General features: G+C 37.3%; 2 protein-coding genes, 2 long non-coding RNA genes, 1 other non-coding gene and 1 pseudogene across 12 annotated transcripts; 4 read left to right on the top strand and 2 right to left on the bottom strand.

Annotated features, from left to right (window-relative positions):
• Positions 1-17,915: 17,915 nt before the first annotated feature.
• LOC118995525 (uncharacterized) lies at positions 17,916-28,092 on the bottom strand. Of its 5 annotated transcripts, none has more exons than XR_005068291.1 (5): positions 28,031-28,092; positions 25,337-25,387; positions 24,471-24,586; positions 22,797-23,311; positions 17,916-18,160 (listed from the first exon to the last, which is right to left on the bottom strand). It is a non-coding gene; the product is annotated as an uncharacterized LOC118995525 (long non-coding RNA). The 5 variants fall into 5 exon arrangements; XR_005068289.1 differs by lacking the exon at positions 28,031-28,092 and adding an exon at positions 27,871-28,022 and having other exon boundaries at positions 25,337-25,527; XR_005068288.1 differs by lacking the exon at positions 28,031-28,092 and adding an exon at positions 27,871-28,022.
• LOC118995526 (uncharacterized) lies at positions 23,520-25,389 on the top strand. Its single transcript, XR_005068293.1, has 2 exons — positions 23,520-23,571; positions 25,340-25,389. It is a non-coding gene; the product is annotated as an uncharacterized LOC118995526 (long non-coding RNA).
• A 535-nt stretch (positions 28,093-28,627) lies between the features above and the next one.
• On the top strand, positions 28,628-56,728 carry VCPIP1 (valosin containing protein interacting protein 1). The gene is made up of 3 exons (XM_037058660.1): positions 28,628-31,340; positions 38,930-39,016; positions 51,048-56,728. Exons 1-3 carry the CDS (start codon positions 28,628-28,630, stop codon positions 51,917-51,919), a joined length of 3,672 nt encoding a protein of 1,223 aa, XP_036914555.1. The 3' UTR covers positions 51,920-56,728.
• On the top strand, positions 41,038-41,168 carry LOC118995616 (uncharacterized; annotated as a pseudogene).
• A 3,298-nt stretch (positions 56,729-60,026) lies between the features above and the next one.
• LOC118995601 (small nucleolar RNA SNORA30/SNORA37 family) lies at positions 60,027-60,154 on the bottom strand. The gene has a single exon (XR_005068314.1). It is a non-coding gene; the product is annotated as a small nucleolar RNA SNORA30/SNORA37 family (small nucleolar RNA).
• Positions 60,155-70,346: 10,192 nt separating this feature from the next.
• MYBL1 (MYB proto-oncogene like 1) lies at positions 70,347-109,647 on the top strand. 4 transcript variants are annotated; one of them, XM_037058656.1, is made up of 16 exons: positions 70,347-70,643; positions 82,200-82,305; positions 82,629-82,700; positions 85,935-86,027; positions 87,122-87,342; positions 88,885-89,050; positions 91,603-91,674; positions 92,254-92,358; positions 98,574-98,804; positions 99,865-100,278; positions 102,088-102,230; positions 102,709-102,823; positions 103,892-104,008; positions 104,101-104,205; positions 104,647-104,826; positions 106,981-109,647. In XM_037058656.1, the coding sequence occupies exons 1-16, from the start codon at positions 70,624-70,626 to the stop codon at positions 107,107-107,109; spliced, it is 2,289 nt and encodes a 762-aa protein (XP_036914551.1). In that variant the 5' UTR covers positions 70,347-70,623; the 3' UTR covers positions 107,110-109,647. The 4 variants fall into 4 exon arrangements, with proteins under 4 accessions (XP_036914551.1, XP_036914550.1, XP_036914554.1 ...); XM_037058655.1 differs by having other exon boundaries at positions 98,571-98,804; XM_037058659.1 differs by lacking the exon at positions 104,647-104,826.
• Positions 109,648-138,990: the final 29,343 nt, after the last annotated feature.

Raw genomic sequence — 138,990 nt, 5'->3', positions numbered from 1 at the left:
CCCAAGGTTAGTTAGAAAAACTCAGATACTCACAGGAACTGAAATTGAGATCAGTTTATACCATCTCAGCACAGAGCAGAGTCAACTTGTTTCCTTGATCTAGTAAATGGTTCAGACAGTGCTCATTTTGTGTGCTTGGTGTGGGAGAGGCCCAGAGTTCAACATCTTTCTTGGGCCAAATTAGCCATGTTCAAAATCAAAACTGAAATGCCTGAAGTTCAGGTGTGTTTTGTAATAAATGTAAAACACTATTTTAAAGCAAAACTACACTAGGGGCAAATATAAGGCTTTTCACATCACAGACCTTTCTCACTTTCTATATTAGACTCATGAGAAAAACCAAGAGGAAGTGTTAGGCAATCAGAACCCTTAAACTGTTAGCATCAGCTTTTTGACTTAAAAAAATTGCTGGAAATTTAGTTTTGTTAAGACTATTAATTAACCAAAGTAAAACTATTATCATAAGAATCAAGGACAAAATAAAAATACCCCCTCTTTTATCATTTTCTCTTTTTTTTCCAGCCTCTTGTTTAGATGGCCTATTACGTACATAAGCTTTGCCTGTTAATAGGTGACAATAACTTATTTACATAAGTTGTGTCAGCAGTTACTATATTCCTCAGAGAATCATATTACACCTCTGAGCTCAAACTTACAAGGTGGACTTTGAAGATAATAATTATTTTTGTTGTTTATCAGTAGGAAATAATAGCTTTTCTTAAACACCAGTCATTTGGTGACTCAGTTATTTATGGTCAATTATGTGCAATTAATGATTAAACCATTTCAAATGCAAAGGCTCTGGCTTAAAGAGGCTTGTTGCTGTTATTTCCTCAACTGAACCTCTAAGGAATCTGTGTCTGGCTCAACCAGATGTGTCAAAGACTTAAACAGACTTTAAGGGATTATAACTCTTTACATACCGGAAGACCCTTACATTCCTTCGGTTTTCCAGAGTAAACAACCTCAGTTCTTTACATTTTTCTCACACCTCTTTTTAAAAGATGTTTTATGACTTTCATATAGTTCTTTCCAAATCCTCCCCATTTTTCTTTAGATGAGCGGGTCGCAGAGGGACATGGAACTCTATAAAGGATCAGCAGTATAGTGAGAGCATTCCCTTGCAGCTCTTTTATTCAGGCTCCTCCATTGCATCTAGAATTATTCTTACATTTAAAGATGTATTTTTATCATTATTAATTTTAAAATCTAAACTCTGAATGCTTGTTTAGCCTGCTTACATTTCTGGAAATATATGTAAGAGATTGCCTCTGCGCCTATTTTATAGAAACTATGTTTTTCCTGGGTGACTCTGAATTTTATCACATTTGTGAAGACAGACAACATCCAAAGTGGAGGTGTGTACATCCTCGGAGAGCTCGAGACAATCTACTACTCTTCAGAAAGGAAAAATCCCAATATCTATTTGTTTTATCTAAAAAGGAAGAAATGAAGCTTTATTATTTAACATGCATATTCACACTGGCACCTTCCTACAGTTCTCTGTCATCATGTGGTCAGTCATCCACCTACTCTGTGAGTTATGCTGAGAAGATTGGGCTTGCCCCTTGCTCTCCTTCATCCAACATCAGTGTATTGCAGTTTTATATACTATAGAGGGTCATAGATGCGGTTAATTTTGTAAAAACAAATACTTTCAATAGAATCTATATAATACTTTGTACTGAGATGGGAAGTAAGTCATGGAAAGTCTTTGCCCTCTATCAAACTACTCGAGATATTTAGGGTTAAAAGCATTGCTCCTGGATACACATTGCCTGGTTCTTCCATCATCAGCCATGTAACCCTGGGCAAGTTATTTATCATCCCTATGGTTCAGTTTCCTCATCTGTAAAATGGGAGCACACCAATATCTACTGGGCTGAATTCTGAGGGTGAAGTGAGTTAATATATACATAAATTACTATCAAAATAAGCACTACATAAGCACTAGGTGTTAATACTTAGAAGAATACTTAAATATCAAGACAAATGATATATTTTCCTCTAACAAAAACACAAGGGATCCACATTTTTCTATATTTTCTGTGAGTAGAACTTTTAAGGTAAAGCTTGAGCAATTACAAGTGAAAGTAATTCCATTCACCTTCCCCTTTAAGTGTACATGTGTTTAGAAAGAAATGCTTTGAAGAGAATGTTTTGAAAAGGATATTTGAAAATATTTCCATCAGTATGTAATGTTGTTCCAAAAAACTGTGTGTGTGTGCTATTAAAATTCTAGAGTATACACATTTAAAAATTTGGGAAACACAATTTTCTATTTGTTTAAATATTCTCCAAATAGTGAATCTCAATATGTATTGAACTAATCTGTTGAAAAAGTTAAAAATGCAATGCCTTTAAATTAGTTTGCAAGAATTTTTGATAGCACAGAAAATGGAAATTTGCTAGTCAGATTTCAACAAAAACCTTTGCAGAACTCACTGATGGGATTAAAAAAGAAAATGAGTACCTCAATAGCTATAGTGAACAACAATTCATTTCTTTAATTTAAATGTAAATATCTTTTTCAAATATCTTTCTAGCTATGACAGCTATTAAAATGTAGTTTAAAAATAAACTAAACTTAGAATGAGATTTTTGAATCACTATGTCACAGTGTTAAACCAGAATTTTGAAAATGTATCCCTGGCTGGTGTGGCTCAGTGGACTGAGCACCTACCTACCTGTGAACCCAAAGGTCGAGGTTTGATTCCAGGTCAGGGTACCTGCCTGGGTTGCAGGCCAGGTCCCAGGTTGGGGGCTTGTGATAGACAACCATTGATTTTCTCTGTCTCTTTCTCCCTCCTTCACTCTCTCAAATATAAACAAGGTCTTTTAAAAAACAAAATGATAAAGTACCAAGTAACAAAGCACTGAGTGGAAGAAAAAGGCTCTTATACTATTAATAAAACACCATTAAATTGGCTATTTTATACTTTCAACTATTTTACAACGCATACAATACTTAGCATAGGCAGTCACAAATACATAATTTATACATAGGTGTGCATACTGAAACATTTTCAAGGATGGTAAGGACAGGTGCATATTGAAAAGCAAGATGTTAGTAAACTTTTGTCATCTCCATTCCTTGGTTTGTTATCATCTAAGAATTTAATTCCTTTTGTTCTCTTCCTTCTTCATTCAATAAATATTTGTTGAGCACCCAGTGTGTCCTGGGTATTAGGCTAGGCTCAGAGAGATAGAAATTAAAGATATACTCTCCACCCACAAACAGTAGTTTACACCATTTATGAAACATATAATAAGGAACTATTCCCACAACTGGAGTCCCCAGAATCACCTGCTTCTCAGTTCCTTCCCCTACCTCCACTCCCAGGCCTTTACACAGATAATGATCTGCTGTGGATTGGGATTTCAATTTAAAAGTGGTCATTTGAACACCCACTTAGTTTGTGTGTAGTTTGAATAAACCGTTTATTACTTGTTTTCTCTTCTAGATATCTGCAAGGCGCCTTTAATGCAATCACATGTACATAAATATTTCTGATTCAAGAGGCATTTCTCCTGCAAAGCACTGAGTTTTGGGGGGAAAGAGGGAGGAAAGATTCAAGGTACAAAAATGCACTGTGTTTTTGAGATTTTATATCCATGCTAAAACATGAGAAAATGAGAAATGAAAAAAACACTTTAATTTTGTCCTCAGGCTGTGTGAATTGCTTTCACTATTGAATGTATTCCTCAGCACATTGCCTTTTTAACTATCTTACCCCTGTACTGTGTTTTTTCAAACTTCTTACTGGATTATTTGAAAGTTTTACAGGCATATTATTTGGCTTCAACCACCTCTTCCAAATTTCATCTTGTTACTTGTAATTTTAACCCATGACTGGGATAAATTATTTTTAATTGCCACTTATTTGAAGTGGAGGACAATCACATGTAAAACAGGTAGAGGAAAGTACTGCTGGAAACTAAGATCACAGAAATTAAAATTCCCCGCATGCCTAAAATAGAATCTTATGCCATTTCCCTAAATAGCAAGAAAAAGTGGTGATTTGAGGTATTCAAGGAAAGAAACAGGTTCACATGACTTCCTGGGGTCTCATTTACTTTTAGACTCTGCAAATAAGCAAAGTTAAAGCTCTCAGTATTTGGAGGAATCTATATCTGTTTGACTTTTTTAAAATGGTTCTAACTGTTCAGAAATTTGGAGCATGGTATAAAAAGTCAAAATTAGTTACAAAAGTATGATAACATAAAATTCAATTTAGAAAAACATAAGCAGCACATTAAGACAATAAAAAAATCTTCTTTTGAATTTTAACTAATACATATTTCTTGGGCTATCCCTCCCACAGAAAAATGCAATTTTACTATAGTAATTACTTCCTTGAAAAATCAAAAGAAAAATACAATTTGACAAATTTCAGTATAGTGTAGTGATTAAGAGCATGGCTTTAGAGGAAAACAGCCCAGGATTTGAATTTTACTCTGCTGCTGACAAGCCCTGGACCCAGGCACATTTCCTAGTTCCCCAGCCTGTTTTCTCATGTATAAAAGTAGTTCCTACATCATAGGGCTCTTGTCCATATTGAGATAATCACAGAGGAAGAACACAATACATGGTCAAACTTAAACTATATATACACAATATCTGTGTTATATATATAAGGTACATACCCATTAAAATAAGCAGAATGATGGTCCCCCAAAGAAATCCACATCGTAGTCCTCAGAACCTGTGAATATGTTACAGTACACGGCAAAGAATTAAGGTTGTATGGACAACACAGGGGAATCTTGAGGGCATTGTGATAAGTCAAATATTAAGACAAAGACAAATACCATATGTGAAATCTAAAAAAAAATCATAACAAAAATGATCTCATAGATACAAAGAACAGATTACAGATTGTTATGGGGAGGGAGGCTTGAAATGGGTAAAAGGGGTCAAAAGGTACAAACTTCCAGTTATAAAATAAATATGTCATGGGATATAAAGTTCAGTGTGGTGACTGTAGTTAATAATGCTGTAGTAGATATTTGGAACTTGCTAAGAGAGTAGATCTAAAAGTTTCTCACCACAAGAAAAATATTATAATTATGCGTGGTAAGAGATGTTAAATAGATTTGTTATGGTGATCATTTCACAACCTGTGCCAGTTTTGAATCATGATGTTGTACAGTAGAGATGAATATATTATGGCAACTATACCTCAATTTTTTAAAAAGAAGTAATGTTGCAGCTGGAATTGAGATTGCTTATCAGCAGACTTTAAGATAGGAAAAATATCCTGGACTTTCCAGGTGGGCCCAAGCTAATCACAAGGGTTCTTAAAAGTGAAGGAGACTCTGGCTGGTGTAGCTCAGTGGATTGAGCAGGGGCTCGAGACCAAAGGGTCACTGGTTTTGTATTCCCAGCGAGAGTACCTGCCTGGATTTTGGGCCAGGTCCCCAGTAGACGGTGCACAAGAGGCAACCATACACTGATGTTTTTCTCCCTCTCTTTCTCCTTCCCTTCCCCTCTCTCTAAAAGTAAACAAAATCTTTATTTTTAAAAAAAAGTGGAAGAGGGAGGCAATGGAACAGAGCCAGAGAAAGGTGGAATTACGGAAGAATAGTCAGAGAGATGCAATATTGCTGGCTCTGAAGGTGGAGAAAGAGACCACGAGCCAAGGAATGTGGGCAGCCTTTAGACACTGGAAAAGGCAAAAGAATGAATTTGCTCTAGAGCCTCCAAAACACAGTACAGCCCAGCTGACACATTGAGTTTAGCTCAGGGACGTCATGTCACACTTCTAACTTAATGGAGCTGTAAGATAGTCCATATGTGTTGTGTTAAATCTCTGAGTTTGTAGTAATTTTTAGAGTAGCAGATAGAAAACAATTTAGATATATGGATATATCAGGAGCTCTACAAAATTTGCAGTGTATGAGCAAAGGTGGGCATGTGGAGAATTTTTTACCCATGCCCCCAGTTTTGGAAACCATGCTAACTCACAAACTTTTAAATTTTTGTTTTTTTACATAACCAGCTGCAAGAACTTGACTCACCATACCATAAGAGTATCCTCCAAGCAATAAGAGAGCTACTGGCTAACAGCTTATCCCCTAATGGTTCCTTGGTGGTGGGAGGTGACACTTACAGGAAATATGTTTTACTCAAGTACTGTTTAGTTTCTTATGATGTCTTATTTGTATCTAGACACCTGAGAGTATCATACAAATTAGTTATGAGTTGACAACACCTGAGTCTAACCAGAGTGGCCCTGTCATCTCCCTGAGAGGTGAGGACAGAGGTTGTCAGTGGAGGTGGGTCACAATCGCTGAGTGCTTCCTGCCTCTTCTCGGCTCTATCGGAAGCACATCATTTACATTATTGCCTTTCATTTTCAAAACCATACCACCATTATTCCTATTTTGCAGACAAAGAAATAGAAATTCAAAGAGACAAAATAACCCTACCCAGGTCACACAGCAGGAAAGTGGCAAGCGAAGCCAACTGGATTCGAAGCCTATGATCTTTCTAGAGCACCGCAGAGCATCCAGTGTCAGTGGGTGGTGCTGGGTGAAAGGCATCAGAGATCAGGTGTAAAAGAGTTTACAAAGGCAAATATCTAAAGTACGTGGCAGTGCAGCTCCTGAGTGTCAGAAGAGGTGAAAGTGAGTTGGTAAATGGCAACTGACAATCAGTCTTCAGGAGTGGTAAGAGGTGCATGCCCTCTCTAAGGGGAATGGCTGACAGCTGCTATCAGCTGATTGTTGCTGTGTAAGATCACAGGCCTGATATTGCCAGATCTATCAATTTTTCAATAAAAGCTAGCAGTATACATTTTAATGTGAAATGCCATAATTTCAAAATGCCAGGGACAAATTCAGATTTTCTTAAAACATTGTGCTGGCCAAATAAGCCACATCTATCAGGTATATCTGCCCTGTGGGCTGCCAGTTTAAGACCCTAGGCATCAATACTGACCCAGGGAGAGGTCTCAGTCATGTTAAAAGAGAAGTTGTGGGTGGATTGGACTGGATTTTGATTAAGCTCCTCAAGTGAAGGGGTGCCCTAATTTTGAACAAGGGATACTTATTCCAGGGCATTGAAGCACATCAGAGAAGGAAATATGACTCAACTTTTTCAGAGCCTTCTTAAAGAGAACTGTCTAACCAATAATTAAAGCCATTCTAAACATATTAACCCACCCCTCCTCAATCCTTAACACAGCATGATACAGTGACTCAATGGATGCCATAGCCAGGTTGTTTATGTTTGTTTCTGTTTGAACATGGGGTTTGGACCCTTATGAGCTGAACAACTTAAAGTAAGTTACTTAACATCTTTGTATCTTTCCTCCCCTTCTGTAAAATGGGTGTTTTTTTAAATAGTGCTTATCTCATGTATTAAATGAGTTTATAACCACGAACTCTTAGAATAATACCTGGCATATAAGTGTTTGACAAATAAAATGAATAACGTGTACATGGATCTCTTATTCTCTGTAAGAATGCTGGTCTCACAGGCGTGTACACAATTCTGACTAGGTCTCTCCGTTGAGTCAAATATTCAGGTCTACTATCTGATTTTTTTTCTCACAAGCTAACAAGTCAGCCTGTTCCTTTTTCACAGATGCTGGAAGAAGACAAGAGACATCTGAGTCAGACAACAAAGAACTTGTTTACACAACATAAAAAGCATATGCATCAGAATATTTGCATCAGTTCCTCTTGCCCCCAAGTTCCACAGGGGTGATGTGAAGGGGCCCAAACAGATGTCACACATGCGGTGGAAAAACAATGAGCATAGGGGAACCCACTGCTTTTCTAGCAGACGGCAAGCTAAGCCTTCTCTGTCCCAGAGGGAGATGTTACTTCATCCCTCAAGATTGCTTGCTGCAAACACAACCATGAAGAATAGCTTAGGTAGAATGGTATGGTACTAATGTGGCCCATAATGGTTCTTGCTTTCTGGTATTCTCTCCCTTGTGTAACTGCCTCCAGTTGACTGTGGGCTGGACTCATTGACTCACTTCTAATTGAGTAAAGTACAGTGATAAGATTTCGTTTCCTGGATGAGGTTATATAGAGATGGTGGCTTCTGTCTTGGGCACCCTCTCCCTCACTCACTCTGAGGGAAGATAGCTGTCATGTTGTGAGCTTTCTTATGACAGACCTGCTTGACAAGGAAAGGAAATCTTTGGCCAACAGTCACCAGGGACCTGAGGCCTGCCCACAGCCATGTGAGTGAGCTCAGAAGCAGAATCTCCCTCATTCAAGCTTAAAGATGACTGCAGCCCTGGCCACCACCTTGACTCTGTAGCCTAGTCACAGACCCGGAGTCAGGGGCACCCCAGCTAAGCTGTTCCTAGATTCCTAATCCACAGTAACTACCAGAAAATACATGTTTGTTGTTTTAAGCTTCTGTTTTGGAGTAATCTGCTATGCAATAATAGATGACACAAGTGGCCAGGGCCTTGCATTCTTGGCATACTGAACATAACACGCAGGGGCATGAAAGACTCATAGATAAGTATCTCCCAACAACGAGGTAAAGCTGCAACCTCTGTAGGCAGGCGATGCCGTTTTCCTAGAAGGTTGATGTACTTAGTGTCTAGTATTTAGAAAAGAGGCAGGCAATGAGATTGGAAACCAGAATTTGGGAGGAAGTCCTTAGCTGAAACTAGTCTTAGCAATCTTGGGGCTAGTTTATGAGGAATTTTGATTGCTTGAGGACATAGTACAGGTAGAAAAAAAATGGGTTGTGCTTTGTGTTAGCAGTGGGGAGCCAGGTAGGGAAGAATCCTTTTATAATATCAAATGCTGAAATGCCTATACTGCATTTAGTGAACCAAATTATATATTTGTATATTACTTCTTGTACTTATTTGCCTCCTGTTCATCTGGAAACCTTGGTAAACTTTTGTTTAAATATTTCCCTTGGTCTCATTCATACTCAAGGGAATTATGAGTCAAATGCTTGTCTCGCAACATTAAAAGGGAAGAAATATTAAAACCATACTTTGGGGATCGTATCTATAGTTTGTTACTAAAAGGGAAGCAATGCCCCCTGGAGGCCAGAGTGGCAACGCTGAGAGACACCTCCAAAGGTAGAAGAAGCTAGAGTAGGTAAGGGCGATGCCAAAGTTGTTTATAAATGCTAAAAGTTAAATTAAACTAAAAATCTCTTTGATTTAAAGCCTTTAAGAAATTGGCATGAAAAATTTGAAACTGTGTGTTAATGGATGTTGAGCAAATATCATGGTGATGTCACAATATATACAAATATTGAGTCACTATGTTGTATATCTAATGTTATAATGAGATTTAATGTTATATTTCAATTATATTTTGATTTTTAAAAAGCCATTCATTCTAATAACTAAAAAATAAATAGGAAATAAAGAAATTGGTATGGAAGGGGTTTTTTCCTTAATGCAATAAGGAGCTTTTTTCTTTTCTTTTTTTCCCAGAGAAAATCAACTTTATACATAATGAATGGCAGGACAGATAGTACTGTTGTTCAGAACATGGGCCTTGGAGACTAACAGGGTTTCCTTTTGTTAATTGTGTGTCCTTGGGCAAGCTGATAAATCTGCCTGAGCCTATTTCTGTAATCTGTAAAACAAGGATAATGTCTTACTGGATTATAGTGAGGATTGAATGAGATTATGTATGTAATGTCCTTAGCACTAGGTATTTGAAAGCTGCTGCTATTATTATTAACTATTAGTACTTCTACTACTATGTTAATGAGTAAGTGTATTCCAGGTAACCACAACTACTTACTATGATATTCTACGTGCTGGTATCAAAATTTTCAGATAAGAAGAATTTAAAGAAATAAATTAGAATAAATACAGGGAAGTAAGATTATATGGGCAAGAAAACTCAAGAATATTTGTACAGGTATGTGCAAAACATAATCATTGATAACTTTAATACAATATATAGAGTTGTCACAAAAGTATAATTAACATCACGTCTATTGGATAAGTAGTGAAAGGAGATGAAAAAGCAGTACAAGTGTTATCAAATGGCCTACTTATTAAGAAATACAAAATCTCTTCCCTTTCAAAGGTAATTTTAGTTTTGGGGAAAGTGAGAAGTCACAGGGCACCAAATCTGCTCTGTCGGTGGGGCATGGGGCTGAATCACCTGGGTGATTTGATGTTTTGCCAAAAAAATTCGTGAGGCGTGATGCATGAACTAGTGCATTGTGATGATGAAGCTGCTAACCACCAGTTGCCCATAGCTGCAGTCTTCTGAATCATCTGAATAGTTTCCACCAAGGAATGTTCAAGCTTAACGCAAAATTTGATGCAGATTCATCGCTCTACTCACTCAGTTGTTTTGAATGTGATGGCCACACAGTACACATACTCAGTGGCGTCTACCGCCCCCACCGACTAGTGCAGTGAAGTTGTCACTGTTCATGAATGTGCATTCTAGACCACTCTCCTTGGCTGCCAGGTTACATCAATGCCTCACACACCATTCTCATTATATTAACAAGAGTCAGACTTTTTCTGGACAGAACTCGTATTCCTAAATGAGCCAAAAGATGTATGTACAAAAAAGTCACATAAAATTTGTAAGGAGGACAATTGGGGCACAACCTAAATGTCAACCACTAGGGGAGTGGGTAACTAGATCATGGTACATGGCGGAAGTGGGAGGTCAAACCAGATAATTCCTCAAAGTCTCTTACAAAGCTTGTAATTTTAGGCCAGTTCATCCCAAACATTGCCCCTATCTATGGTCAGTGTCTTTCTGGTCTGGTCTGTTGCACACTTATTTGTTATAGGGACTGAAAAAGGGCAGCTGAAGCCACAGAAGCTTGTGAATTCAAGGATCCTGGCTCCCAACCCTCAGTCATTTTCATCTCAAAATAATATGTATCTGTCAAGCGCCTCCTACTTTAGGGCCTTATCTAATAGAGAAACCTAGAATTACTCAATCTACACTTTAAAATCAGTCCTATTATCCCTAAATCCCTATAAATTAAGGATGGTATGTTCATTTTACGTGAGAAAACTATGGCTTAGAAAAATTAAATGGTTTCTCTAACTTGTAAATGGTAGAGCCAGAATTCTAAGTCCAGAATGTAGGAGCACATGTTTGATAAAGATACTGCTTCTTTTTAAAATTTTTTTATAGATGTGAAATAATATTAAATATCCAGGGTTTTTGTAAAAATAATTTATGCTTGATTTGGAATTATATCTGGCATTTGAATCATCAAACTAATGATTGAAAGTTATTATTAGATGGATATTTTTAAAATCTTTTAAACTGTCAATATTCATGCACTATACCCTGTTGAAATAACAAAGCAAAAAGAACTAGTGATCTAATTCTAGTTACTGCAGGTGGCTAGACTCTCTGCTCCACTGGCAAGAGACTAATGATAGCAAAGAAAGCAAATTCGTTCCTTCTCAGAGATAAACATTGAGGTGAAGAAAATATGCATTGTTTGGTCACTGCTTCTTCTGCACATCCTTTAAGGGAAACCAAATTTGGCTTTTACTGATGCTACCTCTAGTTCAACTATATTTAATTTTATAATTTCTGAGGTGAAGAAGGATGAGGTTAGCAAACTGAAGCATTACCTTAATTGTTTTTAAAAATATTTTAGAAACTGTGCTATTTTCAGACTCTGTTAATTTAATAATAGTAGAAAATTCACAGTGAGTAAGCAGGTCAAGAACCTGAGAAGACTGATGATAAAATTAAAACATTAAGCACAAGCACTCTTATTTACCAGATTGTACATACGTGCCAAGTGTGGTGAATGTTCACTGGACTGGAACATTGGTTCACTGGACTGGACTGTATGCCGGACACTTCAAAGAACATTCCAGAGAGATGATCTGACTTACTGGAAGTTTAAAGGCTCAAAACCCTTATTTTGTCCTTTTTCTTTCTTTTTTTTCTTTTCTTTCTTTTTTTTTTTTTTGAAGAGTTTTACCCTGACCATTATGGCTCAGTTGGTCGGGCAAGATTCTGCAAGGTAAAAGGTTGCTGGTTTGTGGTTCGATTCCCAGTCAGGGCACACACCTGGGTTGCAGGTTTGGTCCCTAGTTGGGGCACATGTAAGGGGCAGCCATTAATTGTTTCTCTTTCATACTGAACTTTCACTCCCTTCTCCTCTATTTTATGAATTTAAAAAGTTTTATGATGGAATATTTAAACACTTTTCAGGAAGAGGAATCTACAACAGGTCAGACACAAATTTTTTTTAAAGGAGAAGAAAAACAGGAGAAAAAAAGAAATGAGCAGTTCCCTGAGATCTAAAAGATCTAACAACCAAAAGCATTGTGTGGATCAAAACCAAGTATAAAAAGACATTCTTGATATCAAGGAAATTTGTTTATAGAATTGGCATTAGATGTTAGCAATAAATTGTTACTTTTTGAATATGATTTTGTGGTAAGAAAATGATATTTTAGAAATGGATCCTTACTATATGAAGGAACAAAATTACATATTTGTAATTTGCTTTTTTAAAGTATTTCAGCAAAGGAAGAAAAAAGAAAAAAGGGGCAGATAAAATAAATGTCAGCAAACTTAACAATCATTGAGTAATTAATTGCCAAAGTAATGGGAATTTATTATAATCTTTTTACAGAACTTTAAATTTTTAACAACTTTTAGAAAATACCCACACATTTAAATTGGGAGTGGGGTTATGGTTATAACTCTAGACCTTCTAGAGCTATGAAGTGTTTGCTATGGGTGATCATGAACTGTGTAATTCTTACAGATGAAGTTAGTCTCTTTTATTTGCATCATGGTTTTGGTAAACTCTTTGCGCCAAGAGGGAAATGTACCCTGAAGTCACCACAAATGTCCATTTGCCAAAATTCCTCTGAATGGCATCTGTGCTTCCACTCTGATCTTCTCTAGTCATTCTCCACCTGCTAGCTGGAGTGGTATTTAAAACCATAATTCTGGTCATCTCATTTTCTGCTTAAAACGCTTCAGCGGATTCCGATTTCTGGAATAAAACCAAAAGCTCTAACACGGCTCCTACAGCCCTGTCTGAGGTAGCCCGTGACTCTCCCACCTCCTCTGGGCCACTTGCCTTGCTCCCACCTTGCTGGCTTCTTTCAGCTCTTCGGTTGACAAGGTCTGTCCTGGCCTTCCTTGCGCTGGTCACTCCTCTTCATAGTACACTGCCCCCCCACCGTTTTCTCCCTTATGGAAACAGTTCTTTTCTATTTTAGCAGTTTCCACAATTTATTTTTGTTTTGTGCCTATTTCCCCCATTCTTCTCTAGGTGTATTCTGTTTACCACAATCCAGCCAACAATATTCAATTTTTATTGAATCAGTTGAGGTATTTCTTCCCAACCTTCCAGTCCCACAGATATCATATGCATATTAGAATTTAGTTTTAAATTACTAGAAAGAAAGAATTTGGTGAATATTATCCAAAACGTTGGCTTATATTTCAGAGGAATTAGGGTTGAGGGAGCAGAGGGCATCTGAGGAGACAATATCAGAGTGTAGTAAGTGATGATTAGGTTGCAGAGCAAAACTTTACAAAAAGGAGATGTCAACCCACTGTGATTCTTGGTATGTTTGAATTCATGAACTTACCATTCTCTCTGATGTTTTCTCCACTCAGTCAGTGCCCTGACTTCCGTCTTAGCCCTCTGCTGTACAATGAAGAAGCACAGCCCTCACCAATGGGAAGGATCAAGGAAGGGGATCTGGACAACTGACCGGGATCTCTCACACCCATGCCAGGGTGCAAATATTGGCAGAATACATGCAGACATGTATACATCCACAATCACAGAGATTTTTTAGCACACTTATCTAAAAATTGAGAGCTCAATCATACAAAAATTGGAAAAGGTAACATTTAAGCTAATGGACTCATATATAATTATACACCCTATGGTGGTTACAATGTGCCCGGCACTGTTTTAAGTGGCTTATAGCTTATTATTAAAGAATTGGAGTACACATTCTAGAAAGAATATCTGGAATATTTGTAAAAGTGATCATGTACTAGGTCATAAAGCAAGTCTCAACAAATAATGAAAATTCAATAGCTATAGATCTAACCATATGTAGTAAAAGGACCAAAACAAGTAAGACAGCATGTCACCTAACAAAGGCCAGAGAGGCAGGGAGGGAGAGGAGACAGGTGAAGTGAAGTTTTAGCTTACCTAAAACACTTTATTTGAGAAAAAGAAAGAAAGAAATTCTCTTACATGGTCCAGAAAAAATAATCTGCGTATGTAGAGAGACAAGGATGAGTGAATGTGGTAAATTAGTAATGCTTGGAAAACTGAAGGGTGTATGGGAACTCTTTGTAATACGTATTCAATTTTTCTAAAAGTCTGAAGATAAGTTAAAAATTTTTAAAAGATAGCAATCTCAATTTATGGGTAAATGAGTGTTGCATTATTTTCTTTACACTTTAAATACTTCATAATTAAAAGATGAAAAGGCCCTGGCTGGTGTGGCTCAGTGGATTGACCACAAGCCTGTGAACCAGAGGATGGCGGTTCAATTCCCAGTCAGGGCACATGCCTGGGTTGCAGGCCAGTTCCCGGCAGGGGACCCATGAGAGGCAACCATACATTGATATTTCTCTCCTCTCCTTCCCTTCCCCTCTAAAGATAAATAAATAAAATCTTTTTAAAAAAGGTGAAAGAAAAAACTTAAATTAAGAACAGCAAATCATTTATAACAGGAATCCCCTAGTGTCAGAAGAGATAAGGCTGTCATTCACTCACACAGGCTGCTTTCGAGTAAACTGAAATAAGTTGCTTTCGGGGGCTCTGTCAGCAGAAGGGGCCAAGGGCTTAGTCTCCACTCACACTAGCAGCCCGTGGCCAGGTTCAGGAAACAACCACCCAACACCTGGGCCCTGACTCCACATCTTATTTATCTACATTTGGCAGTTTCTCTGTGACAGAATGAATAGATTGATAAATATTAAAACACACATAACAAGGAGAGGAACTGAGTGAAAAAGATGAAGGGAGTAAGAAGTAAAAATTAGCAGTTACAAAATAGTCACAGGGATGTAAAGTACAGCATAGGGAATGTAGTCAATAATATTATACTATGTATGGTGTCATATGGGCAGTAGACTCATTGGGTGGATCACTTTGTAAGTTATATAAAAGACTAATCACTATGCTGTACATCTGAAATACAATATTGAATGCTAACTGTAGTTGAAAAAATTTTTAGTTAAAAAACACATTAAATTGTTTACCCATTATTCAGTTTCTGTGCATGTATGCTAATGTCATTCAGTCAGTATTTATAGGATGCTCACTGTAAACAGACCACTGCTCTGGATGCACCAGAAAAGTATAAAAACAAATACAAGACATGGCCAACTGTTCATCCAAACCCACAATCTGAGAGAGAAAGGAAAGGCGGAGAAAGTGTGCCAGAGTTTATATAATTCACTTTTATTTTTGCTGCCTCATCTCATTTTCATACCAATTCTATGACATAGACTTCATTATTATTTCATAGATGAAGAAGCCCAGAGAAGTTATTCACTAGGCCAAAATTACACAACTACTAAGTGACAAAGGCAGAAATTTACCTGAGGTCTGTCTGACTCCAAAGTCCATGCTCTTTCCACATTGCCATGATTATAAAAGTCACAAAAACATAAACACCATAAAATTCCACTTACTCAACACTCTTGGGGATGAATTATGCTGGACAGACAAGTGAGTGAAAGGCCTTCTCTAGGAAATATTGTTCAAAATCCTCCCAGGTTAGAGCAGAGAATACCCAAAAAGCCTCTGGGGAAAAGGTTTTTTCCTCCTTGCATTTTTTCCCCCTTGTGAGCTTCTGGCATTTAAAGCCCAGTACACCCTGTCTGACTGACATGTTCTTCCTGAAAATTCCACAGATTCCTTTTGCCTTTTTGCGCCTTCAAAGTACAAATCAAACAGACTGAGAACTGAGAAGTAATTTTAGGACAGACTAGGGAAAACAAAACAAAATATTGATGGAAAATACACCAGCATAAAAACAGTTAAATGTCCAAAAGCACAGTTTTCTGATACTAGATGGGCACACAACAGGTCCTGAATGTTAAAACACTGCCCCCTTGGTCCTAAAGGATGGTGTGATTCTGCAGGCCTGTTTTTTATTTCATTCCACAGTATTTTATCTCCTGGCCAGGTAGCTTTCAGTATTTATCTTGTTCTCTGTCCTTGAAATGAGTCTAATAATTCATTCTATTGCTTCCATATGTAACCTCCTTGAATTTTAGATTCCTCATCTGCTAAAAAGGTAATGATGAACATATTTAACTCTGAGAGATCTAACTGGGAGACCATGTGAGTAAATGGCATAGTAAGCGCTCATGTTATTTTTCTTGTCTCCCTGTCTCTGCACCTATCATCACCATCATCCTGACAATTACAGGTAATGGTTGAGTACTTACTATGTCCCAGGCACTGTTCTAAGTACTTTACATGTATTAACTAATTTATTCCTCATCATAATCTTATGAGGTAAGTGCAATGAATGACCACCTTAACTTTATGAAGACACTGTGGCACCAACAGGACAAATTACCCAAATTCAAAAGCTGGGACATAATCTAGCCAGTCAGTCTCCAGAACTAGTGCTTCTAACCATCACGCTACACCACCTATAAAATGTATCGTGTTGAAAGTTAGCCATCCAGATCTACACATTTCCACCCAGTTTGCCTTTCTGGTCTGGCTCCACCCTCAACCAGTGCCTACAAAGTCGACATCAAGCCCTGGCTGGCGTAGCTCAATGGATTGAGCGCGGGCCTCCGAACCAGAAGATCGCGGTTCGATTCCCAGTCAGGGCACATGCCTGGGTTGCAAGCCGGTTCCCTGCAGGCCAACTCCCAGCAGGGAACACACGAAAGGCAACCATACATTGATGTTTCTCTCCCTCTCTCCTTCCCCTCTAAAGATAAATAAATAAATTAAAAAAATAAAATAAAATAAAGTCGACATCAGAACAAAAAGAGATAGGATTGATGAACATAAAACAGAGCCCACAAGGGCTGGATGTCCAATCATATACGGAGATATATTTTATGATTAAAGGTGCAGCTACTTTATAATCTTCAGTACTGTTTGAATTCTTAGAGCAAGGATTTAATACTTCCAAAATAAATTTTTAAAATGCATAAAGGTAGATTCATTTGCAGGGGGAGGGAATTATGAAGCATCTGTAACTTTGGAAAAGCAGCAGTGATTGCATACAGGATTTTTGTTTATTTAATGTCAGTTAAATGGTATTAAAACAGTAACTTAGTAAAAATAAACTTTCCTATACCACTAGGACAGAGATTAAGAACAAGGACTAAGAGCAGACACTGAATTATAGCAATGCTACTTATTAGCCATTTGAACTTAACTTCTATGTGTTCTCATCTATAAATGGGAATAATAATCATATCATCTATGTATGATAGATATTGTTAGGCTTAAAATAAGACAATATAATTAAGGTGCTTAGTATGGTGTATTTTTTTTACCTCACTGAAAGTACTGATGTGGACACTGAAATGTATACTGTCTTGTGGCTGTGTAGGATTCATTGGATCAGTCCTACACTGTTAAACATCTGGTTCATTTTCAATACTATAAATATACAAAATATTCCCATACATTTTTGGTTATTTCTTTAGGGTTAAATCCTAGCTGTTTTGGTGGACTAAAAATATCAACATTATAAACTAGTGATACATATTATCAAATTATTGAACAATACCTAGTTTTACCAACTTAATCTTCCCCATATTGAAAGTATTTAGTCAACTCTTGCCAATAATAGATATTATTATAAAGGAATACGCTAATTTTATGGGCCCCAAAAGACCTCATGTTGTTATTTTACTTATGTTTCAATTTCTTTATATTATAAAGTTCTTTGGTTCCATAAATTAAAATATGAGATTGGAAGAAAACAGAAAAATAATTGGAATAAGAAACCATTTTAATGTAGCATATTACAGATGTGGCATTTCAAGTTATTTATGAGAGAATGATTTTTCCCCAATGGCTTCCAAAGTACCCCCCGGAGCTTCTCTGTGCAGAGAGCAGGGACGAGGGCAGGGGATGCCGGCAGGTTGAAGTAACTCTTATCTTGTCCCATTTCAACTGCGTTTATCTGTTTCACGCACTGAATTTACTGGTAAGTTGATCTGAAAGGTTCTGAGCCTGGAAACAAAACCAAAACTACATTTAAAGCAAGGTTCTGGGACAACTGGTATTTTGCAATATAAATAGTTAAATCTCTTCCTCACATCATATACAAAAATATATAACAGCTGGATTAAAACATTAAATGGGAACTACCTCCATAAACTACCAAGTAGTATGGGCAAGCATTAATTCCTTTTTAAGCACACTGATAAACTAGAGACCATGATGATAGATACTATTTGTCTGAGTTGGTTTTTCTTAAAATGTGTGCCTCTAACACAGATTCAAAATGTTTCTGTAGCCAAAGTGTAGAAGAGCTACACATCAATAATAGTACCAGGGATAGCTTAAGGCACTAAACACCCTCATTATGTCTATCAGCTTCCCCAGATCATCCCAATATACAATCTAAATAAAACAGTATGACAGACAAACAAACAAATGTAACTGAAGGACATATCCCAGTATCTTATGCTGTGAGCAGACTCCTGACACTAAGACTGTCAGACTTTCTGAAGCCATTATTGCTCTTTGGAAAGAGCCACAATGTTATCAGCAGAAAAAGGTTTGTAGGTCTAAATTCAGTTTATTTGTCACTTCCTAAACTTACCTGACTATTGGACCCATCTCTCAACATGATACCTATTAATATCCATAGAATTCATGGAGCACACCTTTGCAATTTCCAGGGTATATATAATTAGTATTTGAGTGGGAAAATGGCCAGTGAGAGGAGTCCTTGTGAAGGTGTACTGCCCATTTATTGCTATTTTTACCAATGCTCAACTTCAGGCCCTTTCTGATGTGATGTGCTGACACCTCGTACCGATGCTTTCATTTAGCACACACACTTCATTTCCTACGGTAATATATTGCTACCCACTTAAATAAAAACCCCTCCTTGCAGATTGCCTTGGATTTAAATTTTTGTATGTCATCATGATGCACTTATATCTTGCAATACTATGAAAGGTATACATAAATGATCGACAGGGCTAAAAATGTATGCTCTGCTTTCACCTATTAAAATATGTCGTAAGAAACGATACATATGGAAAATGTGCTAGGTACAACTTGTTCTGACTTTTTATGTCATACTCATGAAAGGAACTGAATTAGACTCTTTTTGAGATAGAGCTAGAACGTTCAGATAGAGAGATTAGGCCACTCTACAGAATCAAACTTGTAAAGAAACAACTTTTGGTGAATTCTTGAACTTTATTTCTTTCACCCCAAAAGTAACCTTTGGGTTCTAAATTAAGGGAAAAGAAAAAGAAGAGGCAAAGGTAATAAAATTGCAGTAATGAGCATTCTCTTCCTCCAAAGATAGTGGTTACTTGGTCCAGCCATTTAAAATTAATGTTAATTTGAATTGTAAAATGTTAGGTTTGTGAGCAGTAAGATTTAACTTCTGATTTTTTTTTAAATACTAGTCTTTTGATTATTTTTTTTAAAGATTTTATTTATTTATGTATCTTTAGAGGGGAAGGAGAGAGGGAGAGAAACATCAATGTATGGTTGCCTTTTGTGCATCCCCTGCTGGTAGTTAGCCTGCAAGGAACTGGCCTGCAACCCAGGCATGTGCCCTGACTGAGAATCGAACCGCGATTGTCTGGTTCGCAGGCCCGCGCTCAATCCACTGAGCTATGCCAGCCAGGGCTAACTTCTGATTTATATTAAATGTGTCTCTGTATGTTTAATAATGTCAATGCAAATGATAACCTGTTTGAATACACTGTATAACTTCCAGGTTTTTTTTGCTACTTACTAGTTTTTGATAATCAGGTCTTGTATTTTAGTAAAAATTCTGGTGCTGTAAAATCCCAGAATACTGATTTTAATTATCACTTGATAACTCTGGAAAGTAGTATTATTCACCATGAGATAGGATTAGTATTACCTTGCCCTATGTGGTTCAGTTGGTTGGGTGTCATCCTGTAAAGTCAAAGTCATAGGTTCAACCCAGAAAGGTCTGGGTTTGGTAGGGAGGCCCATAGTAGGAAACTGATTGATGTTTCTCTACCTTTCTTTCTCCCTCCTCTCTACTCTCTAAAAATAAATAAATAGCCCTAACTGGCATGACTGGGTTGGATGTTGCTGTTCAAAGAAGCAACGTTGCTGGACATGTGTAGGTTGTGGGCTGGGCTCAGGCCCTGGTTGGGGCATGTGCGAGAGGCAACCGATCAGTACTTCTCCCACACATCAATGTTTCTCTCCCTTTTTCTCCCTCCCATCTCTTCTCTCTAAACTTAAATAAAACCTTTTTACAAAATAAGTAAAATATATTTTTTAAAGATTTTATTTATTTATCTTTAGAGGGGAAGGGAAGGAGAGAAGTATCAATGTATGGTTGCTTCTTGTGAGTCCCCTGCCGGGAACTGGCCTGCAACCCAGGCATGTGCCCTGAGTGGGAATCGAACCACGATTGTGTGGTTCGCAGGCCTGCGCTCAATCCACTGAGCTACGCCAGCCAGGGCACAAGTAAAATATTTTTTAAAAGGGTATTTTTGAGTACTTGAAATCTTAATTATATAGTACCTACTCTAATTATTGCTGAGAACTAAAAAAATAATTACTGAGTATTAGTAGTTCTCTTACAGCTACTAAGTTGTTGTGAGTATAAGCATATGTATACATGTGAATATTGTGCAATTTCTGTTTCTAACTGGAATGTGGCACTGAAGTCCTGGTTCTTTTGAATTTGGCTACTTTGTGACATGTGATGACTCAACACTCTACCAAAATTACAGTGAAATCTTTGTCCATGCATTGTGTCATGATGTCCGTTAGCTTTCATTTGATACAAGCAAAATCCTAAACTCAATGTAAATTCATGCACTCAAAACTTCATGTTTTAAGGTGTTCATCTGGAAAATCATAAATAATATCAGTTTTAAATTAGTATCAAAATAACATCACAAATTTTAATCTTGCTGGGAATTTGTGGATTTTCTATGAACTCAGGCTGACAAACACTGCCGTGGATGATAGTCATTCATTCATTTAACAACATTTATTGAGGCTACTGTGTGTCTGGCACTGGGAACCCAACAATCCGCAAACTCCCTGCCCTGATGAACAGCCTTACAGTCTAATGGGGAAGGAGGACAATAGACAAGTAGTCATGTAATTCGAGATAGTAATTAGTGCTACAAAGAAAGTGAGCAGGATTAGGGAATAGAGAGAGTTGAAAGGATAGAGGTACTGTTTTAGAAAGGCTGGCAGGAATGGCACCACTGTCTGACATTTGAGCAGACACCAAAATGAATATTTGGAGAAGAGTTTTCCAAGTAGCAGGAGAGCAAGTTCAAATGCCTTGAAACAAGAATGTACTTGGACTGTTTGAGGATCAACCAGGTGGCCGGTGTGGCTGAAGGATAGTCAGAAAATAATGTCAGAAAAGTAGTCGGCACCAGGTCACACAGGAATGGTAACGTAGTCATGATTTTGGTGATTATAAGAAAAAAAATGGAATGGCAGAAGGCATGCTTTAGCTATACATGAGGTGAAATTACTGTCTCTAAAACTCAACTTTTTTTTCTTTTACTTTGTAAAATCACCTTTATTTACATATAATTTACCTACATCAAACACACCCACTTTAAGAGTGCAGGATGAGTTTTAGGAAACATATATATCCATGTCACCATCATTATAATCAAGATAAAGAAAATTTCCACCATCCCCATAAGTTCCCCTGTTCCCTTTTGCAGTCAGTCCCCATCCACTAATGCCCTACCAGAGCCAGGACTCACATCATTAATTTTAATAATGTGGACTTTGAGGACTCCAATCTGCACTGTCTAATATGGTAGCCTTTAGCCACAGGTGGCTACTTAAATTTAAATAAAATATATGGTTCAGTTTCTTAGTTGCACCAGCCACATTTCAAATGCCTAATAGCCACATGTGGCTAGTGGCTGCCATATTGGACAGGACATGTATAGGATCTTAAATCACGGCAGACAGTTCTATTGGGCAATGCTGACATGCTACCCTGGTGGAATTTGACCTTTATTACATAGAGGTGGGCCAAGCAGCATCAAAACTAAGTAGGCCATACAAAGTCACATTACCTAGCTTTATGTTACTGTGTTTATTACATTTATCACTAAGTAATTAATTAAGGTCATGGGTGTGGGAGGAGGAGGAGTGTTCACTGACATAGCATTAGAATGGCAATGGTAATTATGGAGTTGTTCAGTACATGGAAATTCTTCCTCCATTATTCAGTTTAATGAATATCCAATTTTTTTTTAGAGAAATGATCATTTTCCTTATTTATTTCCTTTAAGGCACAATTTTAAGTAAAATTAAACCTCAAAATTATAGTCTTACTAAATCTGTTTTTGTTTTTTTTTGGAAGGGGAGTTCTCAAGCCAACATGCTAAAGTATTAACAGTTGTTAAACCAAGTAGTGGGGGCATGAATATTTCAAATATTATTTTGTTGTATACTTTGAATGTTTGAAATATATTACAGACATACCTGGGAGATACTGTGGATCTACTTCCAAACCATTACAATAAAGCAAGTATTTCAATAAAGCAAGTCACATGAATTGTTTGGTCTCCCAGTGCATATAAGTTATGTTTATAATATACTGTTATTTATAAGTATGAAGTGGTATTAGATCTAAAAACATACATACCTTAATTTAAAAATACTTTATTGCTCAAAAATGCTAAGCATTATCTGAGCCTTCAGTGAGTTAGATTCTTTTTGCTGGTGGAGGGTCTTGCCTTAATGTTGATGGCTGCTGACTGATCAATGTTGAACGTTGGAGTGGCTGAGGAAATTTCTTACAACAGTGAAATATGCTGCACTGACCCCTTCTTTCATAGATGATTTCTCTGTAGCATGCATTGCTGTTTGGTAGCATTTTACCCACAGGAAAACTTCTTTCGAAACTGGAGTCATTCCTTTCAAATAATGCTGCTGCTTTACCAACAAAGTTATGCAATATTATAAATCCTTTGTTGTCACTTCAACAATCTGCACAGCATCTTCACCAGGAAGGGACACAGAGACACAAAGTGAGCAAATGCTGTTAGAAAATGGAGCCAGAAATTCACTCTGATGCAGGGTTGCCACAAACCTTCGATTTGTAAAAAATGCAGTATCTGGGAAAGATAATAAAACCAAATGCAATAAAATAAGGAATGCCTGTGAAAGAAAGAAAAAAGTAGGCTTACAAATGCTGGATAAAAATATTTAAATTATCAAGATTGTTCGTGATGTGATTAAACAATATAGATTAAAACCAGTATACATTATAGTATAGCCTAAGAATCAGTATAGCATAATAGTTAAGCATACAGGCTCTGGGGCCAGATTGCCTGGATTTTAATACTAATTATGCTACTTACCAGCAGCGAAACACTGAGCAAGTCACTTAACCCCACTGTGCATCAGTTTCATCATCGGTAAAATAAGGATGATAATATTACCAGGCACATAGGAATATTATATGGATTAAGTAGATATATGTGAAGACCCTGGTACATAATAGATGCCCAATTAAGTGTCAATAGCTGTGATGATTATGATATAACTTTGGGGTTTTTTTAAACTACACTTTTTTAGAAAAAAAACTTAAAAAATCCATAAAAAATTAAAAACTATAACCTCTAATTGATAACTAATTTAATTTGCTAAGCATTCTACATTAAGCAATTCCTTTTGTACTTAAAACAACAGAAACACAGAAGGAAAACCTTGGCTTAAGCCCTTCTCCCTGAAGTGCCCTATGGTTTGATGAGCAGTGATTTTCAAAGTGTAACTTGGACCAACACCAGCAGTACCAGAGAACTTGCTAGAAAAACAAATTCTCAGGCGTCACTCCAGAAGCACTCAATCTGGGGTGGAACCCAGCAATTGGTTTTGGCTTTACATTTGATTTTGATGCTCACTAAAGTTTGAGAACTGCCATGCTAAGTCATAACTTCTAGCTTTGTATAATACTTGACCTCTCTCATCTTTATGTAATGACAAATACTGCCAATCTTTCTTCTTCAAGTACTCTCTATAATCTTGTTTATAAAGTCCTCTTTCCAACCCTTGCATACAACTTCTCCATGATACCAATACTTTAGAGAATAGCTTTTCTCTGTCCCTAGTTACTGCCTGATATAAAAAGCACAAATGCTTTTTGGAGTCAGGCAAGTAATTTGTGTCAAGGGGGCCTAGTGTACAACCTTAAAGAGTAAAGTGCTGACCACTGCCCAAAGATGTTCAGATTTAAAAAAAAAAAGTTAAATTGCCGCTGGCCAAACAAAAATGCATGTAAGCCAAATTTAGACATTGGCCAACAGTTTGCACTCACTTTTTTGGCTAATTCTGTCTCAAATCACTAAGCAGCTGTGAGGTAGTGGAAAGAGTGAGAGTTGAACATGGAAGAAAATCTTGATTTGAAGCCAAGTTCTGCTTCTTGCTTGCTGGCTGGTAGTAATGACAATAAAGTTAACCTTTCAGTGTTACATCTTCTCACCTGCATAAAGACAATGCTATCTCACAGGATTGTTTTAAAGATTAAGATAATATACTTTTAGCCCTGGCTGGTATAGCTCAGTGGATTGAGCTCCGGCCAGCAAACCAGAAGATCTCATCAGGGCACATGCCTGGGTTGCAGGCCACGTCCCAGGAGGGGATGAACAAGAGGCAACCATACATTGATATTTCTCTCCCTCTCTCCTGCCCTTCCCCTCTATAGATTAAATTTAAAAAAAAAAACTAAAAAAAAATATACTTATAAAAGCCCTCAATACATTTTATGTAGAATTTCTGATATTTATTTTCCTGTATTGTTTTAATTGATTACATGCTTTATTCTACTTGCATTTATGAACAGCTTAGATCAGGTTATTTCTTCTATTAGACTGTGAGCTCCTTTAGGATACAGATGGCCTTTTGCTTCCCCTTAAGTTCCTATAACATCTACTGCAGTAATTAAGTCCCTCCACTCTAAGTTTCAACAAGAGCTTGTAACCAGACATCTGATTGGCAGGGGGTAGAGATCTGGAGTAACACAATTAATTCTTAATACAGATGTATATTTCTGTAGGAGAAAGACTATCTGACTTTAAACAATCTCCAATATGAAAGAGAAAAAACAATGATGATTTTTTTTCTGTTGTGAAGCAGATAGCTTTTGTTTTTATTTTAAATAGATGCCCTTGACTTTACACTTACCAGGTTTGTTAAAAGCCATCTAGGAAGTTGAGAAGCACCATACTAGAAATTCTGGAAAAAAAATGTGAATTTCAGTTTTAACTAAATTTTTGCAATTCAGATGCAAGTGATGCTAGGGTAATGGCAGTAGAAAAGTTATGTATCAGAGCAGCTGACATTAGGTGCCCAGCTCATTTTTCTCATCTGGAATACTGAGACAAGAAAAAGGACTATTATGTAACCCACAAAGACCTTATGAAAGTTACCAGGCAATTAAGATCATGGAATTTTGGAGGAAGAAGAATGAAGCACGTTTACCTCATGTAGGTAGATTATAAGTAGATTAGAAGCTCTCAGCACTCCTATGGCCTTCTAAGAAACAGTATGTCATATTTTGCCCTAACAAAATTTATTTTTCTTACTATATAGGCATATATGCCTTCTAAATGCCTGTAAGAATTTGCAAATTGAATTTAGCATGGTTAATATCATTGTCCATTCTTACTGTCAGGTTAAATAATGTAATTTAATTCCAGAATTGCTTGAAAACTTACCTCCTCTCTTGTCCCTCATTAACTATGCTTTATCCAAGGGTATTCTTATTTTTTATTGCAAAAGTATAATTCATAAAACTAGAACTACAGTAACAAATGGGCTTAAATATTAAATTTAGTTTGGGAAGAATGTTACACATATAAACAACTTTTCCTGCATAAATTATCCCCTTCAAGGTAAGTACCATTATCTATCTTGTTTAAAGGTAACACCATTTTTGCATGGGTAAAGTAGGAGTAGGCAAGAAAATAATTTACCTTTGAAGGATTTCTCCTCCAAACATGATTCTTTTGAAGAAAATTACAATAATTAGGCAAAAGTCAGTACTAAGACCCTCTAGGAGTGTCTGTCTTACAGATGGTTCCTTTCAAGCATCAAATTCTACAAAAAACATAACCAGGTAAACAGTTCCCTTGGTAGCTACAGAAGACACAAAAGACCTCATGGACTGCAATGATGTTATCTATTTTGTGCCAGGTGTTTCAGAAATTTCAGGAAGTTCAATTATCTACGGTATTTTTAAAAATATATTTTGTTGATTATGCTATTATAATTGTCCCATTTCCCCCCTTTATTTCCCTCTGCCCAGCACACTGCCTCCCACCCGCATTCCCTGCCCCCTTTAGGTCTTTCCATGGGTGGTACATAAGGTTTTGAAAGCAACAATTTTCAGAATAAGTGAAAGGGACTGACTGTACAATAATTTAAATAATACTAGCTTTTAATTAACATATGAGTGTGTTTTACCTGAAAAGGTAGTTTCCTAGCACACAAGAAATAAAATAAAGCTTTCACCTTCTTATGGGTGTTCTTATAACCCCTCAAGTCACTAAAAGGAGAACCTGAGGCATAACAAAAGGTCTAACCTTAACAGCTCTTTTTTACTTTTGTAAAGGAAGTACTGTAAAAAGCACTCTTTCTGTCTGAGATACATTGGTGATTTGACCTGGGACAAGTCACTTAATTCTTTCTAGTCTTTTTTCCGTAAATGGAGTCAACTATATACCTAATAAAGGTATCGCAGGACTGGTGTGAGGATCACATGATATATGCTAACATATTAAGCACATTATGTGGATGGAAAGAGGCCACATACTAAACCTGACAAGCTCAAGGGAGGCCTACGTGGCAGGTCTTACAAAACCAGAGACCAAAGTAACTAGAGAGGGTGGTCAGAATGTAAAAATTCCTAAGAGATGGTGCGTCTCTTCTTATTTTTTGCTTCTTATCCAATCTCAGAGATTTTCCCACCTTGCTAATCTACCACCAAGGAACTGCATATAACCTTCCTTACATCTCCTCTTTTGATTTTAATGTTAAGATGAGCTGCAATACTACCGTTCCCTGGAACATTTTTCAATTCGTTGAGATTTTGCTTCCTAGCAACTGCGTCAATTTGGCTCAAACTCTTATGAGACTTTTTCTTAGGCTAGATGTTCTTTATCAACAACTTAAAATAGTAACCAGAAATTAGCTATTACTTTATTACTACTGGCTTAACCTTTCCTGCCTATGTCCTTGTCTGTAAAATGGGTACACATCTAGGTTTGTACCTACCCAATTACTTACTGTGAACTTGGGCAAGTCATTTCCTTTCTGAACATATTTCCTAACAAGGTTATTATATAGAGCAAAATGATACCGTGTATGGAAACGCTATGACAGACGTGTATTAAGAACTTAACGATGGCTGTTATGCGAGGAAAGGAGGTATTATTTGTAGTACTGTAAACTGCAGAGACGTACCGGCAAGGAGGAAACAAATGGCGCGTTAAGGACCCGAAGTAGAGAAAAAAGGCAGAAAATGGAGCTCGGGTGCCTCAGTGCTTTGAAATAGCGGGAAGAATGAGAATTCAAGTGTGGCGGCACGTGGGGCGGCGGGGGGCTCCGAGAATCAAATCACTCATTTTTCCTTTTTTCTATTATGACCGCTAGCCTAAGAAAGACCATTTCTGTCAACTTCCCAGCCCGCCATATCACTGGACATTTATTTACCGTACCTTCTTCACCGGGAGCCTTTCATTTCCCTCCCCTCCTTCTAGAGAAGTCATGAAGTCCAGACCTCTATTTCCGATCACCATCCCCTTTAACTCGGCTTTTACCAAACAAGCTTCCTCGTATCCTTCCCTCCGCCTAAAGAGGAAGTGAAGCTGAACGCACCGCAGTGCATCCTAGGAGAGGTGGTCTTTCACATTCTTTTGCTTGGCCCCCAAAGTGGGGAAAGAGGTAAAGCAGATCCAGATTAAACTACAATTCCCGGCAGGCCACGGGAGTGACTATTTTCCTCTCCGACCCTTTTCCTATCGTCTTCCTCTTCCTCCACTCCGCGGACGCTGAACCTCCAGACCTCACGGTACTTGTAGTTCTTGCAGGACTTAAAATCCTAGAATTTGAAGGCCAAAAAAGAGGCTCGAAGACTCTAATTCCCAGAGGAAAGAGCGGAAGCTGCGCCTGCGCACTCTCAGTGAGGGCGTGTATGTCTGTGTGTGTCTTGAGCTAGAGAGCGAGAGTGAGTGAGTGTGAGTGCGGGGTAGGGTGGTGGCCGTTACGTTCGGGGCAACGGCTACGGCAGTGGAGAAGTAAGAAGAGAAACAACGTCGGTGCTTCCGCCTTCGCTTAAGAGGAGGAGGAGCTGGTAGGGAAAGGAAAGTGAGTCGCCCTGGGCCTGGGCTAGACCGAGTTGAGCCGGTGGAGGTCTGGGCTATGAGCCATTGAGGGTCGCTTGGGACGCGGAGCGAGACACAAGACCCGAGCGCTATGTCTCAGCCGCCGCCGCCGCCTCCGCTGCCGCCGCCACCTCCTCCGCCTGAGGCTCCGCAGACTCCATCGTCCCTGACGGTGGCGGCGGCTGCTGCTCCGGGGGTGCTCTCGAAGCGGAGAGACCGGAGAATCCTCTCCGGGAGCTGCCCAGATCCGAAGTGCCAGGCGCGTCTGTTCTTCCCGGCCTCCGGTTCCGTCAGCATCGAGTGTACCGAGTGCGGACAGCGGCACGAGCAACAACAGCTGCTGGGGGTGGAGGAGGTGACCGACCCGGACGTAGTGCTACACAACCTGCTGCGGAACGCGCTGTTGGGGGTTACAGGAGCACCCAAGAAGACCACGGAACTGGTAAAGGTGATGGGCCTTTCCAACTACCACTGCAAATTGTTGTCGCCCATATTAGCTCGCTATGGAATGGACAAACAGACGGGCCGGGCTAAGCTTCTTCGGGACATGAACCAGGGCGAAGTGTTCGATTGCGCTTTACTGGGTGACCGCGCCTTCCTCATCGAACCAGAGCATGTTAACACCGTGGGCTATGGCAAGGACCGCTCCGGAAGCCTCCTATATTTGCATGACACTCTTGAGGACATCAAGCGGGCCAATAAAAGTCAGGAATGCCTCATTCCAGTGCATGTGGACGGGGATGGACATTGCCTGGTGCATGCTGTGTCCCGGGCTCTAGTAGGCCGGGAGCTCTTCTGGCATGCCTTAAGAGAGAATCTGAAACAGCACTTTCAGCAGCACCTGGCAAGATATCAAGCCCTGTTCCATGACTTCATTGATGCTGCTGAGTGGGAAGACATTATCAATGAGTGTGACCCTATGTTTGTACCGCCGGAGGGTGTTCCCTTGGGTTTGAGGAACATCCACATATTTGGCCTTGCCAATGTGTTACATCGCCCTATTATTCTGTTAGATTCTCTCAGTGGCATGAGAAGCTCTGGTGATTATTCAGCTACCTTTCTGCCTGGGCTCATCCCTGCAGAGAAGTGCACTGGGAAGGATGGTCATTTGAACAAACCAATCTGTATTGCATGGAGTAGCTCTGGTAGAAACCATTATATCCCCTTGGTAGGCATAAAGGGGGCTGCTTTGCCCAAACTGCCTATGAATTTGCTTCCTAAAGCATGGGGAGTGCCTCAGGACCTTATTAAAAAGTACATCAAACTTGAGGAGGATGGTGGTTGTGTTATTGGAGGAGACAGAAGTCTGCAGGATAAATACTTGCTTAGGCTTGTTGCTGCTATGGAAGAAGTCTTTATGGACAAACACGGTATCCACCCTAGTTTGGTTGCTGATGTCCATCAGTATTTCTACAGGAGGACTGGGGTGATAGGAGTTCAGCCTGAAGAAGTCACAGCAGCTGCTAAAAAAGCAGTTATGGATAATCGTCTTCACAAATGTTTGCTGTGTGGTGCCCTTTCTGAACTTCACGTTCCTCCAGAGTGGTTGGCTCCGGGAGGGAAACTGTATAACCTGGCAAAAAGTACTCATGGACAGCTGAGGTCTGACAAAAATTACAGCTTTCCCTTGAACAATTTGGTTTGCTCATATGATTCAGTGAAAGATGTTCTGGTTCCAGACTACGGATTGAGTAACCTAACAGCTTGTAATTGGTGCCATGGCACATCTGTGCGACGGGTCAGAGGAGATGGGTCTGTTGTGTATTTGGATGGGGACAGAACTAATTCCAGGTCCACTGGTGGCAAATGTGGTTGTGGATTCAAACATTTTTGGGATGGTAAGGAGTATGACAATCTACCAGAAGCTTTTCCTATTACTTTGGAATGGGGTGGCAGAGTGGTCAGAGAAACAGTTTATTGGTTCCAGTATGAAAGTGATTCATCTTTGAATAGTAATGTTTACGATGTTGCAATGAAACTTGTTACCAAGCACTTTCCTGGTGAATTTGGGAGTGAAATCCTGGTTCAGAAAGTTGTCCACACTATATTGCATCAGACTGCCAAAAAGAATCCTGATGATTATACTCCTGTAAACATAGATGGTGCTCATGCACAGAGAGTTGGAGATGTACAAGGACAAGAGTCAGAGTCTCAGCTCCCAACTAAAATTATTCTCACTGGACAGAAAACAAAAACTTTGCACAAGGAAGAGTTAAACATGAGTAAAACTGAAAGAATTATTCAACAGAATATTACAGAACAAGCTTCTGTAATGCAGAAACGGAAAACAGAGAAGTTAAAACAAGAACAAAAAGGCCAGCCCAGGACTGTTTCTCCCAGTGCCATTCGTGATGGTCCATCCTCTGCACCTGCTACCCCAACCAAGTCTCTCTATTCACCAACAACTTCTAAAGAGAAGAAGATCCGAATAACAACTAATGATGGACGACAGTCCATGGTTACACTTAAGTCTTCAACAACATTTTTTGAACTTCAGGAAAGTATATCCAGAGAATTCAACATTCCTCCATATTTACAGTGTATTCGATATGGCTTTCCGCCTAAAGAGTTAATGCCACCCCAGGCAGGAATGGAAAAGGAGCCAGTGCCTTTACAGCATGGTGACAGAATTACAATAGAGATTCTAAAAAGTAAAGCAGAAGGTGGTCAGTCTGCTGCAGCACACTCAGCCCATGCTGTGAAACAAGAAGAGATTGCTGCTACTAGTAAACTGTCATCTAAGGAACTTCAGGAGCAAGCTGACAAAGAAATGTACTCCTTGTGTCTTTTAGCAACATTAATGGGTAAGATCAATGATATATCTTAACCTAACTGTGAATGTAGTATACTTTTCTGTTTTTGTGAAAAAACTGGTTATCATAAAAGCTATTTTAGGAGAAAATTATTTTCTTTAGCTTTTTGACAGTGGCTAGAAGTGTGATTCTCTACTGAGTAAATATTAAGAAAAGATAAGTGAGAAAGTGAAAGTAGTCCCTTAACTATCACAAGATTATTTATATATAATTTTTCTAAAAAAATTTATTGAATTTATTGGGGTCACATTGGTTAATAAAATTATATAGGTTTCAGGTAAACAATTCTATAATACATCATCTCTTTTGTGATATTGTGTGTTCACCCAAATAATGTATTCATTTAAACAGGTTTGTAATGTATCTGTTTAAAGCTTTTTTCAGTCCCCCCTCTCTTGGCTCTGTTGAGTGGGCCCACCTTTCTTTCCCTTTTTTATTTATTTTTAAATTTCATTTTAAAAATGCATGTCATGTGATTTCAGGACTTCCTGTTTGATGAATTGCAGTTTCTGGTGTTTTTACTCCTACAGTGCTCCCATCTAATACTCTTTCTCCTCCCATTTCCTGTTCTCCCTTACCCAGTTCGTCATATTTTTCTTATTCGTACATTAGGATTTCTGTTCAAGTAATATCCTTACTCAGTGACTCTTTGCCATCAATTGTAAAGAACTATTATACTCATGAGAAACATGAAAAATAGGTAAATATTATTGGGATTGGTTAAGAAGCATTTCTTTTCAGTAATTCAGCATAACTTACAGGAAAATATATTATCAACAGAATATGTAACTTAAAGCTTTAGATGAGTTGAGATATGATCCATTGGTGTATTTTATACTTTTTATTTGCTAAGTTTATGTTTTTAAATAACTGTTAATATGTTTTACATAATAACATTGAGGCTTAAATTAAAAGTAAAATTTAGATATATTACATATAAAAGGGCTTTATTTTCACTGAGATTAGAGCTTTCAACTAGAAAAGTGATCTGAGTTTTTATTCAGTTTTCCAAGAGTACTAAATATCAGTGAATTGAGCCTTTACCTTCCAAAATGAAGATTACTTATTGTTGACTTGTTAAATTAGGGGGCCTACTAGTTAATAGGAATTCTAAAAGCCCTGTAAAAATTTGTAACTTGATATTGCTGATTTTATTTTTGCAGACATAGTCAATGAATGGGGGATTATGTGAGGAAATATAGTAGGCACTTTATGTATTTTCTATCTCAGAGTTTTTAGTTTGTTAGAGACTACATGGAATAGAGGAAATATTGAGTGATCTTAGGAGTCTGAAAGACCTAGAGTTTCCATCTCTGCTCCACTACTTACTAACTTAGTGATTTTGAGCAAACTGTTTAACTCCCCAGTGCCTCCTCTACAAAATACCCCTTATGGTATATTCCTTCTAGAACTCTGAAAATTAATTGACATTAGAATGGATAAAATTAGATATATGCAGAGGCACTTAAAAAAACATGCAATTTCCTGGGTCAAAAATAGGAAAGAGAAGGTCTTGCTAATTAGAAGATGAACTCTTGAGGAAATGGCTCACATGAGAACTAACTTTGGATGAGAACTAACCTTGGATGCTCAGCACCTATTACACTACTCAGCCCATCACAGGCATTTTGAAATGTTTTTGATTGAATTAAACAGATGACACTAACATATCTAAACAAAGGCTTTGCCAGCAGAAATGAAGTGTATGGTCAGCACTGAACATTGAAAAAGTTGAAAAGCAGAATTATACACTACTGTACAAAGGGGAAAAAGATACATCATCTGGTTCACGAAAATTCTACTAACCAGGAAGGTAGTCTCTTGACCGGCAAGAATAGGTTGGTCAGTTCCCACCATGGCCTGGCTGAAAGATCTGTATCCCTTTACTGATTATATATTCATCAAGCATTGATTCCAGTCACTTATTTAGCTTCCTGATATAAATGTTGATGTACATTTGAGAGTGCAAGTAAGGATTATGTGGCATGGGAGAGGTTATGATAAGTAGTCTAAAAGTCCAGTCAGCATATATTTAATAACAAAATTAATACAATATAATTCTGGTTTATAACTAGTAACTTTTTGATTTTTGTTTGAGGTTTCTGAACGTGAATATTTGATTAATAGACTGTGGATTGCAATGAGTTCACCAAGATAATGTCTTCCTGTTATGATCCCTTCTGTCTTCACTTCTAACATTTATGTTGCTGCCCTTACAAATCACAGATTTGTCTTCTCCTTCCACTCCATACACAAAATTTGAGCATAAAAACAATGTTTTGCATATTTTATAGTGGTAGCACTTGAGAGACTTTTTGCTTTAAAGTACTAAGACAGTGCCTCGCCTGTATTAGTTTCTCCACAAATACTAGTTTTTTACCTCTAACTCTCTTATAACTGTACTTAAAGATACTTTTAGTAAAAAGTGGTGTTTGTAAGAATGTCAACTTGGGAACAGGTATATACACACACCTTATGTAAAGAGTGCTGGAAAACTATTGATGTTTAGATTGGACTGAGCTGGAAAATGACAAGGGTTATTCAGAAAATTGAAAGTTTCAATGTGGAGAAATTATTTTGTGAATTATCAAATGTGATATAAGCTACTGATGTTACTTCAAAAAATAGCTTATTAAACTTTATGCTGTTCAAATAGCTGGCTCCTTCTCATTTAGGTTTAGGCTTAAATACCAGCTTTTTAAGAGAGGCTTTCTCCTCCTGGTCACCTTATCTAATAAGAGTTTGAGAAACCTTTGGTAACCATTCTTAAGCCAATACCCTCTATCATTTGTATACTCTTCATTTCTGTCATAAGATCTATTACAGTTTTTCATTGTCTTATTTGTTCATTTACTTATGTACCTCACCCACTGTATTATGAACACCACAAAAGCAATGACAATAGCCTGTTTTATTCACCTATGAAACCCTATCACCTAGTACAGGGCCTGACACTCAATAGATAGAATGAAAATGCTTGCTGAATGAATTAATGCAGATTATTTCAGCAGAGTGAATGTCTGCTATGAGTTAGAGAGCACTAGAGATACAAAGATGGAGAGACACTCATTGACTTCCATAAATTTACCTGCAGGATTTCAACTGAGGGCTTCCTATACTTGTATAGCTTTCATTTTCATTATATAGTTTTTATATCTTCATTAAATAGGCTGGATGCTTGATAGTCAGGGGCATGTGCTTTTTCATTTTCACTATATAACTTTTATATCATTAAATAGGCTGGATGCTTGGTAGTCAGGGACATGTGCTTTTCCTTTCATTATTTTTAAGTAGAATATTTATTAAATAGAATTTATATGATGTATTTATATCAGCAAACCTGAAGTAAGTACACGAGTCTTTGCTCAGTATAAACAATTCATGGAATTAGTCACTTTGAATCTTATGATGCTAGTTTTAAAATGAAATTATGTTTTCCCTGTAAATATTTCACATTTTAATTCACTTTATCCAGTCCACTTGGAGGTTATTGAACAATTTTTGTAGACTATAATCTTATTTATATAGTATTGGACTGACTAACTCTGGTATTACAAAATGTTATTAAGTTTTCTTGTAGACCAGGTTTTTGTGCATTTTCTTTTGTGGTAGATACGAGAAATGGTACAGCAACACAAATACTAGACTAACTTATTTTTTCTTAATATTGTATTCTACTAAGTTTCTAGTTAATTTTCTTTTTCAAGAGATAAAGACGGGTTTGTGAAAAACAGAATTTGTCATTTGAAATTGCTTTAATGGAATTAGGCTATTTGTGGTATTTATCCCATTCACTACAAAGTTTAGTGACCTTTTAGGAGTTGAGCAACTTATTTCATTTTTGTGTACTTTTTATTTTCCTGAAAAAAAAAACTATGAATTTTAAAAATGCATTTTTAAATTCCTCACCTGAAATAGATTTTATTGATTTTAGAGAGGAAAGGGGAAAGAGAGAGAGAGAGAAACATTGATGTGAGAGAGAAAACATCTATTGGGTGCCTCCCATACGTGTACCATTTCAGGGATCAAATCGAAATCTTTGGGTGCATTGGATGATGCTCCAAACAACTGAGCTGCTTGGCCACGGCTAATATACATTTTTAAAGTGCTCAGTATTTTGTAATTTCATAGTGCCTCTTGATGTTATAACTGCCTTAAGATTTTCCAGATTGACAGTTGGGGTTCCAACACTTACATTTTAAATGACGCTGGGTCTGAGTATCATTATTGCATCTTGACTTTTTTTCTTCAAATATTGAATGGAGGACAGTTTCAAATCCAGATAGTAGTTAATGCATATAATTATACTTTACATGCCATCTGATTGTCCTTTTAAATGATTTATAGACAGCATATTTCCAATGGAGCAGTCATAAAGTTGATTAAAAATGTGTATAGATGCATCTTAAGATTAAATGTGTATGTTATAAATGGTGATTTTATACTATCATACTTTGAGGATTAAGTTAAACATTGATTCTGTTCCTCTTGTACTCAGCTACTTTGATAACTTTTATTTTCTTTCATATTTTTTAATTACAAGATTTTCTTGAGTTTTTAAAAAATATTTATTTACTTATTTTTAGAGAGAGGGGAAGGGAAGGAGACAGATAGGGAGAGAAACATCAATGTTTAGTTGCTTCTCTCACACCCCTTTACTGGGGACCTGCCCCACAACCCAGGTATGTGCCCTGACTGGGACTCAAACAAGCCACCCTTTGGTTTGCAGGCTGGTACTCAACCCACGGAGCTACACAAGCCAGGGCTTGAGTTTTTTTCATTGTATTTTTTTTCCATTACCATTTAGTCCTCTTACACCCTGGCCCCTTTCCTCCCCACCCACCATAATCACCACACTTGTTGTCCATGAAGATACTATTTTTTAAAATTTAAAGGATTTGCCCTTGCTGGGTGGCTCGGTTAGTTGGAGCGTCGTCCCATACACCAAAGGGTTGTAGACTCCATTCCCCATCAGGGTACATGCCTAGGTTGTGGGTTTGATTTCAAGTCAGTGCTCATGGGTGGCAGCCAGTTGATGTTTCTCTCTGTTTCTTTCTCCATTTCTTTCCTTCTCCCTCGTGCTCTCCCTTCCTCTCTCTCTGAAATCAATAAATGTATCTTCAGGTAAGGATTAAAAAAATTCAAACAATTCAAGTGTGTATAAAGTAAAATATAATAGTTTCCTTTAACATTTACACTCCCCAGAGAATCATATTGTCTCTGTGTGTCTTTGCACATTTACACACAGGTTTTTGTATATGTATGTTTATGATAAATACATCTTTTAATTCTGATAATGACACTGAATACTTTATGGGCTATATACACTTAAAAGACTGAGTAAAGGAAACAGGCTTGCCTTTCTTAGATTTTTAGATGGAAGAGGATCTGTAGAAAGTATAGAGAGATGACATTCTATATTCAGCAAATGAATACCTTTAGGGTTCTTATGGAAATAGTACCATGTTCCTGGTTTAAATTTACATTTTGGGTCAGTTATTTTATGGTCATAAATACTTGAGTTCAGAGCTAATTTTAGATATTTTGGGGTGGGCCTTTAAAAATATATTTCATGTAGATACTGTATTTTTAAATTGACTCACTTGCTTCATAAAACTAGAAATTTCAAATTACCTTTTTAAAATATATAAAGTTAGAAAATAGGAATAATGACCTTTTAAACTCACTTTTAACCACATGATTGTATTATTAGTAAAAGTTAGAAGAATATATTTTTTAAAATGTTTTTATGTTAATATACTTTTAAAATTAACAACTTGCTTCTTGTTAAAAGGAAAACCATCAGATTAAACCAAAAGAAAAACCATTCATAATATCAGTGCCATGTACAACTACTGTTCATGTAGGAGAGCCGAAGGCCATTAGGAGGAAGGATTTAAGGAAGACAGAGTGTAAACAGAAGTTATCTATGTTGGTGTAGACTTTTTTTCTATATTTAAACACACACAGTATGTTGAACTTAAGTATTTTACTGTTGTGCTGTGAAGACATAGTTGAATTACAAATTGGAGACTAAAAATATATGAATTATATAATTGGAGACTAAAAATATATGAATAAATGTAATATTTGCTACATACTTTACCAGCTATTCCTATTCTATAAGAGATGGCTTTCTAATGAAATTGTAGCAAAATAATTCTACCCTTTTTTTAAGATCTATTATCTTAGCAGCTTTCAAACATTCAGTATTATTAGAGTCACCATACTGTATGTTACATTCCACAACTTACTTACTTTATAACTGTAAGGCTGTGTCTAAAATTCTTTACCTTTGTTTTTGCTATGAGTTTGTTTTATTAGATTCATGAAGAGGACCAATGGTACCATTGGTTATATTTTATCCATAACGTTGAAGAACAGTTATCATTGTACTGCTTCAATTAAGGTTTTTCGGGACTTCTTTCAGACCTTATTGGAAGGAAAAACTTCATTTATACAATTCATTCATATATATTTATTCACCAAATGCTAAGAGTGCTACTGTCCAGCACTGTGCCAGGCCACTGATCTTTTCCTGATTCTGAAAAGCTTTTAGTCTAGAAGGAAAACAGAGGAACAGAAGTAAACTAACTTAATCTACGGTATGGTAGTCATATGCCTTGGAGCATCGGGGAAGGTTCCCACCTAAACAGCACTGAAAAAACCTAAACGAACTGACACTAAAAGCCTTATTTATTTATTTAAAATGTATTGGGTTAATTGGTTAATATGTAAGTTTCAGATATACAACATTATAATTTGATATTTGTGGACTGTACTGTGTGTTCACTAAAAGTCTAGTTTCCTTTTGTTACCATGTATTTGGCTCCCTTTACCCAATTCATTCCCTACCTGCCTTTCATTCTGGTAACCACGGTTCTGTTGTATGTGTCTGTGAATTTGTTTGTTCATTTTTGTTTTATATTCCCCTTATGAGTAAAATCATGGTTTTTGTTTCCTTTCCATCTGACCTATTTTACTTAGCATAATACCTGCAAGATCCATCTATGTTGTTGCAAATGGCAGTAATTCCATTGTCTGTGTACTTACACATATATTTATATATCTGAATATATAAGAAATGTCATTTTTCTTAGAGTATTTAGGTGGCCAATTCTGAGGAGTTCCCTAATCTGGCAACTGTTCAGATTTTTACCAAAAAAATTTAAGTGCACCCTGGCTGGTGTGGCTTAGTTGGTTGGAGCATTATCCCCACACTGAAAGGTGGTGGATTCATTTTCCAGTCAAGGCGCATGCCTTGGGTTACAGGTTTGTTCCCTGATTTTTGGTCCTTGGTCCAGGGTCCAGGCAAGTACAGGAGGCAGCGGATTGATGCTTCTGTCTCACATCGATGTTTCTCTCTTTCCAAGCAAAGTGCTTTCGAAAAGCAATGAAAAAATGTCCTTGGATAAAAAAAAATAACTACTACTATTGTGCTATAGCCCCATCCCTCCATATCACCTCCCTATATGTTATACCAGCTTTGCCTTGTGATCTCTAGGCTAATCTGTATTAAAACAAACCTGGGTTGAATATTTTTGTTTGTTGCTAATACTGTATTTGTTTTTATCTTACAGGAGAAGATGTATGGTCTTACGCAAAGGGACTTCCTCACATGTTCCAACAGGGTGGCGTATTCTACAATATTATGAAGAAAACCATGGGTATAGTTAATTTATGATTTTATTTTTAAATACTGTCTTCACTTCAGCTGTTAGACGATTAAGAAAGTTCAGATAGTATTCTTCTAAAATGATTTCCAATGTGAATTTTAGTGTATATTCTTTAGCAATCTAATTAAAAGGGATTATTATCCTGATATCCTCATGTTTTTTGTTATAATATTACTAAAAATCTCCTATCACTTTCTTGCTCCTATTTTCTCATTTAAATTATGTATATAATTCTTAACGACTAAAGACAAATTGTGAAATTAGAATCAGATTTGGTTGTAATGCCTAGTGACTATCCCAGAGCCAGGTGATACAGGTTTTTGTTGTGTTTTGGCTATAATTATTATGTATACCCCAGTGCTTTCTGGATTTTCGGAAACAGTTCATTTGACATTTAACTGCTTTTTACCTTGTGTGTGCATTGTCTGTAAAGGCATGTGTGAGTGTATAACTATCTTTATAGTTTTAAGGTCTTAAGAAAAAGGATGCCAGTGTGTGTATTTGGAAAGCACATTTTTTTTCAAAAATTTAATGTGAATACTTTCAGCGTCAGACTTTATCACTCTGGCTTATCTCACTTCTTTACCTACGAGACCTCAGTAGACATTACATGCATAATGTCTATTTTATGGCTTTTATCTCTTCCTTACTTTTTCTACCACTGCTCCTCCCAATTTGGCTATTGTAGAAATGTCCAGTGATACATAAAAGTAACAAGAATAAAAATATGATGAACCCATATTTACCCACAGCCCAACTTCAACAAATATTAGTACATTTCTACCCCCATATTAATTGGACTATTATAAAACAAATCTCACACAATACATTATTTGTAAGAACTTCAATATGAATCTTGTTTTTTTCTTTTTAAAAAGTAACCATAATACCATTATCACATTTTTTAAAATATAACCAAATATCCAGTGTTTAGATCTCCTTGATTTTTGATTATCTCAAAAAAAAATTTTTTTTTTTAAATTAGGGACCAAAGAATGGCTTGCTTTCTCTCTCCCTCCCTTTCTTTCTAAGACAGGATTATTGAAGCATAATTGGCATGTAGTAAATTCACCCTTTTTAGGCATATAGGTACATAGATTTTGACAAATATAAACAGTCATGAAACCACCACCACAATCAAGGTAGAGAATATTTTCATTATTCCCAAAAGTTGCCTTATGTCCCTTTTAATTAATCCCTTGCCTTCACCCCCAGACCCTGGCAACCACTGATTTGATTTTTGTCTCTATTATGTTTGCTTTTTTCATATCACTGTATAAATGGAATTATATAATGTAAGCTTGTGTGTCTGGCTCCTTTGATTTAGCACAGGGATTGACAAGTTAACTGCGTGTGGACTATATCATGTCCACTGCCTATTAAATATAAAGTTTTATTAAAACACAGCTGCAGTCATGTGTACATGACTGTTTAACACTACTGTGCCATAACTGAGTAGTTGTGACAGAGGCTTTATGGTCTGCAAAACCTGCAATATTATCATGTCGCCCATTTACAGAAAAAAAATAGCCAGTTTCTTTTTTAGCCTAATGCTTTTGCAAGTTATCTGTTTGGTTGCATGTGTTAGTAGTTCATTGCTTTTTATTGCTGAATGGTATATTCCATTGCATGTATTTATCACATTTTAAAAAATTCATAACCAATTGAAGAACATATGTCTTTTTTCTTGGTTTCAGTTTTTGGCTACTATAAACACAGCCCACCAAAAACATTTATGTACAGGTCTTTGTGTGGGCATATGTTTTTAGTTCTCTTTGGTAAATACCTAGGAGTGGGACTGCTGAGTCATATGGTTAATATATACTTAACTTTGTAAGAAATTTCCAAACCATTTTTCAAAATGGCTGGGCCATTTTATATTCCTAGCACTATATTGGAGTTCCAGGTGCTCTGTATTCTTGTCAGTACTTGGCAGTATCAGTTTTTGTTTTTAAAACCATTGTAAAAAGTTTATAGTACTATTTCATAATGGTTTTAATTTGCATTTCCCAATTGCTTCTCGGCCTTTTGGCTAAGATCAAGTGTAGTATCTGTTCTTATGAGTTTAATTTGCATTTCCCTAAAAAACTAATGATGTCGAGAATCTTTTCACGTGCATATTTACTGTTCCTCCCCACCCCCATTTTAAAATTGGCTTGGATTTTTTTTTTTTTTGGCTTGGATTTTTTGAATTGAGTTTTGAGAGTTCTTTTTTTTTGACATACTTACAGTTCCTTTATTTATTTTTTCTTTTTTTATTGTTTTTTTATTTAATTATTTTTCAAGTACAGTTTTTTGTCTATTATTCCCATCTCATCCCACCCCCGTGCTCCCCCCTCCCTCCCATTTCCACCCTTCTCAGTTGTTGTCCATGTATCCTTTATATACGTTCCTCTAAATCCCTCCCTATTTCCCCTGAAATTTAAGAGTTCTTTATATATTCTGGGCAAACATCATTTATTAGATAAGTGTTTTTGCAAGTAAGTTTTGCAAATATTCTCTCTCAGTTTGTAACTTCTGTGTTCATTTTATTAATAGTATCTTTTGAAGAGTAGAGCTTTCTAATTTTGATTACCAATTTAACATTTTTCTCTTTTATGATTTATGCTTTTTGTTTCCTATCCAAAAAATCTTTGCCTAATCCAAGGTCACAAAAATTTCCTATGGCTTCTAGAAGTTTTATAGTTTTAGATAACTTAGGTTTATGATGCATTTCAAGTTGATTTTTATATATGTTGCAAAGTGTAAGTTGAAGTTTTTTTTATGTATGGATGTCCATTCGTTCCAACAACATTTGTTGAAAAAGGTACTCTTTATCCGTTGAATTATTTTGATATCCTTATCAAAGAGTGATCATGAATCATACACTTGAGAAGGTTGAGTTATGTGCAAAATATATGTCAGTAAAGTTACTTGTTAAAAGTTATTTGACTATATACCTATGGGTCTGTTTCTAGAATCTTCTTAGAAACTGCTTTGAATATTCTAGGTGCTTTGTTTATCCATATAAATTATAGAATGAATTGTCACTTTTTACAAAAAAGCCTGCTGGGATTTTTTATTGTGATTGTGTTGAACGTGAGATCAAATTGAGGATAATGAATATTTTGACATCATCACATCTTCATGGTTCAGGAAAATGTTATATTTCTACATTTATTTAGGTCTTTAATTTCTCTTACTAAAGTTTGTAATTTTGTAATATAATTATTGCACGTCTTTTGTTCACTTGTACCTTAAATATTTTCATGTTTTGTGATGCTGTTGTATAACACATTTTTTAAAAACTCCAATTTCCTATTGTTCATTGCTAGTGCACAGAAATAAGATTGGTTTTTATGCATTGACCTTGTATCCTGTGGCCTGCCAAACTCATATTAGTTCTTGTAGCTTTTTAACAGATTCTCTGGAATTTCTATGCAGGTTATTATATCATTAGCAAATAAAAGATAGTTTTATGTTTAATTTCTTCCTTTTCAGTCCGTATACCTTTTTTTTTTCCCTCCTGCCTTATGGCAGCGGCTATAAGTTCAGTGTTAAATAGGAGTGGCGATTGTGGACATCCTTGCCTTGTTGCTGATCTTAGGGGGAAAGCATTCAGTCTGTAGGTTTGTCAGAAATGCTTGTTACCAGGTTGTGATTGCATTCCCTTCTATTCCTTGTTTGCTGAAAGTTTATATTGTAAATGGATGTTGAATTTTATTAGGTGCTCTTTTCTTGCATCACTTGAAATGATTGACTTTTTTTGGTTATGTTTTTAAAATTATTATTTTTTATTTTTCAGTTGCAATTGACATTCAATATTATATTAGTTTGAAGTGTACAGCATAGTGGTTAGACATTTNGGGAAAGCATTCAGTCTGTAGGTTTGTCAGAAATGCTTGTTACCAGGTTGTGATTGCATTCCCTTCTATTCCTTGTTTGCTGAAAGTTTATATTGTAAATGGATGTTGAATTTTATTAGGTGCTCTTTTCTTGCATCACTTGAAATGATTGATTTTTTTTGGTTATGTTTTTAAAATTATTATTTTTTATTTTTCAATTGCAATTGACATTCAATATTATATTAGTTTGAAGTGTACAGCATAGTGGTTAGACATTTATATAATTTATAAAGTGATCCTCCTGATAAGTCTAGTAGCCCTTGATGCCATACATAGTTACTGCATTATTACTGACTGTATTTCCTATGCTGTCCTTAACAATCCTGTGACAATTTGTTGATTGATTGTTTTAAAATACGAACCAACTTTGCATGGTGGATTCAAAGTGCTTATATTTTGTGTTTTTGCATGTGTCTGTATTCATGAAGGATAATAGTATATAGCTTTCTTGTAATGACTCTATAGTCAGGAAGAGTGGTGTTGGCTTCATAAAATAGAGTAGGGAAGTATTCATTCCTCTTCTGTTTTCTGTTATATTTTGTAACAGTTTTTATATTATTTCTTTCTTAAATGTTTAGCAGAATTTACCAGTGTAACCATTTGTTCTCGGAATGTTCTTAGTTGAACAATTTTTAACTATGAATTTGATTTCTTAAGTTATCCGTAATAAGATTATCCCTTTCTTCTTGAGCAAGCTTTGTTAGTGTTGTCTTTGAAGAAATCTATCCATTTCATCCAAGCTAATCAATTTTATTGGCATAGTATTGTTTATAATATTTTGTTACTGTCTGTTAGTACTATAGCTCTTTCGTTTCTAATACTGTACCTCTTTTGTTTTGTGCCTCTCGTGTGTTGCTGACCAAGTTTAGTTAATGGTTTATCAGTTTTATTGATGTTTTCAAAGGAACAGCTTTTGGTTTCATAGGTTTTCTCTATTTTTCTGATTTCAGTTTCGTCGATTTTTGCTCTTTATTTTTTCCTTCTTTATTCTTGCTTTGTTTTTAATTTGCACTCTTCTTTCTAGTTTCTTTGAGACGAAACTTAGATTATTGATTATAAAGTTTACTTTTTTAATGTAAGCATTTCAAGCTATAAATTTCTCCCTGACACCCCCCTTTTTTGCATCCCTTTTATTTTAACTTTACATCTCTCGCTTCATTCTACCTTTTAAAATATATTAACACCATTTAGTGGTTTTTAAAAGTTAGCATTTAATTAGAATTGATTTTAACAAATGGTACTGGGACAAGTGTGTGTCCAATGCAAAAGAATGAAATTTGACCTTTACCGTACACACTATAAAAGTAAACCAAACTGTATCAAAAACCTGAGCAGAAGAGCTAAAACTAGAAAAATCTTAGAAGACGTAGGCATAAAACTTTTTGGGTTCGGATTAGGCAAAACCTTAGGTATGACACCAAAAGTACACGCATCAGAAGAAAAAGTATGTAAGTTAAAAGCAAGCTTTTGTGTTGCAAAGAACACTGTCAAGAAAGTGAAAAGACAACCCATAGAATGGGAGAACATTTTTGCAAATTATCTCTGATGATAGGTTTATATCTAAAATGTGAAAATAATTAAAAAAACCCCAATTAAAAATTGACAAAAGATCTAAATAGATATTTCTTCAAGGAAAATATATAAACAGCCGATAAGCACATGAGCTGATGCTCAACATCATTAACCATCAGGGAAATGCAAATTAAAACCACAGTGAGATAGTGTTTCATGTCCACTAGGGTAACTATAATCAAAAAGACAGATAATAAGAACTGTGAGCAAGGATGTACAGAAGTTGGAACCCTTGTACACTGCTGGGAATATAAAATGGTGCAGCTGCTTGGGAAAACAATTTGGCTGTTCCTCAAAAGATTGTTTTTATTGTTCTACTACAGTTGTCCCAATTTAGCCCCTTTTGCCCTCTGCCACCCAGCCCACACCCTGCTCCCGTAGTCAATCCCTAACGGTTGTCCATGTCCATGGGTCATTCATATATGTTCTTTGACTAGTCCCTTCCCCTTCTTTCCACTATTATCCACCTCTTACCTCCCCTCTGGCCACTTTCAGTCTGTTCTATGTATCTATGCTTCTGATTCTACTTTGCTTGTTAGTTTATTTTCTTCATTAAATTCCTCTTATGAGTGGGGTCATATGGTGCTTGTAGGAGCTCCTTTCTGCTGCATAGTATTCCATTGTGTAAACGTACTCCAGTTTTTTGATATACTCATTTACTGATGGGCACTTAGGCTGTTTCCAGCAGTTGGCAATTGTAAGTAGTGCTGCTATGAACATAGGGTTGAATAAATTCTTTTGACTTGGTATTTTGGGATTCTTAGGGTATAGTCCCAGCAGTGGAATTGCCAGGTCAAATTTTTGAATACTGTGGAGCAGAAAGAAAGACGAAGCGCCAGCCCTTTGCAACAGCATGGATGGATCTGGAGAATATTATTTATGCTGAGTGAAATAAGCCACTTGGTGAAATTACGAATAACGTATGATCTCACTCACAAGAGGAATCTAATGAACAAAATGAACTACCAAGCAAAATAGAACCAGAGCTATTGAAATTAAGAACAAACTGACAGTAACCAGAGGAGAGGTGGGATAATGGGGGAAGAGGAGGGAAGTATTGTCAGGAACATGTGTAAAGGGACACATGGACAAAGCCAAAGGCTGGTAGGATCAAGGGTAGGAAGTAGGGATGGATGGGGTGGGGAGAAAATGGAGACAATTGTACTTGAACAATTAAAAAATGTGAAAAAAGTTACTTGAAATTATATTAAAGATTCTCTTTTTTGATAGTATTTGTATGTCTGGATATTTTATAGAAATACAGTTTTCATAAACAGTGATCTCACCTGTAACAGAAAAAAAGAAATAAAATGGCGGAAACTAAAAAGAAAAAAAAGACAGTTCCATTTTTAGTTTTTTTCGAGGAAACTCCATACTGTTTTCACAGTGGCTGCACCAGTCTGCATTCCCACCAACATTGCTCTAAGGGTTCCCTTTTCTCCACATCCTTGCCAGCACTTGTTGTTCGTTGATTTATTAGTGAAAGCTGTTCTTTTTATTAATTTTTTATTTTAATTGTTGTTCAAGTACAGCTTTCTGCCTTTTACTCTCATCCCAGCCCACCCCCCTCCCCACCTACCTCCTGTTTCCACCCTCCTGTTTTTTTTTTTGTCCATGTGTCCTTTATACTTGTTCCTGCAAACCCTTCCCCTTTTCCCCTGAAATTCCCTCCTGTCTCCCCTCTGGTCACTGTCAGCCTGTTCTCTATTTCAGTGTCTTTGGTTATATTTTGCTTGTTTGTTTGTTTGTTTTGTTGATTAGGTTCTTGTTAAAGGTGAGATCATATGGTATTTGTCTTTCACCGCCTGGCTTATTTTGCTTAGCACAATGCTTTCCAGTTCCATCCCTGCTGTGGCAAAGGGTAGGAGCAATGATAGCTGTTCTGACAGGTGTGAGGTGATAATCTCATTGTGGTTTTAATTTGCATCTCTCTGATGGCTAGTGGGGTTGAGCCTTTTCTCATATGTATAGGCCGGCCATCTGCAGGTTTTATGCCCATTTTTCAATTGGGTTGTTGGTCTTCCTGGCATTGGGTTATATGAGTTCTTTATATATTTTGGAGATGAAACCTTTGTCTGGTGTGTCATTGGCAAATATGTTTTCCTGTACAGTCAGTTCCATTCTCATTTTGTTGATGTTTTCTTTAGCTATGCAGAAGCTTTTTAATTTGTTTATTTTTTCCTTTACTTCCCTACCCTAGGAGATACGTTGGTGAAGATATTGCTGTACAGGATATCTGAAATTTACTAAGAGTGTTTTCTGCTAGGACATTTTGGTGTCATGAGTTATATTTAAGTCCTTTATCCATTTTGAGTTTATTCTGGTATAAGTTGGTTGTCTAGTTTCATTTTTTGTGTGTGTGTACCAGTCCAGTTCTCCCAACACTATTTATTGAAGAGACTATTTTTGCTCCATTGTATGCTCAAGCCCCCTTTTTTGAATATTAATTGACCATAGAGACATGGGCTTATTTCTGGATTGTCCTTTTCCATTGATCTATGCCTGTTTTTAGGCCAATACCAGATTGTCTAGAATACAGTGGCCTTGTGGTATAGTTTAATATCAGGTATTGTTATCCCTTCAACTTGGTTCTTTCTCAGGATTGCTGAGGCTCTTTGGAATCTTTTTTTAGTTCCATATAAATTTTTGGAATATTTGTTCTAGATCTGTGAGTATGCCATTGGTATTTTAATAGGAATTGCATTGAATCTATAGATTGCTTTCAATAGAATGCACATTTTAATGATGTTAATTCTTCCAGTCCATGAACACAGTATATGCCTCCATTTATTTGTATCTTCCTCAATTTCTTTCTTCAGTGTTGTTTAGTTTTCAGAGTATAGGTCTTTTTGCGTCCTTGGCTAAATTTACTCCTAGGTACTTTATTTTTCTTGTTCGTTTGGTAAATGGCATTTTTTTGTAGCTTTTCTTTCTGATACTTCTGTTGGTATACAAAAATACCATCAATTTCTGAATATTGACTTTGTATCCTGCTACTTTGCCAAAATCATTTATTAGGTTGAGTGACTTTTTGATGGAGACTATCAAGGTTTTCTGTTTATTCTATGATGTCATCTGCGAATAATGAATTTTAACTTCCTCCTTTCCAATTTGGATGCCTTTTTTTCTCTCCTTTCTTGCTTTTCCCCCCCTTTTTTGGCTAATTGCTGTGGCTAGAACTTCTAGTACTGTGTTGAATAAGAGTGGTGGAAGTAGATACTCTTGTCTTGTTCCTTTTAGTTTTTGCCCATTGATGTTGGCAGTAAGTTTCTTGCATATGGCCTTTATGTTGAGGTATAGTCTCTTTATTTCTGCTTTGCTGAGTGTTTTTATCATGAATGAGTGGTGGACTTTCTCAAATGCTTTTCCTGCATCTGTTGATATGATCATGTGTTTTTTTACTTCATTTTGTTTATGTGATGTATCACATTTAATAATTTGAGAATATGGTACCATCCTTGCATCCCTGGGTTGAATCCCACTTGATCATGGTGTATGATCTGGTTACTCAAAAGATTTAGCATAGTCTAACTATACAACCCAGCAGCTCCACTCTTGGGTATATACCAAAGAGAAATGAATACATGTATATATAATACTGGTACACAACTGTTTATAATAACATTATTCATAATAGTCAAAAGTGGAAACAACCGAAATTGCTATATCCTGGTGATTGGATAAATAAGGTGCTATATATCCATACAATGGAATATTATTTGGCAATAAAAAGGAGTAAGGTTTTGGTACATGCTACATTATACATGACCCTTGAACATATTATGCTACATGAAATAAGCCAGTCACAAAAGACTACATATGTTTCATTTATATGAAATGTAACAGAATAGGCACACCTAGAGAGACAGTAAATCAGCGATTGCCTAAAGCTGGAATGGGGTGTGGGGAGGAAATGGGACTGCTTTCTGGTGGGTTCAGATTTGCCTTTTGGGTCATGAAAATTTTCCAGTGATAGTGGTGATAAGTGTACAACTCTGACTGTACTAAAAACCATTCAGTTGTACACTTAAATAGGTGAATTATATCTCAATACAGCCAGTATATATATTTAAAATGTTTTCTGTGGTATCTATCCTTATTAGGAGGTAATTTAGTGTTCTGGAGAAAGAATATCTGAGATCAAAGTTTGGTCCTATCTCTTACTCCTGGTGTGACTTCTGAGTTTTAGTTTCTTTGTTTGTAAAGTGGTTATGGTAATCTCAGGGTTGTAGTTAGGATAAAATGAGATTGTGCACATGTAGCAGTTAGCAAAGGGCCTGGTACTGAAAAAATACTTGGCTTATTTCTGTTATTAGTATTTAAATTCTAGTTGTTATTTGTGGCATTATTTAAAATTCTATTGACTACAATACATCTATTTGAAATGGGTCATTAGAAAATGATTTTATCTTTCAAAATACAATTTCTTCTAATATTTGTGGTAAAGTTTTCTCTTTTTTTAGGGTAGGTTTATGTGGTAAATCATTAGTATTATCTTGTGGTCAAAGGATCAAGCCCTCTTCACTTGGCAAATGTGAACCCATACCCTCCAAAAATTGGAAAAGAACATACTTCTCTTACTTTCTTAAAATCCACCCTAATAGATATATGGTATATCTACATTTGAACAGAAATATTGCCTAATGTAACTAAATGAGTTTAGTTATATTTGGAAAGGTATTCTAAAATTAATTTGCTTGCAGTGTAGTGAGTTTTCTTGCAGGTCTTTATACAGAGATAAATGCAGAAGATGAATGGCGAATTTAGTTTTAACCCTTGCACAGAGATAGCCTTCAATTTATAGTGTTCAGTTTTGCTTGTGTTTGAACTTTATAAAAATGGAATTATGCTATGTACTTTCTCTGTGACTTGTTTTATGCAGTACTTTGTCAGATTCATTTATATTGATGGGTTCAACTATAGTTCATTTTCAGTGTTGCATAATATTCTGTTGTATCATTTTAATATAATCCATCCATTGTTCTGATGTACTTTTGGGTAGTTTATTTCTGCCAAAACATGCCAAGAGGAAATTCTGTTGATTTTTATTCATTGGATTTTTATTTATGGATTTTTATTCATTGATAATTAATTCATTTACCAAAGAAATATTCTTTATAACCTACAAAACTGAGGATGACCTGAATGCCCACAAAACAATCTAGAGTTCACTTATCCTCTTCTTCTCTGAATTTGTATAACACTTAACAATTTCTTTTTAACTAGCTTGCTTTTGCCTTTATATTTTGCCATAAACATACCCATACACACCTTGTATGTAAGATTCTCTACTTCATCTTGTATTAAAGATTCTACTTCATCTCTTGTATTAAAGATTCTCTACTTCATCTTTCTTTTAACATGGAAAAATCTGTGCTTTTAAAAGATTTGAAAACCCTTATTTTTTTAGCATACTTGGAGTATACTTAGAGCGCCAAATTTAAAATGTAAGGATATTGGATAGTTTAAAAAACAGGCAGTTTCTGTATTCTCAGGCTGCAAAATGTGTAACATTTGGAAATACCATGCAGTGAGACCAAACTGCTCAACTAGAAAAATAAAGAAAAGCCTGCTCTGAAGTTCTGTCCTCTACTGCTGCGTTAGTTGACTGTGTGGGATATTTTGAGGCGCATTAGTAGCTCAGGCTTATTTTGGAGGTTCTGATATACCAGAAAGGAGTAAGAGGAGTAACATGACATACAATTATTTTAAAGAAATTGAATTGAAAAATATTTTCAATTTATTGTGATCAAGTGTCAGTTCTTATGGTTATACTGAAGTCACAGTGCATTAATCTTAGCTTTCCTACAAGTGCTCCATAAATACTACTTTAACTATGGAATGTCTTATTTTGAAAATTCATCTTTTTTATGTATTTGTGAAAAATATTGAGAAAACAGCTTTCATTCAGGTATTGTGTAATTCAGTAGAATTACTTATTCTTAATTTAGCACATACTGTGCAACATTGTTTTGTAACACTTTGTCCTTATAGGTATTTTTGGAAAGTTTATTATTTGAATTTTAGTAAGTGAAAGTATATTTTCTTACTAGTTTACTGTAAGCCATTGCTTTACTAACACTGTTACTGGTATTTTCCTTATAGTTCAGCTGTCCGTTTAAAGCCCCTTTCCTAACTTTGTGGTAGGTTGATGATATATACCTACAACCGTTTAGTTATATTTACCTTATGTCTCTCTATACAGATACATAGGTTATATGTGTATATATTTTTGTGAGCCATTTGAGGATTACAGGTATTGTTACATTTTGCTTTTAATTATTCAAGCATCTTTCACAAAGGAGGATATGTTCTTATATAAGCCCAGGGCAAAAATGATATATTCCTTTAAACATCCCCTGTGGTACTACTTTAAGGTCTATTGTGATGTTACTTTTTTGTAATAGTACTGAATTCTATTAATAAGGAAATTATTTTCTAATTAATTTTGTTTTGAAAACTGTTATCTGTAAATTGCTGAAAATTTACTATTGCACCTAAAATTGTCCTTATTGTACTTTTAAAGTAACATTTTAATATGTTAAATATCTTTTCTCCTTCTTTAGGTATGGCTGATGGCAAGCATTGTACTTTTCCACATCTGCCTGGCAAAACCTTTGTCTATAATGCTTCTGAAGATAGATTGGAGTTGTGTGTGGATGCTGCAGGACATTTCCCCATCGGTCCTGATGTTGAAGACTTAGTTAAAGAGGCTGTAAGTCAGGTTCGAGCAGAGGCTACTACAAGAAGTAGGGAATCGAGTCCCTCACATGGGCTATTGAAACTAGGTAGTGGTGGAGTAGTGAAAAAGAAATCTGAGCAACTTCATAACGTAACTGCCTTTCAGGGAAAAGGTCATTCTCTGGGAACTGCATCCAGTAATCCACAGCTTGATCCAAGAGCTAGGGAAGCTCCAGTTGTAAGGAAGCATAACACAGGGACAGACTTTAGTAATAGTTCCATTAAGACAGACCCTTCTGTATTCGCAGCCGCTCCTAGTAACAATGAGCTTATTCGAATAGCTCCTGGAGTAGCAACCATGAGAGACGGCAGGCAGCTTGATCCTGATTTGATTGAGGCCCAGCGAAAAAAATTGCAGGAAATGGTTTCTTCCATTCAGGCTTCAATGGACAAGCACTTGAGGGATCAAAGTACAGAGCAGTCACCATCTGATCTTCCTCAAAGGAAAGGAGAAGCCATGAGTTCATCTGTGAAGTCTGGGGGTCTTCAGACCGGCTTACCTGAATCTTTTTCTTTAACTGGTGGCACTGAAAATTTGAATACAGAAACAACTGATAGCTGTGTGGCCGAGGCACTGGGAGCAGCATTTGCCTCAAGGTCAAAAGCACAAAAGGGAAATTCCGAAGAGGAACCTGAAGAGATGGATAGTCAAGATGCTGAGATGACAAACACAACTGAGCCAATGGATCACTCTTGATTTTATTAGAGGCTAATAAAACAGAATGTTTATTGTGAATATGTAATATTTGTTGGCTGGGCCACATAATTTGATTAGTCATTAAATATCTTGTACGTATATAATACAAAGATTATATCTTGTTATTCGGTGCATGATACAAGTGTGTGTTTGGCAATAGCTTTTAATATACTGCTGCCCAGGCTGGCTCTGAATTCCTATAAATTAGTTATTAGATCTGCTGAGGTGAGTTTCTTCCATATATGTGGTTCCATTGGAAGTTCTTTGTAATTTTAATTCCATAAAAGTCTTAATGTATCAAACATAAAAATTCTCTTGCAAAATATGTTTGATTTCTGAAAAGGTCAGGACTGGGAGGGAATGAGATTTTGCTACTGTTGATGTCATCAAGATAACCATACCACTTACTAGAATGTCAAAGATTTATGTAAATTTGAAGGTTATCTGAACCAAATTGTATCTTAAAATGCATAAAAGGATTTTATTAAACACTGGAATCCTGACATTTCTGTGAAAGTAAACATTCATAGAGATATGCATTCTTCATGAAAATATCTTGAGAATAGAGTATAATGATAAAACATTTTGCTGCTTTGAGCAAAGGATGGGGAAAATACCTGTTCTAGAATGATAAAGTCAGTGTGATTCAGTAATGTTGCTGTCTAAGCCAACATAGCCAGTTGTGTGCTCTGTTGTTGATAATATGTTACCATTATTTTTTGAATCCTGGCCTGGTCAAGTACCACCAAATTTTTTTTTTATCTTGCAGAAAAGTTGATTGCAAAGTTTGGTAGAAAATACAAAAATAATGGTGGCAGTAGTTAATCTCTAATTTTCAGAGTTTGTCAGATCCACAATTTATAAATAAGAATTTATCTTTATGAATGAGTTACATTGTTCTACGATTTTGATCAGTGGTATTTAAGCTAGTATATGCTATTTGTCTTTGACCCCCTTTGAACCAGTTTTCCTTTTTTTCTTCTGAGTCCATAAGGTTTTCTTTATTTGTTGGCTTCACTTGGATTTGGATGCAAATTTTACTGCATCATACCCTGATCAACTGGGCATTTGCTTAAATAGTGTATTCATCAAATCTCTAGTGCCAGTTTCCTCAAGAAGCAGCTTTCAAGCTTATTTCTTAAAGACAGAGAATGCTTATCCTGAGATTGGTATTGCACTATTTTATCCTATTTTGCAAATTTGTATTCTGAAATGTACATTTCAATCCATCTTTTTCCTATGTTCACTGAAATTAAGTTGAACTTGAATGGATGAAAGACAAAATATCTGTTAATACAATCTCTTATCTAGAGCATTCAAAGCCTGGCTGTCTCTGTTTGCACATGTAACAGATGCAGAACTGTGTTCGCATTCTAAGAAAATGTACATCAGAAAGTATAATATCAGGTGTTTAAAAATCTTAACCTGTTGATTCATAAGGTACATAGACAGTGCTTTAATTTGTGTTTCCAACTCAGAGGTTTCGGCTTCCTTCTATGAAAGTATCTCTAACTGAATCCACTTACTAAATGAACTAGTCCATTTCTGAATAGGGAAAGAATGGTGAATCTAGACATTTGAAGGTGATATCTAATTGCAAGATAATATATTTGGGTTTTATCACATTATCACATTTTAAAACTCCATTTTACATTTTATATCCATTCTTCTAAATTTCAAGTGTCTTTATATCTAAATAGCAGGAAAATGTAGAACTTATATACTGTGCACTAGTTTTGCATAAAGAACTGCAGCTACCCAGCTGCCAAATATTTCCCATTTAGTTAGTATAGGTGACTTCTGTGATTTAAACTAAAAATTATAAATATCACTAACCACTATAGTTATTTTTGGCTTTTCAGCCACTGAAACATGCCTCCCCTTCTTCTTTAGTTTACAAGAAAACTTTAACAAGCAAGTGCACTGCTTCCAGGTTCATGATATAATCACCTTTTCTTTTACAAATATCTTCTTCACCTGTAGCTTGGTATGTTTGGCTAGTAATTGGCAAATATACTGTCATAGCATAAAAGAAGACTACCAGAAATATTTTTTGTCCCTATCAAATACTTTCATTTAGTCAAATTAAAGTGTACCTATGAACATTTAAAAGGGCTTCATCTCTGACAACACTATTAATTTCTCTCATCACAGCAATGCTATTTAGAAGCCCTAACTGGGTTAACTTAGGTATAAATATTATAATAGTTTGGGTTTTCCTGTGATAAAGAATAAAAGGCTTAATTCTGAGAATGATTAGATTTCTTGACATTATTTTAAAGCTGCTGAAATTTGGTTGAGGTAATTAATGATGTTTGATATAGGTCAGCCAGGTACCATCTTTACAAAGAATTCTAGAACAGAATTTAAGTTCTTGAATATTATTGTTTGTCCTTCCGTATGGTTATCATAATCAAATGTAGGACTAGAGAATGATTATTTTTTAGTATTACTGTTTGTGATCACCACAACTTTGAGTTTAAGCTAGAGATCATAAATCAGTTAAACTATTTTTTATCCCTAAATGTAGCATTATAAACTATAGTTCAGTCCTATGGCTAAATTCTGTTTGCAGTGCTTCACTGAAAGTCAAAGTAAAATTGTAATTTTTTTCCTTCAGTAATCCATTTTATAGTTAATCACTCCAAGTTTGAATTGATGACCCAAAGTCCAGGCGGAATTGAAGATAGTGTATGTCTAGAATACTGGTAATGAGAAACTGGTTGAAATTGAAGAAAAGCAAGATAACTGCCAAATATAAGCTAAAATGTAATGAACTCCAAGGGAATGGTTACTCAGGAACTAGTTAAAGGGCAAGCATAAGGTCCATTTCCCCTTCTTTCACTGTTTCAGGTATTTTACTGGAAAACGTTAGGATAATGACCTGAGAAACTTAGCAGATTGTATATTTTCTGTTAATTTTTAGTTTGGTTTTACAATCAAGCCTACTGCTTGCAATCTGAAATGTATCTGTGATTCCGAGCCACAGGTCCTACTGCCATTATTTTTGAGTATCTTCATTGGAAATGAGTAGACTTTTGCGTATGGCCTCTTGTCTCAGGGAAGATCACTTGGTAGCAACTCATACTACTCATGACAGGTTTTTGAGAATTGTACTGACATCACATTAGCTACTAAATGCAAAGTTTATAAAAGTATTTTATGTAGTTACCTAGTAATACTGGCTGCTAGTGGACATTTCTCTAAAAATTTAGACGTCACCTAAGAACTAGTCTTTAGATAGAAAATAAACTTGCAACTCCGATTCGTCAATATAATGACAATATCATAATATGTTTATTTCAGAATATCAGTGTAGTTTAGTCTTCCTTTTTCAACATAAATATTAATTGGCCCATACTTAAAATATGGCAGAGCAGACTTTGAGTTTGATGCAAGTTCTCAAAACAAGGTTTCCATATTAAGTTCTTCATAAAAGCCTTTGCAAAAGCAGATTAAACTCCATCTTAATGACCTTTTATAATAGTAGTAGTGAAGTAAATGTTCTGATTAAGTTTGGGTAGACATGGCCTACATTTTAAGGTTTCATACAATTTAACAAAATTGTACAATGTCAAGGCCCTTCACAATTAACATAAAAAGTTAATTTTTCAGTTCTGCCCATCGTGGCTCAGTTGGTTGGATTATCATCTCATAACTGATAGGTTTCAGGTTTGATTCCCTGATCTGGGCATGTATGGGAAGCAACCCATCGATGTTTCTCTCTCATGTTGATGTTTCTCTCCCTTCCTCTCTCCTCTCTCTCTAAAAGCAAGGAAAAAAATGTTCTTTTGAGGATTAAAAAAAAGTTAATTTTTCAAACCAGAACTATTCACTTGAAAACATACCATAGTAGAATGTTTACTTAAGAAATAACAAAGGGGAGCTATAGCACCAATGTAAGGTTTATAGTTAATTGTAAGTTCTGTCATTCTTAATAATTCTTTAAGATGTTGAGTATTTCATACTTAATAATACTTAAATCATGGGAATTTTAACGTTTGTTCCAAAATAGCAGAAATTGTAAAAATTGTGAATTATTGGAGAAAATGCCATTACTTGTATATCTGACATTTAATTTTTTAAATTATGGAGTATACATGCTTTTGTAGTATAATAATACAATGATATTCTCTTGTAAAAGAAAGGAAAATGAGTAAAAAAAGTTTTAGTTGATGTTATCTGCTTGTGAGTATCAATTACTTAGTATTTAAAATTTTAAGGTATTGCATACTTTTCTTTAGAATGCGCAAGTCCCTTCCTGAGCCTTTATGCCTGTGGTGGAGCAATAAAAGACTAAAGAGGTTATCAATATTTTCAGGTTTACTTGACTTTAAGAATTAGTGCCAAGAGCTGAAGAGTCTACTTTTTGGAGGGAAATGCTATTGAGAATATGTAAAAATAACTAGTAATAGTGTAAATATTTGGAAGACATAGCAAGTGCTTTAACTGCTCAATAAAACAGTATAGATGTTACATCGTCCTTAAGGCACTGGCTGTTACCCATTATTTTCTGATTTTGTGATTACTGTATATATTTCACTGGAGTAATAAATAATTGGTGATAGTTTATTATAACTGTATAGTGTTCTACAGCACACCTCACTGTACAGTATTTGTAGTTTTCTTTTGTATCAATAATAAAACAAAATAATACATACTGATTTTCCCCTCAACTTCTCCACACTAGCTTTTAAAAATAATTTTCTATTTAGTTTCCTGGGATTATACCTTAATATTATAATGTGTAAAAATATAGTTCTGTTATATGAAGGAATTCTTAGTGTAATAAAGTTTTTTAAAAACGTCCTTAAGTGAGTTGTCATATAGGGATGGTAATTTCTCCCCTTAAGTCAGATTTCAATGCAAATGAAACAGATCCAATTAGAAAAGTAGCAAAATTTCTTTCGACATAACACATAATTAGGTCATGGAATGCTTACTGAGTATTTAAAGACAACACAAAGATGTTCTGATAAAACTTGATTTTGTGCTCTTTTTAAAAAAACACTGGTTCACCCTGGCTGGTGTGGCTCAGTAGATTGAGTGCCAGCCTGTGTGTGAACCAAAGAGTTGCTGGTTCAATTCCCAGTCAGGGCACATACCTGGGTTGCGGGCCAGGTGCCCAGTCAGAGTGCATGAGAGAGGCAGCCACACACTGATGTTTCTCTCCCTCTCTCCTCCTCTCTAAAAGTAAATAAAATCTTTAAAAAATAGGAACTGGTTAGAGATAATGAAGAAATGAAGGGAAATATAGGAAGTCATACTAAATTACATTTGTATGGTTTAACAACACGATGCATTTACTTTTAAGTATATATGCTTAATATCCATTTTGTTAAAGCAGACTCCTAGGAGTAAGGGCACAGCTTCAAACACCAGACTTACTAGATCTGCATCTTGGATCACTCGTGTGACCTCTACAGTTTCTTTTCTGGGAGCATGATAATGACATCTACTGACATGGTTGTGAGGATTAAATGACAATACAGATGATTAGAACAGTGCCTGACATACAGTAAACATTGAAATGTTTGCTATTAACATTTATATATCAAAATAATTCTGTAAACATTTAAGTGGGATAAATCATACATAGGGTACACATTTAAAGTGTTTCATTGCATTAAAACTTTGTGGCATATGGCTAATGAACTGAAAACTGGTTGTATGTTCAGATTTTTATGCAGCAGCTTTACGACCACATGCAACACAGAATCTAGAAGACTGACAGTCTGTGCTCTAATTTGTTTTGTGATCTAGGGAGCCTTTCAAAGCCTCCATTTCTTCTATAATCTTGTGGTTCAACAGTTTTTTACCCTCTTGTTCTGCTTGGTTGTGTCATGGTTTCACTTGACAAGTGACCTGGGTGTGAGCCTTAAGTAAACTAAATATACGGTAAGTAGCTCTGCTTTATGCTTTGGCTACATTTGTTCCAGACTTGGACTTGAGGTCTTGTACATGCATGCCACTGGTTACACACCATATAATTTAGAGCCCTGAAAAACTCCAGTGAATAAGATAAACATCCTACTGAAGACAGTTAGTTTGTGGGTTTTATTTTAATTGATTGGCTTTTTCAGACTCCAGTAACTGCGATTCTTAGTAGTTGATGGGCAAAATGAAGCAGGTCTTTAATTATATATATTATACATATAGTATATATATACTATATAGTATATATATACTATATATAGTATATAAAACCTGCCTTTCGTCCATTTATCATGCTACATAATTATCTAAAAACATAAATGGTGTGAGAATCTGGGGTGATTATTCCTGTTTGTCAGGTCCATTTATAGAAATGAGTATAGTATGAGTTCTCCCTGTGAAATAGTGACAGTTTTATATCTGATTTGTGGAATCAACAGGTTGACTCATTCATTCATTTAAAAACGTCTATTAAGCACTGATCGAATGCCAAGCTCCTGTTCTTGGAACTGTAGAAGGAGTTTTAAATGAGACAAATTCCGTGTGGCTTTTGAGCTTATATCGCAATGATGGAGATGAGCAATAAACACATTCATAATAACTATCATTTAGTGACCCTTTCCCTATATCTTGGCAAAAGGTAAAACCCAACATGTGGTAGTTAGTTCAACTCTCCACTCTATGCTTGGGCACTGTCATTGTTGTAGTCCTTCAGGAAACAGGCTCAGGTAGGTTAAGTAGTTTAACCCAAGGTCCTGGAGTTAGTAGGTGGCAGAGCTGGGATTTAAACTTATAGAAGTTTATGGCTTTATAACCTGTGGTCTTAACCTTAGCACTACATTCATAATTTAGCGAAGGAGTGAAATTTGGTGGTAAGTCTTGACAAACATCTGTTGTTAAATCTATCTTCTTTTCAGGGACACCAACCCGGTTTGAACTGACTTAAATGTATAATACCTGTCTTTAATTTTGCTTCCTACAAGTTCCCTTCCTGAACCCCAGTCTTCCACCCCAAGTTCTTCCCTCCTTGGGTTTGTGTTCTTCCTTCACATTTGGAAGTGCTTAAGGGATGGCTTTCACAATTTCATAGATTTTAAACTGGGCAAATTTGAGAATTGTTGTGTACATGAAAGTCCAACTGCTTCATTTAAAAAACCTAGAATAATTACTGTCATTTACTAAGAGGGTCTGTTGCTTTGAGGTGAAGTTTCTCCAAATGTGATGCTGCTTCATGTATAGTTCATAGGCTATGTGCGTGTCACTGAGAAAACATTTTTGAGGCATTTGTCATGTGTCAGGTACTTTGCTAAGACCTAAAGAATTAATAGGATATTTAAAAATTAAAGTGGCAAGATTCAACACCTCCAAAAATATTTTATTTATGAGGCCAGTCCATCAAGCAAAATTAAGTGGGACAGATATTTGTGTTTGTCATACCGCAGACCCCAATCCTTCCTGTAAGAGGGTGGTGATCCAGTTAAGTGGGTTGGGATAAAAAAGTTTGACAAAGCTTGTGTGGATAGGGTTGCTAAGGAAAGAGAAACCAGCTGTAACAATGACATTAAATTCAGTGTATAAAACCAACTTCAGAAACATGAGTTATTTTTGATACCTTGAAAATAAAAGGTATCTCTCCTACTGTAAATTAAGTGCATAGCTATATAACAAAAACAAGCAAAATGGAAAAGCAAATTAGCAGCTAGAATCTCAATTATTCTGATTTCTTTCAACATTACCAAGGTTATTGAAAGATTAGTTACATATTTTCTAGCATCTCATGGCCCTGTCCCAGTACCTGTCCCCTTTTTTCCTTAAGCACTAGTACTAAGTGGCTGGTAACCAATGTATACTTTATATTGTGCTTACAATATTGCATTTCAAGTTAATATTATCATTTAGTAATCTCATGGCAAATGATTTGCCTTTAACTGTAGTACATATAGTAAACTATAGATGTCATTAAATATGGTTTTGGTATAGCGAAGTCTTTAGAAAAAAGCAGTATCTGAGAAAGTAGTCTGCAACAGTTTTTAAAATAGCTCTTGTTTTCCTTTTTAAAAGTTATTCTCATGCATGTACATGATTTAAAAAAATTCAACCATAGAAAGACAACCAGCTCTTCATGTCAATTGCTAAATCAATTTCTTTTTTCCAGTTTATTTTAATTTTTTTTCTCTGTGCTAATGAGTGACAGCTGCCACTGGCAGAGCCCCAGGGCAAGACTCACTCGAGGGTTTTCTTTCAGCGGCAGCTACCAAATCCTGGCCCCGTGGCCTGGGGGAGGACCTGTGAAAGCACTAATAAATCAACCACTTCTTTTTTGGCAGTTGCCTCCATAACTTAGATGAGATGCTTATAGGTCTAATCTCTTGATTTATCAACTGTAGGCAATACTTGATTTATCTCTTATGAATATGAGTTCCCTTGCCCTATATAGGTTTTCTTTATAACTTTATATAATATGCTTAAGTCTCTATTGAGCCATTGATTTTACACATTATCTCTTAAATCTCCAGTATGTAAAGTGAGGAAATACAATTATTTTCTAATATCCTTAATCTTATCACTACTTCCTTTTATTAGCTATACCATTACTTTTACATCATCAAGGTTTATGGCATTCAAACTATGTCCTGTAGTAGTAATTGCTTTAAAAGGAATCTACAGTTCACTTAAACTGATAAACAGCTGAGGTGACCCCAAATTCAAATGAGAAGGGCTTTTTTTTTTCCTGAGACAACAACTAGAGTTTGGAGCTTTTCCAAGGCAGATATTGTCATTTAAATACATTTATATTAAGGATCACTCAGGCAGCCAAGTGGAGGATACTTGGATTGGACAAGAGGACAAGAGACTTGCTGTAACTGGGTGACAGATAAGAGCCTGAAGTGACCCACTGGCTGCGGGGATGGAGAGAAGATAATAGAGTAAAAAGGTCAACTTAGACTCAGGTTTTGACTTCAGAGGGTGGATGGTGGTGCTGCTAATTTGGGGTAGGATCCAGTAGTAACTACAGATTGGTGGATAGGAAATGAGTTTGATTTGGGGACATGTTGAATTTGGGGTGTTTAGTGCTTCCAGAGCGAGAGAGATGAAGTTTAGGAGAGGAACTGGGATTGGAAGTAAAGATTTGTGAATTATAGGATATGACTGATATTGTAGGAGTAGGTGAGATTGCCTAGGAGGAGAATGTAGAGTAAGAAGAGAGTTAAAAATGCAGTATTGGGGAATGCCAACATGTAAGGAACAGGCTTGCAAAGGAATTTGAGGGATGGAAATCAGGAAATGACACAGAAAACAAAGGATGGAAGTTTCACGTAACAGGCAGTAGTGGAGTCAAATGCTATAGAAAGCTCAGGAAAAATGAAGGTTGATTTCTTTCTTCAATGTCCATTGGATTTCACCCCCTATGGTGAGTTTTGCCCCCACAATTTCAATGAAATGGTAATGGTAGTGGTTAGACTACCCGAAGACAGAAGACTGGGTAGTGAAGTCAAGACAGCTTTGAAGAAATTTGACTGAAAGAGAAGAGGAAAGAGCAGGTCCAGGGTTGTGGAAGGGATGGATAGATGAATGGATAAGTATATTTAGATCAATATTTTTAACTCTACTGGGGTCAACATCCCTTTTTAAATAATATATTATGCTTTCTACACCGTATTAAAGTGAAATTCACAGATAATATACACACAATGAAAAACTCAATTTAATGCTCTACCTATACTATAGAGAAACAGAAGAGATCTGTAATAAAATCACTCAGGTACAAGTAATCCAACTGACATATATGTAGAATCACTATGGACTCACTAGCTACAAATACAGACAAGTATCAGGGGGCTGTATTCACATCTTAAAACCTTGAGTCCCGATTAAGTCTAAACAAAATAAAAATATAATCTCCCCCTGGCTAACAGAGTAACTGCGTATGTGGAAATTATATTTGAAATGGTGCAAAACCCCACAACTCTTGTGCACTCGTGAAAAGGATTTGGTCCTAAGCTTAAATACATAATCAGGTTTTTCACCTACATTACTGTCTGGATGAACACTTAATGGAACTCCAGAGAATTCTGCCCTGTGCAGGACCATTTAAAACATTGCTTGAGTCTTACGTTCCTAGAACCAGCACACTGAATGCCAGTACATGACTTTCAATAACTACAAAGCCCCCTAAATTTTACCCAATTCATTATTCCCTTTGGGAATGCCTAGGCATTCTGGGTCAGGAGAAGAGGAGAGGATGAAAAAAAAAAAGCAAGATAAATTATTGTCCCTGTTGAAGGTGCTAAAACTGAGAGCAGAGGTCAAAAGCTTAGAATCTAAGAGAAGACACATACATTCATAATTGGTGGATGTCGCATTACCCACAAATGAATGGTAATCTTACTTTAAGGATTTTTGTGGTAAGCTTATAAATCATTTCTCTTTTTCAATACCCTGAGTACTTTCTCTCCTAACTTGGAGTTCCTATCTTTCATTTTCCACAGTCATGTTAGTAGGCTCATTTGCTGTAAAAAAAATAATAAAATAAAGGCTACATTTTAAACACTATGACAGATCACTTCTTGAAGAGAAAGCTCTTTTATTATAGGCCAAAAATGTTGAACATTTCAGAAGTGTTATTAATTTCCTATTACTGCTGTAGCAAGTTAGCACAAATTTAGTGACTAAAACTATACAAACTTTTATACTAATCTCTGGAGGTCAAAAGTTCAAACAGATCTCCTTGGGCTAAAATTTTTTGTTTTCTTGACTTATCTAGCTCCTAGAGGCTGCCTGAATTCCTTGGCTCATGACCCTTTCCTCCATTTTCCAAGATAACAGCATAATATCTTCAAATCTCTCTCAGATTCTTCTACTTCCCTCTTCCCTAATAATTACATTGGGTCCAGTTGGATAATTCAAACAAAATCCTTGATCCAAGTCAAAATCCTTAATGTAATCACATCTGTAAAATTCCACTTGCCATTAAAGTAATATATTACTTTATATTACAGTGTCTCGGGATTAGGACATGGTCATCTTTAGGGGGCACTATTCTATCTGCCACCAAAGAGCAGAACAAGGGATATTTGGTTGATATAGGAACACTTTGAAACATTTCTTTTCCTCTTACAGTTTTCTTGCAGTTAAACCAATCATTTTTACCTTTAAAAGCCCAATTAAGAATTCTGTAGTTGCTTATCTTTAGATAACCTGCTTCCCATTTATCTAATTTTCATCAGTTTAAAATTAGCAACCAAAGGTAGAGATTAGCAAAATATATTGGTGGTGGAGAGAGAGTGGTTAAGGCAGACATACATGCACACAAGATAGAATTCTAAACCTGATTTTTTTCCAGATTGAATACATAGCACATGATTTCATCATGTCTGCCAAAGGATTATTCAGCATTATTGATGTTGAGCAAATTATATATATAAATTGTATTTTCTGGGGTTCACACCATAAGATGCACCTAGGTTTTATGGGAGGAAAATTGAAAAAAATTGAAGCAAAAAGTGTGGTAAAAAAGTGTGTCTTATAGTAAAAAAAAAAATACGGTATATAATAGGGTATCTCCTTCTAGGATTTTTCAGAAAAGTTTGGAGGTAAGCATCAACTCATTTTTTAAAATTAAAAAACAAACATGAACTCATGCTTTTATAAAAAGTCTAATATGACAAAAGTACACAGGGTAAAAGTTAAAGCCTGTCCTGCTCCCATCTCATGCTTTTACAATGATAAAAGTTGTGAATATTACTTTTTAAAAAATATATTTTTATTGATTATGCTACTACAGTTGTTCCATTTTCCCCCTTCACTCCCCTCTTGGAACTGCACACCCTCTCCTACCCACATTCTCCCCCTTTAGTTCATGTCCATGGGTCATACATATAAGTTCTTCGGCTTCTACATTTCCTATACTATTCTTACCCTCCCCCTGTCTATTTTCTACCTACCATCTATTCTACTTATTCTCTGTACCTTTTCCCCCTCTTTCCCCCTCCCACTCCCCTGTTGATAACCCTCCATGTGATCTCCATTTCTGTGTTTCTGTTTCTGTTCTAGTTGTTTGCTTAGTTAGTTTTTCTTTTTGTTTTAGGTGTGGTTGTTAATAACTGTGAGTTTGCTGTGATTTTACTGTGTATGTTTTCTATCTTCTTTTTCTTAGATAAGTCCCTTTAACATTTCATAAAATAAGGGCTTGGTGATGATGAACTCCTTGAACTTGACCTTATCTGAGAAGCACTTTATCTGCTCTCCATTCTAAATGAAAGCTTTGCTGGATAGAACAATCTTGGATGTAGGTCCTTGTCTTTCATGACTTGGAATACTTCTTTCCAGCCCCTTCTTGCCTGTAAGGTCTCTTTTGAGAAATCCGCTGACAGTCTGATGGGTACTCCTTTGTAGGTGACTGTCCCCTTATCCCTTGATGCTTCTAGGATTCTCTCCTTCATTTTGGTCTTGGCTAATGTAATTATGATGTGCCTTGGTGTGTTCCTTCTTGGGTCCAACTTCTTTGGGACTCTCTGAGCTCCCTGGATTTCCTGGAAGTCTATTTCCTTTGCCAGGCTGGGGAAGTTCTCCTTTATTAGTTGTTCAAATAAGTTTTCCACTGGTCGCTCTTCCTCTTCTCCTTTTGGTATCCCTATAATTTGGATGTTGGAGCATTTAAAGATGTCCTGGAGGTTCCTAAGTGTCTCCTTATTTTTTTTTTACTTCTTGTTTCTTCATTCTTTTCTGGTTGGGTGTTTCTTTCTTCCTTCTGGTCCACACTGTTGATTTTAGTCCATTTCCTTCCCATCACTATAGGTTCCCTGTACATTTTCCTTCATTTCACTTAGTGTAGCCGTTATTTTGTCATCTAATTTGGAACCAAATTCAACCAATTCTTTTTTTTAAATATGTTTTATTGATTATACCATTACAGTTGTTCTATTCACCCCCTTCATTCCCCTCCACCCGCACACTCCCTCCCCCACCACTCTCCCCCCCCTTAGTTTATAACCACGTGTCTCAAGTTCTTTAGATTCTATATTTCCCACACTATTGTTGCCCTCCCCCTATCTATTTTCTACCTACCCTCTGTGCTATTTTCTGTGCCTTCTCCCCCCTTCTCCTCCTCCCACTCCCCTGTTGCTAACCCTCCATGTGTTCTTCATTTCTATGGTTCCACTCCTGATCTAGCTGTCCTCTTGGTTTGCTTTTGTTTTAGGTGTGGTTGTTAATAACTGTGAGTTTGCTGTCCTTTCACTGTTAATCTTTTTCATCTTCTTTTTCTTATATAAGTCCCTTTAGCATTTCATATAATAAGGGCTTGGTGATGATGAACTCCTTGAACTTGACCTTATCTGAGAAGCACTTTATCTGTCCTTCCATTCTAAATGAAAGTTTTGCTGGATAAAGCAATCTTGGCTGTAGGTCTTTGGATTTCATGACTTGGAATATTTCTTTCCAGCCCCTTCTTGCCTGTAAGGTCTCTTTTGAGAAATCAGCTGACAGTCTGATGGGTACTTCTTTATAGGTGACTGTCCCCTTATCTCTTGCTGCTTCTAGGATTCTCTCCTTCATTTTAGTCTTGGCTAATGTAATGATGATGTGCCTTGGTGTGTTCCTTCTTGGGTCCAACTTCTTTGGCACTCTCTGAAATTCCTGGATTTCCTGGAAGTCTACTGCCTTTGCCAGACTGGGGAAGTTCTCCTTTATTATTTGTTCAAATACGTTTTCCACTCGTGGCTGTTTCTTTCCCCCTTCTGGTACCCCTATAATCCGGATGTTGGAACGTTTAAAGATGTCCTGGAGGTTTTTAAGCCTCTCCTCATTTTTTTGAATTCTCATTTCTTCATTCCTTTCTGGTTGGATTTTTCATTCTTCCTTCTGGTCCATTCCATTGATTTGAGTCCCAGTTTCCTTTCCATCGCTATTGGTTTCCTGGACATCTCCCTTCATTTCAATTAGTTTAGCCTTCATATGTTCCTCTAACTTGTGACTATAATCAACCAGTTCTGTTAACATCCTGATAAACAGTGTCCTGAATTGTGCTTCTGAGAGGCTGGCAATTCCTCAGTCGCTGAGAGTTATCGGCTCTGGGACTTTGAGTTCTTCTTGTGCCATCTTTTTGGCTGTTCGTTCTTGTTCCGTAGCAGAATTGGAGCCCTAAGGTGTTCACTAGAGCAGGGCAACTCAGTCGCTGGGTTATGACGCTGTATGTGGGGGCGGGGTCAATGAGGAACTATGGCGTCTCGTCTGCCGCCTCCCGCCTCGGCCCCCACAGGTGCTGCAGTTGCCACTGTCATCGGGCCTGAGTGTTTCGTCCCACTGCACGTGAGTGTGCCACCGCCGTCAGCCCTCGCCCCCTGGGGCCTGCGTGGTCCGTCTCACTGTGCGAGAATGTGCGACCGCGGTCAGTCTGCCCCACACCCTGACTTGGTCCGGGCTGCCTGTGCACCTAGGTCGGGGGATCTTTCCTGCCCGACCCAGCTCTGATGCTGGCTCTGCCCCTCTTACCGTCCCCGTTGAACGGTTAGTGGTTGTCGGACTTCCGTATAATTCAATTTTCAGTTTTTTGCTGTGTCTTTGTTCTCCAAACCTTTGTTGTATTCAAATTTGGTTGTGGGAGAGGGCACAGTGTTTCCACCTATGCCTCCATCTTGGCGGAAGTAAATTCAACCAATTCTGTGAGCATCCTGATTACCAGTGTTCTGAACTGTGCATCTGATAGGTTGGCTATCTCTTCATCACTTAGTTGTATTTTTTCTGGAGCTTTGATGTGTTCTTTTGTTTGGGCCATTTTTTTTTTGTCTTGACTCACCTGTTACGTATGAGGGGTGGAGCCTTAGGTGTTCACCAGGGAGGGGTAAGTGATGTCACTGTGTTGTGACACTGTATGTGGGGAAAATATCGGATAGGAAACAATGGCTCTTGCTCCGCTCTCTGCCTGATTTCAGTCACTTCCCCCGCTTCCCACTCGCAGATTGGGCCCTTCTGGTGCTGAGTTCCTGTGGGTGGGTTTGTGTACATTCTATGATCCTGTGGGTTTCTCCAACAAACTCTCCTATAAGACTGGTAGTTTCTCCTGCTGCCTCCACCCCCACAGGTGTTTTCAATCAGTGGTTTTAGGCTTTATTTTCTTGCACTTGGGCCCTGGGTTGCGCAGTCCATCCTGCTCTTCAGTTGTTTCTCCTGGTTTATCTGCGAGTGAATGTAGGACCACCCAGTCTGCAATCCACCGCCACAGTGCACTGCCTGCTGCTGCCTTGTCCTCTCCAGCTGCAGCCTTGCATGCCCTGCTCCACGATCTGCCACCTCGCTGGATCCGCCAGCTCCTGCCTTGCTGGGAGTCCTCTCTTCCTGGCTGCCTGTCTCTACCCCTCTTACTGGTCTAGATGGATGTGTCTTCTTTAACTCATTGGTGGTAGGACTCCTATACAGTTCGATTTTCTATCAGTTCCAGTTTTTTTTTTAATTGCTGTTATCCTTTTCGTTGTGTGAGGAGGCAAAGAGTGTCTACCTATGCCTCCATCTTCAATTGCGAATATTAGTTAAGACGAATGCACATGAAGCACCTAGGAGAGCCTATAAGTGTAACAGCCATTTGGTGGCATTACCGTAATATTAAATTACACTGCTTTTACTGTCTGCATAATTTTTCTTTCGTGTTGATGAACCATTTAAACTAGTTTCACAATGTAAATGCCTCCAAACTGGGGTTCTAATGGAATACACTAGTATAAGCATTCAAACACATCTTTCTTGCTTGTATCAAATGCCTTTTTAAGGTAAAATGTCTGTCAAATGATATATCCATATTTCTGGCTTTTGCTCAGTATTGCTTTCCAAAGGATTATACCAGTTTCAATACTATTATTCAAACCTTGTTGGCAGAATTTAGAAAAATTTTGCTACCTTAGTAGTAATGGTATTTCAAATCCATTTTAATCTGTACTTTCTGTGTCCTTGTAAGCATAAATATTTATGCACTTGTTTATTATTTGTTTTTTCCCCATTCATTCTACAGTTACTGTATTTACTGAGCATCTGGGTTTATCACTATTCTAAAGACTGGAGTGTAGCAACTAATAGAAGAGAAAAAATCTACTTACGGGATTGGTTGTTATAGGTCTATTAAAAGTATAGTCTTTTAGGTACCATATTAAACTATCATAAGCTTTTAAAACTAACATAACCAAGTCCTGGGAGTATTTGGCCTTTGCAGAAGGATGAGAAGTAGGTGCAGTCATGTGAAGGATGAGCAAGGTGCACCTTCTTGCTCATTTATTTACTACTAATAAAGTTATTTATTTAAAGATTTGGAGTAAAAAGGTAAAATAGTACACACAACTTTAAAATCAGTTTAGAATTAAAAACTTGAGAAGCATTAATGTACTATTCAAAACAACTCTGTGGGGTTAAGGAGTACGACTATCCCTTTAAATGTTTTCAGTTTTTGGTGATTTCAAATAAAAGGCCATTATAAACATTTGCATTGTAAGAAACTTGTATTTGCTTAGCATCTTCATCTTGACCAAACTTGTATAGTAATGCTTTTTCCCCTCATTCTAAGAGCTATGTAGCAGTATCTCAATGTGTTTTTATTTGCATTTCTCTAATGATTGATGATGTGAAGCATCCTTTCACATGGTTTATTTGCCATTTGTGTATCTTTTTTGGTAAGGTGTCTGTTCTAATCTTTTCCCTCCTTTTTTTCTCATTAGTGAGTCTTGAGCGTTCTTTACATACTCTGACTATAACTTCTTTATTAAATATATTGCTAAAAAAACAACTCCCAGGTTATGATATATTTGAATATGCATATTCAAACAACTGTGAATGGCTTTAGTTAAAACTCCACACTTTGTCTTTATAACTGATTTATATAAATTTGCAATCTCTCTGAGGAACTTTTTCTTTACCTCTAAAATGATGGGAATTTAGTTTACTGGCAATATACTGGCAAAATCCAAAATACCTGCCTTCCGGATCTAAAAAGGTACTCTATATAAAACTGATTTAGCCTAAAATATAGCACAAATTCTGTTTTCTGTTAGGATATTAAATAACTAGAGAAATGTATGAGTCAGGAGTAAATAAGAAAACACTGTCTTCAAGTGACATTACTTTCTAAATTAGGTTAAACAAAAAGTGAATCAGCAACAAAGTATGGAATGATTTAAAAGAAAAGCTGTGTGCCTTCTTTCCCAGAAGCCTTGAGAAAAAGGAACTATATAAATAAGCAGATGTTTTAAATTTTGAAAGTAGTGCATGCCAGCTCCTCTTAGTTCACATTTGCACCTGCATCTCTGATTTGCAAAAAGTGATGCGTAAAATTTCAAAATAGCAAAATGTACGTCTGTTACAATATTATCATGTGGTTTAATGCTCTATGCAGTAGAGCATGTTACCTTGCATATCTGGATACTTTACCATCTCTAATGGATACTGTAGTTAATGTACTTTAACGCTACTTGAATTGAGCAGTTCATAGTTATTAGATTTGAAACCTGTAAAGTAGTTGCAACTGCTAAAAGCTCCTTGGATGCAGTTCCGCGTCCTGCCTTCTCTCTTACTGTTGACCACCATACTCATTTATCTGTGCGAAATCCCCAGTCCGCTCCTGATTTCCAGCATCGTTCTCCTGGATCAGGGCTCCTTCCCCGGACACAACAGTTATTTCTCCCACTTTGAAGACCCGCCGCCGACCTGGATTATTTCCCTTTTCCGTTCCAAGCACGTCTCCAGCTAAAAACATTTTTTTTCACCTGTCACACTCTTGCTCATTCATGATATTCAGTTTTCTGCCACAGAGTGTTAGCGACCCCAGTAGTTATGCCATCTGGTCAAAATTAGCTCACAGTTTTGCTTAAGCATCAACAGCCACCCAAATTTGATGGTAAAACTACTCTCATGTCCAAAGACCGAGCCTCCTACTAGTGCGACTTGCTATATCCGAGGAGTGAGGGGCTGTGGTCAAAAGAAGGCTGCACGGACTTGCCCCAGGGAGCCTGCCCAATCTCCCGAGGACACGGTCCACGGACCCCTAGAAGTGTGAGCTCTAGTTCCCGATTCCAGACTTGTCTCTAGCTAAGGCTGGCATTCCTTTTCCCAGCAGGCTCCGCGCAACTCTGCGCCCCGCCTCCTCGCGGTGCGGCACTGGGCGCGCTCCGAGGCCTGTCACAGCTAAACCCGTGAGCCCCACCCGCGGACCTACACCCTGAATCCCAGCTCCTTCCCGACTCCCGCGAGTTCCAGTCCCGGCTTCCAGCACCCCAGCCCCGCCCTCAGCCGCGCGCGCTCTCCCCGCCCCGCCCCCATCCTCTCGTGCAGCCGCCACAACCAATGAGGTTCGGGGCCGCGTGCGCAGATTCAAACGGCGGCTCTTGAGGGAGGCTAGGCGCGAGATTCGGCGGTGGGCACAAAACCCTGCAGGAGGCTGCGAGCCTTGCAGAGCCGCTTGCTGCGGAGGGAGGGCGGGGGGTCGGCGCCGGTGGCTGGAAGGCTGAGAGTCCGCGGGAGGCCGGCGGAGGGCGGGAGCGCGGCTGCTGACATGTTGGGGGCATCCCTGAACTGGCCTGGCCGGGGCTAGGAACGGTGCTGCGGACCGGGGGCGGGTCTCTGTCCGTCCCTCCTTCCCTTCGTCTTGCCCGCTGGAGTAGCGTTCGCACTTCGTGCCCTTGGAGAGGGAGCCGGGGAATCGGCGGGAGGGTCGGGGAAAGGAGCGTTTTCCTGAGGCTGGAGGAGGCTAAACTGCGTCCCCGCCCTGCCCGCGCCTATGCGGTACTTGAAGGATGGCGAAGAGGTCGCGCAGGTGGGTGACATCCCTTTCGCCCAGGCCTGTCGGCACAGCCCTGGCCCAGATTCTCTTTCCTTTCCCGTCGCTTCCCCACGAGGCCGTCTCCGGCTGGGGCAGAGGTTTCCCTTCCCGCTGCTCCATAGCCACCTCGGCCCGGCTGGCCGGAGCGCGGCCGTGACGTGTGCACAGTTGGGGACCGCTGTGTTTAACACACAGAAAGTAGTAATAGATGCCCAGGTTGCTCCTTCGAGTTGATTCTCTCCATAATCTTTCACAGCTGCTTCTTGGTGGGGAGTTTCTTGCCAGGTAAGTCTGTGCTCTTTGGGGATACGCTACGCAGAGAAAAGTGGTACTGTCCTGCCAGGATGACATGAAAATGGTGTTCAGGGGGACTCTTTCTCTGAATCACTACCAGTTAAAATAGGAACTCCGTGGTAAACCTGGGCGGGGACCCCTCTGCCAAACTTACTCCCTTAATGGTTTGAAAATCTGCTGAGGAATAGTTGGAGGAGGACGTTTTTGATGTTTTTTTTTTGTAATTACCGTACTCATGTTCTTAGCTTTGTGCGTGTGTGTGTATGATCTTCTATTGGAAGCTGTCACACTGTTACTACTAGTAGCTTGATCTTAAAATAAAACAATGTATTTGATTCACTTAATATTTTGAATGTCTATGTTTGGCTCTAACCATACCTAAGTTTGCACAGAGGTAAGACACATTTTTTGTTGTTGGAAAATTTGCTAGGATGAATTTATGCCTCTGATTTTCATATCTATGTCACTATAGTAGCTACTTTTAAATTGTGTGTAGTAATCACTTAGAAGACAAAAACTAGACTTTTAATTGCATTATTAATAAACTTCAAAACATGTTTGACAAAATTTCCAAATGGTTTTATTTCTAGATCCATAACCTCAAAGTTTTAACTTATTTCTTAAATTGAAACTTAATATCAGGATTCGTTCATTGCAGATTTCTGTTAAAAATCGGTAACAATACACATAATATTTGTTACTTTATTCACTTATTAGGCATCTGTGTATATAAGATGTTTTCTTCAGAAAGTAGCATAAAATAAAATTAAGTCTTTGTTAGCCTATTGGTTTGTAGCAACTACAGAATAGGTCAAACTTTTGTGGTGGAAAAAATTCAAATACAAATACATATAAACCCACATATCTAGAACAGGGTTTTCAACCTTGGCAATCTTTTTTTTTTTAAGATTTTATTTATTTATTTTTAGAGAGGGGGAAGAAGGGAAGGAGAGAGGGAGAGAAGCATCGATGTGTGGTTCTCTGTGCGAGAGAAGCATCAATGGGGTCTCGCGCGCCACCTACTGGGGACCTGGCTGGAAACCCAGGCATGTGCCCTAGACCAGGAATTGAACCGGCAGCTCTTTCCCAGGCCATCTACACACCAGCCAGGGCTCAACCTTGGCACTCTTGATGTTGATATTTTGGGAGGAGGCTGACCTGTACTTTGTCCCATATTTAGCAACAATCCTGGCCTGCAAAGAGTTGATACCAGTAAGGACTTAACCCAGTCCTGAAAATCAAAGATCTCCAGACATTACCAAATGTCTGTTGGGGGACAAAGTCACCCAGGTAAGAATCTCCGCTCTAGAATGTCAAAGACCCAATTAACCTTTTAAATTTCAGAAAAGACCAATATTGAAAGCTCCTGTAATTCTAATTATTGAGGTACCGGTTTAGGCCTTGTCTTTTGAATATACAAAAATTTTAAAAGTAACTTCATTAAGCAAAGTGACAACTGACTATATGTGGCATTATCTATTTATCAGCACTGATGTTAATCTTATTCAAAATAATTTCTTGGTGAATGCTATCATCAGCATTTCATTATGTTTAGACATGGATGCTTGAATATCAGAACCCTGCCTTCTCCAGTTGGTTTTCTGTTTGATTCATAATAATAGACAAAGAAGAAATGATTTTGTGATTAATTTGCCCATATAAGCTTTCTTTTATTGAAAATATTGTGAGCTTTGAGATCTAAGCATTAGTTGTACTGTTGACTTTTAGTCCTGGTTTGCTGTATAAATTAATTTAAATATATGTTATAGAATGCCTTAAAGAGTCTTAAGTCTGGAGTAATTAAACATAGTGGAGTGAAGTTATACTCCCTATGGGAGTATTCAGGTGGAGGATGAGATGAAAAATTATCTCTGAGTGATATATTTTCTTAGGATCTTCATACTTGAATGTCTTGTGTTCTAAATTATAGTTCTCATATATGGAAATGTAACTTAGACGCTAATAGAATGTGAAATGCTTTGACAGGGAAACAATCTAACCATTTGGCAAAGTCTAGTCTCAGGTCTTTTGGCTAAATATCTTAATATTAAATATGAACTTTATAATTGAAAGAGAAAGGAAATAATTCAGTCACTTTAAGATCTCCTCTAGACAGCCATTTAAGTATTTGAGTGAAAATTATACTTTGCAATATATAAGTTTTGCATAAGACTATAGGCATAAATCCTGTAACATGCTTTTTCTGTATGATCTGGAAAAAAAGTAAAACACTGTTACCTCAGGCGTGAAACAGCTGAAGCGTGTTGGCTTTTTTGATCTTTAAGATAGCTATATCTATATATACATAAAGGAAAAGGCTCACTTAGTGTTGTGACTTTAAATAGTTTTAGATCCTGCTAGGGGTTTTAATGACATAATTTGCAGGCAACACTAAAATTGGCATATGTTATTAACATACATTTGATTTTTTAAAATTGTTCAAGTACAGTTTTCTGCCTTTTACCCCCATCTCAGCCTTCCCCCACGTATTTGATTTTTAAACATGTTTATGTATTAATTAATTTTAGTTTTTTAAAGCAGTTCTGCCTTTAAAAATAAACTTTAAAAAATGTCATTGAGAAGCCAGAAAGCCTATTTATGTAGTAACAGATATAGGTATTTACACTTGACCTGTGACTGTACTAAACTAAAAAGGTAAAAGCCAGCTCTTGAATTGGAAGATGTTTTTCACTGGGGTATGTGTGTATAGGAAGCAATTTTATTATGTTGTCTCCAGCAAAGTGGGTGTTATGAGTGAAAGAATACTGAAATATGAGGACTAATTTTTTAAAATCAGCTTTGTCATTAACTAGCAATGTTGTTTTGGGGAAGCAAGTAAACTGTATACCAGTTTTTTATCTGTTATTATAATGGGTTTGAGTCTTATGGTTTGTAATGTAACTTTTAATTTAATATACATCCTATTTTGAACCCTTTTGTAATACTCTTTTCTCATTAAAAATATCTACACACTAATGGAATAAAATAGAAATGTTCCCACATTGTTTTTGTTTATGGATAACTATGTAGAACTCTTTCAGTATTTACTTCAGTATTGCTATAAGTAATGGTCCAAAAAAGTTAAATTTGTTTCACCATGATGATGCTAGTTTGCAGTCAAGATTTTTTGGGGAAAAAATATTCATGTATGCAATGCATCATATTTACCACTGGGTGGCCTGATTTCACTATATTAAATTAACCTGGTACATTTTTATATCTTGGATTCAGTTGGACTTCAATACAGTTATTCTGTCAAGACGTATAATAAAGTTGTATATTTTGATTATGATAAAAATTTCAGACTTGATGCAGTTTGTGGTTAAAATATGATTAATTTGAAGTGATTTTATATTAGATGAAATTTAATAACACTACTGATGTTTTTCCCATTTTAAACCAGTAGTTTGTTTTCAAATAAAAATAAATTTTAAAAAATTCTTATATTCTTTCTTTAGCTGCCTCTTTCTTTTAGGTGGTCAAATCAGTGGCTATAAAATCAAACTTCTTCCATATGTTTTATCTTAATATTGTCAAGTATGAATAGTTTGTGTGCTATTTCCCAAATGACCGTTACATCCTATTAGCTTACACCCCAGGACAAAGTTACCCTTAACCATCTTCCTTGCTTAATGAGTCATAGTATTTTTTGTGTGTCTATGTGCTTCATTTGGCTGTTTCATATCAACCTAGTCACTTCATCCATTCATAATCGACAAAGTACTTTTCATTTGAATATAGTACTTAGGTAGTGTATTAACAGCTATACCATAAATATTTTCTTTGACTCAAAAAATAAAACTGACAGAAAGACTCAGGAAGCTAAGGCCTAGATAAAGATTCTGAGACCAAATTCTTCTTCTAGTTTTGATTTGTGACTGCAGATATAATTTCATTTTTTTTTCTATCTTCTAGACTAGAAACCCCAAGCTAGAAATGGTTTATCTACACAGGAATTTGATTTTATATATTACATCTTATCAGCACCTATTGCTACAACACAAATGTAAAAGATGATGTAAAAAATCAGAATAATAGAGCCAGATTATAGAGCAGTAGAACTTTTTCATTGTTAAATGGTGGAGTTGGAATATTGGTGAGGTTTCTTGTGGGGTTTTATCCTTTCCCTTATTTTCAGCCACCTTTCTGTTGCGATGGTGATAAGTTTCTAGGATCTTTTTCAGTCACACTTATTTGAAAGTTACATCATCTTTTCAACAATTACTTAAATAATATAGAAATAATTTAATTATAAAACTAAGAAGTAGCTAGATTCTACTTCTTAGATAGACTCCAGGAAAGTCCCAGTGGTAGTGAGATGATTCTAAGAAATCTGCTTTAACTCTCCCTCCCACTCACCTACTCACAAACCCAGCTTCCTGAACACTGGTTGAGCTGAATAACTCTGCCTGAAACTGATGACCATGCTGATGCAAAACAGAGTGAAACCTCATGAAGAAATAGAAATTTCTCACAGACCAAATATGTGGTTGAAAAAAAAGTAAGGGGGGATTTTAAAGTTAAGATGAACAAGTTTTCAGGAAAAATTACTCTTGACCCAAGTAATATTTTTGGATCATATTCTTAAAATAGTTTGATAAGAACCTTAAGGTGAATTTTGCGCAGATTGGATATGATGTAGATACTTTTGTGAATACTTAAGATTTATATGGGCCAGTTCCAAAGTAGAAAACTTTTTATTTATACATAACCTGATTTTTTAAGAAAAAAATCTCAAAATGCTCTTGTGGAAGCTGTTAGGATCTGAGGGAAAGGAAGAAGAGGGAAACTGGGATAGCAGAAGTGGTGATGTTGCTGAGACAATTCTGGGAATGGTTGGCAACATTAGCAGATACCCCAAAGAAACCCTTCTGTGCTGAATATATATATTTCTTAGGCTTGTTTCAGCAGGTTCTGTTTTATTTATTCTACCATTTAGAGGTGCATTCGGATTTTGAAAGTCTTTTTAACAAATGGGAATGCCTTTCATCTCCTCCTAGTGGTATTTTCATTTGTTAAGCAAAAATGTTTTCTTATTCCACTTGTGAAGTGATTTTGGAATCCAGAGCACTTGGAAGAGGTGAAAGTAAGGGAAATAATTCATTAATTTTATACATACATATTTGAATGGTAGATACTGTGTTTGATGCTGCAAGGTGAACACATTAGGTGTGGTCTTTGTACTCCTGAACTTACTATTTGGTTGGGAAGGTTGGCAGGTGTAGTGGGCATTAAAAATGAAGGGTAGATGCCATACATCTACCATGTCTGGTAGTTATGTACAAATTGCACAGAAAGATTTCAGTATGGTGTTCTTTCTGGTTTAGTAGCTGCTTTCAAAATTTATGAAATCATTGGCTCCTGAAACATTTCCAGTTTAACAGTTTGTAATCTTGGCTAATCAAGTGATATTTCTGAAAGCCAAAGATGGCTACAACTAGCAGGTATTTTTTTCTCTAAATTTTTGTTTTTATTTTAAGCAAGGTTTAACAAAACAAGCATGTAGAATTGGCAGATTATTGTTACAAACAGACATTGGCTTTATGGAGAGAGCATTGGAATACTGAAGTGTGTTGAACTAAAGAACCACACTGTGTGTCTACCCTAGGTTGGGGAATAAGGGATCTTGGTGTCTTGCTTGGTCAGATTTGAAGAAGTTTGGTCCTATGTAATTAACAAATCAAAGGAAATGATAAATTCCTACAAAGGATTTGTAGACAGTATATATTAAATCTAGATCTTTATTTGTCAGTTTTGTAAATTTGAAACTTTATGTAATATTAGGAACTACCTACATGTTCTTAAGTAGATATATTATAGTAAGGTCAAACAAATCATCAAGTTTTTGCCATTTGAAATCAAAATGAATTTTTGGGAAGTTGAATCTAGTAAAGCAAAGTAATTTTGAATATTTTTAGGCAATCAGCCTATATACATAATAATAATATTGAGCCACCTCTTTGTGTCACACTATAGAAGATGTTTATACATTTTTCATTTATCGTCAAAGTAGCACTACAAAGTAGGTGGTATTTTCTTCATTTTACAAACAGGTGAACTACGGCCCTGAGAGGCTAATATGTTCAAGGATATGAAGGGAGTAGGCAATTTAGAACTAGAACTTTGCTGTGATTGCAAAATGTACTTGAGGTTTATCTTTGGAATGTTCCAGCTTTTTGTATCTTCTTACCTATTTTTCTAATATGGTATATGTAGTGGTAAGGTAGTAAGTTTTGGAGTTCAGCCCTGCTGTATTTGGTGTAACTGTGGGCAAGAAGTTATGCTCTTCCAAGTTTTCTTTTTTGCTTTTTATTTTTTTAATTATATTTTATTGATTATGCTATTACAGTTGTTCTGAGGTTTCTTCCTTTGACTGCCTCTACCCAGCACCCCTCATTCCCTCAGGCAATCCCCCCACCATTGTTCATGTCCATGGGTCATGCCCATAAGTTCTTTGGCTGGTCCATTTCTTATACTGTACTTTATATGCCCATGACTATTCTGTACCTACCTATTTGTACTTCTTAATCCCCTCCTTTCTTCACCCATTCTCACCCACCCCACTCTCATCTGGCAACCATCAAAACATTTTCCGTATCCATGATTCTGTCTCTGTTCTTCTTGTTTACTTAGTTTGTTTTTTAGATTCAATCATTGATCAATACATATTTTTTGCCATTTTATTCATAGTTTTGGTTTTCTTCTTTTTCTTAAATAAGTCCCTTTAACATTTCATGTAATAATGGTTTGATGATGATGAACTCTTTTAGTTTTTTCTTGTCTGGGAAGCTCTTTATCTGCCCTTTGATTCTAAATGATAGCTTTGCAGGGGAGAGCAATCTTGGCTGTAGGTCCCTGCTTTTCATGACTTTGAATATTTATTGCCAATCCATTCTAGCCTACAAAGTTTTCATTGAGAAATCAGCTGACATTCTTATGGGAATTCCCCTGAAGGTCAGTAACTTCTTGTCTCTTGCTGCTTTTAAGATTCTCCCTTTATCTTTAACTTTTGGCATTTTAATTATGATGTGTCTTGGAGTGGGCCTCTTTGCATCCATCTTGGTTGGGACTCTCTGTGCTTCCTGGACTTGCATGTCTATTTCCTTCACCAAATTAGGGAAGTTTTTTTTCATTATTTTTTCAAATAGATTTTCAATTTTTTTGAAAATCGATTTTTCAAGTAAATTTTCAATTTTCTTCTCCTTCTGGCACCCCTATTATGAGAATGTAGGGATTCTTGAAGTTGTCCCAGAGGCTGCTTGTACTATCCTCATTGTTTTGGGTTCTTTTTTCTTTTTGTTATTTTGATTGGTTGTTTTTGCTTCCTTATGTTCCAAATCTTTGATTTGATTCTAAGCTTCATCCATTCTACTGTTGTTTCCCTGTAAACTGTTCTTTATTTCAGTTAGTACTCCTTCATTTCTGACTGGATATTTTTGTGCTGTTGGGTCCTCACTAAGTTCCTTGAGCATCCTTATAACCAGTGTTTTGAACTCTGCGTCTGATAAATTGCTTATCTCCATTTTGTTTAGCTCTTCTTTTTTTTTAGTTTAATCTGTTCTTTTATTTGGGCCATGTTTCTTTGTCCCTTTGTTTTGTCAGCCTCACAGTGTTTGTTTCTATGTATTAGGTAGAGCTGCTTTGACTCCATGTCTTGGTAGTGTGGCTTAATGCAGGGAGTGTCCTGTAGGGTCCAGTGGCACAGCCTCCCCTATCCCCAAGCCGGGTACTGGAGGTGTGCCCTTTGTGTGGGCTGAGTACACCCTCCTCTTGTAGTTGAGCCTTGGTTGCTGTTGGAAGATCAATGGTAGGGATTTACCCAGGCCAGTCAGCTGCAAAGATTGGCTGTGACCACTGACCACCAACCTCTGCCCTTTGTGGAGGATCAGCTGTGCAGGGGTAGGGTAGTGGTGTTCCAATGTGGTCTGTAGCTGTCCACTGGGTACACTGGCCTTGGGGTTTCCTGGGTGGGTCAGGCCAAGGTCAGCACCAACCTGTGTTTTGCCCAGGGCACCCTGCCTGAACTATAAAGCAATCAACTGGAGATGGCTGCTACTTGTGCTAGGCTTGGAGACTCCTAGGCAAAGCCAAGCTGTGAATCTAGGCTGGCTGCTGATAGTTCCCAGCCTGGGGCTCACTGAGGCTATCAGTTGCTTGTTTGCAAGGATTTAGGAAGTTGTGAAGCAGAAGCCAAGACCAACCATTCATATGGAAACACAGCTTGGGTGGGCCCCTAAATTGGGTGGGGCAGAGTCTCTGGGGATCTCCAACACAGGTTAAAGAGTGTTAGCCAGCTTGATGGAGTCTCAGATATGGCACCAGCTTGCCAGCTCTGTGGGGGGAGGGTTTAGAAAAGGGACAATGGCCTCTGTTCACTTTGATGTTAGACCGTTTAGTTTCTCCCTATATACCATGGTGCCTTACAAGCTGCTACCACAGTGCTGGAGCTCAGAGGCAGTGAGTCTGAGTAGGTGAGTGTGTGTTGGTTCTTTAAGATGAATTGCTTTGGACTCCAGTAGTTTCTTCCATCCACTCAGTCCCCACTGATTTTTGCAGCAGAAGTTGTGAGCACTTACCTTCCTGGCACTGGGATCTCGGGTTAGAGGACTTGGTGCGGGGCTGGGACTTATCACTCCAGAGATACCCCTTCCAAATTTTTATCCACCACACATGGGTGAGGGACCAGCCTGTTCTGCATCTACATCCCTCCTACCAGTCTGGAAGGATGTGGTGTCTTTAATTCCTTAGTTGTTAGAGTTCCATTCAGCTAGATTTCTGACCGTTAGTTCTAAGTGATGGTTATTCTGTATTTTAGCTGTAATTTTGATGTGTTTGTGCATAGAGCAAGTCAGGTCTGCCTATGCCACCATCTTTTTTTTTTTTTTTTTTTAAGACTTGAGCAACTATTTATTTATTTATTTATTTATCTTTAGAGGGGAAGGAGAGAGGGAGAGAAACATCAATGTATGGTTGCCTCTTGTGAGTCCCCTGCTGGTAGTTAGCCTGCAAGGAACCAGCCTGCAACCCAGGCATGTGCCCTGACTGGGAATCGAACCTCGATCCTCTGGTTCGCAGGCCCATGCTTAATCCATTGAGCTACGCCAGCCAGGGCCTAAGTTTTCTATTTTGTAAAATGGACATAATAATAATAATCCTTTTTGGGAGTTAGTGTGGCATTTTAGGAGAGAAATTGTATTGTCTACCACAATGTCTGGTACTTAGAAGATTTAAGTAAATATTAGCTTATGTTATTTTCAGATGCTGATGTAGCTCCCTGGCTACTCAAAATTTCCTAATTCAGTTTATCATGAAGATCTACCCTGTTTGCTTTTTGCTCTTGCTCTCATGGTGTTAATTGTTCTCTGTGTTCTGGTGACTGCCAAAACTGTGTGTCTACCCTAGACTTCTTTCCTGAACAGAAGATCCATGTACCCAGTTGCCTTCTAGATCTGGTCTGCACAGTAGGAATAGCTATTGAGCTCTTGTCATGTGGCTTTTCTGAATTGAGATTCACTGTAACTATAAAGTACATACCAGATTTTGAAGACTTTAGTAAGAAAAAAAGGAATGTGAAACATTTTAAGATTATGTTGATTATAGTTTGAAATGATAAAATTTTTATATATTGGGTTATATGTTTATTATTAAAATTAATTTTACCTGTTTCTGTTTTTTTTAATGTGGTTCCTAGGAAATTGCATGTGTGGCTTGCATTGTATTTCTTTGTACAGCGCTGTTCTATATATATCTACATGTATATTTCTCATATGGTTCTTTTGTTTTTAAGATTTCATTTACTTATTTTTAGAGAGAGAGGGGAAGGGAGAGAAAGAGATGGAGAGAAACATCGATGTGCAGAGAAACATTTATCAGTTACCTCTTACACACCCCCAACTGGGGACTTGGCTGGCAACCCAGGCATGTGCCCTGCCTTGAAATTGAACCTGTGACCTTTCCATTTTTCAGTCCTGTGCTCAGTCCGCTGAGCCACACCAGCCAGGGCTCTCATATAGTTCTTAAGTGCCTTGAAATCAGCTAGTACAAAATTGCTTACTCTCCCATTCCCTTCTCTCTCCCAAAATTCAGTTTCTCCTTCTCTGTTCTTTAGCTCAGTGAATCGCTCTATTTATTCTCTCAAAGCCAGAAAATGTTGGAGTCATTCTTCCTTTTCCCACATCTCCCATATTCATTAGTTATAAAATCTTTTTAATTCTACTTATTTAATATATGTTTCACATGCTTCTTTCCATTGTCATTACTTTAGTCAGTTCTTTAATGTTTTTTTTATTTTTGTCACATTAAAATCTCTTCTATCAAACAATATAAAAATGGAATTCTATCCTATTATAGTACTATTATGATTTTATTTAAAAAATGTAAAATATTTTCATCTGAAATACTTGTTATTTTAAAGTAGTACTTGATCTTTATTTTTTAAAAAATAGCTACCCAGTGTCTTACCGTTTATCAAAAAGTCTGTTGTTACTTCACTGATAAGTTATTGTTAAAATTTACCAAATTCCCAAATGGATCTTGTATTTCTTCTGAATGTTCTATTCTGTTTTACTGATTTGTGTATCTGTTCATGTACCATTGCCATTCTGTTTTATGTATTGTTTCTCTATAGTATATTTTGATATTAATTTAGGGAGAATGGACAACTAGAATACTGTTTTTCCTACCCAAGAATATGGTCTGGATGTTTTTCCATTTGTTCAAGTCTTTTGTGTCTCAAGATAGTGTTTTGGCTTTACTCTACTTTGATCTTGTACATAAGTTATTTCTACATATTTTAACTTTTGTTGTTGGTGTTATTAATGGATCATTTCTTCCATTGTGTCTTTTAAGTGGCTGTGTTTTGTATTTTGCCATTACTATTGTCAGGCCTTAATAATTTCTTATTTGGGTTATTGTAAAAGATTATTAATTGGTTTTCCTTCCTTCATTTCTCCACACTCCTGCCAGTGATATCTGAAACACAAGATGTTTATCTTTCAGTCTTTGAAGTCCTTTACCTCTATAGGATAAAGGTCAAATAAAGAATAAGGGTCAAAACTCCTTAGCATGACATAAAGTTTACCACTTGGACCCTGGTGGCATATCTGCCTTTATCTCTGGGGTCAGTAATAACCATAGCTCCTTATTTTATATAATATATGCCTCTTAGTCTGAGTGGTTTCTTCAGTCATACCTGCTCATTTATTGAGTTTACAAATGTAAATAAAATTCTTTATTTCACAATTGTGCTTTTTTTAGTGAGGATGAGGATGATGACCTTCAGTATGCCGATCATGATTATGAAGTACCACAACAGAAAGGATTAAAGAAACTCTGGAACAGAGTAAAATGGACAAGAGATGAGGTGATTATTTGATAAGGTTTATTCATTTCATACCTGTCTTTATTAATGCTATTATAGATATGAGAAATATTTAAAAACAAAACATAAGAAAAGTTACCTACCAACTCACATTTTTTTTTCTTCAACTAGAGGCATGAATAGTGAATTGATGCTGAAACTGTTGGAAACAGTATAGTAAATGAGAGAACTTGTATTGTAGTGGCTTTAGTCCTTCTAAAAATGGTCACCAGATATGACATGAAAGAATTAGAGGATTATCTATATTCAGGGATAGGGGAATAAGGTAGGAGAAAGCTTTTTAATATTCATACCTGTTTTAATAGGATGATAAGTTAAAGAAGTTGGTTGAACAACATGGAACTGATGATTGGACTCTAATTGCCAGTCATCTTCAGGTAAGTGAAACATTATATTTCTACATATAATGGATGATTTAGGTAATTGGGTTCAATTTGCTGTTTTTTAAAAATGTGTCTACATTATTTTAGAGTTAGGTTTCCTTCCTAAGAAGATCTCTAATTCTGGTCCTCCTCCAGTTGCCAATGGCTTAGAAGGTCTGATTTTTCTAGTAATTAGTTTACCCACAGGACCTAAAAAGATTACTGATCTAAAACAAAAATGATACTAAGTTTGGGTAGGCCTATGTAAATAATTGCTGATAAATGTTAAAACATTTTGAGAGAAGTTAACTATGTTGAATATTTGATAGCTAATTAATAAAATCAGAAAAGTCTCTAAAAAAGTTTGTTGTAAAGTGCTTACATTTTAAAGTGTTCATTGATTTTATTTTAGAAAAACTTACTGTTCACCATACTACTATTTACATACTCTTATTAGCATATAATTTTACAAAGTATTTTTGTATATATGACTTCTATTTGTTCCTTACTACACTGTAGATACTGAGGCAGAATATTCATATTTCAATTTTTGTATTGACTGGCTACTTTGGATTTCAGAAATCATGTTACCTATGTTCTTTTCATATTATTATGATGCCTTTTAATATAATCTTAAAATTCAAATCAAATAATGGAAAGAAAAGTTTTTCACTCAGTCTGAATTGTGTTCAAATGTCGGCTCTACTTGGCCTCTTTGATCTTCAGCTTTCTTATCTATAACATATAAATAATAGTACTGCTTTTGTAGTATTTTTGTGAGAATTAGAAATAACATACATGCATAGTTCCAGACATTTAAAAGATGTTTGGTAATGGAAGCTAAATCCAAAAATTTATTTACATTAGTTTTATCAGTTTAACTTCAATGGTATAACAGCACATAAAATGAACAGAGGAATGCTACAAGAACATACAGGAACAACCTGATTATTTTGAAGAAAGTGATAGCCTTAAAATGGATCAGCGTTGATATACAAAAGCCAGAAATGAAGCTCATTTGAATAAAAATAATTTGAAGTCAACTAGGCACAAAGACAGAGCTATTGGTAAACAAAGTATTTGTCTCTCTTATACCTTTATACACTTCTAAATTATCTATAACTGTGTACAAGGCCTGTCTGGAAAAAGTCTAGCCATTGTTAATATAACGAGAATGGTTTTCTCAACATTGATGTAACCTGGCAGCTAAGGAGAGTGGACTGGGACATCATGTGTGAACAATGACAACTTCACAGTACTAGTCAATGGAGGCAGTAGACACAATTAAGTGAGCATGTGTACTGTGTGGCTGTCACATTCAAAATGACTGAGTAGAGCATCAGATCTGCATCAAATTTTGTGTTAAGTTTGAACATTACTCTGCGGAAACTATTCAGATGATTCAGAAGGCTTTTGGTGACAATGCAATGAGTGTGGTGCAAATAAAAGTGTGGCACAAACACTTCAAAGATGGCCAAGAATCTGTTGAAAGTGATCCACATTCTGGAAGGCCTGCAACAAGCAGAACACCTGAGAATGTTGAACATGTATGGGCTGCAATCAACAAAGATTGACGACTGATGGTGCAAGAACTAGAAGCTGCTTTAGGAATTCCAAAAACTACTGTGTCCAGGATTTTGATACAGGATCTTGGCACAAAACTTGTGGCAAAATTTGGTGTGGCTTCTGCTACCAGACCAGAAGGACCATCATACTGCAGTTGCTAATGACTTGATTCAAACTGCTACCAATGAACCAGATGAATCATGGGTCTTTGGTTATCTGGAAACAAAGGCCAAGTTATTTCAATGGGAGTTGCCTGGTTCTTCATGCCTGAAGACACTGCAAATTCACAGCAAGATCAGCACCATGTTAAACTGTGTTTTTTTGATTTGGAAGGTGTTGTCCATCATGAGTACACCCATTCAGGCCAGACAATCAATAAAGAGTACTACCTTAATGTTCTTTGTTGCTTGAGACATGCAGTACAATGAAAATAGCCGCAGCTATGGGCAACTAGTGATTGGCAGCTTCATTATGACAAGTGCCAGCTCATGCATCACGTCTCTTACAGAGTTTTTTGTTGAAACCTCAAATCACCCAGGTGACTCAGCACCCGCTACAGCCCAAATTTGTTGCCCTGTGACTTCTGGCTTTTCCTAAAACTAAAATTACCTTTGAAAGGGAAGAGATTCAGACCATCAGTGTGATTCAGTGAGTTCCCAAGATGCATACTTTGAAGGGGACTGAGGTATCATTGTCCTGTGTACAATGTTCCTTGTCTCTTCTTCAATAAATATCTTTTTCATATTACATGGTGGGATACATTCTGGACAGACCTCATATATTAACTAATATCTTTGTAAACTGTGAATCACTAATGAAAAGTTACTATTGTTCTTGTTGTCATCATCATAAAACAGGAGTTTCTAGTTCATGAATTGACTAAAATAAGGCTTCATTTACTATTTTATTTTTGGAGTTTTAGTTTTGGAGTTTTAGTTTTGGAGTTTATTTATGAGATGTTTTTACATAAGATTTTTTATTTTTATTTTAAGCTTCAACAATTAAATAATTTAACTGATATTTAACGCACATCTCCTATGTAGATATGTTTAGTTTTTTATTGATAACTTGGGAGGGTCGTCATTTATAAACATCCTTTAAGTACCATTCAGTAGTCTGGCAGTGTCTTTAAGGGTTTTTTAATTGTGTAGAGTTATGTACTGCTGAACTATATGAATCCAGACTACTGTCCTTTGTATAGTCTTCTGTTTACTTCCTTTATTTCTCAACCTTATGTACATTTTTTATGGGCAGTTTTTGTATTATAGCTTTGCCGCTTGCTGTCTTATAAGACATAGTATAGAGATGAATACTTTAATTACAAGTACATATTGTTGTTATTTATAATTTAAATCCTGCCACTACTTTAATTAAAAAAGAATTGGGCCCTGACTGGTGTGGCAAGCCAGGTTCTCGGTTAGGGGCGTGCAAGAGGCAAATGATGTGTAGTATTTGTTTTTGCACACTGATGTTTCTCTCCCTCTCTTTTTCCCTCCCATTTCCTCTCTCTAAAAATAAACAAATCTAAAAAAAAATAATTGGGACACAGGCATGTAAAAGAAACATTACATGTTTAAGGAATGCTGTTGAATATATTATTCTTGAAGACTCCGTTTTTAAGGTTGTAAGACATAAATTTTGGAAGATAGTAGTTCAGTAACAAAATCGTCTAAATTCTTTCAGAATCGTTCTGATTTTCAGTGTCAGCATCGATGGCAGAAAGTTTTAAATCCAGAATTGATAAAGGGTCCCTGGACTAAAGAAGAAGATCAGAGGGTAATTATGTTCATATTCTTTTTTTTCCCCACTGTAAAGATAAATTAGCTTTCTTTCTTCCCAGTACATTGTTTTGATACATAAAGTGTATGTCTAAATTACTTCGACTTTGTTCTCTGGGTGCTGCTTGCATAAGAATTGTAAGTTGTGTCTTGAAATGTAGTTTTAAATGAATTGAGTCAAACTAAATTTATATGGAATGAATTATACATGTAGAATTTTTGAGAGTTTGGTTTGTGGGAGTAAAAAAAATACCAGCAGCTTAGCACCTTGTTTAGACCTTAGGTTAGTAAAATTTAGAGTTTAGTTTCTTTTTGAAAATTGAGTTACCAGTTTAAAAATAATTTTATCTGATAACATTATATTTAAGGAAGTCATTCTCAGCTCTCCCTTTTGACCTGTAATGTGCCCCCAAATAAGACATATCAAAGTATCACAATTCCAAAGTGTTGGATAATTTAACCAAGGTAATTCTTTGTATTCTATAAGTCTGAGAAAAATGGGAAAATTTCTGTCCCCCACTTGGAATTACCCTTTAGTTCGTGTCCCTTATGGCATAAAAATTGTTAATGTAGTTGAAGAATTAGAGTGTTTTTATTTCTACTCAAAATAAGTTACTTCATTAAGCTCAGAATTGATTTAATTTATTTGATAGCTAATGATAAGTTTTAAAATGTGTGTGTGAATTAGATCCTTTCCGTTTGGGAAAGGAAGAAATGAAAAGATAGTAACTGTAGATCCTTCCTGTTTTCAAACTGATTTATTTGGCTTCCAGCTGAAGTTTCTGTTTTTTTAAAGATGTAAGACGAGAAAATACGTAAGTCTTAATATTTTTACTGCTATTTTAAATGAAAAATATTTAACTTACAAGTCACTTTAACTAGTGACTTTAATTAGTTCCTTGTATTTTAAATAAGTTTGGGATCAATTTTTGAACTGGGCAAATACTGAAACAGTATTTATTGGTAAAATTTTTTTTTAAGTTGTTGTTGTAGCTTGGATTTAATGCATTTTTTAAAAAAGTATTTATAAGTTATAGTTTTAACATTCTGTCAAGGTAATGCTTTTTTAAACTTTATTTTTCTGTTTCTTAGGTTATTGAATTAGTTCAGAAATATGGCCCAAAAAGATGGTCTTTAATTGCAAAACATTTAAAAGGAAGAATAGGCAAGCAGTGTAGAGAAAGATGGCATAATCATCTGAATCCCGAGGTAAAGAAATCTTCCTGGACAGAAGAGGAGGACAGGATCATTTATGAAGCACATAAGCGGTTGGGAAATCGTTGGGCAGAAATTGCCAAACTACTTCCTGGAAGGTGCTTATATAAATGTATATACATTTTTCTGTATTTACACTTGATCTTTATTTTGTTACTATTAAATATATTTGCAAGTACCCCATGACTTTTATTTTACTTATAATTAAAATTGAGACTACAGTACAAGTGCTCCTTTGGGACTATTTGTAATGTATCTGTGGTAAGGGATATAATTACTTTTTAATGAAATATTTTATAGTAGTAATTTGTACAACAAAATGATTAGCCTTTGGATTATGAACATTGCTGTACTCCCCAAATTATGTGTACATATAGGTGCCAATTAGGCAGACAGTCTTTTTTCAAACTTGGTTGGAGTGAAATCTGAATTGATTTCTTTTGTATTGGATTCTGTGCATAAACCCAGAAAATAACAAATATACTGGCTGAAATAAACTATGAAAGTGCATTAGAGAAAATGCAATTTGTAATTAATTATGATATGATTCAAATCATGGGAGCATCCATGTGGCTAAAGTATAGAAGTTCTCTCAGAGGCAGTGATGTGCTGTGTACACTATAGGTTTTACGGGTTCATATAATTTCTAGTAATACAGTAGACCAACAACCTCAGGAAAATCTATGCTTCACTTAGAAGATATACATTTTTATTGTTATAATCTCTATCTGTATAGTACCTCATTGTTTATAAAATACTTTTATGTGTATTCTTAATTAATCTTCATATACTTGTGAAATACACAGAGCAAACATTGTTGTTTTCATAGATAAAGAAATTAAAGCACAGTGTTAAGTTTTTTCTTCCAAGTTACTGAACCTGGTCTAGGAGCTTTTGATGTTTTTAATCTCATACATCTTTTTACTGTTCATAGAACCTAGCCTGTACCTTGACATAAATTAGATTCTCAGTAAATGTTTATAGATTTCATGAAAGATGGAACTTAGGCTACAAGTATCTGTAGATTGAAGATTTACATTTATATAAAGGAAAATTAGGTGAAAAAGGAATCCATGAACTTGTTTCCATGGGTATTTTGTTCTAGGAAGTGAAAAGGAGTACTGGGATTCTGTAATTTGTGGCTGCTTTTCACAGCCATGTTTGTACTTGGCTTCAAAGTCTTTGTCCTCACTACGCCCTCAATCTGGACTGGTCTTTTTTTCTCTTCTTGTGTGGTTGGTTTATCCTTGTCATTAAGATCTTAGCTTCACTGACACCTCCCAGAGGTCTTTCTGGACTACCTAATCAAAATTGCCCCTTTTACTCATTTTTCATGTCCTACTTTAATGATCTGCAATGCAGTGGTATCTTCCTTATTATATATTTAGTTTTTCTCTTCTTCCTCCTTTCCTCTGCCACACTTCCAATGAGAATGTAAATTCCACAAGAGAGGGACTTTGTCTTCTTTACTGCCATAGCTCCAGTGCTTAGCACTGTGCCTGACATACAGTTTGTTTTTTTAATTAAACAAGTACCTAATTTTACATAAGTGTTATAAAATGCACTTTGTTCATTTTATACAGTATTAAAATTTGTTGAATGCTCTTTTTCTTTTAAAATTACACACTTTCATTTTATAGGACTGATAATTCTATCAAAAACCATTGGAATTCTACTATGCGAAGAAAAGTGGAACAGGAGGGCTACTTACAAGATGGAATAAAATCTTCATCTAAGCTTCAACACAAACCTTGTGCAACAATGGACCACTTACAAACCCAGAATCAGTTTTACATACCTGTTCAGGCACATATTTTTAATCTTTATTATTTCTAAAATTTCTTAAGTTGCTATGTGGGAAGGTGTTTGGTTTCTTTTTTTTTTAAAAATATTTTATTTATTTATCTTTAGAGGGGAAGGGAAGGAGAGAAGGAGAGAAACATCAATGTATGGTTGCCCTTTGTGCATCCCCTGCTGGGAGTTGGCCTGCAGGGAACCGGCCTGCAACCCAGGCATGTGCCCTGACTGGGAATCGAACCGCGATCGTGTGGTTCGCAGGCCCATGCTCAATCCACTGAGCTACACCAGCCAGGTGGTGTTTGGTTTCTTAATAGGATAAATAAAACATATATTTAGGGGAATAGACATTTGAATTTCCAAGCTAAAAAAAACATTCCATAACTGCTGTTAAATAATTGGAGGTTTATCTTTACTCATTTTGATAAATATTTTGGGAACAAACTCATTAAAATATTTCCTTTTATCAATATATGTAATTTTTACATATAAAAATTTAGTATGTACCTTTCCTAATAATATCATTCTTTGAATCTTCATTTATAATTCAAAACTAGTAATTTCTCTGCTTTAACATCCATTGTAATTTTTAGAAAATTTTTGTAATTGTAGTATTCCTTATCCCTAAGATGTGTGTATATATAAAATGGTTTAAAGGAAAGAACATAGTAAAATGTCATTCAAGCCATCATTTTGGTGCATGTGGTAAATAACTGGTTCTTTGATGGTATTGAATGTTTTCTCACTACTAACCACCCAATTGAGTGACTTCAGTCTTCATTTAAAAATGCTCGTTAGAGTAGAGATTACCCAAGTCCATGGGCAGCTCTGTTTTCTGTACAGTGCATTTTCCTACCTCTAAGCAATTGGTTTAGTAGGAATTTTCATAAGGTTTGTTTTACATTTCCCTCTCTAGCTATCGGTCATGCTGCTGTGCATGTTGAGCAATTTGTGGTTCTTGACACAATGTAAAAATTAAGTCAGAACTTAATAGGACCTACCAAAAGACAAAATTTGGCTAAGTGTTAAAAATTTATGCTTAGAAAAAAATTATGCTTAGTATGCCTCAGAATTGATTTTATTCCATCAAATGGACATTTTAAAGACATAATTTTAAAAGAAAGTAATGACATCCTAATTTACAAATAGGAAGACATATGAAGACATTATAGTTATCTGCTGATACTCAATACTTGCAGGGGTGTCCAACCTGTAGCCTGTGGGCTGCATGCGGCCCGGGATGGTTATGAATGTGGCCCAACACAAAATCATAATCTTTTTTGCTCATCAATTTTGTTAAGTGTTTGTGTATTTAATGTGTGGCCCAAGACAAGTTTTTTTTCAGGGTGGCCAGAGATGCCAAAAGGTTGGACACCCCTGCCAGATTTTTATTGTATATTTCATTACCTTTTTCTTTAGTGTCCTAGGTTTCAGCAGCATAAACTGAAACCTATCTTAGAAAGGTTATTTAAATTTAATTTTTTAACTCAATAATTTAAAAAAATTATTTGGGGTCAAGGGGTTGCTTAACAGTCTTAAAACTATATTAGAAAGATAAGAATTGTTCTTTAAGAATTGTTTCCCTTATGTTTAATAATTCTTGAAAGATGTGTATATTCATAGTTCAACTCATTTAAAATACTAAAAAGATAATTCTAATTTTTACTTGGAAGAAAAATATGGATTGATTTAAAATACTGCCACAGACTTTAATGAAAAATGTGAAAGATATATTTCTAATCCATTAGAGTTATCAAATTGATTGATAACTGATTCTAATCAAGTATTATGAAAATTAAGTTTAATATTAGAAGTTATATAAAATGGTTCTGCTTTAGTGATTTAGGTAATCCATTGTGGGAAATATACTCTATCATATTTATATTTATTATATTTTAAGGTTTTAAAAATACCTTATCATATTTCTTTCCACCACCACACACTAAATTTACATGCAACTTCAAAATTCTTATTACAGATGCTTTAGAAAAGAAGCAGAATAATTCTTAGTCTATTGTCAGAGCATTAAAAAGTACATGAGTAATTCTGATATTTATCTAAGCAAGTAACATAAGAAACCTTTATTTTCATATCTTTTTACCCAGAGGTTGCCATGGGATGGTGGTAGGAGTAGGAGATTTGAACGTTGAAAAATTTGCTTTAGTCCTATCTCTGTGAGTGTTTCATAAGGACTAATCCCTTAGTCCTTATAATAGGAATAAAATTACTTTGTCTTCCCCAGGAAATACAGTAATCCTAATAGCAGATTTAAAAGTACTTGGTGGGTATTGTTGTTAGTAGAGTAATTGGCTGATGAATCTAGGCCAGGCAATTCTCACGTTCCATCTAGAAGATAGATCTTTCCTGTGTTAAGACTTTTAATCAGACCCTGAGAACAGAGATGTACTTAGTAGATAAGAAACTATTGTTGGTATGAAAATTTAAAGTTAACAAAAATATGTTCTGACTTTTTAATATTCATATTTTATCAAGAGTTTTTGTGCTTTGTCTCAGATTTTAAAATGTTATATGTACAATATTAATGATATAATTACTTTTAGATTCCAGCCTATCAGTATGTGTCACCTGAAGGCAATTGTATAGAACATGTTCAGACTTCTGCCTTTATTCAGGTAACTCTTTTATTTATAATAAAACAAAGGAAACCATTTCAAACATTTTTGAAAGTCTAATAGTGCCTGTTTCCTCATGTATAAAACTAGGACAAAAACAATACTATCTGTCCCATTTACTTTGTGTATGATAACATTAAAGTAGAAAGTTTGTTAAGTGGGTTTGAGAAATATACACTGCAAATGTAAAGTGGAAGACACCACCAGTAAGGTGGTTCTTTTATTTTCCAACTTAATGCATTCAGGTTGTGAATGGATATAGTTTTGCTAAATTAGTTAAGAATATGTACTAAAATTTAATAAATTGAAACATACTCCAGACACAAATTTTTAAACTGATACAGATAATGCAGTATACATTTTTATATATGTATTATCCCCGTTTTTTTTTCATTCTATTGTAAGTATTTACTATCACCTCTTTAGATTCCAGAGGTATTATGATTTTGGATATTTGGGATTTAATAGTATTAAGCTTTAGAAAAAATAGATTTATATTGTGTAGAAGAAAATAAAAATTAGAATACTAATAATAAAGTAATTATGTAAGTAGCCTATTTTTTATTTAACTTACTTTAGCAACCCTTTGTTGATGAAGATCCTGATAAGGAGAAAAAAATAAAGGAACTTGAGTTGCTTCTTATGTCAGCTGAGAGTGAAGTTAGAAGAAAGCGAGTTCCAGCGGTAAGAAATTAGGTTAAGTGTTTAGATTTTATTTTAGAATCTTTTATGTGCTTTTATAGTTTTCCTTAGCATTGACTTTCATATGTCAGCAACTGGAAAGAATATTCATTATGACTTAAGATTTTTATGTGGATGTTGTATTTTTGTTACCAGGTGTGAAAATTATTGTCTAAGATTTGGTTGCTGAGAACAACTAGTAGTGTTAAATTAGGATAAATGGCAGTCATTCTAGCAAAATTAAACAGGCTATTCTAGATGGATTAAGAGGAAAAAAATTTGTACTTAAGAGAAGTTTTAAAAATTTAATATCCTGAGACTTTTTACATTTAAGAAAGGGTTTTTCCTTGGTTTGGGGCTGAATGAGGTAGGGAAACGAATATAGAATTACTAACCTAAGATCTTGAAATAGTATTATTAGGTAGTAGGTGATATCTTTATACCATTTAAAAGAGTATTAATAAAAATGACATTCATTCATTGTAATAGACAAGATATATTCCATAGGTAGAGTGGTTTTTGTTTTGAAACTATAAAAATCATGGGCAAATAGGAAGACCTGAAGAGTACTTACTTTACTTCTTTCTTATTTTGTTGTTTATTTTATTAAATATATTTTATTGATTGTGCTATTACAGTTGTCCCATTTTTTTCCCCTTTATTCCCCTCTGCCTTGTAACACTCCTCCCACCATCATTCCCCCCTTTAGTTCATGTCCATGGGTTGTACATATAAGTTCTTTGGCTTCTTCATTCCCCATGCTATTCTTAACCTCTCTCTTTCTATTTTGTACCTACCATTTATGTTTCTTATTCCCTTTACCCCATTCTCCTCCCTCCCCTTCCCTGCTGATAACTTAGGTAACAGTCTCCTTTTCTTTTGCTGCTTTTAAGATTTTCTCCTTATCTCTAATCTTGGGTAATATAATTATGGTGTGCCTTACTGTGTGCTTCCTTGGGTCTAACTTCTTTGGGACTCTCTGAGTTTCCTTGGACTTCCTAGAAGTTTCTTTCCTTTGCCAGAGTAGGGAAGTTCTCCTTCATTATGTTTTCAATCTCTTGCTCTTCCTCTTCTTCTAGCACCTCTATGAATCAGTCGTTGGAACATTTAAAGTTGTCCCAGATGTTCCTAAGCCTCTCCTCATTTTTTTGGAATTCTTGTTTCTTCATTCTGTTCTAGTTGAATGTTTATTTCTTCTTTCTGCTCCAAACTGTTGATTTGAGTCCCAGTTCCTTCTCTTCACTGTTGGTTCCCTGTACATTTCCCTTTATTTCACTTTTCATAGCCTTCACTTTTTCCTCTGTTGTGCGACCATACTCAGCCATTTCTGTGACCATCCTAATTACCAGTGTTTTGAACTCTGCGTCTGATAGGTTGGCTGTCTCTTCATTGTTTAGTTGTATTTTTTCTGGAGTTTGATCTGTTCTTTTATGTGGGCCATATATTTTTGGTCTTTGTGCACCTGCTACATAGTAAGGGGAGGAGCCTTAGTTATTCACCAGGGTTGGGCAATCCATGTCGCTGTATTGTGGCACTGCCTGTGGGGGAGGGGCCCAAGAGGGAACAATGCTGCTTGTTCAACTCTCTGCAGGCTTTCAGTCACTGTCTGCTACACACAAGCAAATTGGACCCTTCTGGTACTGATACCAGTTGGGTGGGTTTGTGTATGTTCTAGGACCCTGTGGGTTTCTCTAATAAACTCTCCTGTGAGGCTGGGAGTTACTTCTGCCTCATCTCCCACAGGTATTTTCAGTCAGAGGTTTTGAGTATTTATTTCCCCACATTGCAACCCTGTATTGCATGGTTTGTCTCACTCCACAGTTGTTCTTCCCAGTTTATCCACATGCAAATATGGGACTGCCTGTAGCTGCTGCCTTGCCCAGTCTGCCAGCTGCCAGCTTGCATGCCCTGGTCCTCCAGCCACCACCTTGCTGTACATCTTCTCAGCCCAAGCTGCTTGTCTCTGCTCCTCCTACAAGTCTGGATGAATGTTTCTTCTTTAACTCCTTTGTTGTTGGACTTTCATATAGTTTGATTTTCTGGCAGTTCTAGTTATTTTATGTTTTTAAATTATTGTTCTTATTTTGGTTGTGCAAGGAGATAAAGTCTATCTACCTATGCCTCCGTCTTGGCCCTACTTTTTTTCTTTCTTTTTTTATTGTTGTTCAAATACAGTTGTCTTCATTTTCCTGCCACCACTTTCCCCCACCTCTCCCACCCCCACCTCTCACCCTCCATCCTTCCCCTCTTTGGCTTTGCCCATGGGTTCTTTTATATGTTCCTTGACGACTTTTCCCCTTCTTTCCCCTGTTATCTCTCTTCCCTCTCCCCTCTGGTTACTGTCAGTTTGCTCTTAATTTCCATGTCTCTGGTTATATTTTGCTTGCTTGTTTGCTTTGTTGATTAGGTTCCATTCATAGGTGAAATCATATGGCATTTTTCTTTCACCACCTGGCTGATTTCACTTAGCATAATGTTCTCCAGTTCCATCCATCCTGTCATGAAGGGTAGGAGCTCCTTCTTTCTTTCTGCTGCATAGAATTCCATTGTGTATATGTACCAGTTTTTTGAGCCACTCATTTACTGATGGGCACCTAGGTTCCTTCCAGCTCTTGGCTATTGTAAATTGTGCTGCTATGAACATTGGGGTGCATAAATTCTTTTGAATTATTGTTTCATGATTCTTAGGGTATAATCCCAGTAGTGGAATTACTGGATCAAAAGGCAGATCCACTTTTAGTTTTTTGAGGAAATTCCACACTGTTTTCCATAGTGGCTGCACCAGTCTGCATTCCTACCAACAGTGCACTAGGGTTCCCTTTTCTCTGCATCCTCTCCAACATTTGTTTGTTGATTTGTTTATGATGGTCATTCTGACCAGTGTGAAATGGTACCTCATTGTGGTTTTAATTTGCATCTCTGACAGCTAGTGATGTTGAGCATCTTTTCATATGTCTCTGGGCCCTATGCATGTCCTCCTTGGAGCAGTGTGTGTTCAGGTACTTTGCCCATTTTTTAATTGGATTGTTTGTCTTCCTGGAGTGGAATCCTGTGAGTTCTTTATATATTCTGGAGGTCAAATCCTTGTCTGATATATCATTGGCAAATGTATTTTCATATACAGTTGGTTCCCTTTTCATTTTGCTACTGTTTTCTTTAGCCATGGAGAAGCTTTTTATTTTGATGAAGTCTTGTTTGTTTATTCTTTCCTCTATGTTCCTTGCTCTAAGGGACATATCAGCGAAAATATTGATGTATAGAATATCTGAGATTTCCCTCCCTATGTCCTCCTCTGGGACTTTTATGGTGTTGCAACTTATATTTAACTTTTATCTATCTTGAGTTTATTTTTGTGTATGGTGTAAGTTGGTGGTTGAGTTTCATTTTTTGCATATGGCTGTCCAGATCTCCCAACACCATTTGTTGGAGAGGCTATTTTTACTCCATTTTATGCTTCTGCCCCCTTTGTTGAATATTAATTGACCATAGAAACTTGGGTTTATTTCTGGGCTCTATATTCTGTTCCATTGATCTATGTGTCTGTTCTTATGCCAGTACTAGACTGTTTTGATTACAGTGGCCTTGTAATATAGTTCAGTGTCAGATATGGCGATCCCTCCTACTTTGTTCTTCTTTCTAAAAATTACTGTAGCTCTTTGGGGTTGTTCATGGTTCCATATTAATTTTTGAAATGTTTGTTCTATATTTGTGAAGTGTGTTATTGGTATTTTCATAGGGATTGTGTTGAATCTATAAATTGCTTGGGTAGTATGGACAGTTTGATGATGTTAATTCTCCCAGTCCATGAACACATATGCTTCCATTTATTTGTATCCTCCTTAATTTCTTTCTTCAGTGTTGTATAGTTCTCTGAGTACAGATCTTTTATTTCCTTGGTTAGGTTTATTCCTAGGTACTTTATTTTTCTTGTTGCTATAGCAAATGGGACTTTTTTTCCTAATATCTGTTCCTGATATTTCATTGTCGGTGTACAAAAATGCCTTTGATTATTTTTCAGGTTGTAGCCTATCATTTTTAACCTACCAGGAAAATATAGCTAGCTAAAAGAATTGACATTTTGCATTAAAAAGGGGAAAGAGTATTTTTAAAAAGAATTTTCTATCGGAAATCCACTCTCATAAAGATCTGTTCTTTAAAAAAAGATTTAATTTATTTTTAGATAAAATGGAAGGGAAGGAGAAAGAGAAACATCAGTGTGTGGTTGTCTCTTGCACAACCCCCACCAGGGACCTGGCCCACAACCCAGACATGTGCCCTGACTGGGAATCAACACCAGTGACCCTTTGGTTCGTAGGCTGGCACTTAATCCACTGAGCCACACCAGCCAGGGCCAAGATCTGGTTTATAAGGTGATTGGAAATTCCTGATTCTAGAGGAAAGTTGCTACACCTAGCAAAATAGACTCCATACACATATAAAGTACTCATTTTTGAGAATTATGTGATAATAATGACTACTGTTTTACTGAATATGCATTGTAGATGTGTTGTATGAACTTTTGGTAATCCTTATATTAATTCTGTGAAGTAGGTGGTTTATTGTTAGGGATTTGGATTCAGGTGTGTATGATTGTAGATCTATGGTTTTCCCACTAGTGGGTCCAGAGATCTCCCTTTATAAATCTTTTTCCTAGCTGCAAACTCAATTGAAATGAATGTGGTTTAAAAGTGCTCTTCATAAACCCTATGCTAATGAAATAAGATTGCTTTGCTGTCTTATATTTTTAAGGAAACTTTAAAACAGGTGGGACTTATAACAGTGTTGGAAACTTGGTTTTTTTTTACCTTACTTAACTTGGAACTTAACATTTTTGTGACTCTAGCACATTCTAGCAATTTTTATTTTTAATAGTAATAGATACCATTTATTGAGTGCTTCCTGTGGACTGGGCTAATGTTTTCTTTAATATATAGTAGTTACTAACCACATTTGATTTTAGATAAGGTTTAAAAATTCAACTCCTCAGTTGTAGCCACATTTTGGCTGCTTCTGTGGTTATAATGGCTTCCTTACTGAGCAGCTTCAGATGTAAAACCTTTTTGTCACATCAGAAAGTTTTACTGGACATGCAGTACACTTTACATATTGTGTTTCTTTTTCTTTTTTTCCCAATGTGTGTTATAATTAACATAGAGCACTGTGTAAGTTTAAGATGTATAGCATAATGATTTGACTTACATGTGACATGAAATGATTACCACTTAGTTTAGTTAACATCTATCATTTCATATAGCTGCAAAAAAAAAGAAAAAGAAAAAAATTTTTTCTTTGTGGTAAGTTCTCTTAGGATCTACTCTCTTAGCAGCTTGCAAATTACATATTCTTTTAAAATTATGGCTCTTCCTGGTCTCTTCTCTTGTTTTTTATTATGAGACACTAGGAAACTAGGATCAAAAGATAAGTATGTTGCCCAGTGTACATCACTAGCAAGAGAAAGAAAAATGACGCAGCCCCTGACCTCAAAGGATGTACTCTAATGGGAACATGGACAGGGAACAGGACTTATTTTGATAAAATAAGTCACAAAGTTTTATGGGAGCACATAAGAGAGGTGCCTAAGTGAGAGTTAGGTAGTCAGGGAAGGATTCCTGGAAGAAATTCTATTTGAGCACAGTCTTGAAAGATAGGCAATGATTATACATTAGCAAAGTAAGTGAACCAGGTCATTATTATACACGGAACAGGTGAAAGTATAGTCCGATGGAATGCTTACCAGTGTTTGAACTTTATCTTAAATGAGGAATAGGAGTTTCCCTGGTCAGTAGGTTGGACTGTATTCTATAGATAAAGGGAGCAGCAGTATGTGCAAAGGCACTTCAAGGTAAAAAAATAACTTATTGGGGAATCTCAAGTACTATAGTTGAGTATTTCCTGGGAGGAAGATGTGTCAAAAGATGAAGTTTGAAAGGTAGAGGCCATATTCTACAAGTTTTAACTTTATGTTATGTGTGCATGCTTGTATTATCTCACCATGATTTTATAAATTTTAGAACAAATTTAGTTAGAAAAAATAAACAGCCAAGATATGAAATTTAATGAAAAAACTTATATCGATTTTGAAAAAAGACAGAATATTTGCTATGATATTTTTAGTTGTAAAGTATGATATAGAAAAAAACCTCTTACTTAAAATATAAACTTTCTGCTTAGGTTCAGAATGATAAATAATATTCAAATTTCTTTTGTGCTTTTAGCAGCCTGGAAACTTCTCTAGCTGGTCTGGTAGTTTCCTCATGGATGACAGCACGTCCAATACTCTAAACAGCCTGGAGGAGCACACTAGTGAGTTTTACAGTATGGATGAGCATCACACTCTGACTGCTCAGCAGAATTCACCCACAAAGTTCCTGGCCGTAGAGGCAAATGCTGTGCTGTCCTCGCTACAGACCATCCCAGAATTTGCAGAGACTCTAGAACTTATTGAATCTGTAAGTTTGAAATTGTGAGGTTATCAAAAGCTCAGTTTTAGTTACATGGCTTCATGTTTAGAAACTCAGTTTAATGGACACTGACCAGTTTTATGTTAAGCATTACTTTGTATGCCATGCTTAATTTCTCTCATAGTTTGCAGTGATTTCTGGAAAAAATATATGTCTTTCTCAAGAATGTACCTTGTCTAGAATTTTTAGTATTTACCATTTTATTCTTTGTTATACAAGTTTTACAAATATGTTAGAGATAGTTGGGAACCAGAGAAAACTGTAAGGAAGAAAATTAAAATCTTTAATAAATCAAGAGTTTATAATTTGAGGTATTTCTTTTCAGGCTATGTTATATATATATATAAAATATACATATTCATATATTTTCAAAGCCCAATATATACTTACATTATGTGGATTTTTTTTCTCCACATATCATGAGCATGTCTCTGTTTTCTTAACTGTCTTTTTAAACTTGAATTTTAATGGCTTCATAGTATTCTATCATATGACTGTAACAAAATTTATTTACCCAAATGTATTCTTATTGTTGGTAATGGTGTCCAGTTTTTCAGTATTACAAATTGCAGAATGTATTACATAAAGCTTCATGTAAAATCATGGCTATGTCCTTAGGTTCAATTGAATTTCTGGATCAAAGTATATGACCATCGACCATTTTGAAGATGTCCCATACACATTACCAGATGATTATGTCGAATTTGATAGCATTTTTCTCATGTGGAATAGAGTGTAAGGTTTTATGACCATTTGAACTCTTTGATAATAGCAAAATAATTTGCTCTTTTTACTTAAAGTATGTGGACAGTAAGCTTCAGCTACTAAATTAGATGGAATATTGTTTTGGGATATTCCAAATTGGAGTCATAGTAAAATCATAATCTGTTCCTCACAAATGGCCTTGTTAAAAAAAAATGAACAAGGAAAGGAAAACCTGTTTCTATTGATAAAGATGAGTAGTTAATTAACTGTGCAAATCATCCCAAGTTCAAGATCAGATTTAAGTAGGTTACAGCATTAACTTTAAGAATTTAATGTATTGCAGGATCCTGTAGCATGGAGCGATGTTACCAGTTTTGATCTTACTGATGCTGCTGCTTCTCCTGTCAAGTCCACTCCAGTTAAACTAATGCGAATTCAACACAATGAAGGTGCCATGACTCCTGTTAAACTAATGCGAATTCAGCACAATGAAGGTGCCATGGAATGTCAGTTTAATGTCAGCCTGGTTCTTGAAGAGAAAAAAAACAGTTGTAATGGTGCAGAAAGTGAGGCTGCTCCTTTAACATCCCCAAACGTGGTCAAGTTCAGTACTCCACCAACCATTCTCAGAAAGAAGAGAAGAACACGAGTGGGCCAGTCCCCCAGCAGTGAACTTAGCGATGGCTCATTCAGTGATGGCAGTAATACAGCATTAAAACACACACCGGTGAAAACACTACCATTTTCTCCTTCACAGGTAGTAGTCTTTCTATTTATCCTTCCAAATATTGATGAGCTATATTAAATTATATCTTTAATATCCTTGCTAGCAATTCATTGCTTTGATATCATATAAAAATGGATAATGTACTTAAAATGTATACACGAGCATGCTAAGCTCTGATAAATCAGAAGGTATCCCACAAAATGTAGTAGTGGCATTAGAGTGCCTTACACTTTTTAGAGCTAAAAGAGATTTTTAGATATGTAGTTCCACATCTTTAATGAGACTCATTAGGAAATAGGCCCAGAAAGGTAAAATGTTTTGTCCAAATTATCTAATGGCAGAGCTGAGCTTGATATCAATATTTTGACTGACTGTTCAACAGATATCAGGTATGTATATCCATGTAACTGCTCACTGTAAGAATTTCATGTGTCAGGTTTTTCTACGGATATCAAGAACTACCTGCTTTTTCCTATAGTTATGTTCCTGAGCAGCAGATATTTATATTAAGGCAAACTGTACCTCTCTTTTTAAATGAATACTATATTCTAGGCTGTGTGCTAAATACTTTTATTATAACATCTCAGTTAATCCTCTTTCAAAAACCTTAGGAGGTAAATGGAATGAAATTCAGAAGTTGAGCAAGTTGTCCTGGCAGAGGTTAAGAAGTTTTATGGGAGTAGGAAGTTTAATGGTCAAATAAACTTGGAGAGTGCTGAGATATTATTGGAGGTGTTCAGATGTTGGGAATATGAGGAAGATCTGGCAGAACACAATCACTGTTTTCTGAAAACTGTGCCTTCCTCGCCCTTCAGGAGGTGCCATTTATATAGACAGCAATGTGAATACTATGACACCCACCCCCACCCTACCCTTCAAAGTTATGAAGCTCCTAGAGGAAGGGGGAATGGGCTTGAGCACACTAACAATTTTCTATGTATAGAGCTTTACACACTCGCAATTTTTGTTGAAGTGTGAAATCCAAGGCTGAGAAGGTGAGGCATGATTCTAAAGACCTTATATCTAATGGCAAAGAGCTTGGATTTTATCCTGTAATTGATGGGCATCGCTGCAGGGTTTTAAGAGGGTTTGACTGCTAATCTTAGGGGTAAGTATATTGCAAACATTAGGAACTAAAAATGATAGAGCTAGAATTAATTTCAGTTATAAATAGCTTTACAGCAATTTCCACTTTTTCTTACCATTGCTTCTAATCTATTGGCTTCAAAAATAAATTAGTAATTCAAAATTGCATGTGAGTTAAGATCCAATGAGTAAAGCCTGTCATTTGGAAATGGACTATGTGATACCAATTTTGGCTGCTCAGAGGTTCTGAGCTGTGTTGTAAATAAGCAGATTTGCCAGACAGCTGTATTTTTGTCAGCGAAGCATTATTCTGAATTCAAAATATTCTCATAGGAAAGGACACTTAAGATCATTTACTAATAAACTAATAAAACTTTTTGCATTTATACTGTTGTACAAATCTGTTACATTTAACACGGCAGCTATTTATGGTTTCTAGATTCCTATTTGATAATATACTGTCTTAAAAATTCTGTGCTGTTTTGTAACTTTTGAATATGTGTTAAATTACTATTTCTTGAGTGTCTGTTACGTGCTACACAGTGTTCTAATTGCTGGGAAGGCGGTAATGAACAAAACAAAGGTCCTGCCCTCCTGGAGCTTCATTTTCATGGAGTGGAGTGTAAATGTGGTATTATTGGCGATCTTTTTCTAAGAGAGATTAGGAAATAATTTGAAAATATTGTCGGTTTAATAGTTATGCAGAGATATTCATGTTGTAGAAATTGTCTTTAAACTCTCTTCTGTTTTTAGTTTTTCAACACATGCTCTGGAAATGAACAAGTTAATATAGAAAATCCTTCATTTACATCAACTCCTATTTGTGGGCAGAAAGTTCTCATTACAACTCCTCTTCATAAGGAAACAACTCCCAAAGATCAAAAGGAGAATGTAGGGTAAGTAGGTATTAAATATTTGTGTCAAAAAAACCCCAAGAAACACAATTTCAAGAGTAGATTTTTACTTTTTTGTCCATTTATGCATATACCCTAATCCCTATCCATATGGGACTCAGAATTGAAAACAAAATTATAACCTTATGTTTTATCTGCAGGAGACCGAAAAACAGTTAAATGTATTTGTTAAACCTTTCAACTCAAGCAAAACATTTTTACTGCTTTTTTCTACATGAGTTCTATTTTCTGTATTAAGATCATTGAAATACAGTCAATTAGTTATAGACTTTAATCATATCTACAAAATACTTCCACAGGGGGGGAAAAAGATCATTGATTAAAATAAGAATTAGCTTAAGCAGTGTACTTTACAGTCATCCTGTAATGTTTAAATAAAGCATGTATTATGCAGTTGCCTTTATTAATTCCTATGAAGTCAAATTTTGACTGTAACACAGATATCTAAATAATTGAATAGGTTTAGAACACCTACAATTAGAAGATCTATATTGGGTACCACACCGAGAACTCCTACTCCTTTTAAGAATGCGCTTGCTGCTCAGGAGAAAAAATATGGACCCCTTAAAATTGTGGTATGTGTATTCTTTTTATTTTTAAGAATTTTCCTAATTTAATAAAAACACAAATTTTTATTTTTATCTTTGACTTTTAATATTTTAAAAATGATATTTATTGAAACTGATAAAAATTTAACCTCTTGCCCTGGCTGGTGTAGCTCAGTGGATTGAGCACAGGCCTGCGAACCACAAGATCGCGGTTCGATTTGCAGTCAGGGCACATGCCTGGGTTGCAGGCTGGTTGCCAGCAGGGGACTCACTAGAGGCAACCATACATTGATATTTCTTTCCTTCTTTCCTTTTCTCTCTTTCCTTTTCCCTTCCCCTCTAAAGATAAATAAATAAAATCTTTAAAAAAATTTAATCTCTTGATTTATAAGTTTGAATTTGTGTTCATCTTTTTACTTGACTTGTAAATAAACCTTTGCTTGCCTTGTAAATAAACCTTTGCTTGTTTTGAATTTTTACTTTACATTATATCATCTAGAGAAGGCAAATCGACTGTCAGCAGAGCTCTTTTCTTAACACTAAAGCCAACCTTTTAGTAGTTTCAGTAGTGGTTACCTGTAATAGAATAAAAAAATTTTAATATTTTGATATACATAAGCACTTTCCTAATAATATTTTCTAACTGATTGATCGAGATCTCATTAAGGCTCAGTTTCTGCTTCTGTTCAATGGCGATCATAAAACACATCCAAGGGGGTTATTGGTGAAGATCAAAGAGATAATAGAAATGAATCTAGTGAGGCTAAATTTCAAGTACAATGGTATGTGCTATACTAATTGCTGCTATTAAAAAAATTAATAATAGTGCTAGCAATAGTAGTTTATGAATAGAGATGGGAAGTGTTATCTGTGCTTTCACTTACGTATGTGAAGAAAGTGCTGCACCATTTGTTCAGTGCTTGCAATGTGCAGTATAATTTTTGCCATAAAACTGGTTAGTTGATTAACTGTATCAAAGGGACTGGGAGAAAATTAAACTACTAATGAAAAAATACAAAAGATGGGTTTCTGTATATGGGGAGAAAAAGGAGTTGTTACAAAGGCCTTTTTTAAATCTTTTAAAAACCAATTTAGTCACAGCCACTTGCCTTCTTGGAAGAAGATATTCGGGAAGTTTTAAAAGAAGAAACTGGAACAGACATATTCCTCAAAGAGGAAGATGAACCTGCTTATAAGAGCTGCAAACAAGAGGTGATCTTTTAGTATTATTTGTCATTAATAAAAGCCGTATCATGTCCAAGTGACTTTGCCATAATGTTTTCATTGTAATTTATTCATTCCAGCCTACTGCTTCTGTGAAGAAAGTCAGAAAATCACTAGTCTTAGATAATTGGGAAAAAGAAGAACCAGGTACTCCACTATTGACTGACGACCTTTTAGACACACAGGTTTGTAAAGCATTTTTTTTAAAATGGTGGTTTTAAGTCCTAGTGGTTTTTGTTTCTTACTCAATATGTGGTCAATTCATTAGAGATTTATATAAAGTTCCTTTAGTATTATTCTACCTAATTCAGAAAGAAGCTATTAATGATAAGGAATATTTTATTTGCTTCCTTGCTTTTCATATGTTTTTTGTTTTGAGAGGAGTTGGGTCTCTTATGTATGATGTCATAAAATGATAGTTCTTAAAACTTTAAATTTCAGTATTTATCTTTGGTTCATTTCTGAAATATTTAATTTTACCACATTATTAGAAATTTCATTGGAGTCAAAAGCTTTCTTGGAGGGAAATGAGCCAGGCTTCCACTACCAGTTACTCATCAGTCTCTCTATTTGTCTCTGTTTTTGAATTAGCTATTTTACTTTCCTCTTTCTTTTTTCTCTCTTAGTCAGAAAATATATTTACAACATCCTTATTAATGATACCATTATTGGAAATACATGATAATAGGTGCAACTTGACTCCTGAAAAACAAGATATAAATTCAACCAACAAAACATATACACTTAATAAAAAGAAACCAAACCCTAACACTCCTAAAGTTGTCACATTGGAAAAGAATCTTCAGGTATGAATTTATAAATTTCTTTTAGTGATTTTTGTTGTTTATTCAATTATCACTTTGGACTTACTAATCACAAATTATGCTTTTTCTTTTTAAATTTGTTACTGACTATAACAGTAACTAAACATTCATTATTATCTTGCTACTCAAACTAGATTTGGGTTTTGAGTGACTCATTCATCAGGGCACATATAAACTAAATGATAGGAGCTGTAGCCAGAAACTCTTCTGGTGATTTCCAAGGCACTATTTCATTTTATTTTTATTTTTTCTTATTTTATTTATTTTTGTTTATTTATTTATTTATTTAGAATGGAACTTATTGGGGTGACATTGGTTAATAAAATGATATAGGTTTCAGGTGTACAGTTCTATAGTATATCACCTGTGTATTGCATTCTGTGTTCACCACCTCAGGTCAAGTCTTCCATCACCATTTATCTCACCTTTATCCTCTTCTGTTTCTCCTGACCTCCTTTCCCTGTAGTAATCACATACTGATGTCTGTGTCTATGGTTGTTTTTTTTTTGCTTAACCCCCTCACCTTTTTCATCCAGCCATCCCCTCTGATAGCTGTCATTGTGCACTCTATCTGTGAGTCTGTCACTGTTTTGCTTGTTAAGTTAGTTTGTTCATTAGATTCCACATAATGACTGAAATCATATGGTATTTGTCTTTCTCTGACTGGCTTATTTCACTTAGCATAATACTCTCTAGGTCCATCCATGCAGTCACAAAGGGTAAGATTTCCTTCTTCTTTTATGGCTGAGTAATATTATATTGTATAAATATACCACAGCTTTTTAATCCACTCACTTAGTGATGGGCACTTGGGCTGCTTCCAAATTTTGGCTATTGTAAATAGTGCTGCTATGAACATAGGGGTGCATATTATTTCATTTTTAAACTAAAGATATCGAAATACCTTTCTGGCACCTCTTCTCTTATAACAAATAAGTATTGCCGTAATTGCTGTCTTGGAAGGGTAGGTGGTTAGAAGCAGTCTGTGCTTGATTTTGTTAGTATAATGGTTTCCAGGGAAGTTTTTGGCTTAAAAAGTTGTAAAACAAAGCTTTTTTAAAATTTCCATTGCTATGCAGCCCTTATGCAGCAGCAAATGAAAGCTGGAAAAATTTTACCATGTTATCTGAAGAATTCAACCCAAAGAATTTGAAAGATTTTTACTGTGTTATCTGAAGAACTCAACCCATTGAGGAGGAAGTTTTCTTTACACCCACAATTACTGTAGCACTAGCATTTCTTGAAAACATCTTTGGCAATCAAATATGGCCACCTCACCTCTGTTTTGAGCCACTGGTCTTCAAAGGGCCTTGTAGCATATTCTCTTAATCCATTTAGAATTATTTGATTTCCAAGTGTTCAACACATCTTTTCAGGAAAATTTATTACATAGCAGGTCATACCTATAATGTAGTAACCCTTATAAGGGCAGAAAAATGAATCAATGTAAACTTGACTTTGTGCTATGACTATATTTCCTAATTTGCAAGACTTAAAGCCTTCTTAGCTCATTTTTTGACATTACATCTTCTCAATCTTTTGTTAAAGTTTGAAGCAATAAAGACTGACATTCTTTCCATGATTTGATTTGGGGGTGGGGAGGGAGTTGTAGGGACAAAACTTTTAAACTGCCCCCACAGGCTTATAAGCAATATAGAAAGCTAAAACAATGACCTTAAATATTTAAGTTTGTGTTTTTTAAAATTGTGACTTAATAGTCACCACTTTATCTTTTTAGACTTTTATTTATTTATTTTTAGAGAGGGTAAAGGCAGGAGGAAGAGGGGGAGAGAAACTTCAGTGTGTGAGAGAAACATCATTCAGTTGCCTTGGTTCCCTTATGCCCCAACCAGGGATCCGACCCACAACCTAGGCATGTGCCCTGGCTGGGAATTGAACCAACAACCTTTAGGTTTGCAGGACAATGCTTACCCAACCAAGCTATGCCAGTCAGGGCTCAGTATGTATTTTTAAAACATAACATTTAAAAAGAATCACAATGTCATTATCCAAACATTTTTAATAATAACTACTTATCAAATACCCAATCAATTAAAATAATTGACTTTTAAATGTTTAGTTGTGAAGTAGTATAGATAATTAAGTACCTTAGTAATTTTGATATTTCTTTCCTAGTCAACTTGTGAATGGGAAACAGTGGTTTATGGGAAGACAGAAGACCAACTTATCATGACTGAACAAGCGAGAAGATATTTGAGCACTTACACAGCCAGCAGCAGCACTTCAAGAGCTCTCATACTGTAATTGTTATTAAAAGTGATGAAGTGCCCCGCTCCCTTATAATATTCTGTACTAAATTAGGTTACAATGAAATTTTTGTCAATTAATTGTTTTTAAGGTTTTATTACATCCCTAAAATGGTTTGCATCTTTTTTTCATACTTAGTGGGCAGAAAGTAAGGGGTAGGCAATTTCATAGTTTATTTTTTAAGAGGTGAAATTTTTAAAAATTGTTTTTAAAAAGCAAGATGAAAAATTACATTGGAATGTTTGTGGACAATTTAAAAGTAAATTCTCACACATTTTCTTCAAAAGATATATGTTGCTATTCTCTTAATGCTGCAGTTTTGTTATAGATAGGTGTATGTGTGATCTCCAAAGTTAGTCTACGTATGGGAAGCACACACGGTTTTATGAAGTACCTTTGCCTGCGTGCTGATTTGCTTAGGCTGCCATTGACAAAGAAACACAATGGAAAGGAAGTTAAAGGAAAGATAGAAAGTTGCACTACTAATTTTTGGTGTTTTTCAAAAACAATAAAACTAACTACAGTGTTAAATGTATTTATTTGAGCATAGTACTAAAAACAAAAAGCATGGAAAAAGGGTATTTTCCTTTGTAAAGAGTCAGTATTTTCTTTGTAAATCTCAGAAGAGCTGGGAGTTTGTTGAATGTATTGTACAGTATGTAGGAGCAGAAAAACTTTGTAAATTGGAAAGAAGTCTGTTTTTATAATTTATTTTCATTTTTAAAGCTTAAATGTAGATATTTATACCTAGACAGGGTGTCTAGAAGCCAATGTTGTTTCCTGTTGTTACAGCTGACATATTAAAGAACAATTTTGACTTTTAAGTGTGAAACAGTAGTAAGTTATAGCTGCAAAATACACAATATCTATACTGTATGTCACATCTACCTAAATATTGCACTATGCCCTTTAAATCATGTTGGTTATAAAGTAGCTCTAAAATATGTACTAAATAATAATTTAATATTTTCTTTTTAAATTATATGGGGGGTTATATAAATTAATCTGGTGATTTGTATATGTGTTTGAAATTTTTGCATTTTGTTTAAAAAATAATATGGTACTTTGGTCCCTAAAAACAGTCTGCACTTAGAAGTTTATTATATTTACTCAATGTTTCAGAAGTAGAGAACATTATTTTTTTATTTATAAAAATACTCTGTCCTTTTATAAAATTTGTATTCCTGTACAGGTTACAACAGTTGCTTCAGTTGCCTGTTTTAGGTGTTTGCACTTACTTTATTTCTTCGTGAAAGAATGTCTTTATTTGCTTTTGTGTAGAGATTTTATGGTATTTTTTTGAGATATATAAAGGTGTGCTGTCAACTTAAACACTGACAGGTAAATAGAATTGTACACTGTAGTTTTAATTTTTATTTATGATTGACACACTCTCTCCCTCTCCACCCCTGAAGTATGCTGCTATAGACAATAGCAGAGTTGGCTTGCTGCTATGAGAGAAGGAAAGAGCGACCACCACTTGCACTGTGTGAAAAGAGAAAACGCAAATGATGGCACATTCTCAAGTTAACTTAGTGGAGTCAACCATTACCAGGCAGATCCTTGCAAATACCAAAATACTATACCTTAAGACAAGAACAGCCTAAGATTTTCTGATGTCTTTATGTTAATAGAAAAGGAAATACTAAGTATTTTAATGCCTAGCTCTTGAACAGTAGACCTAATAGGGTTTTAAGCTATTTACATCCACCAGCTTGTTTTTGCATATTAGATGTGGTGAGAAGTGAAAAAAGTGTCTGCTACTAAGATTATGCCTTGTTGATAACAAATAGATGAACCAATTGGAATCTTCTTAGCATGTTTGTTAAGTATTGTTGATTGCTTCTTAATTAGTGAACTTCTCACAGAAATTTCACTTTGTACAACCAATGATTGTAACAAAATCATACTGGATTATTTCAATTTCAGTTGCCTTGAACTAATGGCACATAATGGTTTGTTTTTTGTTTTCTGGGTTTTTTTTTAGTTTTTTTAAAATTTATGTAGCCCTTATCTGGTTTGAATGTACATAGCTGGTTTGTATGTACATAGTGTCCAATCACCAAAGTATAAAATATCTTGGGAGAACTATATTTTTTAAAGCACAATTTTTCTTGAGCATGAAATTATCCCAAAAGTAATATATTGCACAGAAGCCTGGGACTATTGGATATAGTACCTATTTGGGTTGGTATTGGTTGAATCCTTCAGTTAACTGGTTTGTTGCTTTTTGTAAGAACTTTTTAAATCTTAAGCATGTCAGGCATCTTCAGTAGCCTTTATCCTGTTGTGTTAATTTGGATTTCTTTCAGTATGTTATAAAAATGCCAGACATACATATAGCAGCCATACTTGCATGGAAACTGAGTACACGTATATAGTACTGTATTTTGTTGTAAGGTTTTCACATTAATACAACAATTACCCTGACTAAATTGAGTTTCTTGATGTATGCAAAAACTTTCCATTGTAAGAGAATCTTGCTTACAGTTTTAACTCTTAACATCTAAAATAAAGCATCTGTGTACAAGCTGACTTGGCATTGCTCATTTCACTTTGGTTTTATGTTTTATGATATTTATGGACCTTCAGGACCTAACCCAAGATTCTGTTCTTAGATTCTTCTTCTTTAGGACTCTCTTCACAGGTGATTTTATCTGTTAACACAACTTGACTTGTTAGACTTTGCTCTTGAACCTCATTCTGAGCCTTATTTTCAACTGCCTTTAGATATTTCTGTATGATTCTTCTGTCAGCATCTTAAATCTATCATGTCCTCTTTTTCTTAACTTGGACTCGCCCTTCCTTTTTTCTGCCTCTTAGTGATGTTGCCTTCCCTTCAACCATCCACTGAAAAGTATCCTGCCCTTCCTTCTCTTCTTACATTGAAATCTGTTGTAAATTCTCAGCCTGAAGAAGGCCACCGCTCTTGCTCCATTCCTTCCTCACTTACTTGGATTATGGCATTTAATCACTCTGATCTCTATTCTATAGCCACATCAGGAAACTGTTCAGTGTTATCTAGGTGTCACCTGGGCAGGCCGGCTGGTCCCCAGTCAGATCTATGCATTATTACATTGCCTCAGTAAATTCATCACTATCCAGATTTTACCTTTAGCTTTCTAAGCTCAGAAATCTGATGGATTCACCCACCAAATAAGAGTTTACTTCCCAGTAGACCGCTTATATCAAGTGCGTGAGGCTGACGCATGAAACCAGGATGCCAATCTAAGGTACAGTGTGAAATATAGCTGCTGAGAGGACGAGGCATGATCTCTCTTTATAGTAAGCATAAAGAAACACATAGAGAAAACACACAAAACTGTCACATTTCTCCTGTTCAGAGACCTTCTATAGTTGTCTGTTGACTAAATAATAATATTTATTTTTACATGCATGTTCCTCTCTCCCTATCTCCATGCCTGTGTTTGCAGAGTTCTCTCTGCATTATTGCTTTTGTCTCTCTGGCCTTAACCTTCAAAGTACAGATCGATGAATCATTTCCTGATTATCCTAGTGATTCCATAAAACTTTCCCACTAGACTTTGTTTTGAAAAGTAGGGATGGCTATTTATAGCTCCTGTGTCTAGCATGGTGCTTAGAAAATCACAGTGTTAAATTGAAGAATTTTTAAATTAGTCATGATCTAGAGAACATTAACCATACTTATTTTATACAACAGATTATAAATAGCTTTGGTTTATTAGTTATCTGCATGAAACGGGTTTTGCTTAATAGTCAGTAAACTATTACTTTGTTAAAATCTTCTAGCTCATTTTATAACCATGTAATTTCCTGCTTGATTTATTTACTTAAGAGTGATTGGCTTGCCAGCCAATCAGAACTTTAATATAAAACAGATGGTAGTTTTTGAAGAGGTACTTCACTCTGTGGGAAGTGAAAATTTATTTTTAATTAAGCACTGGAGGGTAAAATGAACCAAGTGAAATTCCATTGGAACATTACACTTTCCCCTTCCCTGCTTTAAAAAAAATGGATATAGTCAAGAAGATGTGAAATACATTGGTAGAAAACCAAGATGAAATGCACCAGGAAAAAAATTATCGATTGGCTGACATGTGTTGAAAACTAGTATTTTTGAAGTTGCTGTTGTCCAGGGTATAGTATCTTGGCATTAGTACATTAAAAGCTTTCGAGTTTGGGTAAACTCAGTATTGCAAACATTATAGTACACAGTCCTGAAAGTTTCAGACCTAGTGTGTTTACTCAAGTTCCAAGTACAGAATGTGCTAGGCAGTAGTGGATTTTCCTGGCCAGCACAGGGAAAGAGGAAAAAAAGATTGACTTTACTCTGATTTTACTACTGTAATTTTGCCAACCTATAGCTTAAAAGATCGGACAAAATTCTGGCATAATTTTCTAAGCCCCAATACAATTAGCACTCAATTATTCTTACAACTAGCCACCTGTACTTAACTAAGTGCTTATAGTACCTGGTGCTAGGTCCTGGGGATGCTATGATAAACAGGACATGACCCTTGCTAAAGAAGCTGATATTCTAGAAGAGCAGATGAATAAATGTATAACCAGCAATTGCAAATTTTCTCTTTTGGCCACAAGTGAGATGGGTCATTCTATTTTATTTAAAGTGAAATGGGGGACTTCTGCCAAGATGGAGGCGTAGGTGGAAACACTGTGCCTTCTCCCATAACCAAGTTTGAATGCAACAAAGGTTTAGTAAACAAAGATGCAGCCAAAGAACAGAAAACTGAACTATACGGAAGTCCGACAACAACGAACCTTTCAACTGGAACGGTAAGAGAGGAGGAGCTAGCAGCAGAGCAGGGTCAGGCAGGAAAGGATTCCCCCAACCCAGGCGAACCAGATGACCCAGGTGAACCAGGTGACCTAAGCGACCCAGGCAACCCAGGTGCACAGGCAGCTGGGGTAGCATCTCGGACCCAGTGAGGGTGCGGGGCAGGCCGAGCGCAGTTGAACATTTGCGGGCGCGGGTAGATAAAGCCCAGCAAAGGAGTGAGCAGTGAGACAGACCACGCAACCCGCCATTGATTTCCTTTGACCCCGCACCCACATACAGCGTCACAACCCAGCGACGTTGCGAGTTGCCCCGCCCTGGTGAAGACGTAGGGCTCCGCTCCTGATATGTAACAGGCACAAACAGTCCAAAATATGGCTCAAGAAGAACTCAAAGCCCCAGAGCCGATAACTCTAAGTGACCAGGAAATAGCGAACCTCTCAGATGCACAATTCAAAACACTGGTGATCAGGATGCTCACAGAACTGGTTGATTATAGTCACAAATTAGAAGAACATATGAAGGCCAAACTAATTGAAATGAAGGGAAATGCACAAGAAACCAATAGTGATGGAAAGGAAACTGGGACTCAAATCAATGGAATGGACCAGAAGGAAGAACGAAACATCCAACCAGAAAGGAATAAAGAAATAAGAATTCAAAAAAAATGAGGAGAGGCTTAGGAACCTCCAGGACATCTTTAAACGTTCCAACATCCGAATTATAGGGGTACTAGAAGGGGAAGAGAAACAGCCACGAGTGGAAAACTTATTTGAACAAATAATAAAGGAGTACTTCCCCAGTCTGGCAAAGGAAATAGACTTCCAGGAAATCCAGGAAGCTCAGAGAGTCCCAAAGAAGTTGGACCCAAGAAGAAACACACCAAGGCACATCATAATTACATTAGCCAAGACCAAAATGAAGGAGAGAATCCTAGAAGCATCAAGGGATAAGGGGACAGTCACCTACAAAGGAGTACCCATCAGACTGTCAGCGGATTTCTCAAAAGAGACCTTACAGGCAAGAAGGGGCTGGAAAGAAGTATTCCAAGTCATGAAATCCAAAGACCTACATCCAAGATTGCTCTATCCAGCAGAGTTTTCATTGAGAATGGAAGGACAGATAAAGTGCTTCTCAGATAAGATCATCTGAGTTCATCATCGGAGTTCATCATCACCAAGCCCTTATTATATGAAATGCTAAAGGGACTTATCTAAGAAAAAGAAGATGAAAAATATGAACTGTGAAAGGACAGAAAACTCACAGTTATTAACAACCACACCCAAAACAAAAGCAAACCAAGAGGACAGCTAGATCAGGAGTGGAACCACAGAAATGAAGAACACATGGAGGGTTAGAAATAGGGGGGTGGGAGGGGGAGAAGGGGGGAGAAGGCACAGAAAATAGCATAGATGGTAGGTAGAAAATAGATAGGGGGGAGGGCAAGAATAGTAGGGGAAATATAGAATCTAAAGAACTTGAGACACGTGGTTATAAACTAAGGGGGGGAGAATGGTGGGGGAGGGAGTGTGCGGGTGGAGGGGAATGAAGGGGGGAATAGAACAACTGTAATGGTATAATCAATAAAATATATTTAAAAAAAAGTGAAATGGATAAAGTGTCCAGGTTTTCTATTTTATTTAAAGATGCTTATTTGAGAATACTGGAATGGTTAGTCACTGCCTGGATGGTGTGGACTTTTCCCCTATACTCTATGAAGAATTGGTTAGGCACAGCACCACCCAGGGGTCTTACAAGTTCACAGACTCAAAGTTTGAGAACAATGTAGTAGCTGCAGCCACATGTTGTACCAGTCTCATGCATTATCTCATTTAATCCTTTCAACAACTCTATTAGGTAAACATTATTATAATCTACTTTTATGGATGGAAACAGGCTTAGGTTAAAAGGCCTGTCTAAACTCACACAGTACAATGCTGAACTGGGATTTGTTCAATTGTCTCAGAATTAGGTTGAGTCTTTAAAATTAAGCACAGGGCACAAGAACATACAGTATATACTTTCATTTCTATAAAAGCACAAAAACAGGCCAACAACTTAATGCTGTTAGAAGTTAGAATAGTGGTTATACTGTGTGCGAGGGTTTCTGAGAGGAGCTGTGAGCGAGGCTTCTGGAATACTGGAAAGCTCCACTTCTTGCTGTGGAAGCAGATTTTATGGATGTATTTAAGTTTGTACAAATTTAAGCTCTATTATGTGCACTTTTCTGTATGTATGTATATTATGCTTCTGTAATAAGTTTTTTTTTAATTAAGCCTACTTGGATAGGAGAGGAAAATAAAAATGCACTGCCAGAGGAAAACACAACAAATTATTCCTTGCACTTTTGCATTCATATGCCTACTTGTAACATTCTATGAAGCAAGACTCAGGAAATTCTCACCATTATTCTCTAGCATATGTGAGGCCTGTTTCTTCTAGTAAATTCATGCTAGATTTCTACATGAAATAAGCGAATAGTTCATGAGCTGTATATACCAAATTTATCAAATTTTATGAGTGAGCTTACTCCATTACAGGAACTCTTTACTCAACAATTGTAGTGCAAAAGTAAATAGTCCTTGTTCTCCATATATACTCTGCAATTACATCTCTGAACCTCTGCTTAGTCTCTTGCCTCCACCTTACCATTATGTTTTCACTCCCCCCCCCACTGAAATCTCCATACTCACCTGATTACCTGGTACCAAATATTCATCTAACTGAATATTCATCTAATGTGGTCTGCTAGTTACTTTGCTCCTTATCGACTGTATTTCTTTGTTTTTTTAATGTTCGGTCATCTTAGAACTTTTTATTGGCCTCCGGCCTCCCAGGGGGTGCTCCCACTTCTGCTACCTTAATGCCTTAGAACTTCTGTGTCGTCGGCTTCATATGCCATTTTGCAGTCCACAGTCCTGTAGGTGGTAGTCATTGGATGGAATCTATGGAGCTGCTGCCGTCCAGGGTGTCAACAGTGTTTCTTTATAGTATGATGTATTACAATTTTGTTCTGACGGTTTAGTACTGACGTTGTCTTAACCAATGTTCACTTAATTCGCCTGTCTGATTGACCCACATTCTTCGTTCCCAAATTCTCTGTTCACCTGGGGCTCATAGGTTATTTGACCTTCTCCAGTTGATTGAACACTTTTGCTCAATTAACAATAAGTGCAAATAATATCAGTTAAGAGGGCTTCTACTATGTCTTAAAAAGTTTAATAATGTATTTTAACATAATATATCCAAAATATTATCATTTTAACATGATTAGTAGATATCATTAATAAGGTACTTTACATTTTTTTCTATTCCAAGTCTTTGAAATCCAATGTACATTTTACAGCCACATTTCGGGGGCTCCATAGCCACATTTGGGGAGTGGCTACTGTACTGGGCAGTGCAGTTCTAAACCACTAGGAATTCACAGTGAAAATGCTTTGTAATCCAGAAGAAACAGTACCTATTTAAGGCCATGACAGAATAATTTAGTAAATTAACAGTCATGGTAATCCTTTTTCCCTCTCTCTCTCTCTCTGTTTTCCCTCCTTTCTCTCTGAGTCTTTTGAAATTCATTAAATTTGATACCAAATCTCCTTAAGGACTGTGGGAACTTGCCCCACAAGCTTTAGTCACAAGCTTTAGTTTCTTCATTAGCAAAATGAAAGTCTACTACATTCTTTAACTTTCACTTTACTGTCTCTCTCACAGGGTGGTAGGCCCCCTGAGGAAAGGTTTTAAAAAGCACACCAGCTGGACTATGCAAAACACAAAGGATGTGCCAGTGAGCAAAACAGTCCACCAGCATGCTTAAATCCTGTGAGGGGAGATGGACAGAACTCTTAAGTGCTGCAAAGGAGAGAAATATGGTCCCTGAAGAGGTTGTGACCAAGGAAACATCTATTTACCTCAAGAGAAAGTTGTGTCTGAGGTGAGGTGCCCAGATGGAGAGAAATGAGGTACTTAGGTAGAGAGGGCTGTGGAACAGCAAGTAAAGGCCCATGGAGAGAGCGAACATCCCGTATTCAAACGCATGAAGGCCAGGGGGCTGAAGTGGTGAGACTGGTGGAGAAGGACAGTGAAGAGAAGGCTCCCAAAGAAGAGGGGCCAGACCTGGTAGGCCGTGTATTCTCTGAGAAGCAGAGCCTGTGACAGAGATTAGCCTGCAGGAGATGCATGTGGGAGCTCTTGTAATCCACACTTGGGGAAGGCAAGGAAGCAAGACCTGTCAGAGGAAGAAGGTGGGTGGCAGTGCAATCTTAACGAAGAGCTTGGCGGACCCCACGGACTCCACGGAGAGCTCTGAGGCTCGTTCAGGTTGTCCCGAGTCAGGTGAGGTGATAGGTCTTACAGCCCTGGGTCTATCACCACTAGTGGGCTGCCCCAGGAAAGGGGCCTGCCCTTGGGTGAGGGCTCTCCTGGTAATTTGACTTCAGTTTCTTTGTGGAGTAAGAGGCAGGGTTGTCTGCTGAGAGAGAAAAGCAGGAACTGATGTTGGGAGAGGCACTGTCAGAGATCAGAGGAGAATAAACCATTTCTGAAATAATCCTTGAGAAGAAGGGGGAAGGGAATTGATTTGACCAGGGAAATAGTAGAAATGCCAAGCAGCAGTGGTGACTGGCTTTAGGTTGGCATGCAGTTGAAACTCCTCCTTAGGTTCCATAAAGCCATTTTTGTGTTAATTCAGCCCCACCGGTTTCTCAGCTGGGTGCACGACCAACAGTAGGGCCCCTGCACTGATACACAGTGATACATATCTTCTGTCCCCTTGGCATCTTGACATGTGGACACGTGTGGATCTGGTGCAGCAACGGAGGTGGCAGACAGCATAGCCGTTTGCCAAATGGATGTGACCAAAGGACTCAGGGGCAAGGGAATATTATAAAGAAAGGTTTGGTTCATGGAGTAAGGAGGGGATAACCTCAACAGCAAGTCACTATTCCTCTTCAGAATTCTTATCACACTTTACTTGTCCTTCACTTGTGCTCACCATTACTTCTGGTTTTTGTTGTAGCTTTTTTGCTGCCTTAGGCCCCCTTTTAGATTTGTAGTTCTCTGAAGAGTCCCAGCTCCCATTGGATTCTCAACAAATATTTTCTAAATGTTCTGGAATGTTATCTTCTGGTGTGTGACTCACCTACACTGAGTCATTTGCACAGAATTTATTTATAGCTTAGCCAAGTATTTGATAGGGGAGGAGGAAGGGAGTCAGGATCTGCATCTTAGGTCCCTTATCCATTCATTTGCTCAACAACATTGGTCACGCCCTACCATGAATTAATAGAGATAGATCAGATCTACTTTAAATCTTATGGGATTTAATAGTTGGTGGGGAGAAAGACACACTCAAACAGTGAATGCATAACTACAAACCATGATTAACATTCTGAAGGAAAGGAATACCATGATTTAGGGACATCTACACTGCAGTGAAGGGATCAGTTAGCAGGGTGGGCAGGCAGGGGAGGTTTCCCCAGGGCAATGTGGCAGATACATAGTCCATTCGCTAATTCTGAATAATGGAGTAACTATAACATATTAATTACATAATGCTCAGAAATTGTAGTCAATGAAAAGAAGCTGTCTAGTAGACTTTTTATAAGATGGACTTTATCTTAAATGCTCTTTTTATTATATTATTACTCTTATATTATTTTATCATTCTTAACCTTTTTTTAGGGTGGAAGAGGCTTTCTCTACCATCTAGTCACTTGTCTAATAAATACACATCCATACATGTATATGCGGGAAGCATTCTTTCCAGTCATAGGGTTGGTTGGGCACATTCTGTTAGAAATCACCATTTACTGAGCTACACTGATGTTACCAAAGAAAGAAAGAAAGACAACTGAGCTTTGAGCAATAGTAGAGATTAGTAAAAATTTCTCATACTTTTGGACTGGGATGTAAATTGGTGGACCAGATATCTTAAGAGAGATAGAATCATGAAATTTACCATAGAATCAAAGTTGTTAAAGCAGATATACTTTTTGCCACTTTCATAAATTTAATTTAAATTTGACATCAATTGTCTCTCTTACAGAATGCACAATTACTAAACATTTACTTTTGGTATTTAAGGAGATATTGAATTATTTCTTTTAAAAAATTAAATGTATATATTTTTTAAAAGTATTTAAACATATATTCTTTTAAAATTTTTAAAGATTTTATTTATTTATATTTAGAGGGAGGGAGGGGAAAGGGGGCAGAAAGATAGGGAGAGAAACATCAATGTGCAAAAGATATACCAATCGGTTGCCTCTGCAACCCAGGCACATGCCCTGACTAGGTATAGAACCAGCAAACCCTTGGTTCGCAAGCCAGCACTCATTCCACTGAGCCACACCAGCCAGGACATTTTATTTTTTAAATATAAAAGAGAATACTATAGACTTAATAAGAAAAATCTTTGGAAGTAATAGCTGTGCCTCACCACCCACTCTTAATTGGTTTCTTCTTTCTTCTCTCCAGCACTTAGAGATTCTAGATGTGGCCCATTTTCCTGACTCTTTGCCCCAGATCTGCTTTTGACAGGTGCCTAGCCTCCTTTTCAGGCTCATCTCTCCTGCTCACCATGTAGTTCTCCCTTTCCATTCCGTCTTCCAGTACTACAGACAATAAGGTAACTGAGTGGAGGATGCAGTGGTTGTAACTGCAGAAGCATTTCTTTCACAAAAGTAAGACTAAAACTGAGGTTAATTTTTAAAAGCAGTGAGACACTTGGCATCTCTTGCCTGTTGGGGTATTGGCACCTTTCCCCGGGTCATGTATGACTCTGCAGTTGCCTAATTAGTCCTTGTTTGTCAGAGCTGGTAAGATATCAGGTAAAATGCAGCCACATGACAATGATCCTGGGAAGGGAATGAGCTGTGGAATAAATGATTTAGGAACAACCTTCAGGGGTCACTTTCAGACTTTTCATAACATTTTGGAGAAGTTGCCGCAGACAAAGTCATCTTTGTCGGAGAGGAAGCAGTAAGAGGAAACGGTCAACTGACACTTGTGTGGGTTCCTTACAAAATACAAAGGATTGTGGTGGAGTCCCAGTGGGATGAGGGAAAGCATTTATGTGTTGCCCAAACTGAATTTCCCTGTAGTGATTTGTTAAAGCCAAACCACTGATGAATACGGGCCACCAGAGAGGCCAGCCCCAAGCAGTGTGCGCCTCCAGTGGGGCATGAAACACACACGTCTCCAGGCTTTTGTCTCATAAGTGGACCAGCTTGGGCAGGGGACTCATCTGAGACTGCTGTGAATTAGAAACTACAAAGTTATTAATGGCCCGTCTGCTCACAGGCCAGAGACGTTGGAGCTCTTAGTCCCCTAACTTTTTTCAAATTGTTTCATGCATTCCGCCCCGCTCCTCAAAAAAAAAAAAAAAAGATTTTATTAGGCATTGTTTGCAGAAGAAATAATTAAGGGGAAAGCCCTGATGAAGCATGGCTTTACCTAATTCCTATTTTAACTGTACATTGCTATAGAAAGGTTTGCAAAAACTAACAAAAGCTACTGGTCTAAAAATCCGTTAAAACTGACATAGAAAGGAAGGCATAGATTGTTTTTGAAAAATAGATGATATCTAACCAGAGGGGAAATGGTCTCTAGGAGGAGCCGGAGCAGTAGGGGCGTGGTCCTAGGGAGTAACAACCAGCTTGTGCGCTCAGTGGGTTCCAGTACTGGTTTCTGCATGATTTCATTTGGTCCTCACTGCAGCCTTCTCAGGTAGCTGTTATGATTCTATCTTACAGATGAGCAAACTGGTGACTAGAGAAGTTATGCCACCGGCCCAAGATCACACTGGCAGAGGTATATACTTAATATAAAGCAAATGAAGCTAAACCTTCAGGGTCCCCACGTGGCCAGGCCCCGCTGAGTTCCGGAGTCACGTGGTGTGCGACCAGGAGGGGCAACCAGGTTGCAATCAGGAAACATTTCTGGTAAATTGTCTAAAGACAATTCAGAAGAAAAGATCAAAATCTACGAATCTCCAGACATGTGTTTTTATTTCCACAGAAATAATCATTATGCTCTCAATTTTGTGTTCTTAAAGAGGGGCTCCCCAAACTGTAGAAGCTTTGGCCCCATAAGACCTGCTTTTGTAGGTAGCAAGTGGTAGAGCTGCACTTTGAACTTGCATCTTCTGATTTCAAGACCTGTTCTATGTTCAGATTATGTCCAAACACAGAAAACTCTAAATACAACATCAGGTGAAAAAATACAAGCTGGGTATGAGGACTAAAACTGTAATAACAAAAAAAACTTTTGCCTTTGATGAAAGACTGAAAGGAAACACTTCCAGGCTAGCAGTGGTTGTGTTAGAATTTGTGGAGTATGAGAGTTTTTGCAACATTTTCTGAAACATAAATAGTGTAAGACAGAACTAGAAGTGCAAAACAATTACTTGTATTTGAATTTTTTACTGGTTTGACATGTTACAATATTAGTTGTTCAAGTTTTAAGTATTTGTAAAGCAAGGTCAAATTACCACCAATTGAATTTATGAATTCAAATTCCGGCAAGTTGTTACATTTTTCTCAAAGCATAGGTAGCTGATTTATGTTGTTTTGGTGGAAGAAGTAACAGTGAATTTTATTTCCAAATACCACTAGGTTGCACTTGTTTTGCATCATTTCCTGACTTCCATTGTGCTTAAGTGAGTTTTCTCATTCATAAAGTGGATATAATGTTACTTATTCCTCCTCCACACCTGGTTTCTGGAGGTGGTCAAATTGGACAGGCGGTTAGAAGGCCAGCATCCTTATCCTAGATTGAAGGTCACTCCTGGTCAGTTTACTTAATGTCTCTGAACTTCTGACTTCTCTTTGATAAGATGAGGCTACGTTTATCTCTGCATTATCCCTGCATTAGGATGAAATGAGATAATGAATGTATATGTGTTTGTCAACTCTGGAGTTGTCTACAAAGGCAAGGCATTCTTGTTAGCCAAAGGACCAACTATTGTGTTATTAGATCAGAAAAATGATACATTCTAAATAGAAATCCTCTGCCCAAATTCTCAGAATAGACTGACCAATTAGCAAAGGCAAGGATGTGGTGATGAGGTCAGGAAACTCTATCTTCTCATCCACCTCTGTAGTCCAATCACCTTATCACATGCCTGGAATATAGCAGATGCTCAATAAATATTTGTGGAATAAATGTACATGTGCACATAAGGAAGAACAATTGAATTTTGATCTATTCCATGTTGAGCTCCAATACTGAAGGGTAAATTTTGATCAAATATGATGAAAGGATTGCATTTTAGGCAGAAAAATCAAGAATGAGTAAAGGCTGGAGAATGAGAAATTAAAGACATTCAAAAGGAATGACAAGTGACCTGTTTTGGTTAAAATGTGGAATGAATAGTAAGAAATAATAATACAGTGAAAGTGCATATTAGGGCCAGATCCTAAGGAGCCGTTAAAATCGTGGTAAGAGGTTGACATTTGTCCTGAAGGAATTCGAGAGCTTGTATGTCTCTGAGCATGAACAAAGAATTATTTCTACAAACTAGAGCATACATGTGAATAAAATATGAGTATGCTTTATTCCCACTGAATAATGGGAAAATTTGTTCTGGCAACATGACAAGATAAGACACCAAAGTACGGTTTTCTTAGTGACCATTGGCCTGAAGCAGTAATGCAGTTAGTAATTAAAGCTTATTCCCATTCAATCAATCTACAAGTATTCATTCAGTACCTTCTGTGTGCAAGACCCTGTGTGGGCCATATATAATAATCACAGATGTGCAAGACAAAAACACAGATTCATTTTGCTTGAAGCTTTTCTAGAGAGATGGACACATACATGCTAAAAGTTTATCAAAAACAAATGGCAATTTCTTCAGTGTACCAAAGCAAGGGGTATAGACAAAGGGCTTTAAGAGTTCTGGGAAGATTCGATGCTGGGCTAGAAAAAAAATTGCTGAAAAGAACATTTTGGGGACTATTAGTGTATTAGTTTGCTCAAGTTACTATGACAAAATACCATAGAGAGTGCAGCTTCAACAACAGAAATTTGTTTTCTCAACAGTTTCGGAGAGTGGAAAATCAAGATCAAGCTGCTACAAATTTAGTTTCTGGTGAGGGCCCGGTTCCTGGTTTGTACAAGGCCATCTTCTGGCTGCATCCTCATCTGGCTTCAGAGGGAGAGAGGGGGAGAGAGAGACAGAGAGTGCTCTCCTATCTCTTCTTGTAAGAACACCACTCTTACTGAATTAGGATCCCACCCTATGGCCTTACTTAACCTTCATTACTTCCTTAGAGCTCCATCTCCAGATACAGTCACAATGGGGCTTAGAGCTTCAACATATGAATTTTTAGAAGATTAAGAACACAAATAAAATTTATATAGATTATAGAATAACGTTGTATCAATGCTAAATTTCATGATTTTGACTGATATACCCTGTCTGTATAAGTGAATATCTTGTTCTAGCAAATACCAATGTATTTAGGGATNATAAGACACCAAAGTACGGTTTTCTTAGTGACCATTGGCCTGAAGCAGTAATGCAGTTAGTAATTAAAGCTTATTCCCATTCAATCAATCTACAAGTATTCATTCAGTACCTTCTGTGTGCAAGACCCTGTGTGGGCCATATATAATAATCACAGATGTGCAAGACAAAAACACAGATTCATTTTGCTTGAAGCTTTTCTAGAGAGATGGACACATACATGCTAAAAGTTTATCAAAAACAAATGGCAATTTCTTCAGTGTACCAAAGCAAGGGGTATAGACAAAGGGCTTTAAGAGTTCTGGGAAGATTCGATGCTGGGCTAGAAAAAAAATTGCTGAAAAGAACATTTTGGGGACTATTAGTGTATTAGTTTGCTCAAGTTACTATGACAAAATACCATAGAGAGTGCAGCTTCAACAACAGAAATTTGTTTTCTCAACAGTTTTGGAGAGTGGAAAATCAAGATCAAGCTGCTACAAATTTAGTTTCTGGTGAGGGCCCGGTTCCTGGTTTGTACAAGGCCATCTTCTGGCTGCATCCTCATTTGGCTTCAGAGGGAGAGAGGGGGAGAGAGAGACAGAGAGAGAGAGAGAGTGCTCTCCTGTCTCTTCTTGTAAGAACACCACTCTTACTGAATTAGGATACCACCCTATGGCCTTACTTAACCTTCATTACTTCCTTAGAGCCCCATCTCCAGATACAGTCACAATGGGGCTTAGAGCTTCAACATATGAATTTTTAGAAGACACATTCAGTTTGTGATAATTAAGAACACAAATAAAATTTATATAGATTATAGAATAACATTGTATCAATGCTAAATTTCATGATTTTGAATGATATACCCTGTCTGTATAAGTGAATATCTTGTTCTAGCAAATATCGAGGTATTTAGGGATAAAGGAGCATGATGTCTGTAATTCTCTTAGTGCAAGAAAGAGTGTGGGTGTGCGTGTAAGGGAAAGAGAGCAATAAAGCAAATGGGGCTCTGATGTCAGCAAATGGTGAGCCTCATTCCGAGGGTTACATGAAAGTTCTTTGTTCTGCTCTTCTTTTCTTTTGCTGTGAAATCTTTTTAAAACAAAAAAGTTAAACAAAAACAGTTTCAGAAATCGAAAGCAGGCTGGGATTGTGGGAAAGATAGTAACAAACATTTTCCTCCCTGTTGTTCCCAAACATTGTACCCCTATCCTAGTTCGGCAGTCTTTGGCTCTGAAGGCCTGTGCTTTGTGCCCACACCTGGGTTCCCTTGGAGAGACTGCATTGTCTTCATCTCTGTCCTCTCCCAGCATGTAAGGACCTAAGGAGGGCAGTGCACCAGTAGGTGGTTGGTAAGTCTCATCTAACCAACTTAACCAGGTAAGTGTAATGTATACCTTTATATTTGGCTTCCTGTTCACTTTCCAAAGGAGAATGTATATCATGTCACCAAGGAGTCACAAATGAATTTGAAGAATAGATGTGATAACACCTAAATTTACTGCCATTGCTGAGCACTTCGGATCTGGTGATTTGTGTGGCTTCTCTCACTATAACTTTTTACGTTGTGGTTATAAAGGTGAATGTTTTCTCAGGTTTGCTGATGGGGAATGAGTGGCACAGAAAATGATTTTCTTAGACCATAATACAGATTAAGGGCAGGTGTGGGGGGAAGAGGATAAGAATATAGAATCCCTGGAATTTGTGAGATCATCACAGATTTTATTGCATTCAATTTGGGATAATTTTTTATCAATCTTTAGATCTGGGTAAAGAATTAAAAACAAATGTTTTTTCCTCTAATTTCATTGTTTATATGAAAGTCAATTCTACTGATGATACATTCCATAAAGGGTTAATATCCAAAATTATAAAAAAACGTATATAATTCAACACCAGAAAAAAATCCAATTAAAAAATGGACAAAAGAGAACATTTGAAATCTTGCTCCTCACCACTGTCCTCAGGGTTCAAATTAACTCTTACCAAAAAAAAAAAAAAATGGGCAAAGTACCTGACTAGACATTTCTCCAGAGAAAACATACAGGTGGTCAATAGACACAAGAAAAGATGCTCAATGTCACTAATCATATATAAATGCAAACTAAAACCACAGTGAGCTATTACCTCACACCTGCCTGAATGGCTATCCTCAATAAATCAACAAACAAGTGTTGATGAAGATGTGGAGAAGCGGGGACTCCTCTGCCCCGTTGGTGGGAATGCAGATTGGTGCAGACACTGTGGAAAGCAGTATGGAGTTACCTCAGAAAATTAAAAATGGAACTGACTTATGACCCAATATTTTTGCTTCTGGGAATGTATCTTAAGAAACCTGAAACCTGAAACACTAATTCAAAAGAATACATTCACCCCTAGGTGCACTGCAGTGCTATTTACAATAGCCCAGATTTAGAAGCAGCCCAAGTGCCCATCAGTAGATGAGTGGATAAAAAAGCAGTGGTACATTTACACAATGGAATACGACTTGGCTATAAAAAGAAGGCACTCTTACCTTTTCTGACAGCCTGGGTGGGCCTGAAGAACATTATGCTAAGTGAAATAAGCCAGTCAGAGAAAGACAAATATCATATGATTTCACTTACATGTGGAATCTAATGAATAAAATAAACTAACAAGCAAAACAGTGACAGACTCTTAGACACAGAGAACAGACTGACAACTGTCAGAAGGGAGGGGGTTGAGGGGCAGGGGAAAATGGTGAAGAGATTAAGCAAAAAAAGAATAACAACAAAAAAACACCAAACCCAAAACTCATAGACACAGACAACACTATGGAGATTACAAGAGGAAAAGGTGGGTGGGGGACATGGAAGAGGGTAAAGGGGGTATAAATGGTGATGGAAAGAGGCTTGACTTTGGGTGGTGAACACACAATACAATATAGAGATAATGTATTATAGAGTTGTATACTTGAAATCTATATAATTTTATTAACCCATGTCACTCCAATAAATTCAATAAAAATTTAAACATTTTTAAAAAGTCAATTCTGTTTTGGGTGAGGATATGCTCTTATTCAAGGAAAGCAGGTGGACAAGAGTTTTTAAGTGAAACAAAATTCAATTTACTTATAGAATAATCATTCTGAGAACATGTTCTTATTGGAGGTGTTCAAATCGTTTTTTAAAGGAGGATATCCTTACTTGACAAGATTTGCCAGACTCTAAACTAAACTTCTCCAAATGCCCAATATTTTTGAAATTGTATGGGTCCATGAAATATATCTTTGGTGAGAAATTCCATCTCTATAGCTTTTTGCTGGAGGGCTCTAGAAAGATTTTTCTCTTTTCCAGGCACTTTGGGTTGTTGATGTTCTTGAAGGTGTTCTAGGCCCACTGAACACAAACATCAAGCTGGGTAAGAAATTAGGATTTAGTGCTTGTTGCAATTAAGTTTTCTTGGTACATTGATATCACAAACTCCATTCATATTAGTTGGTGGGAAAGTTGATTTTATAATGTTAAATGTATAATCCGTGAAAATAGCCCTGGCTGGTATGGCTCAGTGGATTGAGTGCCAGCCTGCAAACTGAAGGGTCACTGGTTTGATTCCTGGTCGGAGCACTTGTCTGAGTTGTGGGCCGGGTCCCCAGCTGGGAGCGTGCAAAAGGCAACCAATCAATGTATCTCTCACATATTGATGTTTCTCTCCCTCTCTTTCTCTCTCCCTTCTCCTCTCTCTAAAAATAAATAGTCTTTAAAAATGCATCAAAAATATTAAAAAAATAAAAACATGGAAGTAGTAGATTTCAGTGTAGCTATGATGGTGTTCTTTCAGGTTTTGTGATGAAAGAGAAATTGGTCAGTAATTTCCAGCTCAGAATCCTCATGTAGCTTGATGATCTGTGGTAAAGAATAAGAGGGGCCCATGGGAAAACAAGGCCCATTGCCTTCCCAGCACCTGCATGGATATTCTCCCCTAAATAATCCAGAAAAAATGCCTTTAAATGACAAGGCAGGGTGTTTATTAGTAATAACCACAAAGCTTGAGCTGGCTGAGGAGGCGTGATGCTTGGGTGAGAATGAGGAGGGGAACCCTGGAGACAGAACTCTGGGCTGTGTAATTAAACCAACAGATATCAGCTATCATTTCTCCTATTTTATAAGGAGAGAGTTATCGTCTCATTTATGATTATATCCCTCTATTTTCATGAAAACATAAGATGGAGTATGTCCAAGGAAAAATATTAAAATACTATCACACTAGAGAATGTGATAATTATTTTATAGTTCACATTTATTGTCTTAAGAGTTGAGATGAAGTCATTTCCTGAGACATAAAAAAAATTAGGAGAGAGAGTATGTGTGTTAGGGAGTGTATATTTAGGGATGAAATTAAATTCATTAAATAGTCATTTTAATAGAAAGCTCAAGATATGCATAACTTTCCATTATATAAGTAAAATTAATTAAATTTTTGTTGTATCCGTTGATTGCACAACTCTGAATTTATTAGAAATTATTGAGTTGACGATTAAAACACACAATTTTTGTGGTATGTAGATTATACCCTGAAAAAACTGTTAGGAATTAGTTCAGTTTTGTTAAGTGTGCATAACCAATAAAATAGTGACAAAAAAAAGAAAATAAGAATAAAACATTTAAAAAGATATACTCAGTTTACACTCACATGTAATGCTGTAGGGCTGTGGAAGGAGGGTCAAAAGCGAGAGTCTGATACCGAACCACATAAAAAATACGAAAAAGTTCGGATTTTCAGGTTGCAGATTGTTCTGAAGGATTTGACCCAGGCAACTGCCTTCGGTCTGTACTCACTGTCCACTGGATTCTGAGGAGCTGACGGGACGGCGCAGGAGACGGCGACTCTGAGGCCTTGGTTGACTAGATGATAGTAGCTCTAACTGGGGCAACCATATAATTTGTCACCTAACATAAGGACTGTTGGGAGCTTGACACGTGTTCTTATTGCTAATTAAATTAGGACAATAACTACAAGCAAATCATATGCAAGGTCCCTGGAGCTTTAATATTGCATCTAATAACACAACAAATAATTATGTGTAACTCATGGTTGATTTTATAAGCAGGATTTGAACTTATGCTTACCTTTGTGAGCTCTGATTTCCTAAATTCTGAAAGGAAGAAATTTCTTCCTCCTTCCTCTCTCCTTCCCTCCGCTGGGCCTCTCTTCCCTTCCTTGCTTTATTCCTTCAACACAGATTTATTGAGCTCCTACTAATTTTTTTAAGTTCTGTCCTAACAATTCAGGAGATAAAGATAAAGATAATCCATTTCTAGCCTTCAGGGAACTCCTAGTTTAATTTTAGAAACTGATACAGGTACATAATTAATATTCACGTTCTTCATAGGGGCACCTCCGGCAGCTTTCTGCAGGGCGTGACCTCGAAGTTAAGTCAGATCAGACTTTCTCCAGCTGTGGAAGCAGCTGCACACTGCAAAATGTCCCAGGGTGAGAAGATCTCTGTGGGGCAGCCTTCCCGAAGGCCTCTGCTCACCTCCTCCACCACCCTGGGCAAGTCTCCTCACCCACGGACCACTGGAGGGTGACTGGAGGCAAACACAAAGGTGCCGACTGATCTTGTGTACATCGATGCCACAGTCCCATGTCCCTGGACAGCTGAGTCTGCCTGCTCTGAGGGCATCCTTCTCACCTTTCTCTCCTCAGACTTCTGTTCACTCTCAGCTTGCTCCTTTTTTTTTAGAGCAGTGACAATCAGCCTAGAAATACCTCATCTCCCCTACCCACTCCCGCTACACCAAGCTGCCTGCATGGTGCCCACCGAATAGGACTCGTGTTCTCCTTGAAGAGGGTGAACTGTCCAGCCTGCTCCTGGCCTGCCCCTCCCTCCTTGAGCAGAGCAAGCCTCTTCTCTTCAAGCTGGGTGCACTTGAAATTCTCCTTTCTCTCCCAGCATCCCTCCTTTCTTGAGCATTCTCATCATCCTACAACAGTGTTGAAGTATCTTCCACCTTAAAAAAAATTCCTCTCTCAATGGACACCAGCACCTCCATCTTCCATTTATCTGCTGCTCATTATGGCAAAGCTCCACTCCCTCGCCTTCCCTCCTATTCTGATAATGTTCCCTCTTGCCAGATCAAAGCTCAGTTTGCTGTTCTAGTCTTATGATGTGACCTTTTAGGGACATATGACAGAGCCACTTCTGTCTGAACCACTTCTTTCACTTGGCCTCTGGGGTCCTTCTGGTTTTTCTCTTTTCTTACTGGCTGCCCTTTCTTGATTCCCTTTCTGATCCCCTCCTCCTTCTATGCCCAATGTCTAAGTATTGGATGGAGTCCCCAGGCCTCTGCCCTGGACCCTGTTCCTTCCTCTATACTTTCCCTCAGATGACCTCATCGGGTCCATGGTTTTAAATAATACCTATAAGCAAATGAGAGAGCATTCACTTTTAATTTCATTTTTCATTATCAAGTAGTGCACATTCAATTATAGAAAATAAGTAAAAATAAGAAAATACAGATAATCAAACATAGGAAGATGAAATCAGCATAAACGTAATACACAGAAATAATTAGTTAACATCTTGGTGTATATAATTTTTCTTCATTCACACATACATACATACATACATACATGTATACGTGTATATACATATTGTATATGTATAACAATCTAGTTGCATGGCACATATTTTGTAACTTGCTTTTTAAATTTGAGAATGGTTTTGTAGCTATCCTTTGATATCAATGTACACAGGTCTCCAACATCATCTTAAATCACTGTACAGTATTTGATACTGGGATATTTCCACTAACTATGTAGCCCAGCTTGTTCTGAATTGCTAGAGCTATTTCCAAAGTTTTGCTATTACACAGAAAGATGGTGCTGCAAAACCCTGGTAGCCTTGTCATTGGGCCCTTCTGAATTGGGGACAGCTCTGTCACTGGGCTGTTCTGAATCTCAGCCTAGGACATGTTCTTAGGAGCTGGGAGCTGCTGAGTCACAGGCCTATGTGTTTTGATGTACATTGCCAACCCTGATACGTCCTAGGGCTCCAAAATCTGCTTTCTCTGGCTGAGGGCCAATCCATTGACATCACCTGTCAGTCCCGGCCTAACAGAATGTCCTTCGTGTCCATCCTAGAAAACTGAGACCCCTGGCCCTGTGACCTGGGCCAGGCCTTTGTCCTCCTTCCCTGAATGACCTCAGATGGTTTTAGTCCAGGTGCCTATCAGCATGTGCCTGACCAGGTCTGGCAGGGGACAGCCCCATCCTGGGCCCCAGAAATGTGCAAAATGGCCTGGAGAAAGGCTTGGCAGGGCCAGGTGGAGGCCTTTGTGCTTGCCAGACACCAGATGGGAGGTAATTAGGGACGAGCAAGGGGGTCAGATGGCAGGCTCTCTGTGGACCTGCGGCTGTGCCTGGAGGCACAGACATTTTGGCGGGAAGAGAAAATTAAAAAAAGAAAAAACCTCTTTCTCTGTGACAGGCCCTTTGGGCCCATGTCTTTTTGACTTTGTGTTGGAGAGGGGTTGCTGCTCAGACACTAGGCTCTTTCCCTCTGGGATGAAAGCCTTTGGCTCTGTCAGCTGTGGGTCAACAATGACAGGGAATTTCCATATGGCCTCTCAGGGAGCAGAGAGCTGGGTGATGTTTGTGCTCTACTGAGCACGACTGGCCGTTGTTAGGACTCTTTGAATGCAAAGGATGTCAGCGAGGGATGGCCTTGTGCTGGGCCCAGGGCGTGTGCATGTGTGGAGAGAAAGGACACTGGGGGGGAGTGGGGAGAGACATGGGACCCTTAGAGAGAATCCCCTGGTTTACATCTTAGCCTAGTGTTCCTCCTGGGCAAAGCAAGACCTGGCAGGTGGGAGTTGTGTGTGGCTTCCTGACCAGGTGTTGATTTGTGTTTTCTGTGTGTGTGTGTGTGTGTGGTGGGTGGTAGGACATAAGCTGGCAGAGTCATACTTTATCTGTACCCCATGCCCCATGGCCTCTGACTACTGGGGTGGCCTTTCTCCAAGTCTGAAGCAGAAGTGATTATAGTAAAAATGAATCATGGAGGCCTGAGGCCAGAACCATTAGACGAAATGCATCTGGTGGTAAATGCCCTGTTCAGATTTGACCAGAACACTCGGTTCTAGAATCCTGCTGTCCTGGAGCAGCAGACGTGAAGTGAGAGAGAATAAAAGCCCCTCTACCTCCCTAGTGTCTGCTCTGCTGACTTGCCTTCTTCAGATCTAGGTGTCCTCTCCAGAAGGTCCCCGTTATATCTTTAGCAGTGATTCCAGGTCTAACACACTAGCACAGTCCATCACTTAAGCAGAGAGCAGAGCATGCAGGTAATGACATGAAGCCCAAATGTGTTACAGGGACATGAGGCTCAGGGAGGGATCTGCAGTGAGTGTGTGAGAGAGGACAGGCAGACCAGGGTGAGAGTCCTGCAGAGAGACCCCATGGGAGGGGAGTGAAGAGAGACGGCACTGCCGGGCAGCTTGAAAAGCCACTTCTGACACATTTGCCCATGGCCACCTGCTTGGATCCCACCTTCCCACAAACCCATATTTTCCTGGATAATATACACAGGCGTCCATCTGTGTTGGGGGCTGTGTCATTCATTGCTCTTCTCCATAGAGAGCGAAATCTGTATGGGGCCAGACAGAACAGAGTCACAGAGAGTCCTTTGGAGTGTCAGGAACTGTTCCCTGGAACCCAGGCTTTTCTGGGGCACTGTGTGGCCAGCACAAGGGGTCAGGATCCCCCAACCACTTCTTTGTGGTGTGACTGTGGACCAGCCTTCATTACTGACCCTTTTTCCTTAGTGCTAATCAGGAGAGAATAATTCCCAGTTTACAGGGTCAGGGTATGGAATAAGCTCTGTAAAGACTCTGATGATAATGACAGTGACATTGTTTGCAATACTTATGGTGACATCTTCCCTTGCAACCAGCCCCCCTTTCCCCTACTGCAATAGACAGCCTGCCCTTTTCCGGAATACTGACTCTGAGGGGTTCAATACTGTGGCCATTAACTATGTGTGGCTCTTCGGCACTTGAAATGTGGCTGGATTGACTTGAAATGTGCTTGTGTGGAAAATACACACCACGTTTTAAAGATCGAAGACTAAAGAGAATGTAAAATACCTCACATGTATTGGCTACATGTTGGAAGGACATTATATTGGATATACTGGGCTAACTAAACTATTAAAATTAATTTCTCTTTTTCTTCTTGCTTATAAAAATGTGTCTTCTAGAAAAATTAACATTGCATTTGTAGAATGCATTATATTCAACTGGACACTGCTGACCTACGACGAAGAAGGAGACTGCTTTCTTACTGTCCAGCCCTTATCCTTCCCCATTAAGCTGGCTGGCTGGGTGACAGAATGCTTTCATCTGTCTCTACCTTACTCTTGGGGAGCCCAGTTTTTCTGGCTTCTGTGTTTTCTGACATGAGGTTGCTTTGAGTCTGTGAATCTTGCCTTGTTTCTGTAAATGAGGGGCCAAAGCAAGCCTCTGCCCTCAGGTTGACCAATGCTGTTCTGGAAACAGAAGCTCTGGCTTATGTTTTAGCCAAGGTGACTGGGGGAAGCTGGGGTCAAAGGAAACTAACTCTGCCAGGGACTTGCAGAGTTTGATACCTTATTTAGCTGGCTATCTCTTTTCTTCTTTACAAGTTTCAATCAAAGCACAAGACAGTTTTAACATGAGGAGATATTTTAGGGTGGTGACACCTGTGACCACTGACTTGGAGAAGGTGTCTGTCTTTCCGCCTTTGAGCAGTGGTAAGCCCTCTGCACTTTGTCAGCAGGGACTTGATTCCCCATGCACACCCTCCACAAGGACTGTAGAGAGAGAATGATGACTCGACTCCTTCTCACCTCCAATGGGAAGCAGCTGAGCGTGTTGCATGTCTCACTTACTTCCCATCGAGAAAGTGATTTCACACCAACCTCTTTGCATTTTGGTCTAGGACAACCAGAATAAGTTGCATGTTCTTAACTTAAAAATTCTCTTCTAAACAGTATAAAATTCATTTACATTTTTGTTTTTAAGAAGGAAAATAGGCTCTCAGCACACTGGATACAGGTGTGTCAGCTGCTTCTGCCATCAGAGGTACCTTGCCCCTTGTACTCGTTGTGATGGCCTCTCCCACTGGCCTGCAGCCCAGCATGAGCCTGGGACAGCTGGGCACACACGGCCTGTGGACATGAGTGGCTGAGAAGCCCGTCCTTCCAAGGGTGGGGAACGCTAGAGATCCTCCTCCAGCTTTTACATTTATATATATTTCAAAGGCTCTACTCTAGCTTGGCCAGCTACAATTGGAGAAGTCCTTCAGCCTCTCCATTAAATGAGGGAATTGGCAAAATGGATCTACAGTTCTGTCTAGTTCCTGGGTCGGCGATGTTGACATGACAAAGAAGAATGAAGTGCACAGAAAAAGGGACTGGATGTTTCTTCTTAGAACAGCACATACCCAGAAACAAGTCCAGGTGAAGGAGGTTGTTGTGAAATGGGCTTTCCTGTCTGATCATCCTCTCCTTTCTGAAGATGGTAGTCATTGCCACCCAGACCTCGCTAAGTCCATGGCTTCAGTGCTTTCCACCGTAACACACCCATGCTCTGTGGCCAGCTTCCTGGGAACAGGGCTGTGCTGCTCCCCAGGCCCTGCTCACTCTGAGATGCTGAGCATATGTTGACTGCATGGTGGCAGAAGGGTGGGGGAGTGGGGAGATGGAAGAACATGACAGAAAAGAATAATATCTATGTCTTCAAATGGGAATTGTTGGAGAAAATAGGAGAGTCTCATAAATTCTTACCCTTTCCTACTCACTCCCTCCCTCAGCTGGAAAAATGCTTCATGCATAAAAGCTCCAAAGGATAGATATGATCACGTCATTGCTCTCCCCCCAAATCTTTGACTTCCTGCTGCCCTCATTTGGGCAGTTGAGACCATCTATGACCTAACTCCAAGCCTTTCTTTCCAGCTTGCTGTCCCACTCCTCGGAATCTTTCATCTCAGTGAAATCCCTCCTCTCTGCAATTCCATACCTTTTCATGGTGCAATGCTGTTTCTACAATAACATGCGCTAATCCCATATCAATCTCTTAAAATCCTAATCATCGTTTAAGGCCTACCTGGTTCTCTTGCCTCCCTCATGAAGCCTTCCTGGATTTCCTGAGCCTGGAAGGTTCTTTCCCTTATCTGAACATCCATAGTCTTTGGCACTACTTGCTGTCTACCTATTGTTATAATTACTTCTATGCATCTTTGACTACACCTTTATGTACCTGAGAGCATTTAGCTCATGTTATACACTTAGTAGGTAATCAACAAATGTTTCCTGATCCATATATAAAATGAAACCAGCATAAGAACGCATGCATTGCTGCCGATGTGGCGCCAGAGGACAGCTGTGAGGCAAGGTGAAACGGAGATCTGAGAGCAAATGGCATCAGACCACCTCAAAGCACAAAGGCTTCATTTTCTGGAACTGAATCCACTGGTAGCTTGCCAGCCTGTCTGCCTCCCAGAGAGGACCCATTTCTCCCCCTTCTTTTCTCAGCCCCACACACCTGCATCCCTCTCAGATTGAATAAAGGAAGAACTGGAAATATAAGATGCATTAAGGAAAAGTACTAATTTTGGCGGATTATGTTGTGGTTAGGCTAATCTCACAACACAAGGGGTTTTGTTTTGATCACTTTCTGCTTGTTGTTTGTTAAAAAAAAATGCACACCATATTTAAAACAAGCTTTCCTTAAGACCGTATGGGCACTAAACCAGTGCTTCTCAAACTTCAATGTGCACAGACACCACTAGAGGATCTTATTAGAATATGGACCTGGCTCAGTAGGTCTGGGTGGAGTCCATAATTTTGCATTTCTAACAGGCTCCTAGGGGATGCCTGTGTTCTGGTCCTGTGGTCAACACCTTGAGAAGCAAGGACCAAATACATAATTTTCAAATTCTGTGCAGTAACTAAGTTTTTTAAATCACCTCTCTCACCTGGAATCCCCATAATATCTTTTGTGTGCTCTTCTTACGGCCTGTTCAGCTCATTTCATTTTATTATAGCTATGTTATACATTGGAAGTCATCTCCTTAAAGAGAAAGCCATCTGTTCCTCATACCTCTGTATCTTTCCTAGTAAACTTCATACTGCTAGCACATAGTGGGTTTTCACACATGTTTGCTAAATGAATATATGAGTGAATTCCTGGGCAAAGCAAAACTATAAGACTATATTCCAGGGCATGGTTAAGCCCCTCAGAGAAAATGGAGTCCAGGAAAAGACATAAAGGTGTTGTGTGGAAACTTGTCCCCCCATGAGTGGACCTCATTGCCTAAGGAGAGGGGCCGTTTGGAATGGACTGGACCAAATGCCCTTTTTGATGCCATAGGCTCCCAGTCATGCTTTGGAATGTGCCCCTCGGAAGGGCACATCACATAGCACATAGCAGTCGCCATACAGAGTTTTAGTTTTATGAGTCCCTAGGAAGTTCTTACTAAAATCCATGTGATTATTCAAATGCTAATTATAGAGCCCATGAAATATACAGGCTCTTAGCCTTTCCTCCTTACTTCCCTTTTCTCGTTTCTTTTTGTCACTTTTCAACATTTTGGCACTCTTCTTTCCATCATAGACAGAGCTGCTGCTGAAAGCTTTCTGTAACAGAGAACCCTTGAGAGGGCTCTTCTTCCTGGGTGCTTCATACACCTGCCACTGCCAGCCAGAATCTAAAACATCTGCTTAGCATGGTGTTCTAGGCCCTTGGTTGCCTGCCCTGTGCTCCCTTTCCAGTTTTATCTTTCATCCTTTCCTACCAGACACCCCTCTCCCCTCAAACGGGCTATCTTCCACTCCCTAAGGCCTCTGTGTTTTAGCTTTTGCCGTACACTTTGCCTAAGGGGAGACACTTTGCTTTGTCTCCCCTTAGCAACCCCATACTCCTGGCCCTGTCTAATCCTACTTTTCCCTGGGGTCCTCCTCACACCCCAGGAAAGCTAATCAGTCTTCCTCAGGGCCCCCTACCTCTTTGTTCTGCCCCTGTTTCTGCATTTATCTCATTGCATTATTAATGGACTCTACCTCTGTCCCACCTGCCTTCTCCACTTCCCAGTGGGCACTGAACTTGTGGTTGTTGAAGAAATGAAAGCAACAGGGAAGTGCTTTGGCTGACCACTATTTATTTATTATTTAAAGAACCCCTCTTCCTTTCTCCTGGAAATTCAGAAGGAATTCACAGTGACCCAGCACCTACTATGTGCCAATTTTATTACTTCCCCATTTTACTTATTCTTCACAATTTCTGTCTATGGAAGGTGTTGTTGACCTCATTTTATACACAAAGACACTGAGGGTCAGGTAACTTAAATCGCATGCCCCAGAGATTTCTGAAGATTTTGTCTGCAGAATTGGGGCCCTGAATTCAGCCATATGTTAAAAATTGGGGCCCTGGAAGCCTCAGTGTCTTTAAGCATGCATTGAAAGCATGTGCCTCCCAAATAAGGCTATTGGATGGGTAGGGAATCTGTCAGTGGCATTTGAGTCACTCATTCCTGAAAGAAGACTTCAGAAGTTGAATGGATTTCCCCTTTTTCCTATCCCTGTATTCATATGACTCAAGTGGAGGGCATAGTAAGTAGGGAGCTAGCTGGCTGACTTGGTAGGTGACATTGAGGGTGGGGCAATATTTCTTAACCACAAGTAGCCAAATTATTTCCCCTTTCAAAAGAGGTTATTGCTGGTCATGCTCAAGTAGCCATCATTTGAAAACATTTTCAAGTGGTTTCCTTTCTTTTTTTTAAAGACAGTCATTTCACACTTGCCTGTCTAGTTCTTCTGATATATTGCACCTGTGGGTAATTGACCAGTCTAGGACTGATGCAAATGCAAATGCAAACACATTTAGGATCTGTGTGACCGTGGACAAATTATTGAATGTCTCTGAGCCTCCACTTCCTCATGTAGAAAATGAGATTGCCTGAGAGCACATTTTTATGAAAACAGGTGCTGAGCCTATAATAGTGGTCAACAAATATTTGCCCAACCTGAGGTCCCCAGTCGCCTAGTCTTCCCCAACACTTCTCCTTCATCTCAGTCCTACTCAGGCATTGACTGAAATGCTTAAGGAGTTCTAGAAACAGGTTGGATATAAATGATAAGCAAATATTAAATGATATGCCTGAATATTTAAATAAGGAAGTCTGCTTTTTCAGATTCCCTTTTCTCTTTAGGAAAACGTGGGCCACAGTGAAATGAAGTGAAGGTGAAATAAAAATTAGCAAAACTCACACATTCACTAAGGATTTTTTAAATTGATTTCAGAGACAGAGAGGAAGCGGGGGGAGGAGAGACAAAGAGAGAGACATTAATGTGTTGTTCCACTTATTTATGCATTCATTGGTTGATTCTTGTATGTGCCGTGACCAGGGATTGAACTCAAAACGTTGGCATATGGGGCTGATGCTCTAAGCAACTGAGCTACCCGGCCAGGCCTCACTAAGGATTTAGAGCAAATTGGACTACTAATATCTGAACCCTTGTTTATTGTTTGTTTTGTTTCATTTTATTTTGTTTTTAATGCCCCACACGAACCTGTGGAACTCTCTGGTTGAGAGGTCCAGATCTGCCTGGACCTCTTTTGAGTGCGTATTAAGGAAGGAGATGTAACTTTAATAAGATACAAACTCATTCTTAAAAGGATGAAGATTTTAGGGTGACTCAGCTGCTTTTCTCAATCTGGTAAGTTTCAGTGGTGCCATCCTGGCAAACTAGTCTTCCTGTGGTGGTCTCGGCTCTTCCCCAAGGAGCTCCCGGACCATGTTTGGCATTTGTCATATCCCTCATCGGTTTTTGCACACAAACCTTTCAGCCCGAAGGTGGTTAACTGCCACATGTTTTGAAAGGAAGATTGTGGAGGTGCTAAAATTAAGCTCTAGTCACTGCGACTTACAACATGGAATTTTAAATCATATGATCAAAAGCAGCTAGAAGGTTGATTTTGATCATTCAGGCATTGATTTAGATAATTCAATTATTCTAATAGTCTCTACAGGGACCACAAAGTGAATAAATCTGTTCCGTTCTGGTGGTGAGCATTGAATCCAGGGAAACTGGTTTGTGTAAAACAGAACGTGTATTATGGTGGCCAGGGTATTATGTGGTTTCTGGCTTTGAGACCTTGTTGGATAAAGTAAGAGATCATTTTGGCTGGAGGATCTTAGGACCATCTGTGTTACACAGTGGGTGCTAAATTTGCCCAAGGATGAGCTATAGTCCGTGCAAATCCTTGACATGTTTAGTGGTAGGCAGGGTGACCATGGTCTTGCAAACTCCACAAATGGACATAGGCCTATTTCACTGGACCATCCAATATGAATGTCTAGAAAGCTTTTCTGTGGCTTCCAGGGCAGGTGCCACCCTGGCCTCACTTCCTCCTGGACTGCTAGGAGCTGTGTTCCATGCTGGAAGCTCTCTCCATACCACAGGACTTAGGGCTGGCAGACAACTTGGGGACTGTGTTCTACATGAGAACCTGTGCCCTGGGCTCGGGAAAACAGAGGGACAATCACTATGGTTCAGGTCTCCACCTAGATGTGATCAGCATGGGAATGAGCCTAAATTCCAATCTTAGTGTATCAGTGAGCAGCAGCTCTGGGTGTTCAAGTACAATAAGACAAATAAAATACCCCCCTCTTCTATCTCACCATCATAGTAATACACGTTTTTGGTGGGAGATAAACACTGATTTGAAAATAATAAAAATTAAATCATCCATAAGCCCACATCAAAGATAATTTCTATGAATGTTTTGGCGTGTATTCTCTCTATAGTCTAAATATAAAATTAGATTACATCTTGTTTCTACTTTTTATTTGCATGCCCGGGAAGTACTTTTGGGGAGACCCCGAAGTGCTATTGTTCACAGTGGAACAGGACACAGTTGGCCTCTAAAGAGCTACAGTTGGTAGGGGAGCAACGTCGTCACAAATATCCAACCCTGACCTCAGCAGCTCCCGAGGCAGCGGGCGTGATGCTCAGCCACCTGATGCCCACCCGCATCACGAACACAGAGCGCGGTAGGGACCTGGCCTAGAGGGAGCTGATCTATGCAGCAGGTATCCTCAGCTCTGGCTGCCGTAACAAATGACCACAGTCTATGTAGCTTGGACAATAAAAGTTTATTCTCTCACAGTTCTGGTGCTAGAAATCCGAAATCGAGGTGTCAGCAGGGTTGGCTCCTTTGAGGGCTGGGAGGGAAGGATCTGTTCCAGTCCTCTGCCCTTGGCTTATAGACACCTGTTCTCTCCAGGGGACACATCTTCTCTTCACATCTTCTTCCCTCCAAACTGCCACTGTGCCTGAACTTCCCTTCTCACAAGGACACCAGTCATATTGGATTGGGACCTACTATAATGACCTTATTTTAACTTAATGACCTCTATAAAGACCCCATCCCAAATAAGGTCACATTCTGAGGTACTGGGGTTGGGACTTTAATATGTTACTTTTTGAGGGGGAATGATTCAGCCCCAAACAGTATTTTTCCTTTGAACTTTGGTTCCTTGTCCCTCGCCCAGAGTTCCTTCTACCAAGTGGCATGACCAGTGGTGGGCTCACATTTGTTCCTGGACCATAGGTGCCATAGTGCTCAGTGACTCTGTCACTACACTGAGC

Source organism: Sturnira hondurensis, unplaced genomic scaffold (genome assembly GCF_014824575.4).
Source record: "Sturnira hondurensis isolate 20B ecotype Veracruz unplaced genomic scaffold, ASM1482457v3 Scaffold0010128, whole genome shotgun sequence".
Lineage (NCBI taxonomy): Eukaryota > Metazoa > Chordata > Mammalia > Chiroptera > Phyllostomidae > Sturnira > Sturnira hondurensis.
Note: the sequence above shows the minus strand (reverse complement) of the source record. Positions and strands in the feature narration are given on the sequence as shown.

What these genes read in the sequence shown, in the direction of transcription:
- VCPIP1 (XM_037058660.1), top strand. Translation starts at nt 28,628, where the DNA reads ATGTCTCAGCCGCCGCCGCCGCCTCCGCTGCCGCCGCCACCTCCTCCG. An exon ending in TCTTTTAGCAACATTAATGG is followed by an intron (nt 31,341 to 38,929) that starts GTAAGATCAATG and finishes TTTATCTTACAG; the next exon opens with GAGAAGATGTATGGTCTTAC. An exon ending in TATTATGAAGAAAACCATGG is followed by an intron (nt 39,017 to 51,047) that starts GTATAGTTAATT and finishes CTCCTTCTTTAG; the next exon opens with GTATGGCTGATGGCAAGCAT.
- MYBL1 (XM_037058655.1), top strand. Translation starts at nt 70,624, where the DNA reads ATGGCGAAGAGGTCGCGCAG. An exon ending in ATGGCGAAGAGGTCGCGCAG is followed by an intron (nt 70,644 to 82,199) that starts GTGGGTGACATC and finishes TGCTTTTTTTAG; the next exon opens with TGAGGATGAGGATGATGACC. An exon ending in AGACTTCTGCCTTTATTCAG is followed by an intron (nt 91,675 to 92,253) that starts GTAACTCTTTTA and finishes AACTTACTTTAG; the next exon opens with CAACCCTTTGTTGATGAAGA.